We start from the raw sequence: 143440 nt of genomic DNA, 5'->3' as shown, positions 1-143440 counted from the left end.
TGATCTTCCTTGACCTGATTTAGCTCTTTAGCTAGCTGACGCAAGAAGATTATTCATTGTCTTCTCCACAGTAATTTCCATGAGTCTTTGGGAGTCATGTCTTCGGTCTGATTGACTCATTAGATTTCAAGATCCCTAACAGCCAAGATCAGAAAGATTGATTCTGATATTATCTTCTGGGAGACTGTCCTGACTAGCATGTCAGACCTGGAATTCTTATGAGAGGTAGTAACACATGCAGACCCCATGAAAAGACAGCACAACCCTACCAAGTGCCCTGAGAATTTTGTGTTGACACCTGGCATGGGAGATGCAAGGTCTGTCTGACTTCTAAGGAAATGCTCAGAATGAAAAAAGCGAGGAGGTACATGGGATAGCAACGAGCAAAATCAGGCCCTGTAAAATAGTGGCTGTTTGTACACTAAATGCTATCAAGACATCCTCGGACTGAAATTCAGCTCCCCCAGCCTTAGCGCCCTGCAGCCTCATGAGGGCAGGTGACTGAGTCTGGCTGGTGTGGGGCTGCAGTGATCCAGAAAATTTAACGGCAGAGACAGAAAATTTGGCTCCTTTCCCAGGAGGATCTTGATTAATACCCTTGTTTCTTTGTCTTTAATGGGGGGGATAATATGTTAAATGCTTTTGAATTTTCTCTTTAACCCCCTCCTCGCAACTAGGAGGCATGATATGAAGGAGATGCTCAGGAAATAGAGACAGTTCTTTGCAGTGGGAAAAAAGATTTGATCACACTTTTGGGGTTTGGATTTCCCACCCTTCACCCTGGGAAATCAGAAAATAGAGAATAGGCTACAGTTACCAAGTGGTTTCTTGAAAAGTTTCAGCATCAGAAATACCAAGGTAAAAACACCTAGAAGCAATGTGGAAGAAGAGGAGACAACTATGTCCCCATCTCAAGAGCAGCCAGGCATCACAGTTAAGGGTAAAGTTGTACCATGTCCATGTGGTTTCAAAACCTGATGTAAATTCACTTGCAGAAATAAGAATCATAGCCATAGCAAAGCCACAAGTGAAGAAGTTTGGGGACTGCGACTCCATGCCATTTCCCATCTGAAGAGACACCCATACAGTGAACAACAGGGAAACCTGATTAAAGGCATCTCTTAAGTTGTAACACACATGTTATAATCTTGGATGGGCATTCACCTGGTAATGGATATTGGTCACTATGTAATGGAAATGGTCACTGGCTCCTGAAGCAGTCGCTATTTCAAGCTTTGGAGTACCAGGCATATTTCTATCTAGCACTACCCATTCTTCTCCCCAGCTCTGCCTGGTAGCAGAAAGCCCTGTCCTGGGAAGCCAAGATCCCTGACTGCAGCAACAAAGACCACAGAAACACTTGGAAACAACTAATAAGAAACCGATGCTGCCATCCAAATAGCCCAGCTGGGTCACTAAGGTTATTCCTTTAGCAAAACCTCTCTTAATGGGGCTACTCTGACCTAGTTCACCTCCAGACGACAGAGCTATCAGCAGTGTTTTCTCACTTCTGCTAGCCAAGATAAAGGCGATGTTCCCTTCTGGCCTCTAAATCAGAATGCAGTCATGCAGTAGTTTTAGAGCCAGAGGGGAGAGACCAAGCCTATTGTACACGTGCCATGTGAAAAGCAAACATCTGAATAATGCTTTTACATGCCCATTGCTATGCCTGTTGTGAAATTCATCACCACTTTTAACTCTGTAGGTTGCATCAAGTTGTAATATTTTGACCAGCAGCTAGGGATATTATGCTCTTCTTTTAATAACTTTCTGTGTTTGTACAGGTGTGATCTCCCTATTGAAGATGATATTCCCAGGTTTGGAAACTGTTGGGTTAGCATCACTCATGGGAACACTCTTCTTTGGTTTGACTGGGGGATTGGCAGGAACAAAGATGAGCCACGTAAGCAAAAAGCCCCAGAAATGTGTTTCTTACCTTTCGTGTGGGGCCAGGGCAGGTTTAACTGATCAACGGGGTGTTGGCACAGGGATAAGGAGGCATCTTCCTCTTGCTGCCATAGGTTTCCACTTCATGATGGGTTACATTTTAACAAAAGGAAAAAAAGAAGCATACAGGAGAGATGTAACTCTCTCCGACTCCATTTACCCATGCTACAAAATCAATATTTTGAGATTTTGAAGCACAGACGTGGCCAGGCTCAGCCCAGCCTTTTCACCCCTCCAGGTAGCACCAGAGATCCCAAAATGGCCACAACAAGAGAAGAAGCAATCCATGAGCAAGCAGAGCCTGGGCTGGCTGGTGTTGCGTGTCACCAGAACTGGCAAGACAAACCTCTGCCGTGAGGGGTTTTGTTTGTGCTGGATGAAGGGGAAAGCCAGCTGGACAGCACATTGGCATGTTGGGCCAGATTTCTCCAAAGATGTAAAACAGGATGGTGCCTTTATTTTGGTGGGAGGAAAGATGTCAGAATTTGTTCCCAGATTGCTAGTGAATGCCCTTACTCATGCTGAGAGAGGCCATGGGAACAAGCCTCCATTAGACATTGCCACTTGTTTTAGTATTAAAAACTGGGAAAGGAATGATGCATTGCTTTCTTTTCCTCCACCCCCTTTGCTTTGCAATCATTTCATGGAGACGAGACTTCCATGTGCTTTTATCTAAGTACAAGCTCAACTTTCACTGTTTAAATATTGACTTCTGTCATAGGTATGGAGTTTAAATATAAAGAAAACCAAAGAAAAAACAGCCCATGAAATGGGACCTAAATGGCAAGAAACAAGCAAAGCTGGTGACTGAAGATATCAATGCAAGAGAACTTATTTTCCAGGAGCAGGCTGTGAACCTGATTAATACCACAGAAATAAATGAGCCCAATGTTTATTCCTCATTCTCTAATACTTTAGGTGACATTCAAAAATAATAATAAACACACACGTATTGAACCCAGAGATTTTTATGTGTTTTTTTTTTTTTTTTTTTTCTGTCACAAATTAGCTGCCAAAGCAATTCTGGTTATTCTTTCCTGAAGGCAAAGCTGAGGAGCAGAACCCAGTTTGTGGTGTTTAATTTTAGCCTGAGCCTCTGCCAGTCATTTTCATGCCATGTATTTGTATTTGTTTGTATTTACTTGTGCTAAATTAAAGGGTGGAAGCCTGAGAGGTCTTTGTGTTCACTTAATAAAGCAAAAAAGCTACTGGGAAAATGGCAAAGTAATATGTTTTTATGAATTTATAGATAAAATATGTTTTTATTATTATTTTTATTTATATTAATATACATTCATCATGCAAACTTATTTGCCGAGAGGTTTGGGGCTTTAATAAAATCAAGATTACTATCTTCTTTCCAAAGCATAGCCCTGGCCTGGACTAGCACACAAAGGTCAGCTCAGCCATCTGCTGACAGAGCAACACTACAACCATCCCGTGCCACCCTCTGCCCCAGCTTCTTCTCTCTTTCACACTTTCTTCCCCCTTCCCCATCCCTGCTGTCCCCTTGGCCACATCCTTTCTGTGCCCTCATGCCCAGGTGGACACACGGACAGGCCTGTGGCAGGATGAGGCTCTGAGGTGCCTTCACATGTTAGACACCATGTGCTCTTCATGCCCAGAAGGACCCACACACAAGTGTCCCCTGCTCCTGATTGCCACAAGGAAGTCCTCAAGCCAACACCTTGGATCCTCTTTGCTAACACTTCTCTCCTCCTAATCTTCCCCAAATCCCCATTCCTCCATACATCTTCTATATTCCACATTTACTTTAAGAGCAGCTGCTGGGACAAGGACTTTCCTAATTCTTATGGTTATCTAGTGTTTGCTGGGATGGAATAACATCAAGAAAATTTCCACATGTGGGCCAAGTCCTATTTTGGCATCCTTTTTAAAAAGCTGCTTCTCAGGACTTTTATTTATAAGCAAAAGTCAGCCATGGGAGGCAGACTTCTGCAAACCAGGGGGGCTTAGGTTTGGGTTTTTTACCATACCTGCCATGTGAGGCAGCTGAAGGTCTGAAATTCTCACTGCTTGGAAAAAAAACTAAAGCAATGGCAAACAAATGCCAACGTTTGGGGGAAGGGAAATATCTCAAAGAGAAACAAACTGCCAACAAAAATATTTTTCTGTCATAATAGAGAAACCTTTCATTGCAATTTTGACCTTTTGAAGCATTTTTATTTATATATTTAGTTCTTCTTTGATTTATCTTTACGTTATTATTTATTTTTTTCCTATACATCTACAACTGTTCTTTTAAAACTGGTCATTAGCAATTGTTCTGTTAATTTTAACTTCTGTTGGCAATCTCTGAAGTAATTGGCCTTACATTTTGTTCATTTCTTCCCCCCCTTAAAAAATGTTTTGAAATGCAAATCTGAAATGTTCTTCTCGGTATTAAAGAGTTTTATTATATGTCTCTTAAAAGAGCAAAAGACAAAAGAGAACATCCCCGAGGAATGCTTCATTTTGAACACATCAACATTTCCACTGAAATAACAAACATTTCAGACCAACCTTTTAAACCACACTCATCTGCTTGTCCTATCTACCCATCCTACCTGCCTTAGCATGGCATTCAGAGCTTTTCTCCTGACACCGAACAGCCTGGCCTCTTCCCTTGGCTTCTGTCCACTATATTAGGCTGTGTCTGAGATTTGCGGTGAAGGATTGCCTTTGCACCCCAAGAAGCCAAAGTCATTTTTGCCTCTGAGGGTCTTCACCATCCACTACAGCCAAGCTCAGTACAAGCATCCTCATTGCACTAAGTGGGTGACCAGAAAAAAAGGAGTTAATGTGCTTGGTTACCCTTTTCCTTTCCTTTTTTTTTTTTTTTTTTTTTTTTTTTTTTTTTTTTTTCCTATTTTTCCCTTTATTTTACCTTTTTCTATTCAGTTGCCCAAAAGTTAAATTAGAACCCAGAAGAGGAAGATAATAAATCACTCTCCATGTCAGCTGGCAGCAAGACTCGAAATAGCAGCAAAGAAAGTTTAGGAAAGACTGGGGGAGGCTCTAATGAAGAGGATAGGGAGGCATTAAGGGGCACTGCAGTAGGAGAAAGCCACAGTGAGGGGTGGATTTGGAAGAAGGAGATCCATCTGCAGTATGGGGGCATGAGCCATTGTCCCTCCCACCTGTGGTCTGGGGACCACTGATGGCCACCAGAACTGCAGAAGAAAAGCAAAAGTGTAAAAATAAACCACACAAACACACACACAAAGCAAACAAGCAACAGCAACAAACCAGAGGCATTCACAGAGACACAGAAGAACACCAGCAAATGCAGTAAATATGGGAATGGTGTTGATGTGACCCTGGTCAGGATGGTTCAGGGAACAGGGAAGGCAAGAGGAATGGGACAGCATGATACACGTCTGGGCAATTTCAGGTAGGTGTCACAAAGGGTTGTCTGATTTTCTCTTCTCTACCTTTATCAGACAGCTAATAAAAGCTATTTCCTCTCCTTATCCTCCTCGCCTCATTAATTAAGACATAAACATTCAAGGTGTAGCCTGATTTTTACCGTGCTTAAATAAAATTGCAGCAATGCCGTGAGAGACAAGCTGTGAATTTTAGGATTATTTTTTTCCTTTTAAACAAGACAGCAGTACAAGTTTGAATCATTGCTCACAATCACTTCTAGCCCATTTTTTATTACGTTTGCAGAGCTGGGGTCAGATGGACAGAGAAGCCAGCAGAGCTAACCAACCTCCAGCTGGACACAGACTCAGAGGGACACACAACAAAGACCAGCCCCCATTTCCCAAAGGAACATTGAATTGCCAGCCATGGCAAGGCAAACTCATCTTCACAATCACCTGAATACCATCACTTCAGCACAATGCGAACAGGATCCCTCTCTCCCAGCTCTGAACCCAGGAGATGCTGCAGGCAGCAGCACCGCAGCTGACCTCCCTTTGCAGAGAAAAGGTTCACCAAGGGCATGGCTCTGCCTGTGTAAATCTGGACGACACACAAATGTGGACCAAATGCTTTAAGCTACGGTCTCTAGCACTGACAAATCACCTTTCGTTTTCAAGACTCAGGCATAAGGGGTACTGTGATGAACACTACCTCGGGTTCATGGGGTTGGGATGTCTGTCTATTACATAAAAAGCCCTGTGCACACCACTACACGGAGCTATATGTGCCTGAAATATAAGTCCTAGGGTAAGCTTGGCCCCAGCTGGAGGGCAAAAAAGAGGGAGGAAAGAGCTGCACCTCCTTCAGCTCCAACCCATCAGATCGTCCTGGCCCTATGGTCTTGAAGGTCGGTGCCTTTTCACTTTGGGCATTTCAGTCCCTCCGTGCAGTCCTACGCGGACACTGATTTGGGTTTGAGTGCGTCATCATAAACCTGTTCCTCATTAGCGTAAGTTAACTCTAATAGCCCCATCTTAGGCTGAAACGAGACAGATGGAAAGGAATGAGGTAACTGGATCTTAATGAGTTGATGCTCGTTAGCTGAGCTGCAGTGATGGCGCACAACGTGCTCTCCCTTCCTGGGAGAGAAAGAAATCAGCAACCCCAGAGGCTTTGGGCATGGCTGGGGCTTATCCCCAAACAGCACACGAGGTGGCTCCACATATCCTGACCAAAAAGCACTGCTTCACCTCAGCCTTCCCCTCCCTGCATCCCCTTCAAACCCTGTGGTCCTGGCCAGCTCCAGGCTCTCAGCAACGTGGGCAAGTTGTCTTTGGCTGCCCAAAAGCAGCAGAAGCAGGAAAAGAGCACAACTCACCCAGGAGTGCAAGATGCAGGGCAGATGAAATCATCATCCTAATGGCATTTTCTGTCCGGTCATCCGGGAAAAAACTTTCTTTGTTAACGAAATAGGTGGTTTAAGTCCTGCTTTACATGAGAAGTCCAATCTTAACTTCAGAGAAATGCACATTTTCTTTATCTCTGTATGCCACAGAGATTAGGGGAGATATATTTATCTAGACATCAATCTGTGTAGCCACAGAGATACGGCATCAAAATTCCATGGGTTGAGATCATCCCATGCTGAGTTTAGCACCCCAGTAAGAAACAATACTTCATTTTACTGTTTGACATGTTTTCATCAAAACATAAGGAAAATGAGTAATTTGACCTCGAGTGCTGGGTATTTGGGCTCTTCTTTTTTTAATTTTATTTTTTTTTTAATCTTTCTTTTTTTTTTTTTTTCTTTTTAAAGCAAACACCAAAACCATCCTTCTGAACATTCTCCTTGTACAGTAATTGTTCCCAATTGCTTGTACTTTCCAGTTCTTTTACTTTGCATGTTCCCAGCAGGGTCAAAAACCCAGCTCTAGGAAGAAGGGTGAAATCTTAAGGGACACAAAAGTGCATGGAAGAAATGAGGAAGATCAAAAATGTGTCTTTTCCTGCAATGATTGTCAAAGAAAATAAGAGAATATATGCAGTATTATTTTTATTTATTTTTTTTTGTTCACTCTCCTACCCACTGAATTAATACCTCCCCTGCTCTGTTAGAGCAATAGTTAAATCATCTCAGCGTGTACTTGGACTGCCCTTTAAAGCCTTTTTTTTCTTTTTGTTAAGAAAGTAAAGTTGAAAACTCATGGATAAACACACTCCAAGGAAATATTTCCTGTGTACAGTAGAAAGCAGCTGATCCCCTATTCAGCCCTGGGGTCAGTCCCCATCGCAACGTATGGAGGCAGAAGAGCGGGGTCACGGGGAGGAAATCAGTGTAAACAGGATCTGTCTTTATCAGTGGGAAAAAGAAAAAAAATAATAATAAAATAAAGGTTTAAATAACCCAGAAATATGTGCCTATATGTTTTAATCACACGCTGCCGTTCCGAAGTCTTGCAAGAGGGTTAAGTTGCAGCCAGGGAGCTGCCGATCACACGTTGTTGCTGAACACCAGGCACTGATCGTCCCTTCTGCTTTTCCGAGGGACTGGAAAGGGGCACCCCGTGCTCACAAAGTGGGCAGGGTGCTGGGATGAGGGATGGGAAGCCCGGGGTTGCCACGGCAAGGATGCTCGCTGGAAGCCCTGCAAGGCTGGTGGGCACGAAAGGGGACTCTCCAGTCTTGCAGGGCAGTCTCTCGGTGGGATGCTGAAGCTGAAGGGGGGGCTGCAAGCCTGCAGGATATCCTCTCGGTGGGATGCTGGGTCTGGGGAGACCCACCAGCCCTGCAGGGCAGCCTCCTAGTGGGATGCTGGGGATGGGGAGGCAGGGGGGGACACCCTTCAGCCCTGCAGGGCAGCCTCCTGGTGAGGCGTAGAAGCCGGGGGCTGCGGCTGCGGGTCTCCAGCGAGAAGGTTCAGACCTTCCTTTCCCCCAAACCCCCCAAACTTCCCCCCCCTCCAAAAAAAAAAGGACCCCCGGGGGGGCACCCACCGCTCCGCCGGGCAAACCCTGCGTTCTGCTGCTCCCTGGCGGCGGCGGGCGGCGGGACGGGGACCCCCGGGTGCCTGCCCCCCTTCCTGGGGTGCCTGCCCCCCAAGTGCTGCCTGCACCCCCCAGGGGGTGCCCGATACTCCCGAGTTTGTCCCTGCCCCCCCCCAAAAAAAAAAAAACATCTCTCCTCCCCCCTCCGTCCTCTGCAAGCTCCCGGCTCTGCAGCCGGCTTCGCCCTGCCCCAGGGCTCGCTTCGTCCCGTCCCGTCCCCTCCTCCTCCTCTTCCTCCTCCTCCTCCTCTTCCTCCTCCTCCTCCTCTTCCTCCTCCTCCTCCTCCTCCACCTGACACCCCCGGGCCGGCCCACCCCTTACCCCTCCAGCCCTCCCCTCGCCCCTCCCGGAGCCCTCCCGGGGAGGCGAACGGAGCCGCCGAGCGCTGCCGCCCGCTCGCCCAGCGCAGCCCCGGAGCATGCGAGGGCAGCGGGGGGGCCCCGTCCTCGCTGCCCCCCCCGGAGGGCTCCGCCGGGGAGGGGGGCAGCTCTGCCACCCGGCTTGAAGAGGGCTGGGGGCTCGGAGCTGAGCCTCCATCCCTCCAGCATCCCGCCTTGGAGGGGAGGCTGAGCTTTGCCCCAAAATTTGTTTGTTTGTTGGTTTTTTTTTGGCGTTTCTTTTTTTTTTTTTTTTTTTTTTTTTTTTGGGCTGGGGGGGTTGAGCGAGTCTTGGAGGGGGCTTTGGGGATCATGCCGGGGGGGCTGCGCCTCGGCATCGCTTTCTCCTCGCCCTCCATGGAGCCCGGACCTTTTCTACAATGACTTTCGCTGAGCTGAGCAATGGCAGCTTGAGTGGGAACAGGACGGGGCAGGGCAGCCAAAGCGGTGCCAACCGGTCCTGGGGGCTGCAAGGCGAGGACCCCCCCCAGGGCAACGGCACCACGCTGCCTTTCGCCTTGGACGTGCAGGCGGTGGGCGTCGGGGTCTTCCTGGCCGCCTTCATCCTCTCGGCCATCGTGGGGAACATCCTGGTCATCCTCTCGGTGGCTTGCAACCGGCACCTGCAGACGGTCACCAACTACTTCATCGTCAACCTGGCCATCGCCGACCTGCTCCTCAGCACCACCGTGCTGCCCTTCTCGGCCACCCTGGAGGTGCTGGGCTTCTGGGTGTTCGGCCGCATCTTCTGCAACATCTGGGCAGCGGTGGACGTGCTGTGCTGCTCCGCCTCCATCATGAGCCTCTGCATCATCTCCGTGGACAGGTACATCGGGGTCAAGTACTCGCTCAAGTACCCCACCATCATGACGGAGAGGAAGGCAGGGGTCATCCTCGTGGTGGTGTGGCTCTCCTCCATGGTCATCTCCATCGGGCCGCTGCTGGGCTGGAAGGAGCCGCCACCACCGGATGAGAGCATCTGTAGCATCACAGAAGAGCCAGGCTATGCCCTCTTCTCCTCCCTTTTCTCCTTCTACCTGCCTCTCATGGTCATCCTGGTGATGTACTTCAGGATCTACGTGGTGGCCAGGCGGACAACCCGGAGCTTGGAGGCGGGGGTCAAGAAGGAGAGGAATAAATCCATGGAGGTGGTGCTGCGCATCCACTGCCGCAGCGTGCTGGAGGAGCCTCTCTCCAGCACCCGGAGCAAGGGGCACAACTTCAGGAGCTCCCTCTCCGTGCGGCTCCTCAAGTTCTCCCGTGAGAAAAAGGCGGCCAAGACTCTCGCCATCGTCGTGGGTGTTTTCATCCTCTGCTGGTTCCCCTTCTTCTTCGTCCTGCCTTTTGGTAAGTGATCCTGTCCCCAGCCCAGCCCCATGGCAGAGCACCGAGGACCTGATCCCTGGGACACCTTTCAGGACATAACTCACACATGGTGAGGGATAGGTAGTGGATAGGTGGAGAAACCAGCAATGAATTAATTCAATTAATTAACGCTCGTTCAATATTTATTAATCAGAGTCACATAATCAATCAAAGCAAGCAGCCAATGAATAAAATAGCAACAAAAAAGAAAAAAATCAGTTTAATGAATTTATTCTGCATTCAGCACTTTAATTAATGAAGTTCGGGCTGGGGAGGCAGGAAGCAGCTCTGTTTCAAACGGGCTGTAATTACAGCACGGAGGTCTCCAAACAGCCTTGCAGTCCCTGGCCCTGGCCTCTCATCCTCACAGTTTTGGGGAGGGCACCTGGGTCTGCTTTCATATGCCCAGGGCTCCCACCCCTGCTGTGATTATGCTGGGGATGAGGGAGGTTAAACCCCTCTAAAAACTGTCAGGGACAGAAAGATAAGTCCTGCTGACTTTCCAGGATGCTGATGTTGTGTTGGGACCTCTACCAGGACCAGGTCTTATGTAAAAGGGTCCTGGTGATGTCCCGGGGCTGTTCCTCCTCCTGTGGGAGTCGTGCCCTCAGCTCCTGACCCTGCCAAGGTGCCCGTGCCATGGGTGCTCATTTGGGGCTATCTGCCAGGTTGTGCTCTAAAGTTTTAGCAAGCTCTGCCCCAGTGCACCGGTTTGCCTGAGTGAGAAGGATGAAGCCCTCAGTGTGCAGAGAAAGCTGAGCAGACACGGTGGAGAAGGGACGTGATGCACAAGGCAATGTTCCCCTCCAGCACCAGAGCTACTTGGGACCAAAAAAGTGCAGGGAACCCAGAGCTCTTCATCACTGCCTCTTATAACGACAGTCATCAAATTAACCCTCTGGAGTGATGTAGCTAAAGCAGGGGAGAAGGGAAAAAGTGTGAAAATAACTTTATAATGTAGGTGATGGTCTTTGTACAAAGCAGGGAGGTCTCTGACACCATCTGCAGGGTGGGACCTGCACATCCCACAGCCCACCACACTACCAGGACCACATACACCAGCCAGCAGGGAGGCACTGCAGCTAGTTCTGCACTTTTTTCTCAGATATTTCAAACCCTCTTGCTCGAGTCAAGTCAATAGCAACAGAGCATGGGGACCAAATGACTAATTTTGACCCACTGAGCTTTGGGTCTCCCTCCAGCCCTGCACCTTTGTCCCTAGGGGCAGCTAGAGCCCAGGGCTGTTAGACACCTGGCTGAGCCTGCTCAGCACCATCCTGCCCTCTGGAGGGATAATTCACCAGCACCAGAGCTGCCTCGGATGCTGAGGTGTCCGTGGGGTGGTAGTCAGGTGTCTGGTCTCCCCATGCTGATGCACATTCTTGCATCTCTTTCCTTCGGGCTCTCTCTGGCTGAGCGTGGTGGCTGGGGAGTTTATCTCAGCTCTCTTAAGGGTTTTTGTCCTGTGCGAGCAAGGAGGTTGTGGTTTAACTCGGGCAGGGAGCTGCAGGGCTGTGGTGAGCTTCTCTCATTACAAGACCCAAGGTTACTAACCCCAGCTGACCGTGCCTCAGTTTCCCTTTCATCATTTGTGTGCATTGGGAGGTTTTCATCGCCTGCAGAGACCTTTGGAAGTGGGGGGTTTGGAGAGATGCCAGGCTGAAGGCTGAGCTCTCGGGGCAGCCCCAGGCACTTGCCTCCTTGGCTGAGCACTTTTGCAGGAACCAGCTCCAAACCTCATTCCCAACTTATACCTTGCAGCTAGTGAAGCTGGGAATCAGGGGATCCTATTCCTCTGAATTATTTCTACTACTTGTGAATGGAGACACCAGGCAAATGCTTTTCCATATGAAAAAAAAAAATATATATATAGATATATATATATATTTAACCTCATTTGTCCCCCCTTGAAGCCATTGAACTAGCTCCTGCACTGATGTAAATCACTACTGTTGCTCTTATGTCAAAGGAAAATGATGATTTACACCAGTGAAAAATCCAAACTTCATTCTTTAAGTACCTCCTGTGAACCCATTTGCTTCCTCCAAGTGTGCAACTTGCCAAGTTCTCTATAAACATGGCTTTGATCTTTACTTCCTGCTGTATTATACGTATAATATAAACACAGCAAAAGTTCATTTATTTTATGACTGAAAAATATGCTGCCTCTGATTTCACCTCCCTTTTATTAATTGCAATTTCCTATTCAAACCCGAGAATCATTTATTGCTATCTAGGAGGAGAACAGAAACTTCTGTAAAGTCTAATCTCTGATTTTACAGCTCGTGAGATGGGTCTGAAACAGTGAAGCCAGTAAAGTTCACTGCAAATCCATAAAATCCATAAAATATGCTGGGGCCAATTCTCTTTTGAAAGAAGATTGCAAATGGTTATATAGAACTGCTTCTTTATTTGCTTGTTAGATTAACTTGAAAGAAAGTATTTAGGGTCTGCTGGAAATAGTATTGATAAATATTTTTAATGGAAATGAAACACTGGTTGGAAACAAAAATCACTTTCAATTGAAGTGAAACATATTGTTTCAATTTAAGAAAAGGGTGAATAAGTGTTTATTAAAAATGAGCGCTCTCAGCTATATTTCAAAATGAGCTGTCACATTAAAATGAAACAAATGTGATCTATTTTATTCTGAAAATATCAAAATGAAATATTTTGACTTTCTTGTTCATTCTATTTTTCATGAATTTGCATGAAGTTATCACTGACTGGCTTATCCTGCTGACTCCTTGTTGCCTGAATATGCTTTTTGGGGATAAGTGAATTTGTCAACTGAAAAGTAAAAGGCTGCCCGCTCTGCTTAGCCTGGACTTAGCAATCAGAGCATCTGCACTGGCTCTGTCATCCGGTGTCAGCATCAGCCTGCACACATCTGTGCCTCTTTCTGCAGAATAGCTTCCACTTCGGTTACACAAAAGGAATACTTATTGCATCTGCGTTGAGAAGCTGAAATAACTAAAAAAAATTAAATAGCAGGACCACCAGACCTATGGATGCACTGAGTGTTGTCAGTCTTTTCTCTGTAGTGGAATAATCTGCAAGCATGCTTCTTTAAATCAGCTGGAATTAACAAATATTTCCACAGGCTGTTTATCAGCTGCATAATTCAGCTCTCTTTTGGGTCTGGGATATGTGTCTCCAAGCATAAGATGCCATCTCCAGGAGTTTTAGCACAATTAACAGTTTGCGTAGCTAATGAGACTCTTTAAGCAGCCCGTTGTTCAACAAAAGATGAAATCCTAATTACAGGACAACCCTAATGGGCTGTGCCTTCTGCAGGGTGTGCAGTAGAACTCTGCTAAGCTGCTTCATCTGGGATGCTGCTTGGTGAATGTGTGTTTTTTTTGGCCAGGGTTCCTCTTTGCTTAGCAAAGACCCATCAAGAGAACATTGCAAGGCTTTCTAGAGATGTTGGCCAGGTCTTTAAGGGTATTTTTTATGAAAAAAATCATCTCAATCTGGGTGTTTTAGGCATAAGTACCTTCATCTGTGGTAGCCATAGCATCATGGAGGTGCTGGTTGGAAGGGTCCTCTGAAGGTCCAGCTGCCTTTTGGAGCAACATTAACACCAATACAAGGTCAATCAGGCTTATTCATCCAAAGCCCCCTTTATCTTTCCTATGGAGGTGCCTGAAAGTGTGACCCACCTGATCTGTTTTGGACATCCTCCACAGGACAAGATGAATTATAGTGTTAATTTGCCTCTTCAGAGGAAGAGGATACAAAAGTACCCTCTAGGGACAACTAACTGGCTGACAGTGTCTACACTGTAGGTATATGTAAAGATGTAAAAGGTAGCCTAGACTCGATTTTTTTAAGTCCAATGGAAGCATGACAGCCAGGTGAGAAGAAGCTCAACAGTACATCAGGTCAATCTTTTATTACACACTGGAGAATTACACATGACTTCTCCTTTAAGAAGCACGGCCATAGGAGCTTCACTGCCTCTTCTGCTAATGGAAAACCCTGCTAGAAGTCAGGGGCTAAATTTGTCCTTTCAGCAGACATTTATGCAATGGGCCAAGAAAACAGAACCCCTTATACAACCTCTTAATAGTTATCTCCTTTCTCCAAGATGAGGCAAGAGGGGGTAAGAATAGGAGGAGGGATGGAGCCCTGCTCTGCATTCAATTTTCAGCTCCCAGGGAGCATGCAAAGAGGGTGTGGGGCCCCAGATGGGACCACCTGAAGAGTGGAGGCAAAGCCCTTCTTCATCACTACTTTAGGAGAACCCAAAAGGAAAATCTATCCTTTGGGGTGTACTAGCCAGTACCCAGAATGGTGATTTACATCCCTCCATGGCTCTTGGTTGTTAACAGGTGTAGTCCAGTTTAGGTGGTGGGCTCCAGTGTTTGTTATCCTTCAGATTTGGTCAGAAACCCAGGCTGGTATGAGAGAGGCACAGAAGCACCCACAGCTGGTGCCACACAAGGGTGAAGTCCACAAGCCAAAGTTCCCTCCATCCTGTCCCCCCACAAGCAGCAGTTACCCAGACAAGGAAGGGCTCGAGAGATCCCTCACTACAAGCAAATCCCTGCTCTTATATTTGCGTTGAGGCATGGACTTGCCTGTGTCTGCAGTGGAGGCTGGTGCTTATTTCCAGTTACAATTTAAAAAAATAGTGTACTGGCTTTTTTTCCCTACATCCTGAAGGAAAGGCAGCTGCTACACAAACCAGGTTAAGAAAGGTCTTTTTCAAGCCAAAACAAAATTATTTTTTGTAGATACTATTTTTCACAGGTCAGAAGAAGTCCTTTCACAAAACTTTTTGCAGAAGATGGGCTCACAGAGACATAGCATGGCTCAGACTTTGGAAACTGTCATTTGCAAAATGAATGATGGGGAGGGCAGTGGAGGTAGAGGCACATTTCAGATGAGACTAAGTCTATTGTGGTAGGAGAATCTACTTCTATTCTGGTAGAAGAACATTTGCCATGTTTTCCTAAGGGAACAAGGGCTTATGTCATTGCTCTTTGCCTGTGTGCGTGCAGGCCCTTTCCCACCATCTGTTAAACTCTTTCATCAATCTCAATTGTTTTCAAGAAAGTGCTAAAGGTCTCCAATATATCGAATTCCTACGAGTTTCATAAAAATGGGCAGATAGGCAAATGAGTGGGAACTTACATACTCTTCCCCACTGAAGGAAGATTGCAGAGTGAGCTCTGCCCTTTGTCAGACCCCAGAAAATACTCCCTAAAAACCCATCACAAGACACAATTCCCATTAACACCAAGCTTCTTTAATTTTGTTGTGCACAGGAGGACCCAATCAAAAGTGTGATTTAAGAGGAGGATGAAAGATACACCATTCAAATACTTTGCTGGTCAGGGTAGTCTCTTGTATCTCCTAAAATTTTCTGAGTCATGGTGGAAGTAGCAGAATTGGCATGGAAAAAGCAATGTATAAAATGCTTTGGGATAATTATCTATGGCCTGGAGAAGGATTTTTGACTGAATATTGGGTTGAACTGGAATTAAAGCCTGAGTTCAAACTGGAAGCAGAGCAATGGCAATTAATTCTTCCATCTGTCAGGTGTTCCCTGTTGATCCCGATCCACAGGAACCATATATTCCTTAAAAATGCCAGCAAAGGCACAGACCCAGAGTCTCAAAAGCTCTTTGGTGGAAGGCTCCAATTTGATTTACTGAACATTACCGAACCAAGAGGCAAAATCCTTCTCATCTGCTTTCCACTGCAGGACATTTCCATCAAACGGCTTCATACCAAATTAGAATAGGTAAATCATGGGGGATGGATGGATCTTCCAGCCCATCTCCCTTTCTCCCGAAAAGATCACTTGGCCCCAAACCATTCTTGTCCTGCTCTTAAAGCATTGTAATGAGGGCAAATCCATTGTTTTCCCTGAAAAATTATACTGGTGTTTAATCAGTAAAAACAAATGTGATTTCTGCCTTTTTTTCCTCCAGTTCAGAGTCTGCAATAACTTCAGGGCTTTGTTGCAGCCTACTAGTGTCATTTGTAGGGCACAATAGCTGGGATGCATGGGGTTGGCAAGGCTCAGGGACACGTGGGAGAGTCAGGGTGGGTGCAGCCTGCTGGGAGAGCACTGGAGGAATAGCCCAGGCACAGGGGACCTGGTTATGAGTGATCCACATTGACTGCATCTATCTAAAGATAATACCATGGAAAAGCAGCCTGTGAGCTGGTTTCCCCGCCAGGGAGAACATGTTGGGGTCCTGCAGAAGGGCCTAGGAGGGAATTACAAGCTGGCACACGGACAACAATCAGAGGCTACACTGGGCAGCCACAGCACTTGATGGTGTTAATTCACTCCTTGTGCCCTAGTGCAGAACAACAGGGAAATAGTCTACGCATGTTTGGAAATAAATGGCAAAAAAATGATTATTTGGAGCCCAGCTGAGTGCATGGTTCCCTTCCTACCCATTGCCCTACGTCAAAGGCCAGAGACAGATGGAAGGTTGTAATACATCTTCTGTTGTCTGCCTTGTAGCAAGAGATGCAGTGATCAGGACCTGAAATAGCAATTTGGGCACCCAAGTTTGAACATACGCTCTTCTTCTGCTTGGCCAAAGTAGTGTGGTGACTCAGTGAAGGGACTGGGAACAGGACCCAGATCTCCCATGACCTATATACAGGATAACTCTGCTTCCATTCCACCCACTGCTCCACCAAATAAAACTATTTAAAGCCAAGAGTCTGTTTTTATATCATTGAGTCTTGACGCATCTGGAGGCAGTTGCTATAATAGATGTACCACAAACAGGAAAAAAAAAAAAAAAAAAAAAAAAAAAGGATCTTGAAAATTTTAAAACTACTGTGATTCAATGGGCAAGATGTTATAAAATCTCTCAACAGGAATTTTGGAACTAATACAAAAATATGCAATAGAATATTAAATGCATCTATATTAAGCTGCATCTGAAGGTTTTATTATGCTTGCACACAAAAAAGCTTTGTCCAGGATATTACAGGAAGAAGCTCTTAATTACCCTGATCTATCTGCATTAATTCATATTTGGATAAATATTTACTCATTAATTCTGGTAATCTGCTTAATGGGATGTAACGAAGATTGAATGGAAGGGTGGGGATGTTCTTTGGTATGATCATGCAAGGTGGTTGCTTAAGATCCTACAATCAGCTTGTTTTTAATTGGCTTTGCCACAGCAAACAGCATTAACTAAGTACTAGCAACTGTGTCATGTGAGGAAGTAGCACTGTAAAAGCTTTGTGCTACCTGCAGGTTTTAATTAGAGGTGTGCTCACTTTAGTGAATATCTACATCACTTTTGCTCAAGGCTCTTCAGAAAATGAAAGTATTTCCTTGAGAAGTAACCCAAATCATCTTCTAATCGATCAATTGGGATTTTCACCAGATAGGATTATTGTGCTATATTCTAGGCAGGGCTGATAGTACCTCCTAAGATTACTGGACCATTTTGGAATAAAGTCCCACTTTCTGGTGCCAAATATTATTTATTAGGTAAAGATTTCATTCCATATCTTTGTAACAGGCTGAATTTGTTCTGCCAAATCTGATGCAAAATGAGATAACCATATCTGAGAAAGATGAGAGGGAAAAACACAGTGTTCAGTTTCTGTAAGAAGTGTTACAAGGACAGCCTGGAGTTTAAAAAGCTCTAGCGGTACCAGTTGTCACAACAGAAACTTGATATTTTACTCTGTCGGGGTCGGGGGGTGCTTAATGTCATGACAGGACAGAAATCAGGCAAAGCTGCCCCGATATATCCAGTTTCTATGAAGCTACACAGCTAGAAGAAAGCATGTTCCTGAGATGTTGGCAGGGAAGAGCATTTTGGCAAGACTGGAACTTGCTGGGTAGGGACTTTTAAGAGCAAGGACTTGATGGGGTCTGGTGGGGAATTCAGCTCCTCTGCAGTCTCCTGCACTGCCCATTCCCAACGTCAGGTCAGTCCTTGGCTTTGGATGCCAACAGTGCACGGTCCTCAGCCAAGCTCCTTGGTTTTCCACATAACCAAAAATGAAAAAGAAGGATTTTGAGGCTGCAGTTCATCTCATCCTAATGCTGCCATCTAAACCAGTTACACCCCAAAACCACCAGTATCTCCTCAAGGTGACCAAAGACCACCAGCTCTGAGGTGCACACGTCTGAATTAGCCGAGGTGAATCTCACTGTGAAAACAAATACGGGGCCAGATTTGCCAAAGTCTGACACTTTCAGCTGGAGCTGAATCTGACGGGTATTCTGCTTTAACGGTGTGATGGGCCCTGTAATGCCAAGGGCTCAGGACTCCACGCCCAAAATACAGGCATGTTATGGCATTGCTTTGTAGATAGGATGGTTAAATGGTTCTAAAGCAGCCTTCTGTTCTCAGAGAGATGGGAAAATAAAGATATTTATGTTAAGAAAAATATACGTTTGCAAAATATTTGTCCCCTCAGTGAGATAAGTACTTTCAGACATCTATGAGGAAAAAATTCTGTCCTCAGAGCAGGGCTGAGCAGGATGATTTTGCCAAACCTAGAGCCACGTAATGACCCATGAGGAGACAGTGAACAGCTCTGTTCAGCTGTCACTACATGTAAATCGAGCACCCACTTTTCCTTGCACTTGTCTTGGCAGGGACACTGCAGAGACAATAGAGCATGATCTTGATATTAAGCTCTTTAAGGGTAAGACGTTTTTCAAATATAAGTTTCGCTTTGACTTTGTCTATCTTTTGAGTCTTTGCAACTTTAGTAGTATTCATTTAGAAGTTTTATTATCTAGGATACACTAGAAAGTGTTTGGAAGAAATTCATTCATGTATTCAGTGGAAACCAGAGTTCACTAGAGAAGTGGAGTTAAATAAGACAATTTTTTATCACAGGACATAATTGTAAAGCAAAGAATGTGACAATCTAATAAAATACTTGCTCTCTGTATGAGAAAAAAAAAAAAAAAAAAAACATCTTTAAGACAGCTGAAGCCCAGAATTGGTCGTCACAAAGGCTGTGGTCTATGCACTGCATTTTCAGCAATCATCTTTCCATGCGAACTAGTGGGATTTTGAGTGGTGTCTGCAGCATCTTCTACCCTTTAAGATAAACCCACAAAGACAGGTGGCATAGAGCTTCTGGCATGACATGTACTTGTTCTCTGAGCCAGGTACCAGCTACACTTTGTAAAAGTTGTTTTCTGCTCGGTGGATTAACTGCCTCCTTTCCTTGTCATGTGATAACCAGGCAAAACTATTTGGTCTAATTATGCAAAGATTGCTCTTCCCCCCTCTTGAGTTGTATTTAAAAACTACTAGTTTTTGAAGTCCAAATACTTTAAGACATAACTACCTTTTTGGACCTAGCCATGGGGCTAGTGAGGTTCTGGAAAGGACTGGGAGCCCTTCTTGTCTCCAGCAGCAATGATGTGCAGGGCTTCGAGGTTCCCTGAGGTGTCCCCATGCCAGAGGGCTGGCAGAGCCCCCAGACAGAACTGTCTCCTCTCCCTCCTAATGCTCAAACCCACAGGAGTGCTTCCAAATGCCCTTTATGATCTCGTTTTCATTCACCCACCTGTTCTAAATTTGGTTGTGGCTGAGCGGGTTTGAGGCTGTGCAAGTAAGAGCAGTTCACGAGGAACTGCTTCAGTATTAAAGTTCATCAGCTGGCTGCTTTCACAGGAGAGATGCTTTCCAATTTGGCCGCTAATTGCCATTGTTACATGCTGTAAATATTTCCTTTAAAATGCCATTAGGGACACTGAGCCATGAGCCTTCTGAGGTCTTTATCTTTACAAGCTCCTTCCATCCAGAGATCTCTGAGCCCTTTGTACCTGCATCTGAGCACGCATCCCCAAATTCCCTCTTCTTCCTGCTTCCTCCAACGCCACTCACAGCCACCGCAATGCAAAAGTAATGTCTCCAGTGGGTATTGATTAGTTGCATCGACCATCTGCTCTCCAGGCTGGTGAGGAAACCTGCCTGAGCGGCAGAGGTAAAATTCACATCTTCCCACACAAGGTATGCTGGGGACAAACTTGTCCCAGTGGTGACAGCTCTAAAGTTCAAAGGATTGAATAGGAAGAAGGGGAACATGCACAGATGGCCTTAGGGAAGGAGACAGCACTGTTCATCATCGTTTTGGGCTGGGGGTATTGAGGCACTGCTTACATACCTACAGTCATTTGGTAGCTCTCCAGTATTGCTAACACACCAGACAGCTACTTCTGCCCATCCTGCTTTCTCTGTTCCAGCACTGCATAAAAATTGTCACACTAAAACAGAAGACTGTACTTCTCCCTGCGCCGTAATTTATGGGCACGATTAGCCCAAGGATGGATTTACTGGAGTGGCTGGAACAGGATCCGGCTTTTTAGCTGCTCCTAATGAATAGCCTTTCTCTAAGAGGGCTCCTTAGCTAATGCATTTGGAGCCGAGCCAGAGAACCACCAGGTCTGGTGGCAGAAAACCAACTGCCAACTTGCTAAAGAGAGGGCATTTCCTCCTCCCAGGAAGTTTCCGATGTGAAGCAATTCACAATTCTGTCATTAAGGCCCCTGAAACGCAACTTTTATTTTTTCCCCAGCTGGGAAAAAAAAAAAAATTGTGAGGGGTTCCTACAGTAAGAAATCTCTGCCCCAAACAAGTCCAAGCCACGTTTCCCATTGCTAACTAGTGGGTGCATTTATGATACTCAAAGAAAGAGGATCAGGAGCAGAGACAAAATACTCAGCTGACCCCAAGCAGGTTCTCCAGCACAAACCTGCCCTAGAAGCCATATTTCAGCAGTGTGGACATGAGCAGCTCAGCGCCTTGTGGGTTTAGGGCCTGCAATCAGCCCTGCCCCTCTTCTGTTCAGCAGTTTGTTTGTATATTTAGCATAGCTAATGGGGCCTGCACTTCCCCCTGTGAGATAATGGCCAGAGCAGATCACATGGGTTAAATTCCCTGATCTCCTGGATAAAAGAGGCCCAAATATTCCTGCAAAACTTGCAATGCATGGTCTCAAGGATGAGAGAGCACCAACAAGAGCCATGCAGCAAATCCACCAGTAGATGTCTATGATGGGGAAAAAATACATGAGGAAGCTCTGCAAGAGTTCTCCCATGCTAGAATTAATTACACAAAAACTGCTTGAGCAGTGGTCAGTCCCCCCTACAAAAGAAGGTGACATCAGCCTGTGCTAGAAAGGATGCACTGGAGTTGGGTCCAGCACAGACAAACTCTACAACTTTTGTAAAATAATTTAGATGGGGGAAATCTAACAGAAAAAAGAAACTTTAGAGGGAAAATAACAACTTAAGTCAGAAAAGGATGATCAGTGGTATAGACACAGTGAGGAATGGGGACACCTTCATGGCATGGTGGTATTTCCCCATGGCAATGAACCTAGAGGGATGTAGGGCAACGTGGCCAGGAAAGGGATGAGGGATGAGCACCCTCCCTGCAGCAGGAGGATGGTCTGGAGCTGGGCACTGGGAGGGAAGGAGGTCACCACCACAGGGTGATAATACATCTCCTCTCTGGCTGCTCTCCAGCTTCTGATCTCTTAGGATCTGCCTCCCAGATCACTGAGAAACACCCAGTGGGTAACAATAGGGATCACAGAGGGCACTGACCACAAAACCATGGACTCAGAGCCAGTGTCAAACCCCTGGGCTACCTGGTGAAGATAGCAATGATGCTATTTCTTGCCCTAGGTGAGAACTGTCTCACCTGAATCCCAGGTGGAGGACCTGGGATGAGAGTGGAGACCCCATCAGCTGCTCGCTGACCTAGCTTGAGCACAGACAGCAGAGGGCCTGGATTCAGAGGCAGTGCCAGCTCCTGAACCTCTGCCTTTAAAGCCTATTTCTCTAGGAGAGACTTGTCAAAAAGCACCAGGAAAGTTTTCCAGCCATGGGCTATTTCTGTTCCCAGGGTGCCTTCCACAGGAATTATCTGGAAAGCAGTGAGGATGTGTTGTGAAGGCGATCTGGCAGCCTGCCACAGGCCTGTCAACCTCCCTCAATATTGTGCTTGGGCTGGGGATTTGGGGAAAGAAAACAGAACAACTGCACGTCACAGCATTTGCGTTCAATGTAGTCCTTGCTAAGAGCTGAGTGTGCAAAGGCATGGGAGGATGGAGCAAAGCGTGGGGAGTTTTCCAAATATTGCACCTCTTGTTCTCTTCTGCGCTGGCGAAGCAGAGTTGTTTAGGAGGAATCACATTGTGCCTCTTTTTCAGTGACTGCACATGGCTACAGCACCCTGGGGTTCTCTGAAGGCTGATCTATCTGAGATCCTTAGCAGTTCACAGGGGCTTTAGTCACGGTCCATCCCCTTTTGTGTCAGGTGCTGTATAAATCTAACATTATTTCTAGCCCAGAGGAGCTCTCAGTGGTGGATCCACAGGGATGGTGCAGGCAGGAGAGCATGCAGTGCTGCAGAAAGACTGATGTTTACTGGCACCCAGACAAAAGGATATGAAATAGCCATGTAGATGTTGAGAGATATCTTCTGACATTGCATCTGATCACATCGCAGCCCACCCTGCTCCCTCCAAGTCCTCCTCCCCAAATGCATCCTTGTAGTGTTTCCCTTCTCATCCATGCCTCCTCATCCCAGAATGTAATTATTGCTGGTCCGCAAATAACCAAAGGGATTAGGGTTAGGGCCAGACTAACAGGTGAAGCCTTCATGTATCTATGGGTAGGTGCCTGCATGTGAGCTGGATGTCTCAGTGCCCTTTATTGCCTGTGGGACATTTCCCAAGAAACTCAAGAGAAACCCTCGTGGAAAGCACCTCTGGTAACCTGCCTACCCAAACATTTCTTGCTGTTTCCCATAAACTGGAGTGCAGGTTGTGCCCTATCTTAGTGTGCCAGCATGTTCCCCTCAGATGGACCCTCTCATAGATTAATTCTGAAGCTGTGTCCTGAAAATAAAAATGAATGGGGGATTGCTGTTTCCCTCTAAGAGTGGCCTATGAGGAGTCAGGCTGCCTTCCTTTCCATTGCTGTCATGCATTAAAAAACACACCTAATGTTTCAGTGCAGGAATAGTAGAAAATATACAGAAAAGTCTTTGACAGAAGGGCTTAATCTTTGCTGACTGGCAGAGATAGAGAAAAAAATGCCTAAGTGACTTTAATGAGCTGTAAGCCATCACTTGGGCATGTATCTGGGCAAGTAGGATGCAGCTGGACAACTTAAAAAGAGATTGTGGGGTTACCTGGCAGTGGTGGGTTTAGTGTCTCCATTTAGGACATGTAGCCATAGTAAGGCTGTGGTATTCTCTGGTGCACACAGAAGTTGTCCCATCACAGCTTTTAGTCATTGCCCACCTGCTAATGCTGAGACGTGAGAACTGAAGCACACAAAAGAGCATACACAACATGCAGGCTCCTCCTGGGTTTCATTAGTGTCCCCCTGACGGCCCCAGTGGGCAGCACGGCCACTGCTCTCCTACAGGATGGATCCGTGAACTTCCCCTGAAAGGCCAGGGGAATTGGGACGTGGGCGGTTTCATTATCCTGCTGTAAAGACAGGACAAGGGAAATCATTTACATCGAAAACAGAATTTTCCCAGTGTCTGAGGCTGAATTAAAGGAAACTATGGTAGGGGGTTCACTGGAGAGTGTTTACACTGAATGTGACCATCAGCATGTCAGGTCTGATTCCATCTGTTCAGCTGGAAAAGGTCTGTTTCTTCACTCTCTGCACTCTTGCTGAACACCCATCAGAGTGTACTTAGAGAAACCACGGGTGATTAAATTAACGACCTAATGTACAGAACAAAAAATCATTTGCTCCAAAAATAGTCATTTACCACTCAACGCAAAAGTAGTTGACTCACAGCAGAGTTCAGACAAGCCTTTGGAGAGCCACGTGGCCAGAAATGTGATCAGGCCCACCAACCCCTCAAGTGCAATGCTCCTTCAAGTATCTCCTCCCTTCATTGCTCTTTATCTTCTTCTGCTCACTGGTTCTCCCCCAGTCTGCACCGCTCTGTGGCTTTGATGTGTATGTGCAGCAGGCAGCTGTTTCCGTCTTGTGAAAGCAGAGACTGAATGCAGATCACTATATTGCACAATCCTATTCAAAATCAAATATTGATCTTCATGTGCGTCCCAGTCCCTGGCCTTTGTTACCTATGTCATTCTGGGCAGGCCATTCAGGATTTATAAGATAATTTACTTTTTGCAGCACAAACATATTCATGCCTCATTGTAATCATTTTTTGTTTAATTATTTATTTTTTTGCTTAATTATTTATACTCTTTATACTATTTATACTCATACTACTCTTTGCTTAATTATTTATATCCTCTCTTTGGATTTCACTCTTCTGGCACATAGGTGGTCAAATGTCTTCTTCCCTTATAGCCTCTGCTTTGCTGCACTGAACAAGATAAAATTCGTCTCTCCTAATGGGCTTCCTTTTGCCTTTATCATCCATGTTCTTCCTCCGATTCAGCTGGATTTCCTCTTCTTTAGAAGATCACTGATGCTTTAGGAGACCAACCCTGTGCTCAAGATCAGCTTCCAATTCAGTCTTTTGAAGTTGCATCGGCCAAACGTGTCAGGGCAAGCAGTACTTTGTGGTAATGCTGAAATTACTTTTAGCAATGGTAGTGGCAGATCACACTTCCCACCTGCAGAAAAAATGAAGAAGGCAGCTATCTGCCATCCATGGGTGGCTGTCCTCCGCAGTTGCCACCGTGAACCTATGGAGCTTGATGCTCTGGCTGTTAAGGCAACATTGGGGTTGGATTTGTCTGAGTCATGCCACAGAGATCTCCAAGGGAGTGCTTAAACAAATACATAGATGTCACCTTCCACCTCCATGTGCTCAGGATTGTACAAGATGGTTCGTTTCATGAGTTGATCTCATTCACTGCCATTTCAAGGTGTGAGGGGCTCTCCTTACACCAAGGACCCTGCCACCAAACTGAGCTGGAAACAGTTCCCCAGGTCACTGGAGGAGGCACCCGTCAAACCACAAGGTCCCATCAGCCAGTGCTGAAATGTGGATTAAGAAATGCTGCTCCACTGCCAGATGTGAGTCATCCTGCCTCTTGAACACTCACTTATGGTCACCATGGTGACTGGGTCAAAAATGATCTGGGAAAGTCAATTTTTCTTCCCCCTCTATTTATTTATTGTCGCTTCCAAATCCCTGCCTCTCACCCTTCTCCCTCTCCAGGAGTGACCTGCACTCCAAGGATACAGCAGCTCACAGAGGATAAAGTGTGTTTATTTTATCCCAAACTGCAATCACCAAGGAGGAATTTCCACTGCACACATTTGGAAAAAAAAAAAAAAAAAAAAAAAAAGAAAGCGTGACAGTCCCAGGAGAAATCACTTTTGAAGTGAGAGAGGGACTGGACCAGCCACACATAGTGTCAGGACCTGTTTTTTCCCCTCTTTTCCCAATAAAAGTTCCATCAGTAAAATTCCCAATTGAACTGGTATTGGGATTTAGTCTGGGCTGCACTAAAGCAGGCTCTCTGTGACACAGGTGGTAGGTAGTGCTTCATAATTCCATCAGCAGCCAGCACCCAGGCAAAAGGGAACACTGTTGCTCATAATTGTGAACAAAGGATCTTGGGGTTAAAAGCTCCCCTTGGATGAAAAATTTAGGAATCTCCATCCTGGTAATGCCCTGTTCTTATCCTTGGCCATGGTGTCCCATGCTATGATGCCTACTCTGCCCAAAAAGTGCTCAGGGATCAAAAACAGGAAAAAAAAAAAAAAAAAAAAAGAAATCCCATTATCCCATTTAGAGGTCTGTTAGGCACCCAGGCAAAGGTGTGAGCATTTTTAATGGCCCTGCAGAGCAAGACACTGAATGTAGGTGTCCACTCTAGGGTCAGTTTTCTCTGCCCCCAACAGAAAGTTGAGGTAGATCTAATTGAGACTGGAGATACAAAGCTGCCCCTCCAGAGTCCTCTTCAGCAAGCAGGAGTCACCACTGATGTCTCCCTGGGACCTGTGCTGCTCCTTGTACCCAGAGCTCGTTTTCTTCCTTCACCAGCTAGAATGCTTCCTCATTTAGTGGCTGTTGGTCTCCATCCCATTTTGAATGACTCTTTCATCCATTTTGCTCATGCTGGTCTTGCCACTCAGAAAAGTTTTAGCACTAACAAGTTTTCCCTTGGTTTCATCCTTTCCTTGGTTATCTTTATCTCCATTTATTCTCTTTAATTCCCTACACAAAACAGAAACACCTTTGCAGATTTGAATTGGTAAACTGCAGTTTGGGTTCTGCAGACTTTGGCAGAAACCACCCAGGCTGACAGCAGTGCTAAGCAGTAGCTGTGCCTCTACCACCCCAGGCACTGGTAAGGAGCAAAAAGCATCCCACTAGGCAGATGTTTCCACTAAATTTGGGAATGCCTTCAAAACCACTCAGAAAAGCCTACAAATGAAAAGCAAACCAAGCTGTTTGTTGTCATTAACAAATAGCAAAAACAAGAACAAACAAACAAACAAACAAAAGAGAGAATACAAGAATGTGATCATTTGGGAACAATTCATTTGTTATTTCTACTAATAAAAGCCTATTTGTACTGTGGTTATGTCCCTGAACATGCGCATAAGAGCTGGGATTTGTGTAGAAAAAGGATAATTCCTCACTCCAGAGAATTTATTGCCTTGGTTTTGGGAGCTTAAGAGTGCAATGTATTGACCCTTGCCCACCATTAGGTTGTGGGACTATCACAAATGATTCACAGCAGATGCACAGAAGAGTATTATGCATTTAAAAAAAAAAAAAGAAAAAAAAAAAAGTGCATTTTTTCAGTTAAAAGTTTGATAATGAAGTTGTTGAATCACCCAAGGGAGAACCTGAAGTTTGATAATGGTCTTTCATCAGCAGGTATAGGGTCTAGGGAAAGAAGAGAGAGAATTGTTAGGTCAACAAAAGAAAATTAAACTTTGTTTTTCAGATTGATCCATAATGCAGTATTTCATTTTGCGTTTTGATTATTTTTGATCTGGTTTCTAAAAATAAATGCAAGTAAATTCCAATGGCATCCCTGTCCCCTGATCCTAGAAGAAAAGTTTGGTTTAGAAAAGTTTCAAGACTGAAATTTTGCATTTGTTTTTCAGATTACTCTCTCTCTCTCTCATCTGCTTTGGCCAAAACAATTTGACGAGTTTGCCCTACATGAAAATTTGCATTTGTCTCCCGTAATTTGCATGCTTCTCAGGGAATGAAATGGCCTAGCAATATATTTTTGTCCTGCTATTATCAGATGTCTTTCTTTCTGTCAGGCTGCATGAGCATGGTGTCAGGAGAGAAATCCTGGAACAGCTTGGAAAGCTCTTGGGAATCTCTGTGCATAAAGGGATAAGGGTTGGAGAAAAAATTGGGCATATGGTATTGTTGTGAACAACCATGACATTTCCTGATTGTGCCCAATTTTCAATTTCCCTTTTGAGGACAAGTCACAGGCTGAAACAGACCTTAGCTGATCTGTTTATTCCAAGGGGACCAAGTGGCCTCTTTCAAACAGCCCCATGGACTGTTAGAGGCAGAGAGCGAGAAAGGATGTCACCCAGCCAGCCATGCAGCCATCCATGAGCTCTCCCAAAATTCCTAAAACCCAGGCAGAAGGGGTCTGTCTGCCATTCTTGGCTTGCACGTTGCACAAGCAAGGTGCTGGGAGGAAGAAAAAGTTTCCCACTGACAAACATCTGGAGGCCTTGGTGGAGGAAAGGTTTGGGGCACAGATGCTCTGCAGTAAGGAGCACGTCCCCTTCCATGCCTTGGGACAATGCCCAGTGTCACACCACAAGAAATTTGCTCAAACTTTATATTCTGTCTACAGAACACTCTGTGTTTTAGAAATTACCTGATTCCAATGCTCTTGTGGACAGGAAAACTCAAGGGGGGTTGGGAGTGCACCCCCAAAGAAATCCCATGCAAAGAGGGAATGGATTTTCAGATCCTAAACTCATCTGCCCTCATTGAACCATGCCTTCACACCACAGCTGGTTGTTGGTGAATGGCACTGGGTCATGCTCAGCATTGCAGCCCAATTCTTCCTTGTGTTTTCTCAAACTTCTTTTGGGCTCTGGGCATTGACAGCTTCCCCCACACCTCCTTATGTGACCCACAGCGGGGACACCTACACCATGAGAGGTGAGGAACAAGGGCAGGTTCATGACCCTGGAGGTTCTGGGATCCCTGACTCAGTCTGCAGCTCCAGGCCACAGATTGCACCATTTCCTCACTCTCAAAGTGAACATCGAGGGATTTCTCCATGCCAAGGCATCAGAGAGGAGATTATAGCCATCTGTCTTGCACAGCTAATTGATACCAGGCCTCTGTTCCTCAGGGGAATCTCTGAGGGAGCCAAGCCAAAGAAGGTCAAAAGAAATGACCAAAGGACATGGATGACATGGATGTCCCAGAAAACGAGGAGGGCAGAGACCACCGTCACCCTGGGGTCTCCTCGGGGGGGAAATCTTCCAGCCAGTCCAGTGACCACCCCCTCCTTGAAGACAGAGTTCATCATCATCATGGAGTTCGGTCTGATTTGTCACCCAGCTCCCAGAGGAACATCTCGTGTCACCCAAGTCCTTCCCCTTCTTGTTTAAATAGCCTAGTGCAAGGGCCGGGCAGGATGTCACCCCAGTAACCGGGAGTCATCTGGAGAATGTGGCTTAGAGGGACAGCCATGCTCCTCTCCCTGCCCCCTCCCCAGGGTCCCTGTAGGATGTTCTGCAACTCAGCAGAATATCTCTGTGTTGTAATTTTGTAGGGATGCAAAAGTTACCTTAACAGAGATTCCAAGTGGGGAGACATCCCCGGGACAATCTGAATGATAACATCCATTTGTCAATGCATGTTTTGATCTTCTCCAACAACCAGAAAGACTTTCTTCAAACAGAAAATAAAATTGCCTCAACAGAAGCATTCTGCCCTCTCTTCTCATGAGAGATCAAGAGTGAGAGACCTCCGTTCCTCACTGCTTGCGTCATTTCTTTTCTTCTAAATCAACGGCTTCATTCTGTGTCCAACCCAGCATGGCTGGGGGTGGAAGTATTGGCTTTTAGAGCAGCCAGGGGTGCAGGGCTGAAATGTCTGATGGCATCCACGCTGCTGCAAAGCACAAGCATGTTGTGCAGATCGGTATGTATTTGCATTTGCAAACCTGAAAATGGCTATTCCAGGTACAAAATTGGCAGTTTTACTGCCTGCGGGTGATTGATTGGCATCTTTTGCATTAAATTGCTGGGAAGTGGTGTGGTACATAAGTGAGGAAGGAGGAGTCAGAAACAAGAAAAGAAAGCCAGTAGGCAGAGGTTAAAATGAAGATGGAGAAAAGATCCATCTGTGCAGCCTCTTCCCTTCCCCTTCATTTATGTAGCTATGACAGAAGACAGGCCAGAGCCAGCAGCAAAAGCAAACCAGCCTCCTTTGACCTTCTTGTCGTAATATTTGGGTGTGGATTCAGCCTCCTGCACACCTGCAAAGAACACGTCATTCTCCTGGGTGCAATGGCCCAAAGTAAGAGAAACGTTTAAACAGATGCCGAACTCACGAGATTCCCCAGTAGTGCATCTGGACACCGGACAGAGAAGGAGGATTTCATTGGGAATTGCCAGTTGGAAAACAGAGCGGAAATGTCCCAGGTTTAACAACCTCTAGTTCAATCACTACTCATAGCTCCGGGGCAGCCCTGTCATGCCAAGTTTCCATGGCTTTCTTACCATGCGACCAGCGGGCTGAAAACCTTGGCAGTTCTGGGCTCACCCAGGGAAGACTCCTGGATCCAACACAAGGAACCTGGAAGGCCCGAGTGCCCTGGCTCTAGAGAGGGTTTTCTAGTGCTTGGAGACTTCCTGCTGCAAATATGTTAGTTTTGGAGACTCTGAGACACTCCACATTCCCACATTCAAAAATTCCAAAGATTTGCATGATTTCTACTCCCTGATCTCCTGTATTACTCAAACCAGGGAAAACCTAGAGAAAGTAGCTGGGAAAGGGCTTCATATCTTCTCTGCCCTGTGGCTGGGGATGCTTGAAAAGAGGGAAGCTGCCTGGTGGTGCAGATCTATCTAGTGGTGGCTGGCTCTTGGCATAGCTGTCTACATGTAACAACCATTTCTGCCTCAGCTGGGAGGTTCTCAGGGTTCCAGGGATACATCGCTTTTAAGCAACAGTGTGCATTGGAGGTTCTTGGAATTTTATTTTTTTTTTTTTAATTTATAGTTCCTCAGAAATTTTCATTAAATTTTATTGCATTCTGTTTTGGAAAGAAAGCAAATATCAAAGTGAAATTTCCCACAAACCAGACATCTGGATTTCAACCAATGACCCTGTATTGACATACTCTGCAAAAACTGATCTTTAACAACTCCACCTCTTCACATTAAAATCATTGGGGTTCATGATTCATTCTGACTTCACAGAAATATAGATGGCCAGGGCTGGAAATGATCTTAAGAGATGACCTAGTCCCACCTTTGACTTCAGGTCAGAGAAACTTGATCTTGCCTATATAATGAGTTTGAAACAGAGTAGCTCTAAATTCAAATCCTACTTAATATTTTCAATCTTTGCAAAGTTTTTGCCCTCTTTCCCAGTAGCTCCATTGCCCCAGTCTTTGTAACTGGTTCCTTTTACCCTAGGATGCCCCTACACATGACATACACATGAGCACCAGTTCCCTGAGGCTGTATATCTGTCTCATGATGTGAGTTAGCTGTAAGGATACTCTATCAGCAGACATTCCCAAGCAGCAGAATTTTCAGAGGAGTACAAATTATCTCAGGTATGGGTTAAGTGCATGAAAACATTATATACATCATTCAGAAATAATTATTTGTCTTTAAAATAAATTAAATACAAAAGCTTATTTGATCATATTTTTAGTACACCTGGAGAATATTGTTATTTGTTAAAAATGCAATACCATCCTCTTGATGCTAAAAATTTGTCACCTTCAACCATGGCATGCTCTGCAATGCTTTGCTTGATTCAGTGACAGAAAAATCTCCAAATTCCTGACTAGACAGTTGGAACCCAGTGGGAGAGACAAGCATTACCACTGCTCTCTTTGCTGTCTTCACTGAAAAATTCTGTTGGTGATGTTGTAAGTAGAAGTTGGACCAGAGACCTTCAGAGATCCCTTCCAAACTCACTTAATCCGCGTATCTAGAATCAGATCCACTTGGAAAGCCATAAGTCAATCAGGTTCTGACCAACTCAACTTGTTATACTTCAATTATTCCACTCCTGGCTTTTTGTTCCATAATCTTAAGCCACTTACCACTGGATAGTTGATGACCACTTGTGTGTCAGCGTTTCAGGCCAGTGAAAAATATGCTGGAGATGAGAGGTGCATATTGTGATCTTTGACTCCTTCTGGGACAAAAGGGACGAAACTCAGTTGAACTCAGGAGGAGTACACTCAGTCATCCTTCCCTGTTAGCAATCAGCTGGGGAACGACATGCCCTGGGTACCCTAAGGGGACAGCCCTCCCTCTGCCTGGAGAGGCTGCTAGGAAACATCTTGAGCTGCTGGTTGGGTCTATGAGAGAAATTCATGAGAGAGGAAGTTTGGGGAAGGTTTGGGGACTGCTCTTTCCAGAAACAAGCTGAGTTACATAACCACTTGAAGCAACTGCAATCTGACCTTTTCTCTTCTGGGCAAACTTCAGAGTTACGGAGGCACACAGGAATCTATAACTCTCTGCGATCTGATTGACTAATTGCCTTTGCTGTTGCTGTTGTCTCTTCTCCTGTGACTCACCTCAGCCCAGTCCCACTTATCTTTCCCTGCACCAGTACAGCCAAATACCCTCTGCCTATCCATCACCATGTGCTTCGTGCAGAGATCTGCCAGCAGGTCTGAAATGGGTTTGCCTGAATCCAAGATCAGCCCAGGCTCCGCTCCAGGGACCTCTGCCTTTTCTGCTCAAGCTAGAACCTAGTGGTGTTAGCAATGGTAGTGTATTAATGCTTTGAAGTTGTTTTTAGGAAGTGTTAAAGAGGTTATTACACTAGGGACAGTGCAGCTGAGCTTTTCTGACTTTTCAGTCTTGGAGGATATTAGAAAAAAAAAAATACACCTGAAAAGGCTCAAACTTAGAAGTTAGCCCTTGGGTAGCCACGTGGTTATGTGCAGCATATGGAACCAAATAAGCCCTACTTTCATGGAAATTCATTTGTGGGTTGGAGAGATTTGAGCCTTCTGAGTGTAAAGAACATACCTAAAATCCTCTGAGGTGCTATGGAAGACTTCACCTCCAGATACCTGAGGCTGAAGCACCAGGCCTCCTTTTGGGACCCCCATACAAACATAACAGCCTTAACATTTTTGTCTTCATCCCCCTCCCAACACAGTCACACTGAGACTATTTAGTTTTAAGAGCATGGCTCACTTAGAAAAACATTTTTTTTTTTAATTGTCAAAGAATTTATCTGGCTGCAAGCAGTAATTACTGCCCTGTTGCCTGCTATCTTGGGTCACGTACTCCAGAATTCAAATGCACATGCTGAAAGGACCAGGCTATTCATGTGATGCTCCATGGCCTGATGCATAATTGGGAGATAGCAGCCATTGGCACAGAGCTGGGATCAGGGGATTTATCTGCGTTTCTCTAGAGACAAATGCCAGGAGGTCACTCCATGTGTCATCGTTCAGCATCCAAGGTACACTTGGAGTAAAGCGTGTTTATTAAGGCACTCCTCAGCAGTGATTGCTTGGCAGGCAGGAGAGAAGCAAGACCAAGCCAGGCTCTGGCGTAGCTCTGAAAAGCCTCTTGGAGCTACAGCTGGCTCCTCAGCATAGCTGTCTGCTGCTCCCAAAAAACAGGCACAGTGGTGAGAGGTCCTGTGTGCCAGGGGGACCTACAGGTCGGGCTCCTAGCAAGGAAGAGTGTTGAGAAATGGGTGACAGTCATGGGATTTGAGATCTTTTTTATGAGAAAGACTTATAAAACATCTAACACCTGGGGTCAGACTCAACTAAAGAGAAAAATCCACAGCACACCTCCTTTTGCATGGATTTACGTGGACAGGCACACAAGGGACAGATGCTCTTACCCTGAGGACATCTTCCCCTATTTCTGACATGCCTACATGGGGTTGAAAAATCCTTCTGGAGGGAAACTAGTATATTCCTGGAAAAATATGAAAACAGCTGTGATGCCATCCCACCACTTGCTTCGGTCCCTGTGGATTACCTTGAAGTCTCAGGCTGGTTTCCAGTGCAGTTTATTCCATTTCTGAGACTCTCAGCAAATTTTACCTCGCCCTTATGGGTGACAGCAGCATGGCAAAGGAAAAGGCAGAGAGCCCACACTGAGCAGGGTATAAAAGGCCAAGAAAATAAGGTGGGAAAAAGATCAACCAGGTAGAGAGAATGGGGAAAGAAGGGAGTTACATGCCCAGCACCACCACCAAGAGAAGCACTGCAAGGTGCTGGGGGTGCTGGGACACAAAACCTCCCGAGCCCTGGCGGTGCTGCTGTGCAAGACTGCAGCACCACCGAGCAATCCTCAGAGTCTGCCAAGTGTTTGAACAAGGCAGGGCTGCCCTGGGGTTGATTTCCCTCATTTGGGCATGGTCAGGAACAAGCGTGTGTCCTTTGGCACCTGTCCCTGCAAAAGTGAGGTGCAACCACAGAGAGGAGGGGAGAGAGCAACAGGGTTGCACTGACAAGGAGCAGGGGGTATTTCAGTGGGGGTGTTAGCACAGTCTGCACAGAGAAAACTCTAGGTATGGGAAGGGCTTTTTTTTTTTTTTTTTTTTGCCTTTTTTTTTTTTTAACATGCCATTCTGGTGGTTTGAGTTTTGTTTTTTTTTTTTTTTTAATCTCTTGGTCTGGGTTGCAGGTTTTCTGCTGGACTGAGTGTAGAGAGTACATAGGTGAAGAGGAAGGGACATTATTAGATAAACTCTTTTCACTTAGTGTTACATCAACACATCTGCTCCTTCATCTCCTCTGGGGTCTTAAGCAGGTGGGCCCCAAAAACAGGGCATGAGGTTAGGCACCAAACAAATCACAAGGACACCCCAGGCTGTTCCCACTAGCTCTGTCATGTCCCCAGAGCTGAACAGCAGCATTAGCAGGTCATGCAATGCTTTCTTCAGCAGCACAAGAAATTCAGCTTTAATGCTGCTGGGACCTAAACGACTGTTCAAAGCTGGCTCTGTTCTCTGCTCATGGCATCCACAGGGCCACACAGACATTGCCAGCAAGTGGCAGCAGCTTGCTTTGAGAGGAAGGTCCCAGAGAGAGCTCTGTGGTGCTTGGTTCTTCCCAGCTTTGTTTGCTGAGGGCAACTGCCAGCATACCAAAGGATATTACCTCTGGATGTGAGAGTGCAGGGAGTCTAACTGGTTTCAAACATCAACATTGCAGCTCTCTGTAATTAATTTAATGTTGACATGATCCCCAAGAAGTAAAACCTTCATTATATTCAATTAAACCTCCTGACACAGATGCTTGACTTGTTGTCAGCCCCTCTAATTTAGAGCAAATGCATGGAAATGCAGACATCACAGCATATGCGTGTCAAACCCAGGGAAGAATCTTGCAGTGGGGAATAAAGTCCAACACTATTTCCAATTAAAGCAGTTTTTGGAGCAGATCAACAGTTTCTCAAACAGTTCTTGCACTTATGATACCTGGAGACTCTCTGTGACATGGCAATTTTTACACCTCTTCTATATTCAGGTCCCACCTCATTTTGGAATTGAGTTTGCTACTCATGGTCACAGTTTCAAAGCTGGAAAGCTCTGACTATCTGCTGTGATTTACTGATGACTGCAACCCGAAGTGCCTTGTTCAATAATTTCTTCAACTCAGCCCATTACTCAAAAACAGCTTTTTTTTTTTTTCTTAGAAAGACATTCAGCATTAACTCAGAACTGCAAATAATGGAGAACCCACGTCTCTAGTCATGTTTTTGCCAGTAGCTTTATATCTTTGCTATTATAAATGACTGCTTTCTTTCCAGTGTAAATTTATGTAGCCATAACTTCAAGCCATTAAGTTTTTTTCTACCATTTTTGGCTGGATTAAAGAGTCTTTTGCTATCAGAAAAGGCTTCCCCACTACGTCACCGCAACACATGAGCAAGTTGCTTCAGTTTCTCTTGGATAATGCCAATAGATCAAGCTGCTCTAACATCATGTTCTAAGTCAAGTTTTCCAGACCTTTTCATCATCTTGTAGAGCTCCTCAGAACGTTTTTCATCTCCTTGGCTTCTCTTCTGTGTTGTGGGCAATGACCTGGGACATGGCTTTCCACAAGAGCTACCTCCATTTTTCACTCTTGGTCCAGTTCATCTGTTCCTTTTCTTGGCTTGTTTATTATCTGAGCTTTCATTATTATTACCAACACTTTATGAATCACTGCTCCTAGGTGGATCACATGTCTTTTTGCCAGCAGCCTTGACAGCCTTTCTGTGAGGGAGGTAGCTGAAATATCAAGTCATCAACTGTTACTGGAAAGAAATGTATTTCTCCGAAGAACCATTTCACCAAAATGTTCTCATGTGCTGCTATTTGGGGAGGGGACACATACACACACTCATCCAGAACTGACAATATTACTAATGTACATAATACTGGGATTGATACTAGGAGGAAAAAAATCCTCCTGTTCAGGAACAATTTTCATGTTAAATGCATGTGGGTTTAATGAGAGTTCAATGTGCAAATATTCTTCAAATCTGTGCCATAACACTTATGTTAGGACCATCAGATGGCTTATCCTCTCCCACTGCTACAAGCTATTTGTCTCTGGGTACAAGCAAGTTGATAGTCTTGAAGTCACTGGTGTTGTCTGAGACAGATGGTTTCAGCTGCCAAAGAAACTGCTCTTTTCAGCGTTTTGAGTATCTGGAGGAAGTTTGTGAGGGCAAAATAAGAATCTGGAACTACAGAAAGCTTCTGTCTGTGCCTCTGCTCAGGGTCTGATGAGCAGAGGGCTTGAGGGCTTACACCCTGAGGGCTTATGTCCTAAGGGTTTGAGGAGCTGGGGCAATGTTGTGTTTCTGCTTGTATTCAGGCAATTTAACATGTTGGATGCAGGAATACAGTGGGTCAGCACTGTAGGGAAGCTGTGTCCTGTCTCAGAGCAAATGTAGAGTCTCTACGCAAGGACAGATTAATTGCACAAGACACACAGGTGACCTCTGTTCACAGCCCAAGAGACCTTGGGGTCCCACTGGGAGCTCCCCCCTGGATCTGCAGGTTCCCTGCCTTTAGACATTGCTGCTACTGGAAGTGCACAAGCAAAGCAAGGTATATATGGCATGGTTTTTATTCCCCTAGCATGAGGAACCACCAAAGTCTCCTCAGAAGGAGGTGGTAAGTGAAAAATAAGTTTGTGATGGTGGAAGAAGAGCAGGTAATAATCACCTGGGAGGACACTAGTCTTAACAGGGGTTGTCCACAAGAGCAGTATATTCCTAAGAAGGGGGGAAAGTCCTCTTAGGGTCATTTCCCTGGAACAAGAAGTGAATGTGCAAAATTGGTATATCCAAGAGACAATTAAGAATCAAGGACACATCAAGGCAGGGAGCACACCCCAGATCCCACAGCTATTACTTCTGAGCAGTGACTGAAGAGCAGAGGAGTCAAAAAGGCTTGTTTACCCAGAGAAAAGGTGAGAGAGAGGCAGGCAGATATCTCATGGGATGTACACAAATTGCCACGAAGATTGAATGTAAATTTCCATCCTTTCCCTTCAGAATCAGAGATTAAAAAAGAAGTAGCGATAGGGCAGAGATGGAGCAGCAAGCATGTCAGTGGAGAACGAGCCTCATCACTGTAATGAGGCTTTCTGAGACACTCATCTCTTCTCAGCAGAGATCCTGTTGCCCTGTGCAGGCATTTAAACCAGGCAGTGCAGCAAGGTTCTTGCATTCTCTCTCCCTAGATTTCTCCATAACATTCCAGGTGTCTGTAAAGGTTGAACAAAGCCACCATGATGGTGGTGGGGCTGCTGCCAGTTTTCTTCCAAGTGTCTCTGTGCTTGTCCCAGGTTCATCTCTGATGCTAGCAAAACCAGGCAGCCAGTTCTTTGCATCTTGTGTCTTTTTATTTTCTATTCAGCCATGACATCCAGGTAGATGTCTCAGATAAGAAAAAAAAAAAAAAATGATGGTTTGGGTTTTCTAGGTTTGTCACCTCTTCCCACTGACAGGTTGTGACGCCGTTGTGCATGGTTATCTCCTGGAGATTGCTCTGGTCTGGGCATGGCCAGCTCTCCCCTCCCGTGATGCGAGGTGACCCAGACAGTCAATCCCATCCACGTATTGCTGTGGATCACAAGTCCTGGCATCCTACAAACCTTGTGTGGGCCATGGGTGTGCAGAAACCCCCACTCATCACTGGGTAGCAAACACCCCTCTGGGGACAGTTCTTCCCACAAAGCACAAAGTGATATCCCTTGGCCACATCAACAGTACCCAAAGAGATTAGGGGTCAATATTAGGGGTCAAATCGTTAGCCATGCTCTTGGCACTGCCACAGCCAAACCCTCCCAAACAGGGATCTGCATGTGCATACATCCCTTGGCTCTGCTGCCCACCAGAAATCTTGGCCAAAAATTTGGCCAGGGTCCCTACTAGCAGTCAGGGTGCCCCTCAGTCACAAACGGATCCCTTACCCTGTCCCTGCTCACTTTACCTACAGAGATACAGCTTAAGTGTACAGCTGCTGAACAACCAGATAAGGGACATGCCATGAGATATGACATCAAGACAGCTGACATGAGCCGCACCATGGAGATGGGGGCAAGGGCTGAGCTGAAGGATCAGGAGGGGTGTCCTTTGCCAGTGACCGATGCAACACTAAGCCTGAGATCTTATCTCTTCGATTTAAGGGCTTCAGAAACTGTTGGGAGTGATGAGGATGTTGTTATCTCGGCATTCCACTTGTATTTTTGGAGCCTTGTTACAGTGACCCATTGTTTTCTGGGGGGTGAAAAAAAAAAAAAAAAACTCATTAAGGAGTGTAATGTTTTTAGAGCTTGGTATCAGCTGATAGCCAGCTTTAGGGTTGGGGGAGATACAAAGCAGCTCTCAGCTGTCTCATCGGAACAACTTCAGGCTGGGGAGAAGGAAATACAAACTTTTTTAAAAGTTTTGCTTCTTGTCAGAAAGGCAAGCGATGAGAAACTGCAGATTTTGCCATGCAAGCCAACCCTAGAAGGGCTGTGCCTTGCAGCTTGGTGCGGAAACAGGGCTTGTGTCGGAGGATTTTCCGCACCAGTCTTGACAAGAAACACGCAATTGCCTGGCTGGTCTTGAATAACCACTCCCAAGCCTGCACAGCCAATCCTGATTTTTGACGAAGGCTGAAAATACCAACCTCCCCCAGCCTTTCTTCCCCACCCTTTCCTCCGTGGCGTCATAGTGCGTTGCTCTCCCAAGGATGGTATTCAGCATCCTTCACAGCCCCGGGAAGGGGCACGGGCTGTGAGCGGTGCGGTGCCAGGCTCCGTGGCTGGTGACGTGCTGTCTGCTTGATTCTGATATAAACACAATGTCCTTGGGACCGGCATGGTGGAAAGGCACTGAGGAAGCTCCCACACCTCCTCTGATAGCGTGTTTGCTGAGCGCTGGCATCCCGCCACCAGCGAGTTCTCCATGAGCCTTGCCAGCAATCAGCTGAGAACAGGTTTCCACCTTTTAGGTCAATAGTCCCGTCTCTATTTGTGGCCGGGCGATGTTCACCCACCCAAGGTGAGATCTTCTCGTTCCACAAACTAAGTTAAAATCAGGGCTCGTGAATTTTGCTCTGGGGGAGAATTTTTCCTGTGTTGGGTTGGGCCCAGTGAAAAATTGCCTTTTTCCTTTGTGCGGTTCAGATCTGGCCTCAGTGTACATAAAATGCCATGTGTTCCCAGCAGGATTCAGCCCTTCCAAAGCCTACCCCACAGCCAAATCTGATCCACATATTTACGAGCTTGTAAACAGGACGGGGCGGGTGAGTTCACATTCTTAGAAAACCAAGTGCAGAGAAAAGAACTTCTGAGTTGGAAAAACAAAGAGTAGTCTTGGGACGGACCCAGCACACACAGTGGTTTTTCCAAGACTCGGATGACTTGCTTGGGAATCATTCCCCTCCATTCCTTTTCTCCAGGATTTCCCAAGCTTGCCATTTAGTTGGAAAAAAAAAAAAATACGCGTTCTCAATATTTCTTACAATAGTGGAGGTGACAGCTTGATAGAAAAGGGACATTTCATCTTGGAGATGGGTTGAAGCCAGGCTTTTCATGGTAGCCACAGTGGATCAGCAGTTATTTGCAGAGGAAAGTTTCTGAAGATGCTAAGGGCTGTTGAAAGGAGTTGCACAGAGGAAGCCACTTGCAGTGCTCAGCACAAAGTGCCATTGCACTTGCCAACAAATGCAAGAACGAGAGGTCTAGAACAGTGGTTCCCAAATTGTGGCCTCCAGACCTTGATGAAGGTTCAGTAAATGGTTCATGGAAAACAGATTATTAAGGGAGCCATGCAGTCTGTAAAAACTGTTGAGGATTAACAGTCTTTGGTTCCAAAAAGCTGGAGAACAACTGGTCTAAAGCCCCGTGCTATGTTCATTCACTATTTATAGATAGCAAAGCACAGAGGTCTGTGGCAAGGGCTGAAGAAACATTTCTTCAATCTTCTTGCAAAAGAGCTTTAATGACATTCCATGAAATATATGTGTCAAACAATTTATCAGAGGGATAAATCATAGCAGCAACTCTACTAACTTACCCTCTTTGCTGGAAAGTTTGTCATCACAATACCTCAGGTTTTCTCAAGTTCTGTCTTGTGATGAATCTTCAACAGATCCCTCCCGAATCCTTTTTGCTGTCTCTCTTCCTAGATTATGGGGGACTTTTCTTGGTATTCAGCTAAATTCTCTGCTCTCTCTACACTATGCTTTCATCTCTCTAAATTACAGCACTGATGATCATAAAGTTTTTGTTGATTTCTTCAAAATAGTGTATGAAGGGAACATTGTTTTAGTTGAAAAAGTCATGCAATATTTCCTAACATTGATTAGATGTCACACTAGTGTGAGGTCTATTGGGAACCTCTTCCAGCAAAGACTAAAAAACAGATTCATTGGATTATTCCTGTTTGACTGTGGTCCACTGGGAGGAAACAGAAACCCTCAGCAGGTGCTGATGACAGTGATGTTCTGTGTGGATGGGTTGCTCCTACTTGTGTTGCTTGAAAAAGGGGCATTCAAGTCAAATTTTGTGTCACGGGGTGAGGAACAGCAGAGAGGGGAAGGGAGGAGGGTGTTTGGTGAGGTGGTGGTGACCTCCTGTGCTCATAAACAAGCTGCCATGAGGCTACAAAGCACAGAATTATTAGTATCATGTTTGGTATCATTACTGGTATCATTACTGGTATCATGTTTGTGTCACTGGTGAGCCCACACAGGACTCCCATGGCAAGACCTTCCTGCTGAGGACACCCGTCCTTTGCACAAATGAGCCACGGAAATGCTCCTCGCTGAACGACACGCCGATTTTTGACTTCCCCAGAGGGAACCTAGCAACATCGAGCGACCGTTCTGTTCATTCAGATCCCGAGCCAGATGGAAATTTTCTTTTCAGAGTCGGCTCCAAGCTTGTTTCCTCTCTTTAGCCATGCGGGCAAGAATCTCACTGAGGTCTCTGTTGTGCTCACTGTAACATCAGCAAGCAAATTCCAGTTGTCTTCCTGCTCAGACAGAAAGGCAAGAGCTCTTGACATGCAGCTCGGTTACCCTGACTTTTTCCTTCTCTCTGGAGACCTATTATTGCTATTTTTCCTCATTTGTATCAGGCAAATAAGAACCTTCCTGATATCTCCCTTTGGATTTGCCAAATTGGCCAGTCTTACAGACGTGGGTTTGTTGCTTTTTTTATTGTTATTATTTTCCTAATTTTATTTATGTCCTTTTGCTGAGTCTCATGATTTTAAGGTTTGTTTTAAAGTCCCCTTTGGGGTTGGAGCCAGGCTATTATCTGTGAATTGTTAAGGAACAGGCAGTTGGATATACATCTATCTTTCCCAGGCGTAAGACATAGTGCAAAAATACTACCTTTAAGGGAGTCTGTACGAGGTGCCAGATGAAAAAAAAAAAAAAATCTTTGTCTTCTTATTCTTGTGACTCATTTTTAAAGCCCATCCTCCTACTGACTCTGTTGAGTTGAGCATTATCTGTGGCCCTGATTCTGCTGCCCAGCCTCTCTCCTTCTCAGCAAATGGACCAAGCAGTCCATCTTGACACTGAATTTTAGACACATTTTAGACACTGAATTGTCCGTGTTTTCCACCACGTTGTGAGCAAAGCCCTTGTGATGACAGGTTCATCAGGTGGCCCAGGATTAATGGTCAGCAGCAGTCTTAAGGCTTCATTGCAGGCATGGGGGAGCTAATTGCCTTCATTAATGTGTAAGGCAAGTATTCAGTCCTGCTCTTCATTTCCTTCCAAAATTTTCACCTAAGTAATTTCCAAAGATTTGTTATATGGAGAAGTGAGCTTGGTTTGCAGTATTCAAGGCCAGTTCTTGTTTCAAAGTATCTCTCCCTTTGCTCTACCCAGCCCTGCCTGATTCAGAGCTCATACTGAATATCAGAAAGCAGGGAAAAACTCTCAGTTCTCATCCTGCTGACAGATATGGTTTAAAATGATGGTTTTATGATCATGCCACAGGGCTACAGATTTGGAAATCATGGGAATCCATTCTTGGCTCTTCTACAGACCCAGGGCTCTGTATGTCAACTACTGTTCAGTGGCAGGCTACAGTCCCTAACAGTAAATGAATTATCCTTTCGTTATTATGAGCAAGACATTCTTCTTTATAGATCCCTAATAAAAGATGGAAGGCAGGATATTCAGTTCAGGGTAACAAAGCTTTGTGCATTATGTTTGCCCAGTGGTTCCCAGCAAATCACTACAACTTTCTCAGGAACAAAGCTAAGTACCAGGAGTCAGACACTGCTAAAAAAAGTTAACAAATCCCAGACAATGATCCCCCAGAGCATGGGCTGCAGCATAGACTAGAGCAGACTGTGTACTTTACAGTCCCTGGCACAAAGCCTCTCTTGGCCCCGTGCAATGCCCCAGTGGTCCTACAAAAAAATTACTCTCTTGCAGGAGTTGTGAGTCTCCGGTAGAGTGGATCTTCAGTCTTGAATAGATTCTTTACATTGCATGCCCTGTGATGTGGCATGAAGGCATATGGATGTAATTAAGGGTGCAGAACCTGCTGGGGCAATGCTGTGGGACTGCATAGTCAAGTCCTGGTGGCCTTTTGAGAGCAGTCCCTGGAGTGAATTTGCTCCCTGGACACAATTTATCCAGAGAGATCTAGCTGGAACATGCTGAACAAATTAGCACTTTGCACAATCTAAGACTTGAAAGCCCTTGTTAGGTTTCTGTGAGGTAGCAGTGTCGATGTACCTGTGTGACTCTCTGTGCCACCCTTCACCACCATGGGAGGTTTGCTGATGAAGCAGTCCCTATCCTGCACATGAGGGATGCATGAAAACATTTCAAGACTCCTCCTAAAGCAGGAGGAGGCCACCGGATCCCAATGGCATTAAGGGTGAAATTCATCTACAGTAATGTTATTTGCCCATAATATGGTGTGTCCCCAAGAACGAGACATCTGGGTCCAGACAGCAGAGACTGAGTGTGATTCACCTGGCCAGTAGGGATTTATGCTTCAGGATGAGGTGGATTGCTCCATCCTTTCCATTGGCAGTACTGACTAAGTCACTGAGTGTAAGAACAGCCCAGGGACCTGCTTAGGTAACTACTTAGTAACTAATGTTTGGGGATTAGAGAAATAGACCAGTAAATATCAGAACAGGGCTCTGCCACATTATGATTCTCTTGCTGATGGGCAAACTGCAGTCAGTCCTCGAATTTGAGATGCTATTGAAAACACCAATGTTTTCCAGATCCCTCATCCCCTACAAAGCTGGCATCTTCTGTCTTTGCAACTTTCTGGCTGCCCTTAGCCCTAACGCCATTCTTCCCTGGGCCCCAGCACATTGACCCTGGGTACCAGATACATTCACCCTACCATGGGTTTTGGCATTGCTGGAGCTCTCCAAGAGGAGCCAACCATCATCATGGGAAAAAATAATGCAGCGATGGGCAGGGAAGGGGTGGCTTCTCCATACTTTTCTTTCCAGCAGGGTCAGGGTGCAAAAGTTCGAATGATCAGGCATGCCTACATGCAAAGATGCATACAAGCAGCTTTAGAGGGTTTTCGTTGGCGTGACAGAAGCTGGGGCTTATCTGCAGCTTGTTTATGGGGTCGGGCCACAGCTGGAAGGCTCGTAGGCCTGAGGAATTCCACCCGATATCCCAACGCCATCGTCCTCCAGGGAAAATGCCGGAGTCACTGCGAACACGCTGTCCTCCTCCCAACGCCAAGCAGCTCTTGGATCCGTCCTAGGAGGGCAGTGAACTCCCCCATCACTCCAAGACATGCCACCAGCTGCAGGGAGGCGTTAACCCTCTAGAGACCCTGATATGCCTATGGATGCCCAAAGGAAGTTGTCAATTGTGGATGGAGGAGAAGGTCACAAAAGTCTGGCCAGATGTTGAGACTCCCAGTCCCACACGTAGGCAGAAATCCTTGCTGATTTCCAGCCCTTTCTCCCATCACTTGGCAGCCACGTCAGGAATAGCATCCTTCATGGAGGTCCCACAAGGAGATGGCGAGGTGGGGTGCAAGCTGGGTAACGGGTGGAAAGTGGCAGCCCATGATTACTTTGGATGAAATGTAATTAATTTACTTTGCAAGAGACAGAAAGAAAATAAGGAAGAGGCTATGACAGTTTCTGTGGCCAGGAGCTTCAGCAACCTCACTACTTCCCACCCTGTTTTTTTCTATACCAGCTGCAATTCTCTTGCCTTGCTGCTCTGACACATCCTGAGGGAGTTTCAGTTCCCTCCTGACCTTGGAGGCTACATTCAGGAGAAGCTCAGCTGTCCCAGGGGCCTAATGCTATGTATGAATTTCTGGAACTTCCTAACTCATGAATAGTTGGGTTGGCACCGTGGTAGATTTTTTTTTCTTTACAGTGAGTTTGTCCAATCATTTTTGAATGCTTTTAGCATCCATGGGCTCCTGTTGAGGAACACGCTCTGAGATGAACCACCCCCTTATCTTCATTTTCATCCTACCACCCACTACCCTTCGTCCTCCTTGGTGCCCCTTGTAGTGGAAAAGGTAGTGAATAATTGTTCTCTATTAACACGTGCAGGGTCTAACTCTCCATGAGCTATTTGTATCCAGAGCCATTCCTCATACAAAGTTCACACCAAGCAACAGCAAGGTGGTTTCTCAGTCTAAGTGATCCTGCTGGTCCTTGAATTTCCATTCATGATGTCAGAGCACTGGGGCATCACTTTGGCTCTTTGTCTCACCCACCTGCTCTCACATCTGCAGCATTTTTGTGCCCTGGACTATTCAGGACATGCTGTAAAAGCAGGGACCTTTTAAAACAAAGATGCTCCTGCCAATTGCGGCAGAAAGCAAGCCTGCTCACAGATTCTGGCTGCATACTGGGAGCCAGGGCCAGAATTTAGATTGGACTGGATCCACTTTCACTTGTGCATTTGTCTTTTTTCCTTGTTTTGCTTTATTTTTTTGTGTGCTGAACACTGGGACCAGCAACTCTCCAAACAATCCAGTGATATCACCTTCGGCTGAGTCATGGAGAGGGCAGGGTGGAGAAGTGCAGACAGGGAAAGATCACGAGATTGTGCTAGCTTAAACAGCCTAAAAAAATAATAATAATAATAACAAAAAAAAAGCTAAGTGTTTGGGTGCGTGGAGGGGAGATTGCACCCACATGCATGTTACAGCTTTGGGGACTTTAGCCACTGGGTTCAGAGGTTTGTAGTTAGATATTTTTTTTCCCAGTTATGAGCAGGGTGACAAGCAAAAAATGTGTAGGTATATACATGGCATACAGGCACACATCCACTGTAAGAAAACCAAACAAATTGATTTTTTGCCTTCAGAGCGCATATTTTATTGGTTCAACTTTTGCACCACCAAAAAAAAAATTAAAAAAAATTGATCTTCTGATCACATTTAGAATGTGACTCTGGTCACTTTACATGGTGGGGACAAGCTTTCCCTGAGAATTCACCTGCAGCTTTCTTAATTTTTTAATCCTGCTGAAGATCAAGGGTTCCAGCAGGACCTGCAGTCCTTGTTTAGATCTCCAACATGAGTATGAAGGCTCAGCAAGATTTGAAATGACCTTTTAGAAAATTCCCTATGGACTAAAACTCAAAAGGAATTTTCAACCCCCCAGCAGTAATGTTATAAAAAATGTATATATTAGGAGAATGAAAAGTTCTCAGCAGGATGTCCAGAGCCTTTCTTGACCAGGCAGTGGCAAATAAGAAAGATGAGCCTCTGCCTGGGAGCATCCTAGACCAAGATACAACTGGGATTTAAAAAAAACATGACATGGCACAAATTCTACAACATTTGGGCTCCATGCTCTGCCTTTGATAATGCCCTGTTCTGTCTTTGATATTTTTTGGGCCACATCATCAAAATGTGCTCATACACTGACTGATCAGGCTAAAGTGCTGCTGTATCACTTCCCATTTCTATACTTGAATTTTTATTCCCATTTTCTGTTTCTGAACCTTGGAAGTATCCGTTTCCTGAGCTCTTCAGGTGCCCATTACTCTGTGCTTTCTTCCAGGCATCCCAACATCATCCATGTTCCTATAGAATCACCACTACATAGCCCAGTTCATAAATCCTCTATCAAAATGTCGTTGTGTGCATGAAAGTGAGGGCTAATTCCTTTCATACTTTATTCATTCACTACATAAGAGCCACAAACTCTCCCCTAAGATCTGCTTCCCATTGCCTACCAAGGCAGTCAGATGTTCCAGCATGTACAAAGTCACCAGCCAGAGACCCATTCTGGGGACTCCCTGCCTACTTTTTTCATCCCAGTGTGATTGAATGAGGAAGCTATGGATGCACTCCATACACATCTCTTCCAAGGGGCATGCTTATTTGCATGGTAATGAGGATGGCAATGAGCCCTTTGTCTTCAGATGCACACGAGGTTCTAGAGGGTGAAAAGTAGCCAAAGTTGAAATTCAAGGAAGTCGTAGCTGTGCTTTTTTCCCAGTTTGTCTTTTTTATCTGGATGCTAAAACAAAGAATGTTGTACGGAAACTGCATTGTGCAATGAAGCACTAAACACTAGATATAAATTATTATTTTAACAGCCAACAGGCTAAGCAAGCACCAATCTCTTAAGTAGCCTGGCTCAAGCAGTAATCACTAGCTTCATTTCTAAAGAGTTTCTTCTTTTATTTGCTTTGTTACCATAGCTTTTTTTTTTTTTTTCCTCTCTCTCAAGTTAAAATAAAAGCTACATAAAGCCACAGCTCCTCTAGGAACTGAGAGTACTGCAAACAGGGTCCCCAACAGCACCATACAAGAGATGATGGTAATGAACCCCATTCTACATCGGGTAAACTGAGGCACAGAACCTCTCCCCTAACAAAGGTATGAGTGGGAATCCATGCTTGATGGGCTCCTTCACCTATCTTGGCCCCATATGCTCACACTGAGGACAACACAAGGTCTGCCTGAAGAGCTGAGAGCCAGGGAGCCCCTTGCAGGTAGCACATGGCCTCAGAGTCTGGTTTGCACCAGGATGGAGCATGGAGGAGCCCAGGCAGGAAAACACACACAGGTGTTATTGCTGAGAACTGAGATTGAGGAGAGGAATTGGTGCTGGTCATATAAACCCACCACTAGCCCTAGGAACCCACCACTGGTTCAAGGAACCCACTGCTGGTCCTAGGAACCCACTGATGATCCACATTGCATCAGGATGGTGTGTGGAGCTCCTGGGGGTGGGCTGCAGGCTGCACAAGGAAAGGAAAAGGCTTAAAACCTTGTCTGGATGGAGAACGGAGACATTAAGGAAATGGAGATTGCCCCCAGCACCCCTGGGGTCTTTACTCCTGGTTAACCAAACACTCAGGGCAGTGTTTCTGCTGTGGTTAGAATTCAACGTGGTGATTCAAGCAGCCTAGTGCCAACCTATAAATCTCAGCCGTGTCCCAGAAGGAATAAATCCCTTTAAGCAAACACAGCCACAGCAGGGACACTACAACCCCGGCACTACTTCTCTGTTCAAAACCGTGGGCTCCAACACCAGGGGCTGCTCATTACTCCGCAAACGCCATCCGTCTCCGTGCTGGCCCCAGGTCTTTTCATCACAGAGACATCAGCCCTGCTGGCTGTCCTTATTCACTGCCTCCTGCAGCACATATTGACACCAGCATGTGCTCCAGCCCTTTGACTTGAGTTGGCCTTCGGCAGATATTTAAGCCACACGTCTGCGTATGTGTTTTCCCTGCCTAAGCATCAGAAAATGCTGAGATCTGTCCGTGATGGGGTAGCCCACGTACCTGACACACTGAGTCTGGCTGCAGACTCTGGGCTGATTAGGAATGGGTGTAGGAAAGCTTTGCTGAAATCAGAGCTTTGGGTTTCCTGGATGATGGTTTTTCTCAAAAAATAATAAAATTTTAAAAAATAAAAGTAAAAAAAAAAAAAAAAAAGTAAAAATAAAAAAGGGAAAAAAAAAAAAAAAAAAAAAAACCACTGGGGAGCTTTGATGCAGTCTGTGGAAGTTCAGAGCCTCGGTTCTGAATTTCTGGCTCCTGGCACCTGTTTTACTGTTTTGACACCAGGCTTTTGAGCATGGGGAAAATAATAATGATATCCAGAGCTAATGTTATTTACTAAAATACAAATTAACGCTCAGTCACATGGTGGCATGATTTGTCATCCAGAGCTAAAATTAAGAGAAATTAAGGCTGAGTCAGAAAGTTATTTCAGATCTGAGTAAGGAATACTAAGTGATGGGGCCATGTGGGAGCAACACTGACATCTTCTGGCTGCAAAACAACTCCCCATCTTTTACATCAAGAGCCAGTGGGATCCTTCAGCACAGAAGTAGAAATCAGGGTTTGGGTGGACGAAAGAGCTTTTCCAAGTAGCAGGAACTAGTATAATTAACATTCATAACATATTTTACTTCCATAATGTAATTAACAGACTGTCTCCAAACTCTATGGGCTTGACCTGACGGCTCACAGCTGTGCTGGGTCCATTGCTCTGACCCCTTTTGCAATGGGGGTTAGAAGGCTCCTGCCATGGATATGGTGTTATCTATCTTTTTGCTCCATGCCCTCTACTCCTGCAGATCTTCACTCTGGTCATAACAGCATTGCAAGCCAAGGACCTAATAAAATCATGCCTTCAGCCTTCTCTGCAAAGCTTGCCTTTCAGACAGGGCTCTCCACCACCTGTGCTACCCTGTGCTGCCACGTCCTCCCCCTTCTAACCTTATTTCTTTTAATCTCTTCCTAGGTTCTTTCTTCCCATCTCTGAAGCCCTCGGAAATGGTCTTCAAGGTCATCTTCTGGCTGGGATACTTCAACAGCTGCGTGAACCCCATCATCTACCCCTGCTCCAGCAAGGAGTTCAAGCGAGCCTTCATCAGGCTGCTCAAGTGCCAATGCCACCGGCGAAGACGTCCCATCTGGCGCGTCTACGACCACCACTGGCGAGGGGCCTCCATGAACAGCTCCGTGCGAGGCTCCGAGACAGACCTGAGGCCCAGGATCAGCACCCTGCACAGCTCGTTCCTATTTAACTCCTCCTTGCAGGAGAGGGCCGGTAAGAGGCGAACTCTCAGCTTCAAGGGCTGGAAAATGCTCACTCCGTTCCAGAAGCCAGCGTCCACCCAGCTGAAGGAAAAGATGAACAGCCTTTCTAACAAAATCCGGGGCGGCTCCAGCAAAGGGGGGGTGACAGCCTCCTACAAAACCGAGGTGGAGTCTGTCTCTATTGGGATCCCTCATGACTTTACGGAAACCATTGACTATCAAACCTATGACTTAACAGACTGCTGTGGGCTGAGAGAGACAGATATCTGAAGGCACCGGGACAGCTCTCGATGGTTTCTTTAGCTGTATCTAGCAGAAACGTGAAGGGATGCCACCTGTGGATCTGTCAGGCAGACTGGAAGCAGCAATCAGGTATAAAATGCAGTTGCCCAAAGGTTGTACAAGCTTCCCCCACGGGGAGGTCAGCCCCTTCTATGGGGTTATGGGTTCCTCAAATACGAGCCAATGGCACATCACATTTTAATGAGCTGTGGCAAGAGGGGAAAGTGTGGGGTGGATCTGGCCTTAGGAAAAGAGCTGTTTCCTCCCATGGGATGGTTCTCTTTGACTTTGGAAGAAGCTGTGCAATTAAGGGAAACCAGAACATCTCCTTTGCCTTAAAAATACCACCACAAAAGCTACTGGAAGGATTGAACCCCAACAGGTGCCAACTCTGCCTTAGCACACGTGATAACATTTCCATCCAGAGGCAGCATCCCGAACGGATGCTGTGAGCAGTAGCTGGCAGCTGACCCTTTAGACAGTGGGCTAGGGGCTTGTAGGGCTACAGGGCTGGACAGAACCTGTAGCCCAAGCCTTTTCTTTCAAGAGTGAGCAGACTGCGGTATTCCCGAGCAGAGCTGGGGGATCCTGGCTCTCAGCCATCGTGTTTGCAGTGCCCACAGCTTTGCCACTTCCTCGCAGCCTGGTTTTAGCCCAGAGGAGCAGTCCAGATGCATACACTGATGCCAACAGGTGTGCAGGTCTCTCTTCTCTAACTCCAACCTGCGACGTGTTTCTCATTTCACTTTCCAGTGAGAAATTTGCAACCCATCTTGTTCTAGCCTGCATCCTCTGTGATGTGGAGATTCCTTTTGATGTTGGCCATCCCCAGTCTTTTTCTCTCTCCTTCTTATCCCCACTTGCTCTTTCTCTCAAACAACATGGAATAAAGACGTATTCCTAGCTGTGGCTGAGGAAGGTGGAGTGGGTGAGGCTGGGCCTGTTCCCATTACTCACAGAGCCACAGCTTAAAGGGAGCTGAAGTGCAGTGGGAGCTCCCTCTTGTGGATCCATCTTTTCCCCAGTCGGGACCATACCAGAGCACAAGGAAACAGTCTCAGATTGAACCAGGGGACGTTTAGGTTGGAGATCAGGAGGAATTTCTTCATGGTGAGGGTGATCAAGCACTGGAATGGGCTGCCCAAAGAAGTGGTGGGGTCCCCATCTCTGGAGGCGTTCAAGAGACGTGGATGTGGCACTCAGGGACCTGGTTTAGTGATGGGACTCAGTAGGTCAGGATGATGGTTGGCCTGGAGGGTCTTGAAGCTCTTTCCCAACCTAAAGGATTCTGTGATTCTAGACTCAGAACTCTTTTCCCAAGTGGCTTCCCCCCTCCCTGACACATCAAAGCCTTTGTTGGTTAACAGGAATTACTCTTGGTTAGCGTGGCCAAAAGCAGTGTTGATAAAGTTTGTTTGTTTGTTTTCCCTGCTCACAGCCCCCGAGTGTGAGGTCTTGGTCTAAGGGTAAATAAAGAAGAGGAACATGAAGCCCAAGGGTGGAGACACGATGCTGAGTATGTCCTGGATGGAAACTCATCCACACCAGCACTGTCCCCCAGACCCATTAGGCATATTCATGAATGTGCCTACTGCACGTCCAGCTAATCCTCTTAAGGGTGGCAGTCAAAGGAGATGAAAGTGTCCTAGTACAGCATGGGGAACGTGACTTTCTTTCTGCTGGTTTTTAGTTTTAAAGGAAATTAAAACCAAGGAAAATGTAGATTTCTTTTATTTTTTACTTTCTTTCATGCTGAGACATTCAGAGTGGGCCCTACCTCAGCACCCATAACACCCTCCTGCCTTTTACTCAGTGCAATGGACTTTGAACTGGATGCACAAAGACCTAAGGATTTTGTCCAAATATTTTCCTCCTAGCAGTTAACCCCAACAAGACATATGGGCTGCACTGCACTGGGCACTGGGGAAAGGGCAGCTCAATTTAGCAATTGCTGGCAAGCCGCTCATTCCCAAGAATGAGCTGAAATTACCTCTTACACTTCTCCCTGATCTTTTAACTTTCCTTCTTTCTTTTTTTCCAATTTTGAAATATTTACATTTACAACCTCCAGTCCCTTGAAAGCACGAAGAAGGGAAAGAAAGACTAGTCTGGGGTTTTTCTGCTTCTCCATCCCAATCCTTTACAGGAGAGAAAATGAGGATAAAGTCTGTTTAAGCACACACAAGCATATTATATATCTATTTCTCACCCAAGCCAGGTCCCTTCTTTCATTTAGCACCTTGCATCTGAAGAGTCCGTGCCAGGACTGGAATCTGTACATGCAGAGATTCATTTAGGGGAGACTGGGGCTGCGTTTGCTGACAGGGGAAGGACAGTGTTGTACGAAATACACCCTGAGTATCTAAGCTTGTGCTTTTCCCTTTGAATCCCTTAATTTCTGAGCTCTCCCAGCTTTGGAAAAATGGGCTCAGACCTTCAGGAAATGAATTCGATCTGACCCCGTTGACTTCTCTGGACCGCCAAGTGTGTGACCCGCGGAGGGTATGGCCCCATTTCTCCAAATTCACCAAGCAGGCCATTTCCCAAAGCCCCCGTCCCTTGGTCACCCAGCAGCTCTCACCTCATCGCGCCGGCTTTGTGTCCCTATCGCATCACCAGACCTTGCTGCTTCGACGAGCCGAGTGTTGAGGATGGTGAAGAGCAGCTTCGACGCCAGGAGACTCTCACGAGTCCCATCCGAGGAGGAAAGAAGGTCCCCGTCAGCCTGAGCTGGACTGCAGTTGGGTTGCATTACTATTGTTTACAGTGTGTATATAAGTGTACATTTCCTTTAGCAGACATTGGAATTTTTTATGTATAGATTTTTATTTTTCATCCACAGACGTATTTATTAGCTGGAGTATTTCTGTTTTGTGATTCAAGTAATGTCAGATTGATGTAAGCTCTATGAAACAGAATGCACATATTTTTGTTTATTTGTACCAAATACATGCACAAACCCGTCTAAAACGTTGCTGTGAACTGTGTCTGATTTTTTGAATAGAGGTTGTAGGGGATAAGGGAGAGAGGAAGCAAAACCTGCATATTATCAGCCTTTGTGTTTTTCTCAAGGATTTTTTTTTTTTTGTAATTACACAAGAATTATTCCCATGTGCAAGAATATATGACCAAAAAAAATAAAATCAGAAAATTATATTCTCTGCCTCATGCCACACAGAAGTGAAGGGGTTGCACCAGCTGTGTCTTCTCCCAAAAACAACCTGCTGCAGGAGGGATATGGATGCAGCCATAAACCATGGGAGTAGAGGAGAGAAGGTTATTGAATGAGTTATGGTCAGGAGCAAGATCCAGTGAAAGAATTTCCATCAGAGTAGGATTTTTAAATGAAATCTGAAATTTTAACTTGTCAAAGATTTCTTTGGAAAAAAAAAAATAAATATATATATATATAATTTTTATTTTAAAGTCAAAATTCCATCATCACAAAAATACTACCTGTGGTGAAATGGAAATAACATTTCTTATGCTCACTCCAGGTACTCAGTTTCCCAAAATGCAGCCTGACAGCAGGTCCAGATACCGGGCAGAGGTGCCTCAGGGCTGGGGATCATGGCAAGAACTCAGAGCTGGAAAAGCCCAAAGGGGACAACAGGAAAAGAAGGCAAGACACCCATCCCACAGGGCCCTAGGGAAACATCATATAGTAGAGATTGAAATGCAGTGAGGGGAGAAGCAGAGCTCTGAAAGCATTTTACAGTATCCCAGAAATATTTCTTTACAGTGCAAATGACTGAGCATGGCCCAAGGCTGTCTGTTCTTTGGGGACACCTCTGGGCAGGGGCGAAGTGAGCTGTCACTGACTGCAGCTCCACAGCTCCAGGAGAAGATTGTCCTGACCTCCCCACGTGTTTTTTTTGTGTGTGTGGTTGAGTCATACTGATGCTGATGAAGTGGGAGGGATGCTGTGTCCTCTTGTGAGCCCACAGCAAAGGATGCTCTTGACTGATGTCACTTAAATTTTTCTAAAGGGACTAAGTCATGCTGCTGCCCTGCTTGGATGCCAGGAGGGAAATTAAGTGATTCTCTGTTGGTTTTCTCTAGGGCATGATAAGCAAGACCCATGCCATGGTCACAAGGACTGAATGAGCCTTTGGAACAGCAGTGCTAGCCTGGGCACGTGGCTGTTGGCATCCTTCCTCACCCCCAGTTTAACCCATTGAGAACATTGTATGGCCTGCATAGCGAAGAGAGGGTCAGGGGCCAGGCTGATGCTGGTCCAGCTTCCCTCACAGTCTGGCTCAGCAATCTCATCTCTTCGGGTCAAAATTTGATAACAGTAACAGGGAAAACTGGATGTTAAGGTTTTCTGGGAAAGAGATGACAAATAACCTGGAAAACATCTTTGCACCTCTGAATAAATCTATCACATGTCTCTAATTTGACTACCACCTATTGTTCTGATTAGCCCAGCTGAAAAAAGAATAAAATGGATTTAGAAAGGGTTCAGAAAAGGCTGACAAAGATGACCAAAGATATGGGGTAGTTTCTGTCTGAAGAACAATTAAATCAAAGTGCATTTTCCTGGAAAATAGAGATGACTGAGGAGTACCACGATAGAGGTCGATAAAATCAGGAGTGTCAGAGAGAAGACAAATAGTGGATGATTGTTCACTGTTTCTCATAATACAAGAACTAAATGGCATCAAATCCAGTTATAAAAATGAACAAAGCGAGGTAATTCTTCACATGGCACATACTTAAATCATAGAATTCATCACCACGAGATATTGCATCTGCCAAAAGTTTATAGGGGTTAGAACAGCAATTAGGTGCCTCCATGACAGAAAAGTCCATCAAGGGCTGTTGGAAACATTTATACAATCTCTGAGCTGAAAAGTCCCTGAGGCAGTGATTGCTGTCAGCTGGGAGAATATTTCAAGGGTAGGCTTGAAAGGTAGACTATCACTGTAGGCTTTTCCTTCCCCTCTGTCCCTCCTGAAGTTCCTACCATCAGAGAGCAGCTACTCAGGTAGAAGGACCCAGACTCTGAACTGGTGCAGGAATTTGTAAATATTCTTTAATTGGGTATTGGGTAGCCCATCCCATAGTTAAATTGTTCATTTCTCCGCCAATAGGCTAAAATGGGCATATATACCAAAAACTCAAGGTTGGTCTTCAGTGTACATTAGGTCAACAAGGCCATACTATTTTGCCATCCCTGTGTTCAATTTTCCACTGGGAAATTTCCATTACTGAATACCACTCAGAAATGAAAAAGCAGCCCCCGAACAGACAGACTGGGAAGGCCTTCCCACAGAAGGCAGGCTTGTAGCTTAGGCCAGGAGTTGTCCAGATATCTCCAAAGTAACTTCATCCATTTGGTGCAATGGTTTCCATTTCTTTTTCATTTTTCGACATCTAAATATCCCTCCATGGAGGTGCAGACCACATGTAGTGACATTAAAACCATGGACAAGGATATATTCTGTTCTTAGCTAGCTAACTTCAGCGAGAATCAGCTCATGGATTAACACATCTCCATTAAAATAAGGCATCTATGTATGAGCCAGATGATCAAATACCACTATGGAGAACTAGGGCAAAAAAAAATGTTGTCTGAAGATAAGTGTTTCATACCATTTGAACCATCCGAGGCTATCCAAGACATCTGCACATGGCTAGGATATAGGACACAAAACCTGTTGTGAAAAACTGATGGAGGGACATAGCAAAAGTCAATGATCTCTAGTCTGGGTAAACGTTGGGCAAAGAGCAGGCAGAAAGTGATGTTTTGATCCCTTTTCCCTGGGGAAAGAGGACAAAGATATTTATTGTGGTTCAGTGTATTATCAAAACTTGGACAATCTTCTGACTTGCAGGATGAACCAACCACACAGCCCAGTCCCGCGGGCATCCTGGGAGGCAGAATTATGAGGGGGTAGGAAGAAGTCAGAGATAGTAACCTATCTAAAAGTCCCATGAGGCAAGAAAAAGAGGGCTTAGAGCAAAATGTTCAGTTCCATTCAGTTCAATAAACCAAATTTAACTAAATTTAAAGGTTTCCTTTGTGCAATCCCAATGGATAATAGATGCCTTGGGGTTTGGAGGGTGGGGTCTAGGCATCAAAAATATTTTTTTGTGCTTTTCCTGGAAACATTATATCCCTTTTATTATGCCCAGCTCTACCATTTAATTTTCATAATCCAGTCACAAGCAGGACATTTCACACAGTCTGAAAATTGCTGGATTTGTATCCCTTACCTTCAAAAAATCTGAAACAAGGTGTGGACTCTGGCCTTGATTGGTTCAGATGACCATTGTTAACATCTTACTAAGACCTTACAGAAAGTATCCGGATATTAAAAAAAAAAAAAATCCAGCTTTTGTGATTCAATATTTACACTTCCTCTACAGCTTTGATTGCATCAAAAAAAAAAAATAAATAAATAATAAATAATTAATTAAAAGGCATTATAATCAATTCTGGAATTTTACTGAAATCTAACCATAATTAAGTAGCAGCACCACTGCTCAGAGATACAGCATCACCTGTTCAAACCCCATTGCTGTCTCCTAGCAGATCTGTGGTTGCCATGCAGTAAAGCCTAATAGCACATGGACCAGAAATTTGAGTTGTTTCGTGGCAGAAGGGTGTTTTTGGAAAGGGAAGGTTCCTCGTCCTGTCCAGGGACAGAAGGCTTCAGGTGGCATGGTTATACAAAGAATACCATTACAAGAGAGTTTCTTCTTGTGAAATGGAACGCTTCCATCTCCAGAATTCCAAAGAAGTTGTTTCAAAAACCTAAAACTAATGAAAAAGTAATAATAATAAATAAAAATTAAAAATAAAAACTAAAAAAAAAATCCCCCAAAGCCCCCAAAAAAACAGCATTACACTGACTCAAGCATGCACAGGTAAACTACAGTAACATTGTTATCCAAAGAGCTCTTTGTCATTTATGAGTTGCCTTGGCACAGATCGGAATTTTAAACTATTTATTGGAAAAAGGGAATGCCCTTGGGTAACCCTGTGTTTTATCACAGCAAGGTAGTTTTATGAGTTTAAAAGGCTTGCTACCTTGGCAGCACTAATGTTAATCTGTGAGTAAATTGCCATTGTTTTATGCATGTTTATTACTACAGCTTTCAACAAATGATTCACAGCACAAATCCAATTTAACTTTGACTGCTGTTGCGCTTTCATTTCTAACCTGTTTTAGGCTTGCAAGTGTAAATGTTGTTTCTCAGAGCTTTAGGGCATGGGGGTTTTGACAACATATATTTATATGTATGTTTAAACAGATATTTCTGCATAGATATACATAGATACACATATGAATATGTATATATTTTATACTTCAAATACTTGTTCATGTTCTCGTGCCAAAAGCACTCCTCTGTCTATGACTAGCTTCAAGTCCAGGCTGTTACGAGACAAAAGGTTCTACCCAAAAGATGGTACTTAAAGAGCAGCTCTTGAACCACCATTTTGGTGATGCAAAAATCAGTCAAGAGTTTTTCAATAATCCATTACTAAAATGAGTTGCCCAGAAAAGATGCGGAGTTTGCATCACTGGATTCTAGACAAATATTTGTCTTAGGTAGTGTTTTAGGAGGATCCATCCTATCTAAATGTTTTAGGTGATGAGGTGATCTAAGCCTTCTGAGGTCCCTTTGAGGCATATCATTCTATGCTGGATGCTGTCCCATATGTTCTCTTCCCTATATAAGGAATTAGAAAAACGTATTTTCTAGTTTTGTGAATTGGTTGTTCATTGCAGAATGCACTACAGGTATTAACCCCACCTCTAGTTTTTAAAATCTGGGTTCTATAGGTTGCATAGGGAAGTCACAGATGACATAGAACAGACTGTGTTTATGAAAGCTAAATAAAATATAAAGTAGAAGAAATTTCAAGGCTCATGGTGGACAGCATGAGTTCCAAATTCAAGATCCAAATACTCCTGGAAAAAAAATAAGGAATGGTTTCAAATAAATACAATTCCTTTCACCTGGTACAGTAAGTGTAAGGTTCAACACTTTGGTGGGAAGAATAATATTCCTTCCTTCAACTTTCCTTGCTTTGAAACTGCACTTACAAAAAGCTGAAGACATGAGGTCTTTCTTTGTAAAGGCTTTTGCTGAGAGTTGCCAAATTCAGTGGACTTTGAGGCCTAAAACATTAATCCATAACAGAAAAATAAATAAATAAATAAATAAAATAAAAATGGGGAAGTGTGTCTGGCCCAAACAGTCCCCAGAAATCCCCTGCAAGTGTGCCAAAACTGAGCAAACGACTGCACTAATAAGTTGCCTGTAAAAGGAATAAACATTCTCCTGGTGATTAATTTACTAGAATTACTGTTTTCCCTTTCCCTTCCAGTCTCCACTTTCTCCTGCTAGCCTCTAAACAATCATCCTTCCTCTAGCACAACACTATTCCCGAGAAACATATGTGCTTTTAACTGAGCTCCTCTCCTTGCAGACCACATCCACAGCAGTGGTCTGGGATCTGGGAAAGCAGGACTCTTCCTTTCAACAGGTAACAGACTAATAAAGCTGCTGGCAGGAACCTGGGGTTGGGCAAATTCAACTGAAAAACCAAGTGAACTCAGGGAGTAATTAACAACTGGAGCAAAATCTCTCAAAGATATGAGAGGTTTTTGAAATGCAAGGCGCTGGAGAGAGGAAAAAAGAAAATCATTTTTAGAATGCATGCTTTAGCTAGGGAAGAAGTAATGGGCTTGACATAAAAATTTGCTTTCCTGCCCTTCCTATACAGGAGGTCAGGCTAAATTATCTTAATATGCTGTCTGGCTTTAAAAATAAATGTTTTTTGTTTTTTTTTTTTTTTTCTGCCTGACTTGTCTAGCCATGCTGAGTTTAAAATATTGCCAAAAGATTGCACCTGTTTTGGTGAAAGGAGAAAACAGATTGTGCTGAGCCTCCTGCTGCTTCCCTTCCCTTCCCTTCCCTTCCCTTCCCTTCCCTTCCCTTCCCTTCCCTTCCCTTCCCTTCCCTTCCCTTCCCTTCCCTTCCCTTCCCTTCCCTTCCCTTCCCTTCCCTTCCCTTCCCTTCCCTTCCCTTCCCTTCCCTTCCCTTCCCTTCCCTTCCGAGGCTGAGGCATTTGTTTATTTCTTACTTTATTTTTGGTGACCATTTTCTTTGCATTTCATTTTTCTATCAAGGGCCCCTGCAGCTATATTTAGCTGGTGGAAATTGGCCAGACAAGTTCTTTTTTATTATGATGATTATTTTCATTTAGGTATTTATTTTGGAGGGATTTATTAGAAGAGAAAGGAAAGTGACCGACAACCTGAGAGGTGCATCTCTCTGTCCTCTCTTTACACCAAGCTGCCTGGGGCTTCCACTTTCTGAACTCTGACACCAGATGAATATTTGTTCCCTTTCTGCTCTGTGTGGTTGGGTGTACTTCACTTGTGGTTTATAGACCATCCAGTTCATCCTCACCATCTGTTTTCCAGCAGAGTCCTCTGCTATTTACCCTATCTGAATATGAACTTTTCCCAAACTCTCATCATTAATTCTCTCCCCTTGAACTTTTCTGGGTCTTTTTTTCAGAATCTGTGGCCAGAGTTAACATGACTATTTCAGCCACAAGGTAGTTCCACAAGGGATGTCATTAAGTGCATAACATCATTATGCACATGGCACGATGATACTTTTCCTTTATTCTCAGTTCTCTTCCTAATAATTCCTAATGCTGTATTGGCCCTTTTGACCTTTGCTGGGCACAGAGCTGAGCTATTCACAAAGTTTCAGCATCTTTCCTGAATGCTAACGACTACTTTTGGGTGCATGACCACCTATGCATAGTTTTTTCCTCATCTACATTATTTTGCATTCATTAGTACCAAATTCATCACCCAGCAATCCAATGTCATGAAATCTCTCCCACAAGTGTTGAAAATTAACTTTGACTACCCTGAATAATGAAGGATTGTCAGCAAACTGTTACCAACCTATTTATATCTTTCCCCAGATCTTTTCAGAATACAGTGACTAGTATGGGTCCCAGCACTACCTTAAGGAAATTTCTAATAAAATTCCTCCACTGTGAAAGATGCCTATTTAATCATAATTTTTTCTTCTTCCCTGTTTATTCCACTATTTATTAAAGCAGAAGACCTTTTATCTTACCCTATGACAGCCTAGGAAAGTTAGGTAGACTGCTGAATATTATGCCCAGGACCTTAAACACTACAAAACCTTCATGAAAGAAGACAATATTGACTTATGGGAAAGAAAAGGGAAGGAGTGGTGGATGATATCACTTCAGAGGAATTTGCAAAGGCCAGTAGTGTATGGACACTGTGTGCAGTGTGCATCTCATGCCAGCTTCACAAGATCAAACACTTTTTTCCATGGGAGCAATGGACAGCCTTAGAGCAAAGCCAATGTGACAGGCAACTGCGAAGTAAGAAGGTCATGTATTTATTTTAAAACAGAAAATGGTACTTATGCCAATGTATTCCTAAAAATACTGTTAGCAACACAGAAATAAAAGTCACGGGCAGTGAACAGATGAAACTCAGGCTTTGCGTAAATAAATTTATTCCCATTAATGGTTTAGGTAAACATAAAAACTAAAAAAAAAAAAATTTTTTAAATCCATAACTTCACTAGGTAATAAGTATCTAATGTATCTTAAAAATATTCCAGTCCCTAGGTCTCTTGAAAAGGTAATAACTAATGGAGGGATCAGGAACCAAAAGAACTGAGGAAGGATTTGGAAATGTCTTCAAATGAATTAGGAATCTCTCAGCTGAGTGCAGAACAAAGGAGGAAAAGGCTTCGCGCACTGCAGCTCACTGTGAGGGAGGTTGAAAGAGGACCTGGATGAACCTCCTGCTTTGAGAGCCTTAGATCAAACAGAGCAGTGAGAATACCATCACTAGCTGTTTGAAGAGGAAAAAAAATGTATAAAAAATAATACATAAAAAAAAAAAAAAGATTTAGCCTTCACATTTGCATAGACCATAAATAATTAATCAAGGAAAAGAAAAGAAAAGTTCACTAAGTATTCTCTTTCCCCACACGGAGAGGAAATCTGTGGGGAGGTCTCTGGTATTGATCAAGATGCATCAGCAGAGCTGCAGGCAATGCCCCTGGGACCCAACGTTTTGGGGAAAGGGTGGATTTGCTGGGACACTCGGCTGCTGTGCACAGAGACCTTCATGAGTGGGGCCCGAGGAGGTCACAGCAGTGGTCAGGAGCTTGGAGCGTGCACACAGGGAGAGGCTGTGGGAGCTGGGCACATCCAGCCTGGAGAAAAGAGGGTCTGAACAAGACCCCGAGCAACCTGAGCCAGCCTTGAGGCTGTCCCATGGTTAAACAGGGTCTGAAATAGAGACCCACAACCTCGTTTATACCTCAAGCCCACAATTCTTTGGAAAATGGAGTGCATGCATCTATCTCTTCCCTTTAGAAGAGCCTTTTTCTGAAGGCTGCCATGTGTGTTGAGCTGAACTCCTCTGAGGCTCCAGTGCAAAAAGCCATTTTTTGCACAAACGCCGAGTGCAGAGCTTTGCAGCAGTCATTTTGTTCCAGAGAGAAGCAACAGGAGGGTGTGCTTAGAGGCTCCAAAAAGCTTTGGAAGAATCAGCTCCTGTCAAGCTACAGAGTGGCCATATCACACTCCTCCAGCGGCCTCAGAGTTGGCCGGGCACATTTCTGGAAGATACTGCACCGAGAAACACTGGCTGCTGTCCAGAATATTAAAAACGTCCATAATAAAATGTAAATATGCTCTCCTTCCCTGCTGTTTTTGATTTGTGTCTATCAAGGGAAATCAGCGCCCCTGTTGTTTCAGTTCAGATGTACTCCTAAGGTCGGCACACCCCAAACCCTGACGGGGACACTAAATCATTAATGACCTAGGTTTTCATCACCCAACTTTGTGCCGACCGGTCATAGCTCTTCATTACATCTGTGCTGTCATCAGGAGGGCTGGTGACAACAAGGGCAGCGAGGTCACGCAATACATGTCCAAGGGAAGGGCCTTCCTGCCCTAACACCCTGATATTTGCTAGCTGAGTCTCACAAAATTGGGAATTTCAGGGCAAAAGAGGGGAACCAGCAGCTCACAACAGGAGTTGGCTGTGACCCATTTTGCCAGGGGACCCCACATATTTGGGGTCAACAGCATCTCCCCCAGCATCCTTCCGAGCTCATCAGGGTCCAGGAGCCAGGACCCGCAGTCCTTCAGAGGCCACAAACAGAATTTGCCCAGATAATGGGGAAAGTTAAACCCAAAGATACCAGCCTCGTTTGGCTTTCTCTAAACCCAAAACAAAAGGCGTGTAAATATCATCAGCTGGAAAAAAGATGGTGTGCTAACATTGCTGATGACTGAATGTTGTTTGTCATTAAAAGCAGAAAACAAATGGAGTGCAATCAAAAGAACCTAGACTTAGAGAGATTGAGTCACTTTTATGCTAATACATCTTCATCAGGCCTCCCCGGTGGATCTGTAAAATGGTCTATTTATTGTAACTGAAGCTTATGATAAAAGTGCTATCATATTCTCCAGCTCTCATAAAGGTACGTACGCAGCTATTTAGAAAAACTTATTTTTCTCTCTTTTTCAGTCCTCCATAAATTCTCTCTGCCTTTTTTCTTTGGAAAGTGCTGCTTTCAAGCAAGGTGAACACAAATCATCTGCTCAGCTGTACGAGGGCAGGGATCAACTCACCTGGGTACCACCTTCATCTTCCTTGTCCCTGCTCGAGCCCAGCCCTGAGAAACAATATCATTAGTGTTATTATCTCGTTAACAATGGGCTGCACTTCTGCAATGCTTTGAGCTGGCTCCAGACCTGTGGGCCACTCCTGACTCACAAATATTGCTCCTTCCATCAGCTGTCTCATTTCTGCGGGCTCCAGCATCACAGCCACCTTGGCTATTCCCTCCTCACCTGGGATTTGGGATGCCAGAGTTTAGTTTCCCATTATTTGCCTCTCCCTGAAGTGACAATCTGACACAAGCGGTGCTCAGCTTCATTCCCCCTGTTCCTCTCCATCTCTTTATCCTCCTCCTTAATGACGCTGAGCTAAGAAGAAGAAAATCGTTGCAATTACTGAAAGGCTGTTGCTCTGATCTCAAATAGTTGTACTTCAATAAAGGCCCCAAATGTGGCTTTTAACCACAAAATGCCCTGATCTAGGGTGGTAAAATCAATTCTAAAGGAAATAAATATAAATCTTTGAGTTGCCCTGATCTGCTGGGAGGGTTGCCAACAAGCAGTCCCCTATTAAAGCCCGCTGATCCTGCAGCTGATCCCTCCTTACGCAGTGCACCTCACGGTCTTTCTGAACAAGGAGTGCTACAAATCACAGCAGCACCTCTCTTTCTCTACCCCCTTTAAAAATCTTGATTGTGGTCAGAATACCATAAAATAAATAAATAAATAAATAAAAATCGAAAACCTCCTCCCTCCCAAACCCCCTTCACCTGCACACAGTTTAACCCTCACCTCCACCACAAGGACACCTGCTCCAGCTACCATGTGCCCAACAAACCCACACTAATGACCTGCAAAGCTTCATTACCTACAAGAATAACACTCAGAGCCCTCTTTTCACTGTATCCCATACAACCCATGTTGTCCTATGGGGCAGATGTGGCACTGAAGGCCCTGCTGGATACCTGATGTGGCACGGGCAACACAAAAACCCACCAGATTGAGCCAAACTCACCCAGTGGGTTGAGTTCCCTCCCAATTACGTTAGAGAGTACACTTGATTACATAATAATTTACATTTTGGTCACACACGAGGCCAAACTCACGGGTGAGGAAAGGTAAATAATCATAAATGGAAAAAACTGAGATGGGAGCAGACCTACCAGTAAGTGCCTGCGTAAAAAAAGAGCCTGCAAAGTGTCTGTTTGCCCCTCTCCAAATGGCTCAAAATGTGCAGGGAAGCTGTCAAATTTGTCATATGGTTGCTGCTACCGGGGCTTTGACTTTCTGGAAAAGGGCCAGCGTTTATGATGAAGCATCTAAAAAAAGCTCATTTGGTCAAAGCAAACCCGGAGAGCCGGGGAGGTGCTGCCACCAACGTGCACCCAGTGTTTCAGGGTGGCAGGCACAAAATTTGTATTTTCAACCTGCAGAAGAGCAAGTCCCAACACATTCGTGGTCTTCTGCCTCACGTGGCATGAAACAGCCTGTATTATTTCACATGTTTTTGCAAAATTGCCCCTAATTTGTGCTGTAAATGATACAAATGCTGTTCAGTCTCTCCCTGTGACTCAAGTTTCTCTAGGTCCTGGATCCCAGTCACGACCGCCTGCATGACTTTGGCATTAATTTTTTGAAGACTACACATTGATTTTTATATGAAGGCGCTATCAGTATTAGTCAGCATCCCACTATTTATAAATCTCGGTGTTTTGTTTGCTTTCCTGACTGCAATTATAGAGTGAAAAGAGGTTTGTATTGAACCGTCTGTCCTGGTACAGAGGTGTCACTCTCAGGCGGGCACAGATTATCTGAGAATCCTGTCCAGAGCAGGATTTGCTCAATTTTTTCTCCTCTCTTCTGCATTATCTTGCATTTTATCAGTGCTTAATTTCCTCTGCTATGTTGTTGCTAATTCCCTTGGCTTGTTTCAGCTTCTCTGAAGCTCTTCCTTGCTTTTGATTGCCTAAATTAGTTCTGTGCCATCAGCAGATTCATCTGCCTCTATTTCCAAGCCATGTAGCAGCCCATTAACCAGCACAGCACGGCTGGGACTAAGCACCAGACTGTGACCTCTGGCTATAACTGACCATGTAATCCCCCTTTGCTTTCTCCTAGGACAGCTGTAGGACCACAACAAGAGTTCCCCACTCATCCCGTGGCCCCATAGCTCCTTCAGGAGGGTTTTTCTTCTCCATGAGCTGTTGGGTCCGTGCTCTCCCGTTGTAAGCTATCTCCTTGACATGTCATTATCCTGCTTATAAACATTTCAAACTAATTATTAATCATTATAAACATTATTTATTATAATCATTATAAACATTATAAATCATTATAAACATTTCAAACTAATTTCCCCAGGACAATTGTAAAGAAGGGTGACCTGTAATTCCCCCAGTCACACCTTAAGGCTTTTTGGATATAAATGAAGCCTTCCCTATATCCCAATCCTTCTGTCTTTTCCTTAGTGGGTCTGTCACCTCCTATCTAAATTGCTTCCAAATGGCCAGATGCTCTGCACTCCCCAGGGAAGGCCTCCTGAGACAAGGCAAGGGACATTCAAGGTTCATGGCAAGGTTTTTTTCCAGCAATCTACAGGCAAGTCTATAGGGACAGGGGGCTGTCATGCCTGCCCCATCTACATTTTACCCCAAAATCAAAATTGCAAGGTCTACGAGGGAGGGAGACCCCAGTGGGAGGCAGCTTGTGTCTGAAAACCATGCTGAAATATTAGCATGGGGCAGCACTTCGGCTGATATTACCTCAGGGGGAGGTTAGAAAAGGACTACCAGCACCATTTTGAGAGTTGTTTTCCTTCTCATCCCACTCACACACCAACACATAAACCTTTTTTAGTCATCCATACTCTCCAATTGCTCTTCTCAGTTGCCTCAGAGGGACCCCCAGCATGGGAGGAACCTCTCAGTTTATATATGTGTTTGATGTGCTTATATTCATATTTTATATGTTCCACCTTCCATACTGAAACAGGATCAAGAGCTTTATTGTGAGCTTCTGTAATGAAACCATTCCTGTATCTGGGGCTCAGCTTTAAATACTCCCTATAAATAATTCATCTTCTACGTCCTTGTGTCAATAGGGTCTTTGCCCAGCAAATATGAAGGGCTAGGTAAAGCAGTAGGAACATTTTATATGAAGCTGTATGGAACGTATGTAAAAAATCAGAATCTTCTGGACTGAGATGGAAATAGTGCCTTATTACAGGAGGCAGATAATCGCTAAATTAGCTCCTACGTGTCTACATGATGCAGAGCAATTGGCAACCAGCTACCTCCAATAACTTGACGTCATCATGAGTCTTCTTTTCTCATTAATGGGCTTTGGATGAAGTCCCAGACTCTTTGCTTTGTGTCCCAGTGCAAAACATCAACATTTTCCTGCTCATTTGTTTGTTTGTTTGTTTTTCTTAAAGCTATTAAAACCTCAGTGTTTTACCCATTTCCAGGCACGTTGTGGTGTCAGTGAATGCATCCCTACGAGTGTGTCCACAACACTCAAACAGTCCCTCTAGGCAACACCCGGGGAAAGCCGATGGAGTTCGGTGTAATTTGATGGTTCCACGCTGATTTACACAAATCTGACAAACTGCGTAGCTGGCAGTGAGTTTATCTTTAATTCTTCTTTTCTTGGTTTTGCTTCCAAAGAGATTTTAAACAACAGCAACCTATGAACTGTGATCATGCAAATCTTTCCCCAGCACGCCAAGGAGAAGCCAAAGCCAAGACTGATGTCTGAAACCATTTGCGAGGGCAGAAAAAGCAATGTGTCACCGCTTGCTTTGACCCAAGCAAAGCCATGTCCAAGCCTCTCAGCCAGCCAGGCTCGTCTGGACACTGCAGAAATTGAGGGCGTTCGTATCTCATCCAGCTGACACGAATTCTCCAGCCCAGGAGACAAAACATCCCATTTGCACGTACTTTTGAGGGCACTGCAGGAGCAAAGCTGTAGCTTGTGCCATAGCCATGAAACACGGTCACACTGCGCTACCATCTAACCTTCCTTCTGCCTCCCACCTTCTCTACCCAGATTTAACAACCGGGGTTAACCTAAAATTACTGGCAGGGCTCTCCTAGACATTCAAAATCTGGCTGCTCATGACATTGAAAAGCCTGGAGAGCTTCAGCAGCCACCTGGATATGGGGCCAGGCACCCTGCTCAGGGTGCTACCAGTCCCAACCAACTCTGCTCAATGGTACCAGTTTGCCAGTCGACTTCCCAAATCCCATAATATTTCACTACTGTTTCTAAGCAGTCCCTGCCCTGCTCCTGTCCCCAGTTTCATGTCCTGCCATTCCTCACCTGCCTACAGATGTGCTCCTGGCCCATCATGGGGCCACTTTGACTCTGGGCAGAGCTGGGGAAGGAGAAGCCTCCAGGGGAAGGAGCTGCTGGGAACCTCTTAAAACCTGTCCACTCTCCAGCAATAATAAATAAATAAATAAATAAATTTAATTTCAGCAGATCTTCTCGCAGAGGTTTTTTTACCTAATACTGGGCTCTTGTTCTCACCTCTGTCTCTTCTCCTCCTGCAGCCCCACTCGGACTTTCCCTCTCTCCAGATGGGCCAAAGCAACCCACCTCCAACTGAGGGGTTGGGGGCAAGATCACAGTGGTGGTGGGCATGGGGAGGGGGCAGAAGGGAGCAGGGAAAGCAGGGTTTTGTGCCCTGGTGTTGTGCAGCCACCTGCCGTGCCACAAGGTGCTGGTCCCAAAGGGAACTGTATCAAGTCCTGAAAAATAGTGGAGAAATTTCAGCCAAGGAGAAAAGGAGAGAGCCTTGCCAAACCCGTGTTTACCTTGCTTACATTGTATTGGGGCCTGATTAAATACTATTTTATTTTTATTTTTAACCAAAATAACAAAGTAGCTTTAGGTATCTCCCCCCACCCCACTTTTTGACAAAATACTTCCTCCGCACACCGATCTTCCCGAGCAAAAAGGCTCCGTACGTCCAACACCGGGTCAGGAACGTGCTGCAGAAGAAAACTCTTCAAAGCATAAGACACACCCAGCTTCCTTCAGATGAAAAGAAAAGGTTGAGCATTTCTCACAGAAGTGCAGTGACCCATCAAGCATTTCCAGGGGCACGAAAATTTGCATTAATTCCCTGTGTCATTTACATCCCACAGCCAGCATGCTCAGCCTTATCTTCAGAGCATCTCTCTCTTGGAGATCCCTCTCCCAGCATCACGTCCTTGCCCCAGCTCTACCTTATTACTCTCTCTTTCTCCTTACCCAGAGAAAAACTCTTCTTGGTGCCCCCAGGACTGGCTGCATCCACCCTGACCCACATCTTCCAGCATCCTGCCCCATCCCAAGGAGGGATGGAGATGGGTCACTTCGGGTCCCGAAGAACACATCTCAGCTGTCCTCAGAGCAGGGGTAAGCAGCAAGGAGCCTGGCTTGGCTCGGCAAGGCTCCTTCCCTCACTCTCCTGCATTTCCCAGTGGAAATCTTTGTCCTGGAGCAGCAGGCGTGGCTGCGGTGACGCCAGCGCATAGCAAGGACATGACACTGTGAAGGGCCGAGGGGACAGGAAGGAGGGTGGAGAGTGCACGGCCGGAGAGCTTCGGGAAGGGATCTGGGTGGGAAAGGAGCTCAGAGCCAGGCTGATTAGCTCGGGGTCGTGTGGCTGCTCTGCGGAGCCAACTGCATTGGCAGCGTCTGCCTAGGAGATCCCCAGGAAGGAGAGTCATGTAATTCTCTCCCTAAATGTATATATAAAGAGCATGTTCACCAAAAGTGTGTGTGCATACATATTTATGTGTATATACACCAAGAGTTTTCAATTCAAGCAAACAAAACTCAGCTGCAGTGAGTTTATCCCACTCCAAATAATTTAAGGCGTGTTTTATCCAAACCCACCCCATGCACCCATCGTTACCCATCCCGGCTCTCTCCCTACCCCACTGCTTCCCATTTCTGCACAGATGAGCCAAGAGCTGTGATGGTGGGCATGCCTCGGCACTTCTTTCCATGACGTTTGGGAAGGATACACATTATTTCAAACCCAGCTTTTCCATCTGCAAATGTGAGGTGCGGGGCAGAAGATGGATTTAGGAGGGGACCATACACAATACACCAACCGTGTTGTCTGGAGGGGTGATCCGGGCAGCCTAAAATTAATCCTCGACTGAAAAGGCATTAAAGGAAAAAGCTCCATCCTGATTGTGCTGAAAGCCTGGCCCATTTAGAGCCGATTGTGTCAGCAGGCAGCTTGATATTCCCATTCTTTGGGGATGGCAAAGTTGTGCTCTTTAAAAGTCAGAGCAGGAAGGTTTCCTTGGGCTCAGCATCATGAAACAGCCATGGAAAATCACCCAGCAGTCCCATCAGAAGTTGGTATTTTAATTGAAAGGGTGGCAGGAATTAAGAGGGCTGGACCAAACCTCAGTTTGTTGCCAGGGGGCATTTTTAGGATCCAGAGGGGATGCTGTGCTTGGGGTGCAGGTGACAGTGCACCCCCTGTGCCACTTGCATATGGGTGATGATGTCCAGAGCTGTGCTGCAAGATACGAGGAAATATTTTAGTGAAATGAGACCAAAAGGGCTTGCTGGTAAGAAGGAAACCGGTGTGTTTTATTCTGGGAAACCCAGGAAACTGCAGGGTGGAATAAGCAATGATTTCTGGGCATATTTATGAGCACGAGCAAATCCAGGTATTATCCAGAGGGGCTGAACATCCCCAGGTCAGGGAGAATGCAGTGGTTTGGACTCTGAAGCTCACTTGCCTGTACACAAGCACATCCACACAAGAACCGTGAAGGAGAGATTTTTGCACCGATTCCCCCAAACCGAAGTTTTCCTGGAGATTTATGGCCCTCAGCTGGTGGCTTTTAGCAGAGCACCACCGATGCCTGGCACGTCCCCGTTGCGTGCCCACTCCCCTGTCCCTATCGTCACCCCCTGCACCCCCGGTGCCACCCATGAGGGCCACAAACCCTTCCCCACCCTCGCCCTCCTGGCAGCGCACCAGCTCGGCTCCCCGGCCGCCCAGCCAAGCGATGCGCAGCCGGCTCTGCTAATTTATTTATTCCGCGATCTCTGCCCCCATAAATCAATTCCTCCAGCCCCTGAATCGCTCCCTGCGCTGCTGCTTTTCCATTAGGCCCGGCTCGTTTGCCAAATGCTTCGCAAATTGCCCCTTGGAAGCCGCCCTGGCTGGGGCCACGCTGCCCGCGAGAAAACCAGCGCAAAATCGTTTGTTTTATTGCTGCTTTCACTCTCACATCACTTTTTTTGATTACTTCTACAAGGGGCCACCCGAAGTCCCTATGGGTCCGCGTGCCAGCTGCCACGGCCATGCCGTGATGCTGAGGGTTTGTGCCGGGCAGGTACGGGCTGCTCTTCCCCAAAACACCCCGAAACCAACACCTGGTCCCCAAGGGACCCACAGCACGGCCCAAAATCTCACACAGATGGGATTTGAGAGCCTAAAAATGAGCCAGCTTATTCCACCCACCTCCACAGCTCCTGCCTGGTACAGGGAATCTCAGTACCCCTGGATATCTCGGGCTGGGGAGCCCTTTAGCTGCACGGACCAGGAGCAGAGCTCACCGAGAAGCGACCTCCTCCTTCACCCAGAGCTGCGTTTCCTCCCATTTAACATCACTCACACCTATGTGCACGTATATATATTTAATCTTTACACCAATTTTTAATACGGCTCGAGAAGTCTTTCTGGGCCACAAGATGGCAGCATAAAACCACATTTCACCAGTTTGCCCTCCTGTTGCAGGAGGCATCCCTTACTGGTGCCAAGAACCCAGAGGTCTGACCCCAGGGATGGCCACAGGAGGAAAATATCCGGCCCCAGGGTGCAGAGCCTGGGGAGCCTTGGTCACCTCCGAGACATTTGCAATTCACCATCCACCCCTTACACATGCTTCTGGTTTGCTGAATTTGTCCAGTTTTCGGGTAATAACTCCAAGGTGACCTCCAAGCCTGGCTTGGACACCCGGCTTCTCCCCCACTTCACTATTTCTTCTTGTCCACTCCCCTAATTCCTGCTTCTTATCCTTCGTATCTCCCCTGGGGTTCATCGTCCCCTTTCCCTGAGAGGTTTTGGGTCTGTGTTTGCTGGTGCAAACCAGCACCAGGGTGGTTTCCTGGTCCCCAAACTCCACTGTTTGCATTATTGCACCACTAACCCCCCAGGGACACTACACAGGTTGCGCGCTCACTCACCACACATCGGGACTTGCAGGGGGGATGATGCTAAGCCCCAAACCAGGAGCTGGCCCATAACACCACCCTTCTGGTGCAGGGGAAGCTTTTAGGACTCATTTCATCTTTTCCAGACATTTCTCGCTACCGAGGGCAAGGCTCAGCCAGGACGTGGGCAGCTGGGGACAGGCGTGCAAATCCCCGTGGCACCATCAGCCAGGGTGGGGTGCTGAGACACCTCTCCCAGCACCCTACTTTCCCCACCCACTTCCCCAACCAAAACGAGCATTTTTTTAATTATTTCTAGGAAATTAGGAGGCTCTCACCATCGTGGCGTCCATATCCTCTTTCCACCAACCTTCTTCCTACTGATGGGCGTTTTGGGGATGCGGCAGGAGCCAGGATGCTGCAGGGGCAGGAGAAGGGAGAGCAGAGCACGGGGTCCTACCCACGGTCCCAGGGCCCCGTGGCAATGCCAGGGTCACTTCTCCTCGCCACATCCACCTGGCAGCCTTTGCTGCTGCAGAGGCTGCTAATTTTAAGCAGCTCTTGGTAAACAGTTGCTAAATTTAGGGTCTCAGGGAGAAACACGAGCTGAAGTGGGCTCGCCCTGCTAGGTTTTCCTGAAGACGTGGATTAGAAGCTCTAATTTTCATTAGAGCATGAAAAGCACCTCGCTGGGAGGTGCAAAGCTTCATCCCTCATCCTTCATCCCTCATCCTTCATCGACCTGCCCACACACACGTTTCCAGTGAACCCCGAGCACCAGACCCCAGAGCTAAATGGCACACAGTCCTGGGAGAAACAAAGTATGGAAAGAAAAATCTTCATTAAAATCCAGGGTCCTAGGACACTTCTGAACGTGGCTTGCAACCCATCGCTGTTTCCTATTTATGTGCCTATTTAGCAAGATCAGACACCGTCATCGTGGTGCCTGCACACGGAAGGGAGCTTTGAAACCCCGATTACCAGCATCGCAGCTTTTCTTGGATATCCCAGGATGAAGAAGCCACGGGAGAAAGCGACAGTCCTGAGGCTTTTCTGGTGTCTTAGCCCAAAGGACTCCGTTTTCTGCTCTGCTTCCACTGTGCTGGGGCTGCTGGAACCCAGCTCTGGGTCCTCGAGGATAACCCTTGGCAGAAGCCGAGTGACTGAAGCACAGACTTTCCATCTTTCCAATCCAAGAGCACTGCTCACCCTTCCTACAGCACAGCTCCTGAAACTCAGAAACATCACAGAAAGAGTTTTGCTCCTGCAATAAAATAGGGGACAAGCATCCCAAACTTTGTGACCCTCCCCAACTTTGGCACAGCCAGGAAAGCATCCCTGGTGCTGAGGCTGGAGGGGGCAGGCAGGGGTTGCGCCTCCTCTCCAGACAACTGTGTCTTGGGATGAGCTGGCTTACCCTCTTAACGAGTTGTGGTTTTCTTTTCTTTCCCTCTTTTTCCCTCTTTTTGCTGACTGTAGAAGGAGCCCCCGTAACTCATTTATCAACTGGACGTCCCACTCCTAAATAGCTGCAGTTGAGCAACGTGACTCCCACCCCAGATGCTTGGTAGGAAACCACAAGGAGACTACGCGTGCTTCTCCTGGGGCAACAGATGCCAAAACAGACGCATTCATCACTTCGCTCCTCGCTCGAGCCCTTGGCCAGTGGCCAGACAGATGGATAATGCGAGGAGATAAGGCAACAGCTAAACACGTGTCCTCTTCATCCTGCAAACTTTTTTTATTTTGGGGGAAAAAAACACACTGTTTAGACATCGTAAAACTATGCTGGTGTCTACGTTTTGCTCAGCTGACTTTAAAAAGAAAAGGATTTATATCCTTGAGAATATATATATATTCCAGAAGGCATTTTTTATAAAGTCAGGACAAAACCTTGCTGGTTTTGATGCACACTTCCACAGTCCAGGGGCTGCTTGGACTGGGGACGAGTGCTCACGCTAAGCCTGAGGACATGCAATTAAAACAAAGGGGCTCATTAACAAAGGGACTTGTTGTATACAAGGCCTTGAAGCTGTCACCCCTGGGGGAGAGCAGAGCCAAACGTCACTGGGGTGAAACACCGACCCGTGCAGCCCTTTGCCTGGCACGAGGCTCCAAAAGCAGAAACCTGAGCCTCCAGCCCTCCTGCCACGAAGCCTCTGAGCATGAAAACGCCCCCGAGGATTTAGGTGTCACTGGGACACCGAAGGACAAAATGGGACTCTCAGAGCAAGCCCTACCGTAAATCCTAACATCCCCTCAGAGCCAGCACGAGCTGTCCAAAGCCTCCCCTCCAAACCCACGCATTTCGGGGGATCCCAAGAGCCGCAGCCCCCGACGAGCTGCAAGTTCCCTGCCTCTGCACCCACCTCCTCTGCAGGACACGCTGCGATTCAGCTCCGCTGCCCCATGGCTTAGGGGGTTAACAAAAAAACACATCCCAGCTATTCCTTGCCCACGCGGTCAGAGATCCCTTCGAGGGAAACAAAACACGAACACACACACCCACGTATGCCTCAGTGACTAAAGCAAGAACCTGTTTGAGAAATAAACAGCAAGTTTCTTTTCAGGAAGCCTATTTAGGTCAAAGGCGAATCCTCCTGCTAAGCTGGCTGAGGGGTGGCTTGGACGCAGCACGCAGATGGTTTCTCATTTATCACCGGCCCGTTAACTCTGCACTAAGCTCTCCTCTTTGGTCCAGATTGTCTCGTTGCAGTAGGAAAACCCCAGCTCGGAGCAATTCTTCCATGCTGGGTGCATTACACCGCTTGTGTAAAGCACTTCTGACACCCTCAGGATTGTTTGTCTCCGTTAAGATCGCTACAGGTGGTTATTTTAAGGCTCCAGGGGGGAGCAGTTTTATTACCCAGAAGGTAATCTCACCCTGGTCGTCTCCCCAGAGCGGTGCACATCAGGACAAGCTTGTAGTAAGTCGCTCATGCCAAGTAAATTTTCAGAGCGTTTTCTCCTTCAATTCCCCTTTTTGCTCAGCTTTATTTCCAGTCGTTGTCCTCAAGCACATCTGAGTGCATTTCCAAGCAGTTTGACTTGCTCGGTGCAAGAGCGGCCGCTGCCTGAGGTGCTCTTCAGATAAGATGTGCTCTCCAGATCACCCAAAGAAAAGCTGGCAGGCTCAAAACCAGCCCTTGCCAGGCATTCCTTATCCTTGGCACTGGTGTTTAAGTCTTCTCATGGTTCAGCAGGATCTCTGCTCAAAACAGGGAGCACATTTATACAGAGCTGGGTGCAGTGTGAACAAAAAGGGAGGCCCACTTTGAGAGTGAGGCCCTAAGGGATACTCAGGGTGTATCAGAGGTGCTGGGGTGCCACCTACTCTTGGACAGAGTAAAAACCATCGACGTGAGAGATGCGGCATCCCTGCAGGGAAAGTTAAACTTCCCCATCTTGAAGAGAGGCTGTGTCCTAAGGTCTTAACTCTGCAGGCATATTTATCCAGATATAACATGTCTGAGCCATGCTTTCACATCCCTTCACAATTCCCTACTAGTGGGCATGGCTTTGACCTCCCTGAGAGAGCTCTTCACATCAATGGTGTCATTCAGACTTTGGGACCCTCTTTTCTGGAGGCAGGGGATGGAAACCTCACCTGTTTGGGGCATTGCTGTCCAACAAAACGTGGAGTTTCATCGCATAGATAGTTCAAGAATGCATCTTCTCATCCTCCTCCTTCTTGCCCACACTCCCACTCCAGTTTAGTTTGTGTGGTGTTTCCCACCTGGACAAGTTACCATTACAGCTGTAGGTTATACTCCAGCTGTATCTGCGTTACCGAGGTCGTTTGGGGCTTTCACTTGGCTCTTCTGAATGTGGTTCAAGAATTTGTGAAGGACAAGTAACAGGTTAGACCCCCCCCAGATTCCCCCACAAAATTATAGGAAGGTTTGCTGAAGCACAAGGGCCTGCAGCAGCTGATGGGCAGGTGGCACACAATTAAATACACGGTGATGCAGGGGGATTTCAGCACTAAGCTGGACAAGACAAATGATTATGTCCCTCAGGCACAATTCCTCGAACGCACCGTGAGTAAGATGAATGAGTACAGACAGTATCCAGATCTACCTGAAGATCCTCCTACTCCAAATTTCATAGAAAGGAAGAAAACCCCTATTTTTTATAACATATAAAACATATGAGCATATCAAAAAAGAGTAATAACTTACTGAGCGGAGTCTCCAGGAATTACCAAAGCACCCAGTCTTTTTATTACAACATTTATTTTAGTATAGAAGGCACTTACAATACAGAAAGGAAAAAAAAAAAATGATAGGCACCGAAAGTGCAGTTAGAATTAAAATGACAAAGAAACAGTTTACCAGACAAAAAGAGCACCCTTCCCTGTTAACAATACAGCACATGGAAATGAAGCTATTGATGACTAGGTTTTTAAACAGTTAGGGCTTTTTTTTTTTTTTTTTTTAATAGAAAAGATAAAGGCTGTTCTACTGTGAACTGAAATAATAAAAATAAAAAAAAAAGAACCCCCTCCACACACCTGTAAAAGGAATCGGGAGTTGGTGGTGTTTGCAAACACGGGGCCTTTTAGCTCCGGCACTGGAGGAGGTCCTGGTACATCTCAATGAGGTGAGCAGCCTCTCTCTGCCCAGAAAGCACAGCACCGTGGGTAGTGGAATAATACTTCCTGTGAGTGGCCTCCCCTGAAAACATCACCTGCATGGGCTGGAGAGGATAAGAAAAGTGGGAAAGCTCAGCAGCGCTTACTGGAAAGCACACGTGAGGCAAAAAGGAGACAAAACTTTCTGTGCCCTCCCACATCCCCGCGAGATGACACTGGTGGTCGCAGGAGTGCTGGTTCTCGAAATCCCGGTGTGGTGAACCTCGGGGAAGGCACGGCACGTCTGCCAATGTCAAGCTCACCCTTGGTACGCCTGCACAGAGCTCTTGGCAGGGCTGCGGCACCATCCGAGCTCCAATAACCTCAAACTCATCTGCATGAGGCACTGAGCACCTAACTCTCTGCTTTTCTTTCTCTTTGCTCCTCCAAATCATACATTATTAGCCTTAATTAGCATTAAGGATTTATTTTTCAGGACTGGAACCTCAGGAGCCAAGACAGAACCCCAGGGGGTGAGACGGTGTCTTAGCTCTTACATCAGTAGTTAGGTGCTTGATGAAATTGTTCCCAACTCACTTCTGAGGCAGGGATTTCAGATCTTCCCTGAGAACTTGAGAGAGATTCCTAAAGCTCCTGCTATCCTTTTTAACAGATTTCCATGCTGAACAAAATTGCACGGTGGCTCTGGGTGGAGGAAACGGACTGAACAGCTGCTTGAAGGCTGTATATTCGTCCACCACTACCTCTGGATTTGGATACAAAGCCCTGAATGATGGGGGAAGTTTGGCTGAATATATCACTGCTCATCAGCTGAGCTGCAGCAGCTATCTCCACGTGCACTCTTTGCTCTCAGAAATCAAAGGCAGCACCTGAGGAGCAAATTCACTGTCCCCATATGAGTCCCCTATGCCAAGGACTGGTTCTCCCTCAGCCTCTACTGCCAACACAGCAGGATTTCCTGATATGCATCTCCAAAATGTTCAGACCTAGCCATTAGCAGGGGTTTTGTATTTAATGTTAAATATTCAATGTATGCCTTAAATCAGAATAAGCTGTGCATTCCTAAGGAATTTTGACTGGCCAGTAAGTCAACATACATTAAACACAGGGATCATGATTCCAAAAGCCACGTGGATGCCCAGCTCTTGATACTTTCGGAGAGAGAGGTGGGAATCCCTGAGGTGTTGGGATTCCTTAGTGACCTCCAGTCACTAAGGAGGTAAAATTCTCTATACATCATTTGTCCGAAGGGGTACGGATAAAAAAAAATGGAAAACAAGCTATGGGAGGCCCCTCAAGAGATCGTCTCTTTCAACCTGCCTCCCAGAAAACCCAGTGCCCAGTGTCATGTTAGTCTTCTTGCCACAGAGCTGATTTGGGCCATACTTACAGTAGTTTTGGAGCTCTCAGCATAAGGCAGTGGCTTAGCGAGTTTCTCTACATCGGCCCCGCTAGACCCAACTTGGGTATAGGAGTAGGATCCACGGAAGTTGGGATTGCTGCCCCAGGAGGACCGCAGGATCCGGCGAGGTTTCGGAATGTTTGGATTCCCTGGGTGGAAAGCAAAAGGAGATTAAAAGTGAGACCATGTCCAAAGAAACATCAATGCAAGATTGTGGAGTGGCATGTATTTATTGGAAATAAATCCTGGCAGAGCCTGCAGGCTACAGGGAAGAGGCCCTAAATCAGATCTCCTTTCTGTCATTGAGCTCCAGGTATCGAAATATCAGAAAGAGGATCCCTTTCAGTTCCAGTCATCTCACCTGCAGCCTTCCATTTTGGGAAAGACCCTTAAAACACAGATGTCCCTGCAAGACTGGGGAGCTTCAGGAAAGCTTGGACACATTCTGGGTGAAAATACAAAGCGTTTCCTCATCTCATTTACCTTGGCAAGCCTGATGGTGACTGCGTGATTCACCTCACCCAATTTTAGGTAGCTAACTGGGTGCCCAGTCTAACCAGGATGTTAAGGTTAAGTAAGAGGTGCACCTCCAAAGAGGTGCAGAAATAAGGTAGAAGGCAAATCCTCAATATGCAGGGGCATAGGAAAACCTGTCAGGAGGTGAGGGGCACTTGAGAAAACCAATAATAGTGGCATCATAAGCAACTGTCCCCATCCCAAATGTACAGGAGCACGTGAGATCCAAGAGTTACAGCAGAAGTGCAATGAAGAGAAATTCTGTACGTAGGAGAGCTGAGACTCTTATAATGATTTATAATGAAATTAGTTATAGCTATTAGTTTATAATGAATTAGTTGTGCCTTTCATTCCTTCAAATCAGGAGCAGGTTATTTCCCTGGTCCAGCTACTGCTTTTAGGAGCACGGTGAGTCTAGGAGGGCTAAGAAATATAACACTGGAAATAGCAGAGGCACCTGGATGGCTTGCTGGAGCACACTGGGAACACTTTCCAACCACTAACCCCCAGATCAAAATATGGCAGGGACTAGCAAATAAATACACCCTACAAACAAAACACATCTTACAAATGGATGTTGTTTCAGGAGTAAGACCTTAGCATAACAAAGCCTCTAAAAAGACGCTCCTCCAGGAGCGATCAAAGCAGGAATGCCTGGGATGGAAGTGAAAAGCCCAGGGGAGTCAGAGAACAGGGAGCTCTCAGACACGTCAAGGAAATAAGTAACTGCGTTTGATTTTGAAGGGCTGTGGGAAAGCCCAGGAGAACACACCATGAATGCACAGGGCCAAAAGCAGTCATCCATCACGTTGCACTACAAAAAAACAAACCACACACTGTATTTTCAAATAAAAGGAGTCTCTGCAGTGGGCTGTTGATGCCTCTTCTGCAGCTAGCACATGTTCTCATGTTCCCCTGCCAAGATACCTGGAAGATTTTTGCTACAGGAGTCAACGTGTAAGGTGCTGATATAAAGATGATTAGCGGTAGGAACACGCAGTGTTACAAGCAGTGAGACAACGGCTTGACAGATAAGGAGATCTAAAAGACTGCAATTTGTTAACAGAAGCATTTGTGGGGTCGGCAGCCCAACCAACAACTGCACAAATCCATCACTATTTAATACAGGAGTCGTTCAGACTGGTAAAACCAACAGCTTTGCACCTCTCTAGCGTTTCCTATGGATGTCCATGTTCCGTGTATACACGGAGACCAACAGCAGCATCCCACCAGGGAGTTATTCCTAACACAGCCACTTCATGCCAGCAGAAGCAGAGCAACACAGAGCATGGTCAGAGGAGCCTGGGTGCGTTATAACCCAGCCATACAGCTCCCAGAGGTGAATTCAGCCTCCTTCCCTAGCACCACGCTGCGTGGGGCACACATACCAGCTCTCCTGGGCACCCTAAAGGCTCTCCCGTGAGGTTTTCCAGCACATCAGAGCACACGAGCATGATGCAAGTGTCTCCTGGGCAACTGCCATGCTCGTGCCCTTCTGAATTTATGCGCTTTTTTCGGTGAGGAACACATTACTTTTGGGGTGGAAAGCTCAAGGAACATCAGTTAAATGATCTGGTCGTGTTTGACCATGGCCATAACACTGGCCACGTTCTCATCCGGCTGCTTCTAAGACAAAAAAAATCAAGAGACTTTCCATTTCAGGTGCACCCAGATAGGAAGACCTTGGTCAAAGGTCCCACAGGAGCACGCAACAGAAGCTCTGGTTGTGAACGTGTTTGCAAGACACAAACCACAAAGACCTGCAGGGCCAGACTCTTTCAAGGAACATCGTTAATTGGACTTTCTCAATCTGCTGTTAAATGGATGGGTAAACATGTGCCTACCGTTAGAAGCAACAATCGATATAGATGTGGAAACCTGTAAGAACTGAGCACACGTTCACTGTCCAAACAGAGATAAAAAGCCTAAAAAAGGACCTCAGCCTTCACTAAAATAGGAGGACAGGTATTATCATGCTGCTGACTCCCTCTTGTGAAGCTACAGCAGATAAATCCAGGTGCCTCAACTAAGCCCCTCTTCATTCAGCTCTGGGAGATGTGGCTATATAAATTATGATTATGATAAACTGGATTATCATAAAATCAGCTTATATTGATCGTTTAAGACTCCCAGATTTAGATGTCTACCTGAGAGCAGGATGTTTAAACTCCCACCGAGGCCAACAGAGATCTAGGCTGCTACCCACATCTTAGTGTCTACAGGCACAGAGAGACATGAGGATACCCCAGGCATCCACGCGGGGCTGGAGGTATGACCCAGACCTTGAAAGACCTCCTCAGGGCGTCTCCAGCCTCAGCTTGACAGATCAGGGAGTCCTTCAGAGGGAGCAGGGCTGCAATTACTGCCTTCTGGCTTCTCACGCTCGGAGCTCAGCCAACGAAGAAACCAGAGCAAGACTTCTAATTGTCTGAAGGCATCCCGTTTAATCAGATTTACAGGGATGCTGGGCTTTTCAGCCACCCAGTTGTGAAGAGCTGTAATTGTCGATGGCTCTTAGGCTAGAACAATCCCGAGAGTTTTTCACAGCAGAGCCAGATAAGCCCCAGCACTAACCTGCGAGTGAAATTTGAGGTCACAGAGGTATATCACCTCCTCTTACAGAGAAATCCTCAGAATAAAGTAAAAACCAATCTAAAAGAATGGATAGGTTCATACAACCTGTTTTCATTGCTGAGCAGAAGGCCCTCTCTGTATTCAGTCTTCTCCAGATGTCCCAGAGCTCCAGGTGAGGAGTGGGAGCCCTGAATGACCTCGTGGAAGAGGCTCTCCTTCCATCGAGCTTGGGATCCTCAGGAGACAAGTCTCCCAACTGAGCTAGCTGACTAAACGTGGCTTTGGGTGATGGGAAGCACTTTAAAAGCTGGGTTTGGTGGGGCCATGTGGACCAGAGGGGCCCGGTAATTTTCAGGAATGACTGCAGTTGGATCACAGATAAAAGGTTGCTTTATTCCCCTCTCCAAACAAAACTGCTGGAAAAAAAGCTGCTGCCGATGGCAGTTCTAGAACATTTTGTTTTGAAGTCTTCAAAACATGATCATTTGCTAAGAAGAGGAGCTCCCTGCTGTACAGACACCTGTGTTATTTCAGGCTGCCTGGCACCTGGCCCACATCAGCCTCGAGGTACTGCTTCTTCTGCAAAGCCCCTAAGAAAAACAGGGGAGCAAGGGTAAGGGGTAAACCCTGCTACCTTAGCAAGGCCATCCTGGAAGTCAGGTGAAAAGGTTTTCCACAAAGCAACAAGTTTATTTTCCAGCAGAAAGTGGAACAGGTCACACTGTGCAACGGGTGCTCCAAGGACAGGCTTTCTTCCTGCGGTTTCGAGCAGCTGAGGGGATCTCCCAGCTCGTGAACGAAATGTTCATTGCACTTTTCAGCCTGAATTTCTCCAGGGTTAGATAACCCGGGATCAGCAGAAGGTTGAGAGAGAGCTCACACCGCTGAAGAGCCTGATGGACAGTGACCAGGTGCAGCATCAGCTGGAACAGCAAGTGCAGCACGTATTGGTGAGCCAGTGCCAGCATATTTCCATCCCAGGAGGAAGAAATCCCAGGACATCCAACGCATGCAAACAATAACAACAGCAAAGGAGCACGAGAAGGAAGAGGGAGAGTATACTCCCATCTGCCAAGCTGAGGCAGACCCCAAAAAACAAAGTTTCTTGAGTAAACTGAAGTGTTGTTTTGTTTTGTTTTTAAAAAAAGGGGGTTAAGCAATAAAAGCTGCCACAGAATGAGTTTTTTTGTACTCTGTGGGAGATGTCAGCACTAGAAATACTTGGCCCTAAAGAGCAGGGCTTCCTGCCATGCCTCTGTGGGGCAGCAGCTGACCTGCTGGGGCCAGGAGGAATGAATTTGTGTATGTTGTGCTACCGCAGCGTAACGTAGGGATAACTCACGCTGCTGAAAACACAGAGCTCAGGAAGCAGGAGCTGCCCAGAGCCCAGCACACACCGATTCATCGTGCTTCACCGCAGGCTGCGGGGGAGCCACAAGGTTCAGCATCCTCCACAAATGCACCACTGAGCAGACCGAGACAAGGATTCCCTTTTGGTCCCTGCAAGAGGGTTTTGGAACATGCAGGCCAGCCTATGATTTCTAAAAAGAGTAATAAAAGGCAGAACCTCTCCTGGCAGTAGTCAATTAGGTGAGTAGTCCTCAGCTTCCAGGTCCCTTGCTCTAGATCCCTGCATTGTCAGCAGCAAATGGTCTGTAAGCACAGGGGAAAGCTACACTTGTGGAGGAAAATTTCTTTGATGAAACGGAGGTCACTGGACAAGAGGCAAGGCTGGAAACTCACTGGGTGTTGAGATTTGGCTTACACGAGTAACAGGCAGATATAAATAGGTTCATCACGGGACCCGTCCCTAGAATAGCATCAAATGCATCTAATCGGGAGGACACTCCTCTTACAATTGCGTATAATTTGTGATTAAATAAAGCAGAGGATGTGGGATCCTCAAGCACTTCAGCCCACCACTTCCTGAGCTGGTTATCAGCTCCTCTGTATAAATAGCCTCCAGGCACACCCAAGCAGGAGGGATGCTGGAAGCACTTGCCCGGCCCATTCACAGGGACAAAATATGCCAAAAAACTAAAAATTCCTCCAGCGTAATTCCTTCCTAATGGTTATTCAACACCCAAGCCCCACGCTCCCTCTCTTCCTCCACTCACCAAGTGAACCAGAGCATGGCTGACCTGTAAATTTCCGTAGCATTTCGGTGCAGGTTTCTGCCACAGTTTCATCGTCACACTTCTCCATGATCAAAGCCTCTTCTCCACAGATCCAGCCGCTCAGCACGTGGCCGTACCGCTCCGGCGGGTAGAGTACATCGAAGCTGCAGATCTTCTTGTACCACATGTCCTCGGGATAAGTCAAGCTCTCGCTCTCCGCCTCGTCTTCCCAGACAAACTGGATGCTGTTGCATTCAGAACTCCAGAAAGGCTCTTCAAACTCCAGGAAAATCTTGTCGGTCGTGTTGATTCCTAGCTTCTCGATGGCCATCACTTTCTCCTCGGGCAAGCGGGGGTGAAAGAGGCTCTCGTGGCGTTTCTTCAAGACTCCCAGGGACACAGTCACAATGACGTGGTCGGCTGGGATGAACTCACAGTCCTCGCACTCTACGAAGACATCGGAGCCCTTGTCCTCCTCGGGGAGGTCACTGTTGTGGTCGGCCACCCTCTCGATCTCCTTGCTGACCGACTGGTTCCAGTGGATGCACTTGACCGGCTTGCGGAGCTGAATGACGGACTCGGGAATGGAGCGGGCCAAAATCTCCACAATTTTTATGAAACCGCAAGGAATGATGTGGTGAGCCCCGGGGATTTCGGTCCATTCCCCAAATTCGCTGAGCGAGACTTCGTCCATGCTGTGGGAGCTGCTCTCGCAGCTCTCTACCTAAGGAAAAGCAAGACAGAAGCGACATTGCCACACAGCAACCCACGGGGTCATTCTGCCACAGCTCAACACTGCAAGGGCAAAAAGAGAGGACACACAAGCTGGGAATCCTGAATCCCCCTTTTAAACCACATTATTGTTGTTAGCAAAGAAGTGTTTCGCAAGACCTGATGAAATCTATCCCTCAGCCTTGCTTCTAATCAGAGAAACCACTTTGTTATGGTCACACGCTGCATCAGCCTTGGCTGTACTGGTCATGGTTCCTTCAGCCACTTTTTGGAGATGATGTGTCTGCTCCTGAGGGTAGGGGGTTAGTTCTGACTGATTCCTAGCATCTAAAAACCCAGAGCCCTGGCCAGGGACTTGCTGCTTGGTGCTCCTACAACAGCAGCTGGAGCTGTGATAATCGGATGCTCTTCCCAACATCAATAAATGTTCCCGTGAGGAGCTATGAAAAACTTTTGGCAGCAATTTTTATGCTGCCTGCAGCTTTCAACATGCTGTCAGACAGCAATCAGCAAGCTAACGATCTGCAGGAGGTGGCAGCACCCAACACAGAAGGAACCGAAGGAGACAGGAAAGGGAAATGCCAAGACGTGAGACACCTGCATTTGATTCACTTGGTGTGATTATCCAAACTTTAGATCCAGGCCCTGTAGGTTAATGTTAACGAGAGCATTAGGCATAGAAGCAGCTGGCACCAATCCCTGGAACAAAGGCAGAAAGTTTGGTCTGTCTCATGGCAAGTTTTTTAATGACAATACTGATACATGAGACATAACGATGTTAAAATCTTCAGGTCACAATGATTCTCGCACTGTAATTCTTTAAACATTTTAGGCAAAGGGAACATTACAATCCCATACCTTACTCTTTGGCCAATTTTCCAGGCCTTTTCATGCTTTCATGGCAGTGTTTGGAAGCTTGGCAAGCCCAGACCCTCAGTGTGTGAAAAAAATCTCCACGCAGGGCTAAGACATCATGCAAAGAAGTCAGGCTGCTTTTTAGGAACAGGTCAAAGTTGTACAAAGTAGTTCAAAGGCTGCTCCTGACAGCCAGAGGGTTATTTCAACCATGAAGAAAAACTGCAAACCAGTTAAGAGGGAGAAAAACACGCAACTACCAAACCTGTAATTCAACAAAAGGTACCAATTAATCCCCTCTCTCTCAGCTGCTACTCTGATCTGATAGCCTTAAGTATCAGCAGCTTTGTTGCTCTCAGGTATTTACACATGAGAAGGGATTTGTAAGAGTTGCAGAAAGTCTCTGGCTGTAGCAACCTGTAGCCACCACAGAAATAACCACCAGAAAAAAAAACAGAGGCATATCAAATGGCTAACATCATCTGCATGGGGATAACACAAGAAATAATCAGCCCCTGTGTAGCAGCTCTGGAGATGCCCTGGCAGACAAGCTCTTGGGTTAGGATTCTGGGAGATCAGAACAGTTTCAGGATGCCTGGGCTCAAATCCCAGTTTTATCACAGACCTCCTGCAAGAGACTCTTTAGGTCTTTATCTGTGTTTCAGCTTCCCTCGTACCACACACCATGCCACAGAGTGCCACTCGGCTCCCCTGCCTCATTTCATAAGCCTTTAAGTCATTATAATTGAAATAGGAAGGACTGTTACACTTTACTTGTGGAGTGCTTGATGCAGCATTAAGTCCTCATCCCACAGAGATCTCATTTAGGCCAAGGCATCAAGGAGATAAAAAGAACTAGGGAAGCCGTGAGGAAAGATGATTAGGACAGGGGTTTATACAAGCTACCTTTGGCTTTATTGCTTTACCTTCAAAATGCTTTCCAGGGATTTCTTCAACAAATTGCTAGTGTTGAAGCTATGTTTTTTTTTTTTTTTTTCTGGTGTCTGAGATATGGGCAGAGGCAGAAGAGGGTAAAAGATACTCAGGCAGGATCAAGTCCCAGGTGTGAGGCACAAGACTGTGCATTGCTAGAACAAGCTGACAGTAGAGTAGCTTCAGTTGATAAGAAAACCTTAAATCACACTAGAAAATTTAACAGGGCCTAGGAAATCCCCTTCTAATTAGAAAACTGGAAGTTTAAGATAAGAAAAAAACAGCAAATGCATGATTCCTACAGCCCCCAGTCTTAGCACATGCCTCAAGAGGAGAAGTTGTCGACACAAACAGGAACTGCCCCGGCAGCAAGAGCCCCCAGAAAGCAATTCCTGAGTGACAGGCAAGGCTTTGCCAGGTGTCTGAGGTTAAAGATTTGTCTGCCCTTAGTAAAACCAAATAAGCCACGACGTGCACACACACCTTAAGGTACTGCTGGATCATGGCTAGTTTCAGCCTCTTGACGGCCTCTGTGTCATCCGGATCGGCCTTGACACGCTTGCGGACCACGTCCCGTGTAAAGACGCCCACGCTATTCTGGCTCTCAGCATTGACTGGTTTACCTCGTTGGAAGAACTCCTGAGTCAGGTTATAGACCTGCAAGAGACAGGACAGGAGGTGGACAACGTGAATCACAGCAGAAGGCAAGCCCCAAGCAGGATGTTTTTTCCTCCATCCCAAACCAGCAAGTTCAGGTCACCTGCCCTTGCCAGCCTCAGAGATCAGCTTTGGCAGCTTCTTGTGCCCGCTGCTCCAACTCCATGTCCTGCTGCATCCACAGCTATACTGGTCAGAAGGAAGAAAACAAAACTTCCCTCCAGGCAAAGATAATCACCCTCACTCACCTCTGCAGCAGCCTAGTCACCATTAAGTCATTATATAAGCTGCTATTAAGTTCGTATTAATTTAAGGGTGCCCGTTCTATCACTTGCAGAAGACCAGCTGAGGCAGTCCTGCTATTTTCCATAGCAAAAGCCTGTTATTCAGCCAGCTGTTTAGATGTTACAGCTGGAGCAGCAAGCCAGGCAAGGGGAGGCTGCTGAGCATCTCTACAAAGACAGCTTGGATTTGCTAGGTGTTATTTCTAACCTTTATAACCTATCTGCTTCATGATGATGCTCAAGAATCCACCAGGTTGGGGGAAATCAGTTTCATATTTAGCTTTCTGCTGTCCCCCCAAAACTAGGAAATAAGTAACACACACTCAAAAAATGAATTTTGTATGCTAAATCATTTTACTTGATGAGCACAAGATAAGCACAGATCCATGGGAAACAAAAACTTCCTCGGTAGCCCCCACCCAGAGTCAGCCTGAGCAGGACCTGCAAAAAGATCCCTTCCTGACAACGTTCTTTGAAGGAGATCCTGACTTTTTTAAGCCCCTGTTTTCCACCACATCGGCTATTTAAAAGCAAGCAAGCAGCTATCCACCTTGGCCATCTGCTTGTGGCTGTCTGGAGTAATCAGTGCTTGAGCCTGCAGGATTCCCAGCAGAGCCTGCAGCTGAATCATGGCCCTTCCTTTCCATGTAAAAACTCCAAGGAATCTTTTAACAGAGCAAAGCTTTTAAAAGGTGGCTCCCAGAAGTGCAACTCATCCCATTAATAACTTGTTTGCCCAAAATGAGTCACCTTCTCCTCGGTATCATGGCACAGGGGTGCACAGTTCTCTTACAAGTACAAAGGCAAGATCCCTGCTGAATGAGTTTTTCCTGTCAAAGATGGTTTGACTAAAATTTATGATCTTTTTTTTTGTTGGAGACAGATAATTTGGGCATGCTGAGGACTTCAGCTTGAATATAAATGTCTGGTAGGAAGCTAGCTCTCCTTCAAAGTCTCCTAGAGCGTCTCATTTTCTTTCGACATGGCTTATGAGCCGTGTTCTCATTTACTCCCATCACAATGCTCCCCATAAGCTTGATTTTCTCTGGGGTTTTATAAGTAAAGTGAATTTGAGGAGGTAGACTGGAAGGATGATGAGGAAGGGAAGGTACTGAAAGAAAACACACAGGAGCTGTGGGAGCAGGAGAGAGCAGGTCTGTGAGTGAATGGAGGAAAGAGAGTAGATGAGGGCAAGCAAGGGACGCAAAGAAAATGGAAGAAGAAAATAAGTGAAAAAGGGACAAAAGGGAAAAATAAACTGAAAGAGCAGAGGAGAAGAAATCACAAGAAGAATGAGTGGAACTGCTGAAGACATACGAGACTTGCAGACTTGGACATGAAGCCTTTCCAAGGAGGTTTCCAGGTAAGAAAGGTGGAGACCAGTTCCCTTTATGAAATTAAGGCTTCCAGCAAAGGAAAGGAAATGATGTCTTCTCTACTTCACAATGCCAAAAGCAATTTGGCAGTTTCAGCATCCCATGGCTCTCAAGTCTTCTGATTTCCAAGGCCCAGACCACTTCCAGCAAGCATGAGCTGCACAGACCTTGCATCAGCACAACACAGCTCAGCTTCCCTAAGCCGATTGCACACTCTAAGCAGATAAGGCATTCACAAGACAAGCAAAGCTGTGTTAAAGCCCAGCTTCCACTTGGCCAGAAGGATAAGCGAGCCATGGGTATGTTTTTATTTACCACTGGATTCTCCATTGCCCTACAGAGAAAAGAGCAGAGCGACCCCGATCCCTGTGCTGTGAACACCAAGCCTTTTCTATCATCCCATCAGTCAGAAGCTAGGTAATCATGATTTAAAGCCAATTAAAAGGTTATAATCCTAAAATGGATCCCCTTTGGCTTTTCTGTCTTCCTTCTGACCAGCTTTGGGTCGTCCACAACACGGGTCCGTGAAGAGAAGGTGGGCTCCCCCAAGATGTCCTCCCCATTACCTACAGGCTTCCACCTCCACGTGTTTACCACCTACGTGCTCCTCTACCACAGGAAGAGGCAGTCCCTTAGGAAGCACAAATCTAAATAAAGAAGCTTCTCCGAACCGAAGGAGGTCAGGAAAGCACATCCCAGGCCACGCTCCTTCCTGGCAGCGCCGGTGACAAGCCGCAGCATTGTCTTTTTCTCGTTTGGCTTAAAAACTCGAGTGATTTAATCCCCGGTCAGTAAAAAAAAAACCTTGATGGAGATAGGTCCGTGCTGTTACCAAGCCAGACATCTGTCGGTGCAATAGAAGGGCAGGGAGGGACCGGTGACCTCCTTTGGGCCTGCTTCCCCCGTACGGCAAGGCCAGGCTTTAATCGGGGATGGCACGAAGCCCAGCATGGGGTGGGGAGAGCAGAAGGGGGGAAATCTTTGTGGTTCCTCGGCTGCAGCCCTCCCCCAGAAACCCTGCAGCACACAGGAGAAAGCTGACAGATAACGAGGACATTAATTAGCCAATTGTTAAAGGGAGGGTTCCTGTAAAGCAGGCCTTTAGGGACCATGGCCTTACTGAAAAGCCTTAAAAAGAGGCACAGTTCCTAAACCAGGCTGGTTGGTACACTGTGAAACCCTTGGGAGCAGCAATTTTTCACCTGTATTTAACAGCCAAACTCACCACCCCTCAGAAGTATCTGGGAGTTGGCCAGAAATACCTGTTTGCAGAGGAAAATGAGGACTTAGCAGTGACAGAAGGGCAACTCTGAGATGGGCTGGCCCCATTTACATTTCCCAGCTGTGGACACGGCCCTCAGCGGCCACGTTCCTGTCCCTTTTCTTTGTGGGTCACACAGATATGATAATTAGCAGAGTCCTAAATCCCTCCCAGCCCCAGGATCCCCATATTACCCTAGCAGGAGTGGAGAGAAAGGTTATAAAGGAGTGGAGAGAAAGATTATAAACATGTGGCATGGACGTCACCCCCCCGGGGAACCACCTTCCACAGCTTCTGCCCCTTTGAGGTGTGACCAAATGACCCTAAGCAGTGCCAGCCCTGCACAACACAAGGTCTCTGAAGGATAATCTCAAAACAACAGTGTCTGGAGAACTCTTCTGCCAACAGCAGGCTTGATGCCTTTTCTCCCAGTGGTTGGAAATCCAGGGAGCTGCTTTGTGGGATTGGAGGCCTTCCCCCAGCTTGTTTTTGCTCTCATGTTGGAGGATTCAGGTCAGCGCGGTCACAAGCTGATGATAGATCTTGACTGCCCTGGATTCAGTGCACCGGCTTCTCACTCAAGGCAGCCTCTCGTAGGGAGCTTTCTGCTACAGAAATGAAGCCTGCTCAGCTTCCTCGTAACCAAATAAAGGCTTCTGTGAGGCATCCCCACGGCTATTAGAAATCCAGGCTACTGCAAACAAAAAGAAGCAAAACTCGGAGAGAAGCAGAAGCCAGCCAAAAAAAAAAAAAAAAAAAGATTGGATAAGTGCCTGGAAAAGAGTAAGGACTCTCCAAATGAACTGGTGAGGCGAAGCTGAGTGGTAACGGGGTGCTCGGCCTTTCACAGCAGGGGAATTCAGCGTACAGAGGGCCAGACCTCACCTTGGCAGGCTCCAGCCTCAGCGACTCCACAGACGCAAGTGAAACGCTCAAGGGAGATGATCTGCACTTCGAATGCCCTGAATCGGGTGTCCAAATGACAAGATAACTGGGACTAGGGAAATGCAGGTGCAGAAGCAGAGTTGGAGGCATGCACTAGGGTCCAAGCACACGGCAGCAGCTGCAGCGAGAGGAGAGCAGTGAGTGCCTGGGAAGCGAGCCGGCTGTGCAGGGGAAGGCAGGCACTTGAACCTGTGACAAATTTAGACCCTGTTCATTCAGGACTACATTTTCCACTGGTAATGCCAGTCCCTGATTAGGCTTCACATACATCATGTGTTTGGTGCTTTTTTTTTTTTTTTTCCCTCTTTTCAAGCCAGGGCTGTTTGTGTCACAGCCTTTGCTATCTAAGCCTCTTCTACAGGAGACACAGGCTGAGAGATGACACAAGATGACGTTGGGACTGCTAGCAGCAGGCTGCCCAAGGCTCTGAGAAGGGGCTGGGAGCTCCTAACGCAGCAGAGCAGGAGCCTGACCTCAGGGCCCGGTGATCTGTAAAATGGCTGTTTATGCTGGACAGCTTCGTGATGTCGTAACACCAAAAATCCCACCTCAAAAATGCAGAGAGACAGAACTGAAGACCAGATTTCTACCAATAATAACAAGAATGGAATGGAAATGGACTCTAAAGAAAAAAAGGCAAAAAAAAAAAAAAAGATGGGGGGGATGAAAAAAATAGAAATGCACCAGGCTGACTCAGCACATGTAAACAGAAACATTCTTTGCAATTTATGCCAGAGGAAAAGGTTCCCAAAGCTGCATGCCTGCTGCACATGTTTCTGTCTTCCAGCCCACTGCAGCACTTGCACTTCATACGGTCTTTTTAATTGGTGTTTTTCAGGAGATCGCATAGACCACCTTAATTCCCACTTTTCCTAAACAGAGGAGGGAAGAACAAACAGCCTACTGTCTTAAATCACTAAAGATTGGCCAATCTGACACCCCAAAGAGGCTGGGACAAGAAGCTAAACAAAACTGTAAGCTGCCCCACAAGAAATTCCAGCACACTTTGATGGATTACAGAGAAAGCACCTCCCCAGCAACAGCAATTAGAGGCTGGCTGATGTCCTCTTCTTGGCTTAAGCTGTCCCCTACATATTTATTATTTTTTTTTTATTGCAGAGTAGCTGTAGACATTTTTACAATCCATAAATGTGAAATCCTTTTCTGTCTCCTAGCGATAAAGATATCCTGCGGCAACGATAAGCTAATTACGTGTTGCGTAAAGAAGATTAACTTTTAATGTGTTGTTCTCTCATGTCACTGGCTGTCCCCTTTCTCTTGCTTTAAAAGGAAGAGTAGATTTATCAAATTAATCATTTTTAAAACACTGGCACCTTGTTACAGCCTTTATCTTATCGGCTGCATCTCAAAGCTAAGGAGCTCTCATCTTTGTATTCTCTTCTATCAGAGCCTGCCTGCCTCTGACACCCGCCCTTTGCTGGAGGTTTTCTTATCATCTTTAAGTCAGGATGATCACTGAGCACTGCATGAAGTTGGTGGTGTTCCATTTACATAAGTAATGCTTCTCGCTGCAGTACTTTCACTTATTTCTTTTCTCTTCTATTCTTATTTTCTGTTAATCTTGCTTCACATGTCTTAGCTGTCATTTTTTCCAGCTCGTTGTGGTTCTGGTTTTGATTCAGTAATGTGAAAGCACTGTTCAGATGAATAATCTCTACCTGCATTCATCCAGAAAGAATTACCTTCCACGTTGAATTCCTAATTAATTCCATGCTGAATTCCAATACTTGTTAAATTCCTACTGTAATGGGTTTCTTCGAAATTCCTACTCCTCCTCTCTTAAAACTGAAATAATTCTACGCCATCTCATCATGGATTCCTGTTCAGAGCCCCAGGACACAGTATTAAAAGTCTTTCCAAGCAAAAAATCCACATTCCTGCTCCACATTCAGTTCTTCATAATTCTTTTCAGGCTACAGTGATTTTTCTCTTGGTGACTTCCTAAATGCTCTTGGACATATTTTTAAACATAAAATATCCAAGAGTAACCTCAATCTAGTGTGTGTTCAGCCATGTGTCAAATACGAGTGAAGTTCGCTGTCAGATGACAATCTGAAGGGTTCAAGGCGTGACTAGACTGATGAAAATAATAATCTTTTGCTGTGTTTTAAATAACTAAGAGGTCATATTACCTGGGTAAAAAGGAGAACTAGACATTCTGCATCAACCTCCCTAAACATACTTCATAAATGACATACAAAGAATGTTGGCAATAATTATACTTAACTTTAGCAAGCCTACTTCTTTCTCTTTACTCTGCCTGAAGCTAAACATTGCTACTGAAAGCAGATGGAAGTAATACCAACCTGTCTATCTCACGTGTTCATCACACAAATCAGTATAAGAAACCTCATTTTTCCTCTTGAAGAAACACTAGGATCACTAGCAGCATTGCCTACCTACATCAAAGTAAACTTGGCCCTTTTTGTCCAAGAGTCTAACACTGACTTACAGCTTCTTCAGCAGAGCTTAATCTTTCCACAAAATGTGCATTTCCATTCCCATCTTGAAGTCTTCTACTTAGAATTTCTAGGTTCTACTTCTGTATTTTTTGTGTGCTTGATTTTGTTTCATGTTTTCTCTTCTGCCACATATTGAGGCCTTCATCTACACTGAACGGAAGAGGACATCAGTAAACAGCGAGCAAAAGAAGTCAGAATAACTTTAAACTGAAGCCAACGCTGGTCTGAATCTACCAGAAAAGATGTTCCTTTCCTCCTGATGCAACAAAGCTCGCAATTCCTATGTTACTGCACTGACTTTGGCATACTACCCTGCACACTAAGGTATTTATAACGTCAATAAACTGTCGCAGGCTACAGTATTTAGCTGGTTGTTGCTACGGTTTTGTGTTCTACTTTGTTTAGTAATTTGATCCTTCCTTTACCCTTTCAATTAAGTAGCAACTTTCTAGAAAAAATGACTGGATCTCACCAGCAATAGCTGCTGGAAGTGATTAAACCGATGACAAATGTGGAAAGATTGTTCATCCTAACAACAGTGAGTTAAGCAGACATCAGAGACAAATCGGTTATAATTAAGTGGATGAGAACAATCTAAGTGTTGATTTTTTGAAAAGAAATTCAAGACATGACTGGTTTTCTACCCTTGTCCAGTACCTGGAATACCAAGGGCTGCTAGTGTTTCAGGCAAACCTGGCAGAGCAGCTGAATACCAACCTCGTTGTATAAATCACTGAATTCTTCAACCACATCTTTCGGGATCCTTTGCCCGTTGTTGGTAAGATGATAAGCCACCCCATTCTTTGAGTAAAGGCTGATCCGGCCAACACTTCTTTCACCATCAGTAGTCTCTTCGAGTAAACCATTGTCTTCTGCTAGATGATAGACTGGGTTTCCATGCGAACCATGGATCCACGTAGCTCCCAGTTCAAAAGTGGCGTGCCCTGCAGGAGAGTAAACGAAGCAGACAGGTTATGGAAGCCCATTTCTCTGAAAGCACATCACGCTCAGCCCTAAATAAACTGTATACATTCAAAAGCAGAATGATTGCCCAGGGACATCATGTCTGAACATCAGCTAAACAAGCTTTCTCTCTTATACAAGGGCAATACCAGTGTTCTTCGAGCCAATCCTTTGGGATGCAGGTGAGATAGTGCTAGAAGGATGGGATGTTTCCAGTAAAGACACACCATAGTTACACACCTCTGATACTTAAGGTGAAATGCAGAGTTTTTTAGGTTCACAGTCCTTACCATCACTGTTGCCAGCTGCTCTATCTTTGCTACTTGGCCTTTCTAAATCATCTCCCCTAACCCTGCACCTAAAACACAACTGGACAGCAGAGGATGTACAGCTCGTGGTGCAGCTCAAGCTATGTATTAGTGAGGAGCTGGGGAGGGAGAAAAGGAAAAGAGCTGTAAGAAGCTACACTGTACTACTGCAAGGACATAAGAGGATCATTAAATAAATATTAAAGTAGGAGGAAAAGAGCATATAAGAATTATCTAAAGACTTCAAATATCTGTTGTTATGGAGAGGAGGAGACAGATACAGAGACACAAGAAGAAAAGGATCTACGTCAGGGAGCTGCAGGAAAAATTGGGACTGCCCTGGGATAGCAACGTTGGCCTGCATACTGACCCCTGTCCTCTGATTAAAAATGCATGTTATTTACAAAGATGGTTTGTGTTACCATAGTTAGACCAACTGCAATACAAAAATGCATTTCCATTCCCCAAAATGAGGGAACAAGTCATATTTTATTATTTCTGCTCATGGAAGTTTAAATCAAGTTCTTAAAAAAAGCTGCACTGTCAGGTTAAACACCAAACACACTTTGTCTTCATCACCTGTAGCCTCTGTTTGCAAACAAAGAGCTTGGCCAGCCCCACTCTCCTCCTTCCTTATACAAGGTTTGCACTAGGGCTCTGCCACAGTTGGCTGACTGCACAGGAAAACGTTCAGCAGCTGAAAGGAAGTGCTAAAAATAAGCTTGGGTCAAGTCTTGCACTCACATTTTTACAGGTTCTCCTAAATCCAAAGCTAAGTGCTGTAGCAAAATCTGCCAAAGCAGTGCTTTCCCAGCATCGCAGCCAGCACCACGCTGCGCAGCTCACTCTGCAGAGGTGTCTGAATGCCTGATTAAGTGGGATCGTTAATAGGATCCAGCCTGATAAAGTAAGCATCCTGCAGTTACCAGCCATCACAGACTGCTTAACATGCAAATAGATGCTCAGCTAGAAAGACATCACAACACCGTACCAGAGTAGTCAAGTTATAGGTGAAAGCTCCAAATGTTTGGCTGAGACACTGCCTCAAAGAGAAACCCCACACGGCTGATTTTTCAAGCAGACAACAGCCTCGTTGGTAAGAAGCAGGCTGACTGCCCTTCAAAATATGCATTACAGCACTCAAGGGTGCAAAGATTTTTAGGTCTTCCTAATACCAAGCGTGTGGTTCAGAGCATGCAGCATCAAGTCACAAGGAGCTGCAAACTCAAACACCCTTCGAGAGCACCCAGCCTGGCAGAAATGACTGCTGTACCTTGGCAGCCAAAGGTACAAAGCTCATAAATATTGCATGTGGCAGTCACCTTGTTAATGCAATCCTCCTGTGAGTCCTCACATGCCAGATCAGCAGCAGGAACGCTGCCTGCTGCTTTCTGTCAGGAGCTTGCTCTCCGCAACACTAACAATCCTCCTGCGTGTAGGTCTTATTTACGGGGCACCTGATCTGCGAAAGAAAATACCTGCCAGCAGGTCCCTCTGCACTGGTGCTCTGTAGCATTAATGATGCATTCTGATTCTCCTGTTTTCAGGAGCTGTGGGGAACGCAATTAAATACCAACAAATTAAAAAGAGTCATTCTTGCCTGTAGTACTTAGAAGCTCATTATCATTACTCCCAAGCAGATAAGCCAGTTGTTACCTAGTGTAAGCTGCATGATGAATCATTTAAAAGTGTAAATTTAAATGACATCTTCTTAAACAGAGAAAGTTAATAAACTTCCAGGGCCTTTAAAGATTTTAGTTTCAATATTAATCCACTTCAAATGAATCAGTCGATACAACAAAGATAGAAAAACTCTGCCTCCTAAGCTGTGAATGTGATTACCAAGGTACAAGCAGCAGTCAAAACAGGACTATATACAATGATAAAGCATACTGGCAATGCTCCAAAGGAATGCACAGATTGCATAGTGAGGGAAATTTCACACTTCCCTTCAAAGCCCTGACTATTCCTTGGGCATCCTGTCATGAAATACCTGCAGTGGATATAGATGTTACAGAACACTTACAAGAAACACACAGTCCACAAGCACAAACCCCCTGCCTCACCTGTGCTAGAGATGATGAACCAAATCTCTGAAAGTCCCCAGAGCTTATAGCAACATGCTCTATGCAGCTGAGGGAAAATACTGCCCCCTGCAAAATGCAGCATTGCTCGGTGAAGCAGAAGTATTAGGATATAACCCTGAGGGGCTGTCATTGCTCTGCTGAAGATGTCAATTAGATCTTCAGCCCAGGGTACAGACAGGGGAGTAGGCAGAGAATTCTAACATTTACATTCCAGTTAGACAAGCAGGTCAAAGTGGTTGTATGTTGAAGACCCAGAATAATCACTTTTGAAACATTTTTTGGAAGTTTTAACCAGTTCAGAGAAGTGAGCAGGTCTTGCATGCCGCAGGTGCAATCTTGCTGCTCTAAGCAGTATGGAAGTGGGAAAAAAAAAAAAAACAACCCAGTATCATGCAGCTCTTTTGCCCTTGTACCAGGGAATAGGGAGGCTCTGGGCACGTGCTGCTTCTAAAGATTTCACCACCTAGAAGGGCTCCAAAATTGTCTGGCTGAAAGCCATGTGCCTCTGAGAAGCACACAGGGGGCCAGGACATGTACCCACCTTGGGAAAGGACTGCAGTCGGTACCTATGCAATGTAATTTTGGTACCTTGCAAAAGTTAAGACAGTTTATAGCTATAAAACAAAGAGTAAGAGGTCAAGACTAAAACTTCAGTTTCCAGTCCTCTGATCTGCAAGGAGCCTGCTCCTGCCTCATGTTAGTTAACAAGCGGTAATAAACAGGAGGTAGATTCCCAGCAAAGGTAAAGACAGGAGTAACATGAAGGGGGTCCAAAGGTGAGAGAACTGGTCTCTGTGCTAGGACCACAGAGTTATTTCACAGGTGCACTGACAAAATTATTTACTGCTCCCTGAAGATTTCAAGCCTTTAACACTTCCCTCCTCTCGCAGACATGATGCAGGATATTTTTAATACAGTGTATTGTGCACAGAGGACACACTTCCCATTCAAGCCTCTATGCCAAGTCTCAGCAGAATGTGAAGTGCCCTATTCAAACCCTGCAGATTAGATTTGTCTGACTACCTTTTCATTCATTTCCCTTCTGAAAGTTCATAGGACGCTGCTGTTTATTTACTGCGGTGAGCTTATCGAGTAAAACGTAGTAAGTGATGTAAGCACCTGACGTAAAAAAAAAAAAAAAAAAAAAAAAGGAGGCCAGCAAGAGGCCAAAGTTAATAAAAACACAGAGTTGGATTAGAAACAGAACGAGTTAATTGAAGTCAGGAAGGAAATTCAATAAAAGAAGAGCTTTTTACCTCCTGTGGAAAAGAGATAGGTAACACCCTTCTAGATACCCAGGAAAGTTTCATTGACTACTGTGCTGCAAAGGGCAACATTTATTCCAGTAATTTTACATTTAGATATTTTACAAGCCCTTCCAGTTGACAAAGAATTAAAATATCCAGTTTCTGCACCTCTGTTATGCACAGAAAAGAATCCGCAGAGGTAGGAAAGCTGCAAATCAGGATGAAAGGATACATTGAAGAGGTTTTTCCAGCGGCCTGATTCACAGTGGGTAGTGTCCTACACAGTAAATTCGTTCTAGGGAAATGAATGGGGCTGTTTGTGAAACAGAATAGCTCTGAGCTTGTCCCTTTGCAAGTGATGTAAGTCACAGAGAAACAGACATTTGCTGGCCAGGAGATATTCTGACTGCTCCTAGTCAGGAGTCAAGCTGAAGACGTTGGTGGAAACCATCTTCAGTTATTTTATCACAGAGTGCTTCCTGTAAGAGTGAGCACGATCAGTAAGATCTTCATTTTATAGAAATATGGTCTGTTTTGGAGCAGCCCTCCCTCAGAAGATTATCCAACCACCCTGCAAGGAGCCCAAGGACCCATGGCCCTGACAGTGCCATACCTCACGTAACCTTTCAGGCGTGCACACTGACTGAAAAAGCAAGTTTCCGGGGTCAAATTAACTTAATAACAACACAAAGGCCTGCTAGGAGGGAAAAAAAAGAAGCCCAGCGGATTGCTAATTGCTCTGAAAACGCTGCTCTTACCAAGTTTCACGCTTTGCACGCGGCCTCCAATTCGGTCAGTCGCCTCAAGGATAGTTACATCCGTGAAACCGCTTTCCAAGAGCGCTTTTGCTGCTGACAGGCCTGCAAGCCCAGCACCAATAACTACTATTCGAGGCTGTCGTTTTCTCCGTAGGCCACTACTAAGAGGATCATCCGTGCTGTCTCCAGATATTTCACAACTTTGCATGCCGTCCAAGCTCTCTTTCTAAGGAACCTATGGAAAAAAGCAGACAAGTGCGTTGAGGGAACTCGGCTCAAGCGTATCCTCAGCAGTTCAAAATCCTAAAGAACTCTGGAAAATAGATGTCCAGCAGGAAAGAAAGTGAGCTCGTGTACAAGAACCAGCCTTCCAAACGGGATGCATAAGGATAACTGAGGTCAAATTGGGATGCAACAGCTTTTTGGCCTGGAGCACCACCACTGGAAACTCCAGAAATCCCCACCCTCTTGCACCATGTAGACTATTTCCAGAGGAGCCAAAGGATTTTCAGACTCCCATCTCTTTATATAACCTCCACAAGCGGCAATTTTGTGGTAAAGGCTTTGAAAGAACAAAAAAGAAAACCACATACCCAGTGCCGACAAGCTCCACAACACAGTAATGAAGCTCCGCTTTGCCTCTGTGGCAACCACAAAGCACAACCTTCACATCGCCTAACTACGGGACTAGGTAAGGAGGATTTAGCTCAAAGCACGGAGATCAGATATCAAAACCAACCCTTACAGAAGTGGTACAGACAGAGAAAATGTTTCAACTGATGAGAGCCAACGGGGGACAGTTCAAAAATTCACGTCCGTGTGATGCAGCCCCTAGAGCCTGCATTCTCCTGCCACATCAGGAGCTTCAAACCCATACCAGTCCCGACTAGAACAAGTTTACCTCCACCTACCCGACATACCCAGCTCCTTCTCCTAGCAGCATCCTATTTTCTTCCTGGCAAAATCCCTGAGGGCATTTTTTAAACGTGCATGGTGTTAGTTCTCGGGTCCCGTTGCCTTATTTTAGTGGATGGCCTAAGCTTATCGTTAAGGTGATACTTTAATCAAGGATCACCTCTGTAGGATGTCTTTATACACAAATGTCACCGTCTAGGGATCAGGTTCTGGGTCAGTTCACACCTGTCCTCAAGAGCACCAAGACACAGCATACGAAGACCCATACTCCACCAGGCACTGATCCTGGTCTGTAAAGGAGAAACGCAACCCAGAAATCACCAGCCCTGGAAGGAGCTGGTGCCTAACAATTTGGACAACATGTGCATAAGATTCCCAACACTTACTGAAAGCAGAGAAGTCCAAGAAGCCAGTATGCTGCTGCTACCTGTTGCTGAGCTGCTGGGTGCTCCTTCTGAACTCTTCCCCAGCTCTCCCAGCACCTGGCCAGTGTCAAAGGCTCCTGCTTCTCTCTTGCATCACCAGGAGAAGAACTAAACCTTTGCGCTTGAGAAATTGCCCAACTATTGCAGTATATAACCCAGCGTGCTAATGAAGTACAAAGCAATAGTGATTTCATTTGGAGAGTCCATTTTACTCTGGGATCTTAAAGCTTTTATATAACAGAGGCGACACCAGACTGCAGTCAGGAGTGATTTAAGCAGCAGTATGAAAAGTGAAGTGGTCCTACAGGTGCTCTTGACAACCATTTTGAAAATGCTTAGTTTCAGCTGGAACAACTTCAGCTCGATCTGGGCTCACCTGCAGGAGATATTAGCACAGAGCAAGCTGCTCCTGCCAACACAGCATGTCCCAACCACTGCTGAACAACGTAAAAGGGTCAGGGAGCCAGCCCTGCCTGCAGCCACGCTAAAAACTCCTACCTGCCATGACATCGATCATCTCATCGTTTCCATCTCCTGGCCAACAGACCTTTGCTAGCAGATATTTGTCACAGGGAGCCAGCCATCGGTTTGTGGAGAGTTATTTCCAAGCTGGAGTCAAACATGTCAAGCATTCAATGCTTTCTAGTCCACGGCAAGAGTCACGAATCACAGCCACTAGACAAGCAGAAAGCTGTGAGCAGCCCAAACCAGACACAGGACTTACTTCCAAGCGAGCAGGATTTAAAAGCAGTAAAATACTTTGAAAAAGGAGCAGTGAGAACTTTTTCCCTAAGGTTCAGCAATCAACAGATAAGAGAGGAAGAGGATGCAAAGCCCCTTTCCTACAGCAACTGGTGAGATGGGTCAAGTTCCCAGTTCCCTTAGGATTTGTCCCTGCTTGGCTTTGAGGCTGATTCATTCCTCGTGTGGACAATCCTCACCTGGGACAGGAGTGAGGTTCTTGTTTAGCTTAATCCACTCTGAAAGGGGATTTTCAGAACGGTTGCCATAACCAGGAACACAGCAATCCAGGTAACGAGGGCCTCCCTCAGCAATTAGTCCAGATCTGCTCCATGATATATGGATTAAATCCTCACCAGTCAGAGGTTGATATGAAAGAGAAAGCCACCCCTCAAGGTTTGTACACAAACGCAGAGATGAGGGGTCATTCCCTCTAGTCCTATCCCAAGTTATCTGCAAGAAGAGGTGTTGGAAGGTGGAGTGAACATCCCTGGGGACTTCACCAGCCAACTCCACGCTCCTGGCCTTCACACCAGTTCCGTGGTGAGGAGCTCCACAGCCTATAAACCTTCAGCAAACATCAATGTCCTCTTGGTGGTTTCAAAACCACAACCCAACGCAATTGAGGGCGTCCTCTAGAACTGTGTCATAGGAAATACTGAACAGTAATCCACTGTTCACATCCTCTCCAGCGTTAAGTACCTTAATACATGATCCTAGTCATCTTCATGAAGAAATAAATCTTAACCCAGCCAGACCTGCCCACCTGTGAGCTAGTATAAACTCACAGCTGAACTAACCCTTACTAAAAAAGTCTCCAGGATTTATTTCAACCCATACCCATTTGACAATACTCTCCACTTCTCAGCCAGTCTCCAGACAACCCTTTGGTGCAAGTGTTTTAATTGCTACTATAAAGAAACGTCTTTTCTGCCATCTACACTCCTTACGAACTGAACAGTTGTAGCTCATTTTTTTTAAGCACAGCTTTCCTAATCCCGGCTCCGGCAAGCTCATGTGAATTCTTCAACATGAAAGCTTGAAGAAAATGTTTTCCCCTCCTGCTTCAGCATCTTAATACCGGATTAGGTGAGCTGTCTAGACAGATGAGAAAATAACAGGGTATTTTGTGTGTACAGAATCCTGATTTAGAAACCGCCCTTAATTAGCCTTTACCGTATGATGAGCAGGGGCAGGCAATTAAGATTTAGCAAGAGCTTGGGCTTCCCAACCAGACACATGCTCCATTGTGAAACGAACAGACAATAAAAATATATGAATCCCCACTGCACTTTATTTCAGTATCATTTATACACGCTGTTATAAGTCAGATAAGCACATAAAACACTTGTTCTTTTTGTGTTTATTGCCCTGATTTCAGTACTTGCCAAGCCACCAGAGCCCGTGGGTATTACTAGGTCCTCTTACACAAAGATGGTCCGGCTTTCTGACTCTTTCTTGATTGCCAAAAAGGATTGTGTTTCTTCTTTTCTTTTCTTTTTTTTTTTTAATCACAGGGTAAGGAGTGTGTTAGCTGCTCTGCTGTGAATCTCTCCGAGGCTGTAATTTTACTTCGTGTCCATCCAAAAACAAGTGCAATGCTAAATCATAGCTTCACAAAGAGTAAAATCCCCCTTGCTTTGTCTTGCTTACAGCTTTCTATTGAGACAGCTTACAGATGGGTTACACCCCACTAAAAAGAAGCACATATACACATCTTCTTTCTGTCTTAAAAACGTAGCTTTGATCCTCTTTCCTCTTGCCCTACTCATGGTATTTTCATCACTTCATCTTCCAGACCTGTTTCCTTTTCTCAGTCTCCGTCACCACTCTGCCCTTGCCTCCTTAGGTGCCACCACCCTTCATTCAGCCCTTCTTATTACAGCCCAGTTGCTTCATTCCAAAAAATCCCTTTAAAAAAAACCCTGAAAACATTCCCAAGAAAAAAAGAAAACAACTGAGCTTCATTGCTGTTTCCCAGCAGACAAATCTTTGCAAATAATTTAATTCCCTTTAATACAGAGATATTCTGGATCTATCCCCTTTGGCACGGAGTGCCTGCTACCTACTTACATTACAATGGACCCACAGACAACAGCATCCCACTAATAGCATAGATGCAAACGTCATGCTCCTCTTCTCTACCTCTAATCCAGCTGCAAACAAATGATAAAGTTGCGAGACATATCCACTTCATGGTTTCTTTTCCAATTTTGTCAACAAAACCTTGCCGGCCACAAGGAAGAAGCCAGAGAAACACAGCTGTTCTCAACTGCCCTCCTTATTACAACAATACTCTCTGATCAGGCTATTCTTCTAGGATCCTTAAGCAAAAAGGTCACCAAGGTTCAGACAGTTTAAAAATACAAAACTAAAATAAACACAAACATTTCTCAAGGAAATCTCCTATTCTTGGCTCACCCAGATACCCTCGTCGTAGCCACGATGACAGAAGGCAACGTACTGAAAGCAAGGCTTGCGTGCTCCAAGGTTTGTGGTGGTGTTTGCTTTTTCTTTCCTTTTTTTCTTTCTTTTTTTTTTTTCTCACTGGGATTGGCTAGTCTAAAAAAAGACCTTCCTCTTCCTTGAGGCTTTGCCTCATATTGCAGAGCAGGTTGTGTTATGCCCACGAGCTGTAAGCTGGGAGCCTGAAGCCTCCCGTGGGTGATGATAATGGCCATCCGAGGTGGGCCTCGTCTCGTTTCATTACCTGGGTGCCAACGTGCATCAGCTGTCTGCGGCCTGTCAGCTGGCGGAGAGGAAGAGAAACCACCAAGGGGTAATTCAGCAGATTTTAGGCGGATCTGTCTGACAATGGGGAAGCTGAAAAAGAAGCTTACAGACCTTTCGGAGGCCTCCTCCATTAGCAGCTTAGCTAGGATCAGGTGCTGGCCTTGGAGTGAAACCTCCAGGGGCACACACAGGGTAGACACGGGGTGCTCAGCACCACTTAGTTCACTCAACACATCACCTCTGATTGCCACGAGCACGCTTACTGCCCTAGACAAAGCTTCTGATGGCTAAATTAAGGTTAAGAGGAACTGCAGGTCCCAAACAGGCACCCAGTGACTACTCACACATCCTATCCTGAGGCTGAGGACCTGGTTTTCCTTCTTCACCACAACATCTGAACTTGCCATCCCTCTGCAGAGTGCTGAACTGACAGTCTTCACAGCAGTAGCTCCAGCCAGTCTGGAGAGCGAGAAATGCCCCATCAACACAAAATCCCCGCTGACCACACAGCCCAGGCAGCTCCAGCATACACAGGAGGAGCACTCTGCTCCCACTGGGTTTGTATTTGCTGGGAATTCAGCACCATCCTTAATCAGACACCTAAACAACGGCACTGTGCTCGTTTGAAAGGAGCTCCGGTAAAGAAAGACAGGACCTAATTTCATTTGAAAGACTAAGTGGAAACACAAGAAAAAAAATAAAACCACTATTATTTTATTATTCTTTGAATTGCAGCTATTCAGGATACCATCAGCACATGAAGGGGCACGGCACACACACGTGGTTGTAACGCAGGTTCTCTGATCACAGGCTGAAAGTGTTTACAAACAGAGAATACTTGACACCAAACGACTAATTTAATCCAGAGACAAAGCAAGATTGAGCAACGAAGAAGCAGAAGCCAGACAAATTCAGAACAGAAATAAGATGTCTATTTTTAATAGTGACAGTAATCAGCTGTTGAAACACTTTCCACTGAAGACAGAGAGGAGACTGCTTGAAGCTTTTATATCAGGATCAAATCCCTCAGAGACGTTCATGCCCCAGTGCCACCAGAATATAGGGTTGTGGTGTTGGGAGTGCTCCTGCCCCATGATGCAGAAGGCCAGGAGCGATGCTCAAGACAAAACTTTCTGGCTTTTGCACCTCGGGAACCTGCAGTCGTGCACAGCTGTATGTCTGTAAGCACACGCAGCATGGTGTTGGAGAGACAGAGCAACACGGGTGGCTTCCAGTGACCCCTGTTCAATTTAGGAATGAGCATCCGCCACACGGAGCACCCAGTGCAGCGCATCTCCGACAACGTGGGAAACAGAAAATGATTTCCAAAAAAAAAAAAAAAAGAGCAAATATTTTGAGAGTTTGATTATTTTTTTCCCCAGTAGCTGTAATAATCCCTACTATTTCATCAAGGGCACGCACCAGAATGGCTACCTGAAAGCACTGCGAGAAGAGCCCGCACGCGAAAGCTTCGTGCCCAGGCAGCTGAATGGCATTTTATCTCAAAAATATGAAGCCACACCAGCATTTAAACCTTTAACTCATTGCACAGCGCAGCTCCACTTGTATCGAGCAAGTGCATAACCTTCACCTCATTAACTGCAATTACAAAAAAATTAATTATTATCTCCGAGATGCTTTTTAAGCTGGGGGAGAAGTGCTTGGAGGGATTGTTCTAGCTGGAGCGCTTTTATCTCCTGCAGCACCTTTGCAGGCTTCAGACCCCGGCTGTCCACTGGGCATCGGTGAGGCCAGAGCAGATCGAGGGGCTCAGAAAAGAAGAGGGAGGAGGTTTTTGTGCTTGTCTCAGTGCTGCCTGTCGCCTCTAGCTGTGCTCTCCCCGGCTCCCAGCACAGCAAACAGGCGTTTTGTAACTTCTCCCTCTTTTCTCCTTTCATCAGCCTTCTCAGAAGCAAGCACATTAATCCTCGCTGCCTGTTACTTCGGCATGCTCTTTCCCAGCTCTCCGGGCTGTAAATATGTCAAACTGGGAGATCCTTCTCTTTCTTCTTTCCCCCTCCCTGCTCTTTCTTAATCCGGCAGGTTGCCTGCCAAACTCGCTCCCGATCCCTTTCAGCATTTACACCAGCACGGGTTAAGCACGAGCAGCCTTTCAACAGCAGGCAGGAGAATTAGCAATTGAACCGAAGCACTCCACGTCACTCGGATGCGTGCGTGCACGAAGCGGGCTGCTGTTAAAAACCCTTTTTGCCACGGTTGTGCAAACACCAGCCCGGCAAGCTCGCGTCTGCGGCGCAACAGGAGGCTTGCTGCAGCGGATGCAGGCACACCCCGTTTACTCAGCTACCCGGAGAGCTGCAGGAGCAGGAGAATGGTCCTCGGCCATCCACGTACGTACCGGGGCGCTTCCCAAGCTCGTAAACTTGTGACAGCACCGGTGAGATCAAGGTTAATTCATGGTGACATGCTGGGAAGCCGCCTCCTGCTGCTGGGCTGAAGGAGCCCGCGGAGCGGCATTTCCTCGGCATCCCCATGCTCAGGTTTTGTCCGTGGTGGGGTTTTAGGCTGAAGAAGTTTGCCGGCTGGATGTGGGTAGCTGGAACGAGTCGCTCAGCCCCAGACCAGTCCTGCTGTTTGGTCTCTTTCGCAGGCAGCTGCCAAGCGTGGGCAGGCAGAGGAGGCTGTAGAGGCAGCGCACCGAAACTCACCGAAACTCCCCCAAAAGCAGCCTCTGACAGGCTCCTGCTCCAAGCAGGACTGCCACCAACACGGGCTCTTTGCACCTCCACCACCTCTGAAGCTCCCTGTCCTTCCATCACCACCCCCAGAAATATCACCTCCCCACAGGACAGGCAGAAATGGGGCCGTACTCCCGTATTTCCTCTTCGTGAGCTGAGAAGAAGCCGTGCTTCTTCAGTGCACACCCCACAAATAATGGGCTCCTACCCCTGGTGTGACCACTGATGGTCTGCGGGACCTTCAGCGAGCCATTTCACCCATCCATGTCATATCAGGATGATAACCCTGACCCACTTCTGTAAAAAAACCTCGCCAGCAATGAATGAGAAACAGCCTGAAGCTGCTGGATGTCCGAGCTGAGGCCGTCAGAGCTTCTGCAGGCTCCAACAGCAGCACCGCTTCGTGGTCCTACACTGCTGGCCTTGGAAATGGAGCAGAAATGTTGAAGTTCTTCACCCCCAGCAGAAAAAATGTTCTGCAAAACAATATTTCCCGTGTGATTCAAGACAGCTGTCCCCTTAGCCTCTCACCGTAACGTCATTAACCAGGAAAAACATAGGGGAGAAAGAATGAACCATCAAATCAGACATTTTAAAATGAGCTCTGAATCAGCAAAGATGGTGAAAGAGGCTCTGTGGTAAGACCTTTTGCTAGCTTACAGGCACTGGGCACCTGATTTTCTGAGCAGACAAAGCTAATTTGAAGCTGTGTTGCAAGGAAAGACGCAAATAGCTAGTGTCCAAATCTCAGCATGACCGGAGCAGCAGCCCAGGGACAGCAGGAGATGAGAAAAGAACAGAATCTGTAATAATTCAAGACAAAGAGAAGCGCTGCGAGGAGCCACCAGCTCCCGTTCCCATCGCTCCCAGGCCAGAGGTGACTTGCAGAGCTGGCAGGGGAGCGGGCTGGGAGGACAATTTGAGACAAGAAGCCAGCAAGGATGGAGCAGGCAGGGAGCAGAGCTCTCGGTGCCGCTGGGAGCCCTGGTGCTGGCTTTAGAAACGAACCTGTTGAGGAGCACACGGCACCGCACGTGATTAATGAGCCCAGGGGGAATCCTGCTGCAGCCAGCGAACCCCGCTGAGCAATGCTGACTTCAGGCAAAGGAGGATGGCAGGATGCTTGCTCTTGTTGCACCCATACCCCTGTACAGCAATATTCAGCTTGCATCAGCTGCAACAAGTGTCCCGGTAACACACCAAGTGGCTTCCAGAAGCACCTGCCCCAGCAAACCTCCTCCACTCCTCGCAAACCTGCTAACTGGGAAAATCTCTCTGCGCTCCTGAAAGGTTAAAGGTGTTTTATAAAGGGTCACCGATTGTGGTTTTGATCAGGGAAGCACCGCGTGTTTGTACGCCCGTGATCCAACTTGTTTCAGTGCTTGCAAATACCCCCCCGAGTCAAATGAACTCGCTCAGAAGCGATTCGCACCCAGGCTGCTTTTTCAGTCGGGTAGTTGTTGACAAGCGAAAGATAATTTAACAAGCCCAAAGCATCTTGGCATGTGGTATAAAGGCTTCCCATTATGAGGTGCTTTTTTTTTTTTAAAGCCAGCATACGGGCAGAGCAGGTTGTCTGCCACGGGGCACTTCCATACAGCGCTTGGCACTAAGAGAACCGCGAGGATATCCAAAAAAAAAGCGTCATGCCAAGAACACGGGGAATGAATCACCCCATTTAAAGCTCTCTGATAAAACGCGCCATTATGTCTTCTTCAAACCCTTCTCATGCGAGGGAAAAGAAAAGAAAAGAAATCAAAATCATTGGCTGGCCTGTGGCTGATTCTCAGGCTTGTTCCTCTGGCTCAAGGGCACTGTGGGACTAGAGGAGGCTCAGCCAGCTCCGAGATGCTGAGAAGGGAGCAGGCTCTCTTGTCCTTCTCCTCAAAAGGCTCCTCTGCAGCCTGGTTGAAGGCAGCCTGGCCAGTGGGTCGGCATCTTCACCTACAGCGTGGGGAGAAAACTAAGAAGTGGATGATTTCCTCCACCTTCAGCCTTCCCTCCTCCCTTTACTGCAGCTCCTCGGGTCGCACGGAGCTGGACAGAGCGTCTGCTGCTGAGACAATGAGTGCCCTGCGCCGCGCGGTCTGGGCCGTGGAGCTTCTCCTGCCCACACAGCTGCCGAGATCACAGCACTGCAGCGCTGTGGTTCGCGTGCCAGAGGCGACAGTATTGCACAGGACAGTTAAATGGAGTGTGGGAGCAGTGACAGAGAGCACAGCTTTGGCATGCTCCTTGCACAACAGCAAATCCAGTAAATCCTCTGCTCCAGAAATCCCCCAAAGACAGAAACTTGTGCCGCAGCTGGCCCGCCAGCAAGCCCTTTATTTTGGGAGGGCACGGAGATGAGTACAAGGGTCCGCCAACCTCAAAGACATCCCACAACACCTGCTCTGTCACCGGGGAGAGCTTACACTGCCAGAACACTCTTCTACCACGTCAGGAGAAGCTGGAGAAAATAGGGACACCTGAGAGGTATTTAACTTGCTGCATGGGATGGGATAATCCTGCCTTAACCCTGGCGATAGAAATCATGACCCAGCCACAAATTCTTGCATCTGGGGTGGAAAACGTTGTGTTTCTGCATAGTACAGGCAATCAGGGACTTAGCAACACCGTGAGCTGGCTGGAACCTAAACCAGCACAGCAAGAAGCAGTTTGGCTACGTTGGCCTCGGCCGACACAGAGGGTTAACAACTCAGGAACAGAGCTCTTGAGCTAACCGGGCCCAGTAACAACCAGTCCCAAACTGGTCAGCCCTGCGCCACGTGCCAGCGCTTTGCTCTCTTGTATTCCTGGTGCAAAGTTAACTCGGGGCGTCAATGCCGACCCCCAAGCCTGCCAAGCTCTGGCTGCCCCAGTGCTGGGAATCTGCCCCGTGTTTCCAGCTCCTCACTCACACTCGGTATTGGCAGGCATCCGCACCGCTACGCTTCCCGGCAAAGCAAGGCTTTGGTGCTCAGACTGTAAAAGGAAGACAAGAGAGGCAGTAAACTGTAAGAAAAAAAAGAGGTAACAAGCTAAAACCGTTGGCATACTGGATCAGAACAATGCTGCAAACAAGTTTCCTGCAGAACTTGCGCTCTGGCTGCCAAAAAGAGCTGTACCCCATCCCATCGGCATAACCGTGCGATCTTATCTCTGCTACCCTCCTTCTCTCTGCAATTGTTTGGGAAACGTAATTGATAAAACCGGCCTTAATTAAATAGGAAACATGCCCGTGTTTGCACAACTCAGAACACAATGGGGTCTCAGTCAAATAAACACTGCTGTCCCTATTCCATTTGGGAATTCTTTGTGGTTTGGTGTTTTAAGCTCATTGCAGCAAGCTTGGGAGCAAAGTTTCAACAGGCATCTTCTCCTTCTCCTCCCATCCTGCGTAATAGGAGGGTGAGACTGGGAAGGAGTCAGCATGCAGAGAGGCTCAGTACTCAGTTCCAACTCGATGTGTACATGAGGATCATTTCAGGACACACCATACGAGACACGCTAGCCCAAAAGCAATTATATTTTCTCACCACTTCTCAGAATCCAGACCTAACAAACTGCCCTGAAATAGCAGCATGGCTCTCTAAATAGCATCATTTATTCTCTATTTGAAAGCAACACCCACGCTGAATCTTTGATTTCAAGCCATCCCCGAGCAGTTACCACATCTTTACCATTCAAGCCACAGGGAAAATCATCAAATAATGCAGGAGAGACGCTAGGGGATGAGAACCAGAAATTAGAAAAGCCGAGCACCGCGCTGATTTACTCCCACAGCAACTGGATTGAATTCAGCCTGGAAGAGACTTGACACGAGTCCAGGAGACGTGTGCCTCTCCAGGTGGAGCTGTATCGAGGGGACTTCTTCTCCCGGGCTGTAATTTGCTGGAAAATCAAATGCAAACGACAGTGCTCCAGCCCTGAGACAGCAGGCACGAGCAGGGCTGGCTCCAGCCCGCTGCGATACGCGCGGCTTTCCCCATCCTGCTCTCTGCACAGACACGCTCACACATCAGACGGGAGCCCCAAGGCAGGGGAAATCAGGCTGGGAAACTTGTCCTTAGATCTTGATGACGTCTGGGTCGTGGCCGGCTCAGCGGCTTTCTGAGATCTGCGCCCACCAGAGAATCGCCTTGAAGATGAAGGTGTTTCCCCTGTGCTCCTTGAACTGGGGGGTTTTGCATATGACAGCTTAAATGTTCTGATGTTATTCATGTTTCAGCTCAAAAGCACAGACGTTCTCCTCCCTAAACACCGTCTGCATTCAGGTCACCCACAGGTACCCACTGAAGTCAGTGACTGCTACGTCTCACATCCCTGCTGTAGAAACAGCCGGTGAAAGACAAGGAAAAGAGGATGGGAGAGGGAAGAGACAAAAATACAACATTGACCCCTTGGGCTTTGTTTCCACCTCGCTGCAAACAAACCCCAAGGATGCAATTTTGTCTGGAAACTCCGACAGAACACCTCTTCCAGCCGGGTTCCTGTGCTTTGAGGTTACCAAATGCCCTGCAGGCAGCTGCAGCCTGAATTGCTACGGGATGCACACAGCGGATGGATCATCCCTTCTGCAAGGCGCCTGTCATTCCTCCTGACACACCTGAATCCGAAAACATTTCTTCCTCGACCAAGACATTTTACTGAAAGAAAAAGAAATGTGGGTTGCATGGCTCTTCTTCAGCAAACCGCATCCCAAACCACTACAAAATAAAGATAAAGTGTTGCTCAAAATGAAAAAAACTACACAGCACAGGCAGAGAAAAAAAAAAAAAAAAAGACAGATATTTTAGATCTAGAGGAGTTTTCACAGAGCAGGAAGACTTGTCATGTGGTAAACAGTTGAGACCAGGAACGGGTACACTGGTGTTTGATCTGTTCTTCCACAGCCTTCCTGTGTAACTGGGGTAACAGAATAACAAGCCTATCCATAAGCTGCTAAGAATACAGTAAAATTTCAGTGTTTTCAGATGGGGGCTCATTTCTTTTAGCATGTCACGCTTCATCCTCTCCATACTTCAACTTCAGCGCATGTAGAGCAGCATTTGCACCTAGCTGTGCCAAAAAAAGCTCTTCGATTAACGCCCTCAAATGAAAAGGGATTAGTGTAAGGTATTAGATACCCAACAGGACTATTGAGCAGCGTGGAAGTCGGAAGAGATAACAAGCCAATGAATTTCCAATCACTTTTCGCATCCATCCCGTAGCTGCATGCTGAAACACATACAGCCTCCAGATCGGCGGGCAGGTTGGCAAGAAAAAATTGTCATTGCTAAATTTAGCCGACACTTCAGCTATTGTGCTGTGCTTCAGAAGCAACCGAGATATAAAGTCGAGTTTGTAGGAAGACCATTTAAACTCACTGAGCAAAGTCTTTTCTTAATTGCCTTCCTGTTTGGACAATTTGATCCACTTCATTTTTTCCACCGCAACCACGAGGGTCTGTCTTGCAGTGAATGGATGGTGGTTTTTCTTGGTTTTTTTTCTGGGATAACTTCCAGGTTAAAGAGAAAGGATTTACACTTGAATGAAACATAGGCTCTGTATTTGGAAAATTTGTTTTGAAAACTTGGGAAGGAAGCAAAGGCTCCTTCTTTTAAAAAGGGCCTCAATTAACATTCTCCAACAAGTCTTCCTAGCGAAAGAAAAGTACTTGCTGGGTACATGTGATCTGAAAGTTGTTCTCCTCGCTCACAATGTCCCTTTCTGAAATCGAGGCCGCTGTTTTTGAGAGACAGGAGGATCTTTGCACAGCTTTCCAGGGACCTGTCCGTCACAGCCCAGGCCTTGACTCTAGACACAAGATGTTCGATGACCTGGGATCAGGAAATTTAAAACAGTGCTGAAGGACCTAACGAGGACCTCATGGAGCCCTCTGCAACAGGAGGACAGCCACAGCTGTGAGACGAAGCCCCCCAAGAACTAAGAAGCATCACAAACCTCACCACCTCGTCTCCTTGAAAGCACACACCATCACGTGTCAGGTTTGGGGTCTGAAACATTTTGTACAGAAGACACTAATGACCATCCGAGCAGGAGTTCGGCTTTTGATGGACAAGTTAGTGCACGTGCGCTTGAACTGCAGCAGGCAGGACCGCCAAAAGGCTTGTTTTGGTCTTGAGAAACAGCTCTGAAAGTGCAGGGCATGTCTAGAGACTGCCCACACAGGAGGAGGAAAATGCCTATGCCATTAATTTTTTTCCACCTAAAGCTGAAGGGAAAAGAAGGTCATTGACAGCTTAATATCCAGGTTCGTTTCGGGATTCCCTTATCAACTGCACACGATGGCACATTCTTCACCCTTTAATAAGTGAAGGTTGACGTCAAGCCCAACTCAAGGCTGGTGATGGATTGGGAATGGGAGTTTACTGCAGTGCACAGCAGATCAGGATGGGGAAGAAAGGGATGATCAGTGGATGTTGTTATCCCAAGTGTGCAGCCTTCACCTCATTTGACACTTTGGGGAGGCCGTCTCCAACAGACCACCCTAACTCACCTCTTCTGGATGCCTCAGGCTGAAACTCGTCCCAGGCATGCAGCAAGGGAACAGTTACCTGGAGCTACCTACCACCACTGCCTCGCTAGGATGGGTTTCTACGGGGTCAAAGCAAGGACCTGGACAGTCTCTGGAGCCTCTCCAAGTAATTTAGATGCTAGGATGTGAATTACTCTGGAAAAAAAAGAAAAAATAATGATAATAATAATAAAAAAAAACATTTTCCCTGCTGTCCATGCTCTTAATTCAGGCACTAAATCGGGTGTGGATAACTATCAAACATTTCTGCATTCAACAGCAAATCCCTCGTTCGTCTGAAAAAACTGGTGGCTTGGGAGCCTGGCTGCACAGAAATGGAGCAGAGCAACTCCTGTACAATCTCTCCCCTTCATCCAAAATAAAGGCAATTTACGGTTTTTGTTATGTAATAACATTTTCCACAGGATAGCCAGTATGCTCGCAATTCACATCCTACTTGACAGGGGAGCAGTTTCCTCACGCGGATAAGTGCTGAACTCTTAACTCTTGCTGGCCAAAAACAACACGGACGTCAAGACAGAAAGCATCACAGAGTCCTCCAGACCTCTCAGATAAATGAACCACCAGCTACTCGGCCCAGCTGGTGACTGAGCTGCTGGGTGATAAACACACTTCAGAGGGTTTAATTTGCTCAAGACAAAGAGAAAGAGGTTTAGTTCCATCTTCTCTGCCTACTACCGATGGATGTCAGACAGCATGAAAAGCTGAAGATGCTTCTTCGATGAGGCAAGCAGCCTATAAATGAAAAGCCCCAGGCACCTCGCTCAAGATACAGGGACAGAAGCTGGGCTTAACTGGAGCCTTGTGTCAAAACTCTCGATCCATCCCAAGGGAAGCCAGAAAACATTTGCACAGTGCATGTTTCACACAGTCGTTTTCCCAGTCCCATGAGATAAAGATCCCCTTGGTGGCTGCATCTTCTGTCCCCTGACATGTCCCCTGCAAATACCTTCTCCTGGGAATATGGACTAGGTGGTGACAACTGATGAAATGTGCTCATATCCGCCTGCCCTTCAACAAATAAGCTAGCTGCTGGGAAAATATAAACACGCATCTTTTACAAGAGTCTGGCTGCTTTAGTTCTGCCTTTGAAAAGAGTCGATCCACTTCAGAAGTTTTACAGCAGGTGAAGGCAGTAACTGCGCCTTCTCAGGAAGGAAAGGGAAAAGTATTTCCATAATAGCAGAGTTTTCTCTTCCATTTATAGAACCAGGCACGAAAGCTTTCTGTCCGTTCTGCATCTCCTTCAAATGCTGGAATAATCTTTAGGACGAGGAACCTGCTGCAAAGCCCAGGTGTGCCACGCACGCATAGGATGTGTCTCTGTTACGGCATGTTGGATTTAAAACCAGAGATGAAATCATCCTTCACGCGTTATTAAGACACCTCTGAAAGGGATTTAACAGCTAGAGCAACCCTGCTTTTCAACGTGAAGCTGCCCAGCTAACACGGGCAAAGTCTGAAAGTGTTGCAGCTCTGCTGTGGGACTCAAATATTAATGTAAAGGCTAAAACCACAGAGCCTCTGCCCCATAAAGTTCCCGAAAACGAAGTGATGGGCACAGAGAGCCACATTTCCACCCCTGTCCAGCCTCTTGTGTCCATTTGTCACCAAGCATATCTTCCCCTCCCAGCTCCAAAGCAGATTAAGTTTAATATACTTATGTAGTTGTGAAGTGTACTGCCTATTATCCAATTAGATGGCTAACGAGATCTGAGTAACAGCACGTAGGCACAGATAACAGTTGGCTGATAGCTGGTACAGATTAGACACGTTCTTTATTTTTCCAGCCCTTGCAGAAAGAGGGTTGGGGTTCGTTCAAAGGCTGCTTTGAAGGCTGGATTCAGGTAATTGTTTTATTTTGTTTGGGACCCATAAACACATCACGATTGTTTCCTCTTGATCTCCTGGAGCTGTCATATGGCAACTGTCCCGTTATGAAAGTCCTGATAAATCTGGCACGGCTCACACATTTCAGCTTTTAGTGGGGACGAGGGCAAATCTCACCACCTGTAAGGCCCCTTTTATCTTCCGAAATCTATGGAATAATAAAGGATACATACATCAGCAGGAAAAAATTGTGTGCCTGTGCAGAAGCGATAAGGATATTCGGATACGCAATCTTTATTAACTCTGACACCGTTCCACATGACATTCCCGAAAGATCCAGCTAAGAAAACATGAACTAGATGCAATCATGATAAAATGGCTGCTTGACAACATAGTTCTCAGAGCGTAATTATCAAGGGTTTCATATCTAACTGGGAGGGCACTGGAAAGCGGGTCCAGCCAGGCAGAAGAGCTGTGCAATATTTTCATTACCAATCTGGTTGATAGACTGGAATGCACGGACATAAAACCAAGAGATGATTCAGAGCTGGGAGGATCTGCAAGCATGATGGGGTCCAGGATCAGATTTCCAAACGCTTTTGCCACACTGGTCCAACATCAACAAGAGGAAATGCTTAAGAGAAACCACAGGTACAGATGCAACAAGGGGGAGCAACTTCTTGGGTAGCAAAACTCCAGAAAAGGCTCTGCAGTTTTGAGGGTCACGGTATAATTGTGAGGTTCAACAAGGTTTCAGAGCTGCATTAAGGCAACCCTCAGCCTGCAGTGATGATCTGTGAAAAGCAGTCAGCTCTACCTGCATGGTTTTGCCCTTACTTGCTCACTGCTGTGAGACTAAAATGTTCGTTGTTTTTTTAAAGGGGATTGGAGAGAATCTTGGGGAGGACAACGAGAAGTCACAGAAATTAAAAAACACCAGGTATGAGATAAAGCTGGATCCATTTAAGCCAGGTATGTTCAAAAAAACAGACCAGCCCAGGCAAGCAGGCAGGTCACAGTCTGAAGGAAGCCTCCTTCTTCCGACATCCAGCAGGAAAAATTCAGTTTGGCTCTTCCAGGTTGGACACTCGTTTTAATCACTACTTAAAAATAAGCTATCAGGATGGAACTAACAAGAGACCATTGGCTTATCAACGAAGAAAAAGAGATCAAGAAGTATTTCTAAGATTCCCATACACTTTCACTTCAGGCCCCATTTCTTCCAGCACCCTTTTCACATAGAAAAGCCCCACATAGGTTAATTTGAACACAACTTTTCCACTTTTTTGAAGCATCTCTCTCTTTAGCAGATCTTGAAAAGAACGGCTGTCCTAGACACACTTAACCTGTCCCCACAAATTGGGAAGATACAGGCGGTGTGGGTGGAATACAAGGTGGTTAAAATTTGGTTGGAGAACTGAGCTCAAAGGGACAACACCACACTGGAGTAAGGTGAACAGGAATTGGTGTGTCCCTGCAGCGATGAAAGCCAGCCCAATATTGCTCCGTACCAGGAACAGGAGTAGGCAGGAGCTCAGGGAAGTGGCACCAAGGAGCCTGTGTCTGGGGCACCATCCAATTTAGTTGCACTCCAAGAACTTTATTTTAAAACTCTAAAAAATTATTATGAAAAAACACTGAGAATGGGATTCTGCACAACAGCCTACAGCACCGTACACCTGCTCAGTGTTAACAAGTGCTTTAGACTCAAAAGCTGTTAATAAAACACTTTCCACATGATTGAAGTTCTCTTTATCTGTAATTAAGGGAGAAAAAGAGCAGGAAAGAAAACACTAGAGCTATCACTGCTCTTTGAAACAGAACAAGAGACACTGGAGAATCACATTACAGGAGTTATTCTACAAAAGCTCTGCAAGAAAACAGGGGGGAGTTCAAAAAAGGAATGTAGTGATGGTTTAAACAAACAAAATCAAGACTACTCCTCCCTACCTGCTCTTTCTACTGCAATAAACGTGAGTTGATGCCAGAGGGATTTCAGACCTGTCCGAACCAGCCTTCATTTTGGTGTTAGCATCCTCATGTGTTTCAGGACGAAGGTCCCTGTACGTAGACATCCCTTTTTTACATGCCTCCTACTCTCTCCCACTGAAAAGTGTAAGAGGTGTTAAAGGATCTAGAGAAGATGCCTGCAACAATACACACAGGCAAGTTATTTGCTCCCCCAAAAAAGTAAAGCACTCCACAAAGTGAAGCAGTTAAGACACAGTTCAGATGAAACCGCTGCTTTCCTCTGAGTATCCTGAAAAACAAACCCTATACAATCTGACAAAAGAAATACAGCTCTGGTGTACAGCAAGGCCAACGAATGCAAACTGCAGTGCTTTGTGTAGTCTCAACATCTGCCCACCTGCGAGCAGCAAGACCCAAATTCACTTCACCCAAAACAACCAAGCTATCTGGCTCTGTCACACAACAGCCACTCGGAATCATTTCCCTAAAATTATAATTATCAAGCAACTTTCAGGCAGATGCCTGATGGCTCCTTTAATTGTGGCTGACAGTACCCAGCTTACCTTTGTAAGGAATGCTTCTAACGTTTATCCCCTGTATTTTCTGTTTTCCATTTGAGTATTACCTCTCCTCTCAGAACAATCTGCAGAGCCACCCGTAAACAGCTCTGCAAATGCAAGAAAAACCTTCACAGAAACAAAGAGACAGTACCTACAGATGAGATGTACTGTGTGTAACCACGGCAGGCTGCAAGCACAGAAGGTCACTCGTGAACTAGAGCGGGGAGGTCAGGATCAGGAGAGCCCCATTGCCCAAACTGCAAACTCCTCATCGTGGGGAAAGCCTTGGTGATAGCAGCTGGCAAGGACCTTCACCCTTCGATGGAGAGACGCTGTGCTGGGCCAGCTGGTGAACATCCCAGGGATCTTTTCCTTGGGGAATAGACGTGCTAGAAAAGCATGCGCCCTGTTTTTACAGTGAGTGGAGAGATATAAACCCGTTAAGGAAAGCTTTCGGTACAAAACGTGTTATCTGCGCAGCTGCCAGAACGAAAATGAAGGAATCCATCGTGTCCTGAAGTCTGCATGTGAGAGCCACGTGTGCCTGGCAGGTGCCAGATGCAGCACTGCAGGCGAGAGGCAGCCCCGGCCCGGCCACAGATCTGCAAGGAGGCGACTGAGCAACGCTCGCTGTACAAAAACAAAAAGGGCAACAACAAAAGGTCAGCGAAAAGAAGCAGAAACTAGGAAAATCTCGGTAACGGCAAGAACAATGAAGGACTTCACAGGATCGCCCAGGGAGGATGGGGAAAGCCCATCACGGGAGGCTTTTAAGAAGTGCGTTGGACAAACATCTGCTGGGAAAGTTTAGCTAGATGTGACCCAGCCCTGGGGCAGAAGGTCAGATTAGACAATTTATTAAGGGCCCTTCCGGCCCTGCGGCTCTTTGCTCGTACCAGAAATACGACAGCAGCACACAGCAGCAGCCCCAGAGCACGAGAGCTCTCCGAATTATTTCCTAACATCCCCGTCGGGTATGCCAGAGAAATGAGAGGTGCTGCGAGCAGCAGCTGCCCGTTCCCACGTGCTAACCTCTCGCTCCGCTCCTGGAGGAACGGCACGGAGAGAGCACACGCCACCGGCTCCTCCAGGACACGTGTGTGCAGAGGAGCTGCCCAGCACAGCCCTCCCAGCGAGACAGCTCGCAGCTGAGTGCCTCTCCTGCATCTCACAGCACGGGGACGCTTGTTACCATGACCCCATCTGCATTTTTTCCTCCTGTTTTGCCTCCTTCACATTTCTCCCTGCGGTCAGAGGAGCGCTTTTTTTTTTTTTTCCCCTTAGGTCATTCTGCTGTTCCTCCTCTTCCTCTGGAATATTTTCACAGTTATCTTCAGGACCGGATCCCTTTCATGTTTCAGGAAGCTGGGAGCAAAACGTCTGTGCTTCTACCAACAAAAAACCCTCACAGATCACCTGCTTAGCGTTACAGACTCCTCTCCCCTCCAGCACTGCCAGGCTGGGAGCCTGGCATGAGAAACCCCACCTGCCTCACCTTTCCATGCAGAAACACCTTCTTAGCACTTTCAGTCCTCCCCAAGATCTACGACCTCCAGTGCTTCCTTCCAGCTTAGCCCAGCAGCCAGCTACCGAGAGCAAAGCTGGTTTTAGGCAGTGCTCTCACCAAAACTCCAGATCCCCTCCCAGCATCCTACCACGCTGCACGTGGATCCCATCCCAGGGGACAAAAAAGAGCAACGACCCCGTGCTCCGAAGCCCCTTGTCACACACAAGTTCTCTTCCAAGCCCAGGCAGAGGCACCAGATGCTGTTGTACAACCGGAGCAATGGTGCGAGCTCCCCGCCACTATAAAAGAGAGGTTTTAATTTAGTCTGCTGCATTACTGGAAGCGCTGTGTTTCTGCAAGCGTTAATTAATGGCACATAGTGTTCTGGGAGATCAGACAATCCGGGCAGCAGACTGTAAACGGCAAGCCCCAAAGCGCTGACCTTTATCTCAGGGTTAGAGCTGGAGCTATCAGCTTCAGCAGCGAGGCAGGGGGGTACAAGGCTTTGTCAGTAGGGTGGGATCCCTGCTCGGGATCTCTCGTCCACGGTCACAGCAGCAGACAAGCGAGAAGAGGACCAAGCCCTTCACCAGCCTTCAGTTTCTGGAAGCCAGCCGTGAGACCGTGCCCCGCCGGGGGTGGAGAGCACTTGTGCAAGAGAGGAAATAAGCAGGCAGAGATAGGACAGCGCAGTGAAAATATCTCGATGCAGTTTCACTGCTCAAGTGCCAGCGTCTTGCAAAATCGAGCTCCTTCCAGCAACTTGTCGAAAGGGTCTGCGCTTGTCGGGAGTTCAACCAAAGGCTCGGCAGACACTTTAATGATGCACGTCTTCCTGGCAGGGTCCTCTGGGACCACAACCGCGACCGTGGCCAAAAAAAGAAAATCCTGTTCGAAGAAGATAGGAGATCAAAGCAGGAGGTTACACCTACATCCTGGAACACGCACGCCCGTGGGACTGGGGAATTTTGAATTCCGTTTCAGAATCGGCGGCTGGGTGTCCAGCAGAAACACGAGGAAGTTACACCTGGACGAGGTCTGGAGGAAAAGCCCGAACAGAGGTGTTATAAAGGCAAAGCAAACACTCCTTTCTATGCAACAGCCAGCTTAGGGATAGGCCAGGACTCCCTGCCTAGCTTCCAGCAAGGTGTTTTCTGGACACTTGTGTAGGTATTTCACAACGGAAACGATCCACACCAAAGCTTTTTCTTCCTTTTCTCTCCTCAAAGTGTGCAAACATCATCATATCCTGTCCAATATTTGAGTCATTCCAAGCATGCCAGCAACCTACGCTGTTAAATGCCATTCAGCTAAATCTGGAGAGCACGCTTTAAAAAAAAAATAAAAATAAAAAAAAAATCCATCATTATGCTGAATAATGAGCTATGAAGAAAAGAATAAATAACTACCCATTGTTCTGAACCGACCTACCTCTCTATTTCATCAGCCCGGAGAACAAACATTTTCTGACTTCTTAACAGGTAGTTCCTGCCTTTGAGCTCAGTGGGTTTAAAAAACAGATCTGAACGAAAGTTTCAAGCCATTAGAAAGACTTTGCAGTTCTTTCAAGAGCTATTAAATAAATGTTTGGGTTTTTTTTCAACCAAAGACTCCTGAAATCAGCTTTATTTACGTCAGTTCAGCTTTCTGGACTTCCCACAGCGGCAAATCTGCCTGGCTGACTGCAACCTCCAGCCTGCCACCGACCTGCTCTGTGGCCTCCAGCTCCGACCTCCTGCTCCCAAAAGTGAGCTGCAAATCGCCTCCGAGGACGACGTGGGCGAAGGCCCTGAAGACGGAGAGCGCAACAACCGAAGCTCTGTGCGAATCCCTACCCCAGGGCTGCGAGGTCTGTCTCGCTCAGACCCGGCAAGTTCCCAGACGCCACAATTTGGAGGGATCCGAGAGCACTAACAATAGGCGTGTTGTTTCCCCGGGACTTGCAGAAAATCTTAAAGAGCGGCGCAGTCGCAGAGAACCGCTCTGCAACAGCTCGGGGATCAAACTCCAGCGTGAGGAGCAGGGAAAGGTGTTTTGATCCCCTCTTGCTGTTCATTCCTGCTCGTCTCACCACCTTCACGGCAGCCTTCCTCAGTGCCAGAACTCCCCGCTGCTTCCATCCTTACAACCTCCGCGTCTCTGGCCCGAAGAAGTCATAAAAGACAAACTCCAGCAGCACAGAACTGCACTTAAACCAAAAGACTTAATTGAAATTCACCTAAGAAACACCACTTTTTAAAAATCCACTGAATTTAAAGATCTCCGGAGGAAAAAAAGTCACTGATACTTGACGCCTTTTCTTCCCAAACGATGACTGGAGAGCTCAGCCAAACCCTGGTGGCACAGCCAGGCGTTTTGGCGACGTGATGAGTGTGCTCTGGTCAGGTGAAGGTGAAGAACGTTGCCATGAACTCCTTAAAAAAGCACGCACCCCACACAGCTGAAGAACGAGACTGCTAAAACCACACTGACGATACCCTGCTCCAGGAAAGACAACTGCATGTGTCAGGTTAAACCTCAGGAGGCTTTATTACAGGTTGCAGCGGATCCTCGGGAGGTAACAGGGAGGAGCTGAACCACACGGGCTCTGCCGAGCACTGCTGCTCAGCCGACTCCCCAGGAAGCTTGATTTTCTAAGTAGCTCGTACTCCCACCCACAGCATTTCTGGAATTTATTCTTAAAATAAAAGGAACCACCGAAACATCGGATTTCAAAAAAGCAAAGATTTGTAACCCCAGCTGCCCTCTGCGCAGAGCAAGGAATACCTGGACGCATCCAAGCCAGCTCCTCGACGGGAGCAGAGGATAACTGGGTGCATCATCAAAGCGACTCAGAACTTCCACGCGCCCTCAGCAGGAACGTGACGACACGCTGTGGAAATGGCACGCCGTTTGGGGATGCCACAACTCGTTAGGCAGCTGACTTCTCGGGAGCCCACAACACAAGGGCTCGCTTGCGTTTGTTGATTTGTGGCTACGCTCCTGCCCCCTCCTTACAGAGCAGCCAGCACGCTGACTGTGCAAGGAGATTCGAAACCCAGCTCCCACCTCGCTCACCAGGAGACTACGTTGTGGGTTGCCGTCACCCTCACACCCTACAGATTCATTTCTGCACCAACGCAGAGCAGGACAGACCCTTTATCCAGACAGTTCAGCCACTTTCTTGAGAACAAAGCGTTCAAATTCATCGCCACCCGCTTCATTTCCAAGAGGTAGCCTTTGTACTTCTTCATTATTTACCACTCTGACACAACTTTTTAGCTTACCAACAGAAGCAAACAACTCAGATATTTAATTTTCATAGGCTTGACTTCATTAACTTCTAGACAGGACTGATGCTTGTAGCCACTGGGAAAGGGTATTTCTACATTTTTCCATTTTCTGGTCGGTTAATTATGGTTACTGAGAGAAGGAGACAGCAGTTAGAGTTGTGAAATACAGCGGGCTGTATTTTAATACTTGTCAAAGGCACAGAGAAAATAATTTCTGTTTCTTCTCAGTACAACCCAATCACACAAAGTAAATCTACATACTTCAGAAGTCAGCATTGCCATTCTCCTTAGACCTTCGTTTGGGCCAGCAGGAAATTAAATGGAGAGCCTTAGATTTCATTAGAAGGGATTATTTTTCTCTGGGAAGACAGTCACAAAAACCATGAAGCGCTATAACCCAGTCCCTGGGGTTTAAAGGAAGCGCTGCTCCACTTTCACAGTAAGCAGCAGGAACACATGACGTGTAGGAATACCCCTCCAGATTTCGAAGGCAGGAGCCTACTACACGTTGCAAAAACCCCAAATCATGCTACCAGCAGTGGAGGCTGAAGTAGACACGAGTATTAAGAGTAGGATCCACACCTTTTAGACCAAAGTGTCCTGTAGGGAGCCCATAAACTGCATCCTTCTGCTTATGAGGACGTAGCTTTTCAAACTCTGCCTCAACTTCTCCATGCCCACCAGGTTGCCTGAGATTTCACCACCACAGGAAAAGATGTGTTGCAAAGACTCCACCGTCAGCTTGTGACAGCTCTCTGACACATCTTGGTGGGAAAGACACAGCAGAGATTTTTTTGGAAGAGGCACAGCCCTTCAAGTGAAAACCACAGAGGGCTTTCAGCAGCAGAAGAGGCGAGGGCAGGGGCTCCCAGGACACATGCTGTGTGTTTCTGGTGCTCCAGCAACACACCCCACTGTTTCAAGAAAGTGTGGCACAGAACAGTCCAGCTTGGGCTCTGCTGAGCCCAAGGATTCAGAAGGATTACAAAAGACAACAGTGCCCAAGATCAGCTGCCGTTTTCGGGACTTAAAGACCCGGATCTCCAGGCAATTTCCACACACAGTTGGGCCAAAATACCAGCTCGTTGCTCCTCTGACCCCGAAGATGCCCATGTAAATACTTGAGCAGCGATGCAACGATTCAGATCCAGGCACTAAGTCAGACCGAAGACTGTCCTTTTTTTTTTTTTTGCCAGCTCAGTATTTGTCTGTATCTGTTTCCCACTCCACAAAGGGCAGAACAGGGGGACAAGGAAAAAATCAGGTTTTGTCTTTCTTAGAGGCTAAACCAGCCGAAACTATGAACCTTGCTACTCACTGAAAAGCACCACACATCTTTTCCACAGGAGTGCCGCAAAAAGATTAGCTCATGTTCGGCTAACAGTTTGAAAAGGGAAAAGGACCTAGGAGAGCAAAATGTTATCAGTAAGTCAATAAGGCAACATCTGTAAAAGACTGTAAAACACACAGCATTCTTCCACAAGGCAGCAATACTCACAGGCTGGTTCCGTGTCCTCCCCTAAACCTGCCTCATAACTCCGGGAACCCGACTGTGTCACAGGGGCTGAGGGAAAAGGGATCAGCAGGGTGAGCTGAGGACAGAGCCCTGGACACAACTCTGTTTGTGCAGGATCACGAAGTGAACGTGTATTAGCTGATACATACGGTTTCGCTTTTACATAAAGCTCCTGTTTGCATCTAATACAGCAGGGTAATTACAGCTGGCCTCAGCCCTCTCTTTACATTGGACTTTAAACTGATTTTGAAGCAGCGTACCTATAGAATAAGGATGGGATTTTTTGGAGTGCTCAGTGCAAGGATCAAGCGGAGCAGCTGCATTGCTGGGATGAAGGATGTCAGCTGCTCAAAAGCTTTGCTTTGAGGCCAGGTTTGGTGACAACCGCCTTCACACATTTCACTACTGCGTGTCTGGGGCTAATCCCTGCTCCACCACAGCGACCTGACAGATCCCCAGGCGTCGATGGATGTGCCCGAAAACACCGGACCTTAACAGACTGCCCCCGGTAGCGTAACAGCTCCGTGTAAAGACGGCACACGGCACATCGGTGGGCTGTGAGCCTTCGTGGCTCATGATTTTACAGCGAGATGTCAGCTCGCCCTGCCTTCCCCACCGAACCTTCGCTCGCCTGTCGTCGCCTCAGCCGCCGAGGCAGGGGAAGCAGAGGCATGGAGCGACACGGATCCCGTGCAGGCTGTCCGCTGACATAAACACACAGGGGAAAGAAAGATGAAAAGAAGAAGAAGAAGAAGACAAGAAAGACACCTCTGAGGGATGCTCTGCCACTCGTCCCAGCTCCGCGCCCCCAACCTGCTTCCCCTCAGCCTCCCCAAAAGGGGGCTAAAGCCGCCCCCCCTCGCCGCCTCCTGCCCACCTCAGCACATTTTGGGGGCTTTTTGGGGAGCAAAGGGGGGGGTGAAACAGGCCGGGGGCCGTGCTCTGTCCCCCTCCGGGGCTACCTCAGCCGCGGGGGGCTACCCGCGGAGGGGAGCAGCGGGGGGCACCCGGGAGGGGAGCAGCGGGGCCGGGCAGCGGCCCCAACCCCAAAGGGGAGCCCCCGAGGCCGGAGGGGAGCCTCCCGCTGAGGGCGGAGGGGCTCGGGTACCTCTCTCAGCGGTGAGCGGAGGGGACGGGGGTCTCGCCGGCCGCCCTCGGTCGCCTCAGCGCCTGGCTCCCCTCCCCGCTTGTCGCTGCTCCCGGCGCGGCTGCGGTGGCGGCGGCGGCTCCTGGCACTGCGAGGCGAGAACCAGCGGCGGCCTGTTTTCCAGCCGCCTCCCCTTCGGCCCGCCCCGGCTCCGCCTCGAGGATCCCCCCCTTCTCCTCCCCGTTCCTCCTCCTCCTCCTCCTCCTCCTCCATCTCCTCCTCCGGCTCCTCCTCCGGCTCCTCCTCTCGCCCCCACACGGGGCGCCGCGCTCCCCGGCTGTGGTGTGAGGCGAAGGAGCCCTCACCGCCATCGCCCCCGTTCCTCAGGTTGTGCCCCCAAAGTGCTCCTCTCCACGTTTCAAATCATGGAAAGCCGCCCCAAAAAGCCCCAAACTGGCCCTAACAGGTGTCACCCCGGCGTGGCCAAGCCCTCACACAAAACGCAAACGCCCTCCCCGAGTCAGCGTGCTGGCACGACCCCGCTGTCGTCACCCCAAAATGTCACCCCAAACGCCTCCCGTAGCCAAATCCCAACTGAGTGATGGTATCTGGCTCCCGAAATCGCCTCCGGTCCCTCCTGCCAACCTGGAAGCACGGCTTTCCCCAAATCTCCCCAGTTAGCCCCAGTTACAGCTCTCCAAAGTGCCACACTTCCACCTGGGCAAGCCTTCCCATCTCATTCCTGCACAGCATAAATATAAATAATAAACAAATAAATAACTTTCTGCAGCTTTCTGACACTCGGATACAAACAGAACTCAGCCTGGAAACAAACCCACAGGACCTAAAGCACTGTCCCTACCTGCCAAAACACGACTACGTGACGTCCCTTGAAAGCATCCAGCAGCTTGCACAGGCCAAGAAAACTCTCATCAGTCTCAAATTTATTGCAACCTACAGCCCCGTGCTGCAAATTGCTTCGAAAAGTCAAATGGGGTCTAATAAATCTCTGTGTAATGTTTTAGGGCAGGCCTGGTACCTGGGTAAAGGACTGCGCTGGGAATCACAACATTAACCCACAGCGCCCCTCAGAGATACCATCGAGGCTGCTACGAGATAGATATCCTAAAAACTACCCTCAGGGCACAAACCTTCATGATACGGACCTGTCCCAAAGGTAGGGGAAAGTGAAAACCTCGTTAGGGTTTAACAAGCCAGGAGGCAGCACTCAGAGCCCCATAGCAGCCCGCCCGGTGACAGGGCTCTCCTGCTTCTGAATTTGATGGCTGTCGTGCAGCTGCAAATAGATGGTAAAAGTCTGTTTCCAGGAGGCAGCCCTGTAAACAGCACATTCTTTATTAAATTAGAGTCCCTCTCTGAAAAAGTTTATAGGAAGGAACGCGTAACACAGAGAATGAGGATCCCCTGGTAGAGCTGAACGGCTCAGGTGTCCCCCGGTGTCCCCATCAAATGCTGGCTGCATGGCAGGGGTGGTCTTAAAAAAAGATTGTTTTAGGGTGGGAACAGTTCTGTCTGCACATCGCATTTTAAGGTTTGTACACCATTCATCTGCCTGCCTGAGGTTCACACCTGCAGACAGCCAAAACATCTGGAGAAAAAAAAAAAGAAAAAAAAAAAAAAAAAAAGCAGCAACAATATGGGACCTGGCTTTCCCAGCTTCAACCAAATATTAAATAGGAACTGTGCAAACTTTGCCATTTCATGTGTACTGTGGTTGTGGGTGGGCCTTTTCCTTCCAGACCTTGCATTCTTATCACTGCCCGTACTGATATCTGTAACTGATATCCACAAAGCATCTTAAAGCACACAGATGGGGAAACTTTGGTGGTATTCGACTGCCGGTGTAGGACAACAGGCATCCCATGGCCACAGGCTGTTTTCCTACATTTGAAATGTGATTTCTGAGCCTGCAAGCCCAAAGGATGGCTGTCCCCAGCCTGCACACCCACACTGGGTGCTGATGGAGGAGAGGCAGCAGCTCTGCTCTCGTTCATACCCCGTGGCATGGGGTCTCCACCAAGCCTACAGATGGAAGCAGAGCTTTGCAAATTAAAGGACTTGAGGGAAGTGAGCCATCTCCCTGTTTAAACCAGCTATATCTGGAAGGGGAAGAATTGGCAACGAGGTGGATTGTGTTGGCTGGAAAGAGCAGCCTCTCCCACAGGACCGGAGAGAGTCTGAGATGACGAGGAAATAGGGTCAGTTTGATGGTCCAGCTTGGAGCTGCCTCTCTGGAAGGGGACGGGGAGGAAGCCAGGATTTCCTCAGAGCAATACCTGCCCTGGGGGGCTGTCTCCTACCGGGGCCGTGCCTCTTCATAGCCAAAGAGAAGCCACGGCGAAGAACAGAGCGGTGCTCCCTGTTCCCACAGAGAAGCTGACCCATGAGAGATGCTAGTCATCCAGCAGCTGGGAAAGCTGGCGAGCCAATTCCTACTGAATGGCACTTCTATTTCCTCCACAGCAAATAAACAACCCTGCTCCAGGACTGCAGTAGCTTTCAGCTCACTTGGCTGCAATTTGAAGGATTTGAACTAAATCTAGAAAGCTCGGAGTAGCTGGGGTCCCCTGGGCTCTACCCTCTTTCTCCGGTTTTAATTTTGGCAACACAGCCCAGCCAGCTCGAGAGCCCTCGACACGTTTGCAAGACATTTAGAGGATGCGTAGAAATGCAATTACCTGTGGGGAAATAAAGATAAAACGTATTGCAAGCACATATTTAATGCAGTGTTCGGTGCATTAAGAACAAAGAGTTAATAGGTATGGGTGATGCATGGCTGATTCAGACAGCAGTTCCTTTGAAATTTGATGAAATCATAAAACAAGGACGTTTTGTGCCTCTGAAATTTGCTTTTCTTAGCTTGTGGTCTGCGAACAGCTGGCCTTCAAGGTAAATAAGGCATCTTTCCCGGGAAGAACCCACGAGCTGCAGGTTCGTGAATGAAATGCGAAGTGAATGATGAAAGTCCAGAGAACATAACCCAAAAGCTAGGGAGAAATATCTCCGTGTGCAACACACCTGAGGAGACTGCCAAGAGCTCCAAGCCACAGAACTAATCCACATAAAGCAGGAGAAGGGGACTGCCTGGAAGGTTTCTTTCTGGAAGGTTTTTTTCTGCACTACAGCAGGGCTCTGGGGGTGGCCAGAAATAGCTCAGGTCTGCACACACAATTTCAAAGGGGGAAGGAGGATAGCAAACTAATCAGGACAGATCACGGCGGGCTTGGAGGGGTACCTGGACACGGTATTAACCTGTCCTTCTGGGTTTAGGGGTGTTTGAAGTCTTGTCAAGGGGATCTCTTGGCTGGATTGATCCTTTTTGTTCTGCCAAGCAAAATAATGATGCAAAGCCATTAAGCGACTGTCCTCCAGATTCCCCTTGAGCAACATAATGCCACGTTCCTAGAACTGTCAGGCGAGATGAGGATCAAGCATGGCACAAAGCTTTTCTAGGAAAAATAAAGATCCAGCTGCCTGTAAAAGAGAGCAGGAGGGGAGATGAAAAGCAGGCAGCACTCGGGACTCCTCGGTGCTCCAAAACACTGCATTCCTGACATTCAACAGACAAAAACCTTCTCCTCTTACCGTCTTCACACAGCGTGTTGTGTTTTTTTTTTATCCACAGATTTAAAAGGTTGGCGAAACACAAGTTTGGCACCTGCTCATGCCTTTGAGGGATTCACTCATGCACTGATGTCCCCGTTTAACTCATAAGCAGATATACGTAGCACAGAACAGGGCTCCTCTGATTTCCTAATCAAGGAATCATTGTGGTGTTGAAGCTGGGTGCTGCCTTTGGCTTCAAGGCAACTCGTGTTCCCCCGAGCAGTCTGTTAAGCACGGGTTGGAAATGCCCGTGTTAAATAATCCCATTACAGCAATCCCAAACAGCCCAGCTGAGTTTTCCATCCTCCGCACAGCTTGCTACGGAGGGACGAATCCATTTTACCTGCTCCAGGCAAAGCAGGCGAGGCAAACTCACCGACGGGGCTCAGGTTTAATCCTTTATCATCTTTCCATCCGCACGCACTACGGAATTTCCATGATTCATCCACCCAGCGGAGGGACACTGCAGTCGGCACACAAAAACACCCATTCCCAGGAGAAAAAAGCAAAACCACATCCGGCACAGGAGAGAGAAACAGGCTAATATAAATAAAAAAAATCCCGCTAGATGTTTTAGCTGAAGAAAGGCCGCTGATCATAAACACGATGGGGAAGGGCAAAGATCAAACAGCATCACTTCTCGTCAATGTTTTTCCCCTTCTCCTCGCAATCCTCTGATAATAATTCAATAAAAGGTTTTACCAAGACTACAAAGGGGATCCGAAAGCCCCGCAGCCTCCCTTTGAAAGAATATTCTGGCGACAGTCATTTTCCAAAGCTGCTTCAGAGAGCCTGCCCTTTGCTAAAAAGCTTTGTGACCTTCCAGTCGTTCCAGCACAGCTACAGAAATTCAGAGCAGTGAATAATCGTGACGCCTGCTGCTCACTCATCGTTTGACAAGCTGACGGGGAGATCCATCATAAACACATCCCCGCAACGACCAACAATCCCCAATAACCATCCAGCTCACCTCTACAGCGAGACACACAACGAGCCCAGGTGAGAAGGACAACTCCTGAAATTCCCTTGACATGAAAGTTTTTTTCTTCCTTCTGTATTCCCTTCTAAGAAGGTGATTTCCAGGACAATGCAGCTCCAACAATAATTTCTTCTAATAACCCGACAGCTGCTGTCTCTAACACTTATCTACACAGTTTCTTGGAAGAATATAGCTGCTGAGAAACGCATCTGATCTCAACTACGGCAGAAGTAATCTCTGGGCAATCTCCATTGTAATCCTCGATAAATGGTTGCAGGCAGCGTGCACTGAATGCCAGCGATGTGTCGCTCTTTCTAGCTTGCATCTATCAAACGTCAAGTCCCAAATATTTGTTCGTACCACGACTTCTTTCTGATTAAATTTAAAAACCCTGTGCGATTCCATTTCTGCGAGTTCTTCTGGCTAAAGTAACCCTTTGGTTTCGTTTCTAGGAGGGAAATTGGAAGTATTTCTGCAGGAACCCAGCCAGAAAGCAGGCGAAAAGACACCACTGCCTCCTCGTACACATCTGGGGTATCCAGAAGGAGCCTGCACGACTTCTCTGCCTCATGTGGGCTGCACAAGTCCTGTGAGACATCCCAGGACAGCCATCATGTTGTGCATACCAAAGGGGGGATACACAGGAGATGAATCCTTCCTGTACCTTCAGTCCCCACCATCGTTGGGTGAGCCACGCTTCTGCCTTTCAGGATTTTATTATGGACTCTTTTCCCTCGCATTCTGCCGCAAAACCTGGAGAAAGTTATTTTCAGGAGACGCCGGGAAGGACAGCAGTGCCCCAGCCACAGCACAGGGCAGCTGCTTTGCGGAAAGAAAGGAAAAAAAAAAAAAGGAAAAAAAAAAAAAAAGGCAGAAAAATGGGTCTGACGAGGAACAGAACAACTTTCCTGGGTCAAAGGTCTATCCAGGACAGTATGCTGCCTCCACATGGGGAAGAATAAGACTCGCCCCTCTCTGATCTCAGTTGTTTTCTGCTCATGGACTTCATAATAGATATTTTCGAGATATTTTCTCTGTATTTAGAAACTTCCTTTGGAATTTGCTTTCATGAGCCTGTCTGTGCTCCTCCTTTACCAACCTGAGGCCCTGCAGCAAGGAGCTCCGCCGAGGAGCCGTATCTTTTATGGTGTTAGCGATACGGTGAACCATAACTTTTATTGGTATTAAACCACACACCTTCGGTTTGCTCAGAGCTTGCGAGCTTCATTCAATGACCTCATGGTCTTGGATAACACAGCAAACAGTTGACTTGTCTCCAAGCCTTCCGTGATATTGTACTCCTCTGGAAAACCCCTCTTAAGTAATCTCCGGGAGAGTCCTAGCTCTGTGCCTTCTTATGGAAGCAGATACAGACCTCAACTCTGCTTTGCAACCCATTCAGCCTCACTTGCATGAAACTGTAATAACTCGAGCTGTTCTGAACACCGAGAGTCCAGGAAATGAAAATTTGGCGGGTGCAAAGGAAGAGGGTTGGATGTGGAAACGTGGGAGGAGGCTCTGCTGGTGATAACAACGCGGCGCATCTCGCAGCAGGTAGCAGAGGGAGGCACAAGCAACAGCAACTGCGGTGAGAACAGCAGAAAAAATGCAAACAAGTCCTGCAAGACTCATTTTGGACCAAGTAGCAGCAGCACTGCCAGGCTCTCTGCTTTGGATGCTCCCCCTTAAAGGCCGAGGGCAGATACCTGCACAAGCCAGCGAACTGTCTGCCAAGTCCTCCTGCCCTCGCCACTGTTTCCATCCCGTTTTCAGTCCCCACGTCTCCTCCTGCACCTTGTCCAAGGCAGGAACATCCCAGGAAGGGTCCTGCTGTCTGCTGAGCCTCGCTGTCTGCCCGTGCCTGTCTCGGCTCCTGACCACGCCGGGGTTGCAAGCCTCCCGGGACAGAGGCTGCCTTTGTCTGCTGCACGTGTACGCTGCCAAGTGCAGCGGGCTGTCCTGGTACTGCCTTCCCTAAAAATAGCTTGCCCCCTGGGTAACCTGCAGTCTTTAAAAGACACAGGTCTGGGTGGTAAGGCTTAAAAGTCGGGAGCAAAGTCGGGATTGCAAAATTAGGAGCAAAGGCTCTCCTGGGGTGAGGAGAAATGCTCCAAAAATTAGGCTAAGGAGTAGGACGGAGAAGGAAATACAGCACCCACGGGCAACAGGAGGAACTAGTGCCGAGGGGCCTGGGGAGCAAGCGTTGTGTATAACCTGCACACAGACATAATGCGACAACTGCTGAGCCACGGGGATTTCGTTACAGACAGCCTCCAAGTTCTGTGCATGAAGATACAGCCCCAGAAGTAATCTGAAAGCACAACGGCGCGCCTAAATCATCCGAAAAAAAGCACTTGGATTTATCTCCTTCTTTACGTAAGGGCACGTATTTTGGATACGAAACATATCCAGGTCGCATTTTACCCTTCCACGACTCGCAACGTATCCGTTTACACTTTCACATTTCATTTTAATAACAGGGGAGTCCAGCGAGCCCGACTGACAGGCTGGTTCCCAGGGAAACATGAGCGACTTATTTCTCTTAAATAGCAGGCGCAAATGTTTCCTGCGTTAGAGCGGGCAGCCTGCTGTGACATTCAGATCGCTAGGGCGTAATTCCTCAAAGGACAGAATGTGTTTGGCTCTGAGGTGGGCAAGGAGGACGGCACACGGCAGGAAGGTGGGCAGAGCTGGTGACCGGCACCGGCAGGAGGCTGGCACCCAAATGCAATTTTTGGAAAGAGCCTCCTGGTCCCAGACCACAAAGGAAGGGCGAAACAAGACATAACAAGACCTGGTAAAATTACTCGGTGCTGCTGGGAGAGAAACAGAAGGGAAGTTGTAACAGCAAGCAGTCAAAAATCTCAGTCAAAATGTTAGGCTGGCTGCCTGGTGCTTAGGGACATACAAAGAGCCTAAAAACAGCCGCATTTTTCTGGCCCAGGGGCTGTCTGGCTTGGAAAATTGCTTTGTTGGGTCCAGGTTTGGTTGGGAAGGGGCTGGGAGAAGAAATGAAAGGCAAAGCTGAGTATCCAGGCTGTTTGCTGGCGGTGCTGGGACACATCTGAGCTTAGGACCTGCTGAGCCCGAAGGGATTTGGCTTCTCTCTCCTCCAAACCCTTCCCCATTCTCCTCTTGAAGCTCACAGGGCCCACAAGAGCCTTCAGCAAGAAAGCTCAGCCACCCAGTGCTCGAGGAGTCATCTCCTTTGGTTTTCTCGGAGCCTGTACCCCAGGAACATCACGTGCTGGCACCTTGGTCTCGTGGTGTCTCACCGCCCCATCCCTGGCACTCAGGATTTTCCAGAAGTCCCTCCAGTACCCAAAACCACATTCAGCTTTCACTTATCTCCCCTGAGCCCATATCCGAGCGGTTTATCAGCAAGCAGGTGACAACTTGGCCTCCCGACAATAATTTCTGCCTCCCTCATGCAATTTGCGTTTTGTTAATAAAATAATTTAAAAAAAAAAAAAGAAGTTCTTCATGCCAAAGTTTCCAGGTGCCCCATGTGCTGTTACTGGGACGCTGAGCAAACAGCCGACAAACATCATCCCCTGGCTTTGTTCTGCCAGCTGGAAACCTCAGGTCATCCTGCACCCGGGCACAACCACGGATAAATCCTCAGGAGGAGGCGACACACAGCTGAGCAAAACGCTCTATGGGCACCGCCGCCGTCTCAAAAAGGCTACCAAGAAGAGGCCTGGATTATTTTTTTTTGTTGTTTTTACAGACTGGCTGGAGGTTTTTAGCTCACAGAGGAAGAGTTTCTGTGAATAGGTCTCTGTCTCTGTCCGTGCAAGTGACTCAGCTCCGCAAACAGCACCGCTGATTCACTGCTCCTGGGTGCCAGCCGTGGCTGGTGCCCCATGTGGTGCGGAGTCTCTTCCTCACCAGGAAGCCTTGCAAAATGACAAAATCCGTGTGATTCAGGGCTATGGGTGGCAGGTCTCCCATGGGGGTGCCCGCCCCGGATCTCCCTTCCCCAGGCAGCCCTCTCTGTCCCGTTTCATTCAGCTGCCCACGCTGGCCCAGGTGGTGCCCGGCACAGTGGAAAATCTGCGCTGGGCTGGGATGCAAACACCCAACCGAGAGAGGAATTCACTCAAACTGCAGAATTCAAACCAGCTCCCTGAACTTTCCATGAACATTAAAAAAAAAAAAAAAAAAGAAAAGAAAAAAGGTTACCGAAAGGAAATGAAAGGGGCCAAACATCAAAGGTGAAGGATGGTCCTTCATGGGCTTGTGGAATTTCTTGCTCACGGACACACAGCCCGGGCTGTGCCTCCCAGCCCAGCTCCCATCGGAAAGGTCTCCTCTCAGGTCATTTAAAAAGTTGAAACGAGAGGTGATGCAGCCTGAGAAAGGGTAAGAGAGCGTTGAAAATGCCTTTCCTCTTTTCTGCATTCAGGCCAAATTCCCAAATCTCCAGCAGCTCGCAGTGTCTCTGTGTTCCACGTTTCTGAACCCTGCAGACACTTTCCACGCAAAAGGAGAAAAGTTGTCTCAAAATAACGCTGTTCCTACTCAAACATCAATCTTTCGGAATAAAAGAGACTGTTTGATGTTACGAGGACGTTAAGCCCAGCTGTTTTCCTAAAAGCAAAGGGTCCTTTTCACCTTTTCCTATTGCTGCTGTACCTAAGGGCTACCGTGGGATCCCTGCTCCCGAGGTGCTGAGCAAACCCCAGAACTGACCCTCCACAGAAAATCCACGTCCAATTTTTCCCTCTGACCACCCAGGTGGTGTAATTAAACTCATCTCAGGGCCAAAGCCCATCCCGAGGAGCAGAGGACCACCCTGAGCCCATGCAAACACCACCAGGTTTCCTTATCTCCCGGCGCCTGCCTTCCCCCGCTGCCGCTCGGCGCTATCAGCGCCCGTCCAGTTTCACCAGGCAAAGAGATACGCAGAAGCAAAACCGTATAAAAAAAAGCACAAACAGGCATAACTTTCAACTTTTTTTCAGCCTCCTACGAGGAGGACGAGCCCCTCCTGTGCGTGGTTCCCCCTGCAGACAGCATCCCTACGTCTCCGAGCTACCTCCAGCTGCTGGTGCCCGGGGCTGGGAGCGGCTCCCGGGTCCCTTTAAATCCTTTGTTGTGCTTGCACAAGTGGAAAACAGCGCCTATAAAAAAATCCCCCTCTGTTTGCCAAGCCGTGTGTAGAGATTATGAATCATTAAATGGCAGCCACGTGTCAGCAAAAGTAGCAGGAAGTGTCTTGTGTTTGACCTTTATTTGTAATAGCAAGAGCGCTTCGCAGCGTATAGCTACGATGAGCTAATTGTCCTGGCTCACCAAGAAACATCAGATCAATTGCCTGCACAGGAAGTTTTTTTCCATTAACATATACATATATGGCTAGTAGCTGTTTTTTCCATTTATATACGTATATATGGCTCAGAGTTAGGAGGCTGGGAGGAATCTGAGAAAGCCCTTTCGGTCTGTTCCTTCCGTGTGTTGGGAAGTCAGAGGACTTCTGTGTTTTTTCTTTTTTTCCCCTGGGATCCCGATGGGATGGGGCACCTGACATGGAGACCCCTTGACAAACCTGGTGGCCAATGTGCTGGCACCCCTCCGTGTGTGCCAATAATCCCTTATTTCACAGGATGGAGCTGCGAGTTGGGGATGCGACCAGGTGCCAAACCCTCTCCTTGCCATAGGCAGGTAATTTGAAACACATGCTGAGTTTTTACTCAATCCCACACATCAGAGAGTGCTCCTGAACCGCGACAGAGTAGCTCCAGGCTCCTAGCCAAGCTTTGTGCCATACGACCAGCAGAACCCTACAGCTGGGAGGTGATACAGGACAAATCGATGTCCCCGATGTCCTCACTATATTGGGATCCTCTCTGTTAGCCCTAAGCAGGGATAAGTCCCCATCCCTCACCCGGTGTCCATCCCGTGCCAAGCACTGCCGCAACCCCACTGACCAGCTGGGTAACGTCAACCTGGGCAGCCTTTCACCCTTTTTGTAATTAAGGCTCTTCTAATCAGATAGAGGTCTCCGTTCTGCTTCAGCTGTGGGTCAGGGATGCGAGAACACCTTGTTGCCTTCCCTCCGCCCCTGGCTCTCCCCGTCCGGTCAAACCAACTGGACAAGGAGCTGAGTTCTCGGTGGTGAGGTGCCACTGGCACCTGGGTTGGTGCTGGTCACTCCCAGAGGCGCCGTTTATCAGCTGGATCAGGCCTTCATCACGCTGTCCTCCACAGACTGCCCTTGCCCCTTGTCCCTTATCCCTTGTCCCTTGTCCCTTATCCCTTGTCCCTTGTCCCTTGTCCCTGAAGATTTTGGCAGCTGGCGTGGGGGTTCCCATTCAAAACCAGGAGTGCGAAAATGAATCCAATCCAGAATTCATCTTTTTTACCAGATGCCAGAACGCATCATTTCTGTGCCTTTTATCCCCCTGCGATGTTTTTAGGACGGGGGACATTGCCAGCTCACACCTTGTCATCAGGAGCCTCCTGATCGTCAGCATCCCTCCTGAAGCTCAGCCTTGCACTTACACATTTAGAGGAGAAACCCAGGTTTCTTGGTGCCACTCCCTTGAATTTTCCAGTCCTCCAGCTCGGTGCTTTATGCTGAGGAGGCAGATAAATGTAAGACTTCAGCCAAATGCCATGTTTGTGGGGAAGAGAAGGGGGAAGGACTCATTTACAGCTTGGAGCGTGTGAGCGATTGCTCCTGGTGCCTCCCTGCCGTCCCTCGAGGAGCGCAGGCAGCACGAATTTTAAACAGGAAAGTTTGCTGGTTGCACAGCAGAGGCGTCTGGCTGGCTTCGTTAACATGAAACGTGAACTTCTCCTTTTGTAACGCTCCAGAAACACTGCAGATTTGGGAGGCCAAAGCAGAACCCAGAGGTCAGCTTCCTAGGCAGATGGCACCAGGGCTTTTCTCTGCTCTGCTGAGCGACGTCCCCAGGGAAAGAGAAGGGACCCTGCTTGACTCAGCTACTAAGGACACATTGGGTGCAAAAAAACTCTGCAGCATCCTTCTTCCAGCCATGGCTGGAGGCTGTGGGCCTCCTTACCCTCCTAAAATTCACCCTGCCAGGACAGAAGCAGGAGGGGAGCAAGAATAAATAGCTCAAAGTGCAGCGGAATCACTAAAAACCCAATGACTTCCCGTGGATTTGTGCCTTGTGCTTGGACCCTGCTACAAGCTGACTGCACATTTAAAAAAAAAACCTTTATCTTCATGACTCTCCTACCACGAAATCCGATGGAAGTTGGACAAATGCCTCAAGAAGTGGAAGTTGGGAAGGACAAGATGAAACCACTTGTCTCGTCCAAACGTATGGTGAAGCCCATAGGGTTTTCACGGAGGGTGTGCTTCCTTAGGGGACCGAGGGACAGCTATCCCCGTGCCACAGAGCCTTGGGAACAAGCTCGGGAGAGAATGGAGAGATGAAAACAGGGGCAGAAAGCCAGCGCCTGCAGCCAAGAGCGACAGGTTAGTCAGGTCTGGGGCGAGGTTACACCCAGGAGACAGGACAGCCGGCGTGACGCAGGGTGTTTGCTCAACATCACCCTGCTCCCAGGCCTGCTCCACACCACACAGGGCCAGGCAAGCTGCTTGGGAGCTTTCCAGAGCAACATTTTTTTCCCATCAGAACGTGGAACGCTGAGCGTTTCACAGAAAAGGCATTGCATTCAGTGAACCTCCAATGGAGCCCAGGCAGGGAGATGTTTCCACTAGGCAAGACGAATTTCCACCACCAGTTCGTGTGATGCCAGAGGACTTGATGAGCTCAGGACTTCTCCAAACTATTTTCTGAGAGCTCCTGGTCATGTAACGGGATAAACTTGGCAGTTCATGGCTCTGGAGCAGCTCATTACAGGTGCAATCCCTGCTCGTGTTATCTCTGGGATGTTGGATTCACTTTTGGGGAGCTTAACCCATCAGCCAGGCGGCCAATGGACCCATCAAGCTGAACAGCCTCAGAAGACCTAAACCCAGTCGGGTTGCCTGAGGTCATTGTTCCTTCTTTTACCCCTAGAAATCCCCGCAGCCACCATCTGAAACCAGCAGAGCTCTCATCGCTTTGGGATAGCAGCCTTAAAATTGGCAACCATCACATCACTGCAGTCAGCACTGCCAGGTCCTGGGGTCCACACACAAGTCTGGAAGCAGTTGGACTTGGCACGGCCTCAGATGAAAATGTTATGAGATTTCCAGTTGGAAGGGAAAATACATATTTCTGTAGCCAGCGAGGACACAGATGAAATGTGGCATTTCCCAGGAATTTCTAGTGCTGACAACGTGAACGTGGCAGCCCAGAACCCTTCAAACTCATCTGCTGGCCATGCCTGCCCATGAGATACGGTCCCACCAAGTTACGCTGATAACCTGTAGGAGAAATCCACTTTCTTCTGGTCTCAGGGCCAAGAATTAGCAAGTCTGGCCAATAGTTTCGTGGATAGAGATGAAGCACAGGTGAGGGAACCTTGACTCACAGCCATCAGCTGGTTAAAGCCTGGAAATAATACATTTAAGGTGGTCAATGCACAGGTTCTTGCTCTCCTGCAGAGCTCCTGCACCGTGTGTTGGCCCCGGTAGCTCTGCTGTGCAGAACGAAAGCAATTTTCCTCTGTGTATCCTCACCTCATTTGTTGCAGGTGTTGACAGATGTGGTAATCAAGGCCGAAAAAGAAAAGTTATTCTCACAGAAGTCCTTCGTGACTTTATAGGTAACAGTGAAATTCCTGAGAAGTCTGCAGGCTCAGCTCGCCAGTTTTCCTAGGTTTATCACTTCCCCACATAGGGGAACACGCTCAGCAGCACCGTCCTGCAGCGCTGTGACCACAAACTCCACCAAGAAGCTGAGCTATGCATGTTGACAAAACAAACGGGGCAGTTTCGGACGGACACCTAATTAAGTCTGATAACCCCAGGACGGACCCAGGCTGCTATTGGTGACTCCCCAAAAAACAGCATTTCTGATGGGAGGAAGGGGCCTGGCTCCCCGCACAAAACAATCGGCCATCTCTACCCTGATGTGGAAACTGGTGGAGGATTTCATGGGCTTGCAAGAGCATTTGGTGCCAAATTTGCATCAGGTTTGCAGATTAAAATGCAGAGGATCCTTCTGGGGGTGTTGCACGGTGCCTTGAAGGCAGAGCAGGCTCAGGGCTTTCTGGCAGCAAAGGAAGAAAGGAAATTTGATCCCTATAAAACAGAGAGTTGGTGCCTTGCCTCAGGAGATGAAGGGCTTGGAGATGAGACAAAGGAGTGGAGCTGGAGTCCAGGAGAGCCAGGATTGCTGCTGCTGCTGCTTCTGCAGGGGACGGAGGAGCTGAAAGTGACTGCAGTCACCTCCCTCGCACCATCCCGCTCCAAATCCCTGAGCCACGGTGCCAGATACGAACTCATGTTTGAATAGGCTGGTGACCCAATTCAAGGGGCCCAGGAGGGACGCGACAGCATTTCAGATTTTAGGTTAATCAAAACAAGGGAATAATGCAAAACTGTAAAGGAGCATTAAGGGAGCAGCGAGACAAGAAGATAAATTCTCTCTTCTCTTTGGGATGCTGTCCCAGGAGCCATAACTACTCACTCCCTCACACCCTGAATTAAGGATAACTGCAGGAGGCATCTCAGATCACGCACTAGCCACCCTGAGGTGCCTGCCTACAACACCATCTACATACACGTATATTCACGTGCCTTATAATCACCAAGCGTTTCAGGTTGGAAGGTGCCTCTGGGGGTCTCTGGTCCAGCCCCTTGCCCACAGCAGGGTTATTAATTAGCTCAGGGTGCTCAGGGCCTTCTCCAGCTGAGTTCCGAATATCTCCAAGGATGGAGGTGCCATCACTTCTCCAGCCCCCTGTCCCTTGTTTGTCCACCCTCATGGGGCAGAACTCCTCACATCTCATCTCCCGTGTTGCAACTTGTGCCCATTGCATGTTGTCCTTCCACTGTCCACCCCCAAGACATATCTCCTCTATCTTCTCTGCACCTTCTCATTACCTATTTGTCAACAACAAGAAGATAACGAGTCGCCCTACCCCTCCGCAGATAACACCCTCTCAGCCTCTCCTTGTACCTCCCGTACTCCTCAACCACCCCCAAGGCCTCCACCAGGCCTAATCCAGGACGTCCATGCCTCTCCTGTACTGGAGAGGCCAAAACTGGGCCCAGTAACTGCTCACAAGTGCTGAGCAGAAGGAAATCATCACTTCCCTCAGCCTGCTCTCTTGCTGATGTGGCATTATTTGTGGTTTAGCACTGCAGGAGCACGCTGCTGGCCTGTCTGCTGCTTGCTGTCCACCGGCGTCCCCAGGCCTTTTTATCCAGGTTGTTTCTTCGTTTTGTTTTGTTTCATCTTGTCTTGTTTTGCCTCGTTTTGTTTTGTTTTATCCAGGAGACTCATGGCCAGCTGCACTTTGATATCGACTCATACCATCTATGCCCACTTTTAAACCAAAAGGCGGTGGTAGTTGGGGCTGGTCCCTGGAGAAGGAGTCAGGGACCCTTCCCATTCTCCCACTGGGAAATGTCAGTGCTCCCACTGCTCCCAACACACAGAAACCCCAAACTAAAACCAAGCCAGAGCAGTCAATTACCCTGTTTTACCCTCTCTTTGCAAACGAGGGCCTCACGGGTCAGCTATCCATATGGCCAGTCATGTTTGAGGAGCCAAGGTACTTTCCCAAGGGCTTAGACCTTTGTTTTTGCTCTATGAAACAAGGCTGTGGACTTTTCATTACAAAAGATGAAATAAATCCCTCACGGCCTCTGAGCAAGCTACAAATGATCTAATTAACTCCAACTATCTCCCTGCTGCCAAAGCCACCCTCTCCGGGAAGCGGTCTGTGGTCTCCAGGCCAGATGCTGGGGGCTCTTGTCTACACCCGTCAGAAATACTCACCTGGAACAGCCTGACCATGCCCACTCTGAGGAGTGCTTCCTCTGAGTCTCCTCTGGGTCCCCTGATGCCTTAATGCACAAAATGGGCTTCTTTTAAAAAAAAAAAAAAGTTCAAAGATCTTGTAAGGACTGTCACGACTCACTGCCCTCACCTCTCCTGAAAGACCCTTCCCTCCTGCAGTCACCTCCCTGCTCCTAAACGTGGCATTTACCTTGCACTTCGAGCTGGTGGGCCCGTGTTACTCAAGGTCAGCCTATTTAAACACCAGCTGCGGTGCTTGTCTAGCTTTTTTTTTATTATTTTTGTCAAGACAGTTTCAGCATGTACAGCACTTCCTCTTTTGAGGCGTTTGAGGACTGAGCCTGTGACCTTTGGCTGCTGCTTGGGCTCGGCAGCTGGAGATGGAGGCACAGGCAGCAGTCCCAGGGGTGAGGGGGCTGAAGGAGAAAAGCCCTCTTCCTCCCCCTCCATCTCATCCTGGACAAACCCAGACCAATTTTCGGCCAGCTGTGGCTGAAACACACACTGCAAGGAAGACTTTTTCCATGCAGCCCATGGCTGGAGCAGGGAAGTGGTGCTCTCAGTCTGCAGGAGATTTGGGCAGAGAGGATTTGGCCCAGCAAAAGCTCAAGCACAGCAAAACATATTCCTGCTGTAATGGTCCTTTCCATCCTCTTTTTGGTTGGGGAACCAGCCTCTGAAGGAGCCTGGGCAACGTTTAGATTCAATACCTGACTTTCATATAGATGAAAGCAAGGGAAATGAATCCCAATGGAAAGTCTTGGCACTGAAGTACAAAGTAGTACCTACCCCAATGACGGATATCTCCCAAAATTCATGTTCATGGTTAGCTGTTGCCGAAGCCTTCCTGCTACCTTCCGTAGTAGGAATGGTTAAGCTTTATATCAGAGCAGTGCGAGCACAAAGGTTCAGGGAAAAGCTGGAAAGGTCAGGAGGGACAGCCCCATGTTTGGAGTGACTTTGGCTAGCCGGACCAGCAGCTGAGGAGGCTGGACGCCCCCAGAGATGGTCAACGAGGAGCAGAAAAGGCAGCTTGACAGACCCATCCCCTCCCTGCAGCAGAGCTGGGGACAAGAGAGCAGTCACGTAGTGTGGGACCGTCCCCAGGAGGCTTCTCCTGGCAGGTGTCATTAAATGAAGCAAGGTTGTGTCCTTTGGCCCTGAGACATTTATCAGGCTTCTGATTAAAATGTAAGTAGCTGCAGAAGGCCAGAGAGCACCGGCTGCCTTGGCGGAGCCCTGCAGGGCAGGGGGAACAGTTCTGCTCTTGGCTTCTAAGACATGGGAACAATCTTTCTTGGCCTTTTGAAAGAAAACCAGAGGCAATGACCATCTTACGAGGCACGACTGTGCTTCAGCTTCACCTCAAGCCAGCTGAAGTTGTGCAGAGTCAACATTTTGTCAGCCCTGGCCCAACTCGTGCACGCACCCAGCGAGCTCAGATCTCACTCAAGCACCAAAGCTCAGCACAAATTTTCAGTTTAGCAAAGGCAAGAACTGCAAACCACAACCAGCCTTTGGACCGTGTTTTCAGAATATGCGAGAGTCCTTCCCACCCTACAAAGACCACTGTTGTCAATCCATCTACTTATCTTAATAACCGATGAGATAACGGGGTCCCAGCAGAGGAAGTAGGAATTTTACAGTCATTTGACCCAAAATGCCCTGCATGGGCATTAAGCATGTGGCGTGGCTTAATCAGAGTGAACTCAAGAGAGGGTTTAACTTGTTATGAGAGAAAGCACTGGCCCAGCTCAGGCCAGCAGGGCACTTTATCCATGCTAAAGAGAAGCCAAGCGATGAGCAGCGTTGGATACTGGACTCCAAGTGATCTGCTCACGGTGTCCCCCTCTCCTGCCAAAGCAGACAAACCTTCAACCTAAGAGTTTTTTATGCTGCTTAGTGAAACTGGTACTTGGGCACTTAAAAACCCACAGCTCTGCACCCAGGGTCAGCCCTCCTCCTTAGCTCCTGGGAGCTCAGCTTTATCGTACATTACCTGCAGGCCTGTGTGCTGCAGCCTGCAGCTATTCCAAATTTCCAGCTGGTTTTAGGTAGCTTGATTTGTGGCCTATAACCTTCACACCTCTGAATCCCAGTGATATCGTTTAGCTTGTAGCAGATTAATTGATTCCTCGTTTGCAGTGAGCATCTCCCACACAACCTTGCATCAAAGGTTAATGAGTTGGGGACTTTCAGATCTTTCTGACCTGAGCAGCGAAATAGAATTTGGGGTAGAAATGCTCACTTTTAGCTGTTGGGAAGGTAAAAGTGAAGGTAGGAGATGAACTGAAGTGTTTCCATGTCAGCCCAAGGAGCAGGAGTCCCCATCGATCTGAAGGTGGTGGATCCCAGTGGGATGCTTGGGACTGGCCTCTGGGGACAACCTCCAATGCCGTCCAGCTACAGCTTCTGTGATGATGCTCACAGACAACACCGAGGCTCAGTGGGATGATGTAGCCTGGGGTGAGGACCCCAAGGACTGTGAAAACTTCTCCTTCCCCTCCAAATCTGTCTGTCTTTTGCACCCTCACCTGCAGGCCTCAGACCCTCCAACTGCAAATCTGCAAGAGCTGTCGCGAGGACAACCAGCCAGCCTCGTGCCTTACCTCAGTGGCAAAGTCACCTCTCACTTTGGGCTCTGGGCAGGCCACTTGTCAGCCAGCTGCAGGCTTCTGCTTGTCCTGGGCTCTTTCTGGCAGGAAATACCCACCGTAGCTTGTGGAGGGAAGCCGATGTTAATTTGCAAGGCAGAGAGTTGTGGCCATCAAAATAACGAGTGCCGGCATCATGACTTCTCCCTTCCCTTGTAATCTGTGGGAACAGAAGAAATAAGGCTCCGCATGGGGAGGCTCAGCAGCCTCGAGGTTCCCAGGCAGGAGGGTTTTTCCTTGCCCCAATAAGTCACCCACTGGTAGCCAAAGGGAACGCGCCGATTTAAAGGTCTCCAAGTTGACCTGGGTTAACACGGATCACAAATCTAACAGCCCAGCTTGCTTTGGTCATGCCCAGAAATGAGGGTGGCATTTCCATCCCCACAGATTCCCATACAGCTTTCAGCCCCCTGGAGCAGTCACCTTGTAAAAAGGCAAGAGTCTGGTGGGCCGATAATACCACGGAGCTGGGTGCTCATCGTGATGGAGCCATCTACGTCTCATTGAAGCTTTGCTTCAGATGGGAAAGAAATAATTTCAGGGCAGAGGACTGCATCTGCTTGGCTCTGGAGGATAGGCTTTTTTTTTGGCTCGTCTGTAGGCCATGGAGTGGGTGTCTAGAGGAGAGCGTCAGAATACAGCCAATGCTTTGCCCCAAACACTGCCCCAAAATACCCACTCAGCCTCCAGCAATGTGTGGCTTCCAGACTTCCTGTGCCACGGAGAGCGTTTTCATACTTCATTACCCATAGTGAATTTTTCTTCCATGAATTTACCTAATTGCCTTACGAAGCGCCGTAGATTTTCAACATCTGCAACATCCTGTCGCAAGGAGTTCCTCGGCTTAATTATACCTTGGGAGAGCCACCTCCTCGTGTTTGTTTTGAGTTTTGCTGGTTTCAGCCGCTGCCCTGTAATTCTTGTGCAGGCAGAGGTGGACAAACTCTCCCTGCCCACCCTTCCCATGCCACCGAGTGATTTATTCTCCTCGGCCATGGCCCTTCTCAGATGTCTCCCTTGCACCCTGATGAGTCCTCATCTGCTTAGTGATGTGGTGGCCCCTAAAGAGCTTTTTGAGCATCCTGATGTCCTCACCTGACCCTTTTCCGACTTCACTTTCCTTCTGAGGCAAGCAAGCCACTTTTCGGATGCTCCATAAAAGAGACCAGGAGCTTCTGAAGCTCCTTCCCACGAGGACATGCGTGAGTGACAAAGGTCCGGGGTGCTGATAAAGCCGTGCAGGGACCATCAGCATCCTCGTGAACCTCTCCCCTCTCTCCCTTTCCACCTGTGCTACCCCAGGCACTGGGTGAACCGTTTCCAGCTCCCGAGGTGCCGAGGAAGCGATGGAGAGGGGCAGAGCAGATCTCAGAGGCACACAAGCTTCGCCGGGCAAACATCCGTGCCTGCTGGTGTCTGCAAAGTCAGCAGAGGGAGGAACCTGCCCAGGATCACACGAGGCAACACGAGGAAGCTCTGACAGCCGAGGCAGGAGGGCACGGAAGCGCTGCCAAGCAAATCAGGCTCCTTTTGATCCCAGCCCACAGCCCGGGGAGGTGGGGAGTGTTAAGAGGATTTGTTGAGTATTTTCTGCCTCTGATCACAGAAATCACAGCCTTCCCGAGCTGGTGTGAGGGTTTCATGCCTGTCCCTGCTTCTTTGTTCTGGTCAGGGCCCCCAAAGGGCTGCTCAGAGCACGGGACCGCGATGTGCTGGGGGCGTGCGAACACGGCCAGCCCTTCTGATGGGCACAGCCGAGCCTTGAAGAGGCTCAGGCTGAAGCACAAAACCTCCAGCAGGTCCTGGCCGTGGGCAGCTGGCACTGGCCAATATCACAGCTCCAGCAAAAAGAGATGCTGGAATTAGAGAGTCCGTAACCCAGGCTCAATCAAACCCCAACCCAGGGCATGGCAAACCTCTCCCCCGAGCAGCGGGAAGGGCACAGCACAGAGAGCACCAGCAATATTTTCAGGCAGAGCACAACACCCAGGTCTGGGTGAAGCAAGGAGGGACAAATTCACCGTGTCAGCAGACACGGGGCTGTCCTCAGGCTCGGAGAAAAGGCACGAGGACAGCACAGGAGGAAGCGATTAGCTGTGCTGGGCACAACCCAAAAAAAAAAAACCACGAGGACTTGTCAGACCCCAGCCAAGGTTTTAGCGAAGGCACGATCCGAGGCTTGGCACAGCGAGCGCACAGAAGTGGCAATCGGACCGAGCTGGAGAGGAAACCAGAGCTGAAGGAGAGTTGTTTCAGATGGAAAAGATTAAAATCATGTTTGGGCTGCGAGGAGGAGGAGAACCAGAAGCCGGCGGGAGGTTAAAGCAAAGGGAGAGCCAAAGCAGGAGGGGGCACGGGGTGACGGAGCGGGGACAGGTCTGGCCGTGCACAGTGCTGGGGCAGGAAGGGGGCTGCTGGAGGGGAAGGAAGAAACGAGCTGTGTGCCAAAGTCTCCTTGGAAGAGAACAGCCAGCTCCTGTGCAGAGCCAAAACGGGGGGAGGACGAACGAGGAAACCGGCTTTATCACCAGATATCCGCAGCGGGAGAGCAGGGGAGGACACAGGGACTGGGGTAGGGCACACAGCTGGGGCATTACTCTTGGCCCTGCCTAGACAACTACTTGACCTTCTGGACTCCCATTTTTTTTTCCTTTTTACCCCAAGGAGTTCCCCAAGGCTCCGTCCCCAAGGCCAGCTAGGGCATGGCCACCCTCTAGTGGCCACCACTCATCCCACAGAGGCTCCCCTTGTGGATGCAGACGTGGGTAAGAGGTTAACCCAGGCACAACGAAAACCACGGGGGGGGAAATCTAATTCTGCATTTGCAGCAACACTGCGTTGGCTCAGAGTGCGAGAGCTCCCCTGCTGTGCATTAAAAATGTGCCTCCACCCCCCAAGACAACTCACGACTTTCTACACCACCCTCGTGTCTTCCCACAGCCACCTTTTGGAAGCCAACATGTGCTCACCCGCCTGTTCCTTAGGGGAATCTCACTCCATGCCTTTCCCGGCCTCGCTGCCCTTCTCCAGACCTTTCTCTGCTCTCCAGAACCTCTGGGCCCAGGGATGCTGTCTCCATGGCAGGGCTGGGCCAGCACACGGAGCATTGTGATTTTCCCTTCTGTTCTTTATTCCAGCGTGAGAGTTCCTGGCCCCTCGGTGGCTCTGGGGACAGCCCCCATGGCTGAGCTGGTGCCCGCTTTGCTCCTCTTGGCTAAAAACCATCGCAGCCGCCGGGTTTGGCTTGGCCTCGTCTGCCCCCTTGTGTGATGAGACAGCCCAGGGGTGAAGGCACCTGAGAAGGGAGGGCTTGGAGAAAGGGAGTCAGCAGCAGGGTGGGGATGGAGAGGCTCAAAACACGCTCCCTCCTGCCTAACAGCTGCGTGGGAAGGAGTCGATGAGCACGGTGGCATCTCTGCTGCGATGAGCCAGGAATGATAGTGAGGTCTCAAGGACATCAGCCAGGAGCTTGAAGAGATACCAGCAGGGCAGGGCAGGAAACTGCTCGGGCTCGTGGAGGAGCCCAGGGACACGTGTGTG

At 47.1% G+C, this 143440-nt stretch overlaps 2 protein-coding genes and 1 long non-coding RNA gene across 12 annotated transcripts in view; 2 read left to right on the top strand and 1 right to left on the bottom strand.

Annotated features, from left to right (window-relative positions):
- LOC311436028 overlaps nucleotides 1-2822 on the top strand; it is a 153081-nt gene extending 150259 nt beyond the window's left edge. The window contains exons 3-4 of the long non-coding RNA XR_014692559.1: nucleotides 1785-1903; nucleotides 2669-2822. This is a non-coding gene — a long non-coding RNA (uncharacterized lncRNA). The remainder of the gene's footprint in view (nucleotides 1-1784; nucleotides 1904-2668) is intronic.
- Nucleotides 2823-9079: 6257 nt separating this feature from the next.
- ADRA1D (adrenoceptor alpha 1D) lies at nucleotides 9080-52008 on the top strand. Its single transcript, XM_084519019.1, has 2 exons — nucleotides 9080-10084; nucleotides 48458-52008. Exons 1-2 carry the CDS (start codon nucleotides 9118-9120, stop codon nucleotides 49024-49026), a joined length of 1536 nt encoding a protein of 511 aa, XP_084375145.1. The 5' UTR covers nucleotides 9080-9117; the 3' UTR covers nucleotides 49027-52008.
- Nucleotides 52009-74077: 22069 nt separating this feature from the next.
- SMOX (spermine oxidase) lies at nucleotides 74078-131038 on the bottom strand. 10 transcript variants are annotated; one of them, XM_084518221.1, is made up of 7 exons: nucleotides 130537-131038; nucleotides 95970-96204; nucleotides 91324-91550; nucleotides 84084-84257; nucleotides 81081-81804; nucleotides 75862-76022; nucleotides 74078-74575 (listed from the first exon to the last, which is right to left on the bottom strand). In XM_084518221.1, exons 2-7 carry the CDS (start codon nucleotides 96175-96177, stop codon nucleotides 74438-74440), a joined length of 1632 nt encoding a protein of 543 aa, XP_084374347.1. In that variant the 5' UTR covers nucleotides 96178-96204; nucleotides 130537-131038; the 3' UTR covers nucleotides 74078-74437. The 10 variants fall into 10 exon arrangements, with proteins under 10 accessions (XP_084374347.1, XP_084374343.1, XP_084374342.1 ...); XM_084518217.1 differs by having other exon boundaries at nucleotides 81105-81804; XM_084518216.1 differs by lacking the exon at nucleotides 130537-131038 and adding an exon at nucleotides 121767-121923.
- Between the last annotated feature and the right edge of the window lie 12402 nt (nucleotides 131039-143440).

Source organism: Aythya ferina (genome assembly GCF_964211825.1).
Source record: "Aythya ferina genome assembly, chromosome: 4".
NCBI classification, from domain to species: Eukaryota; Metazoa; Chordata; class Aves; order Anseriformes; family Anatidae; genus Aythya; species Aythya ferina.
This window is presented reverse-complemented; position numbering and strand designations above follow the sequence as displayed.

Excerpts from the sequence above, each read along its gene's own strand:
- SMOX (XM_084518221.1), bottom strand. The coding sequence starts at position 96,177 with ATGCAAAGTTGTGAAATATCTGGAGACAGCACGGATGATCCTCTTAGT. Across the intron at positions 84,258-91,323 it reads TCAGTGATTTATACAACGAG|GTCTATAACCTGACTCAGGA; the intron begins GTTGGTATTCAG and ends TGTCTCTTGCAG. Across the intron at positions 76,023-81,080 it reads GCCATGCTCTGGTTCACTTG|GGAATCCAAACATTCCGAAA; the intron begins GTGAGTGGAGGA and ends CTTTCCACCCAG.
- ADRA1D (XM_084519019.1), top strand. The coding sequence starts at position 9,118 with ATGACTTTCGCTGAGCTGAGCAATGGCAGCTTGAGTGGGAACAGGACG. Across the intron at positions 10,085-48,457 it reads CTTCTTCGTCCTGCCTTTTG|GTTCTTTCTTCCCATCTCTG; the intron begins GTAAGTGATCCT and ends ATCTCTTCCTAG.